Source organism: Mytilus trossulus, chromosome 6, assembly GCF_036588685.1.
Source record: "Mytilus trossulus isolate FHL-02 chromosome 6, PNRI_Mtr1.1.1.hap1, whole genome shotgun sequence".
Lineage (NCBI taxonomy): Eukaryota > Metazoa > Mollusca > Bivalvia > Mytilida > Mytilidae > Mytilus > Mytilus trossulus.
In genome coordinates, this window is record NC_086378.1 from 18,491,863 (window position 1) to 18,632,042 (window position 140,180).

The window sequence follows — 140,180 nt, forward strand, 5'->3', positions numbered from 1 at the left end:
TACCACTAAATCTGTATTGGTATCAGGACACTATTATATATTTTACTCCCATGTTTTATTTTCATGCTATGCTAATTGTCAGGCGGGTCGTATAACAATCATTTGCAAACTTAGATAACAAAAAGGATGATTTTGGCCAAGTTTGGTTCCAATTAACCCAGACGTTACAGAGGAGGAGTTTTTAATAATAGTTCAGCGAAGTGATTAAATAGCTTAACAGGTGAGCCAATACACTAAATAGGTCCAGAATGTCTCATCAGATCGAAACGTTAGCACAAAACATTTCTCAAATAACAAGCACAGAATATACAGCTCTAAAAGTTCTTGCATATTTTCAAATTAATTCAAATATCAATTTCAACAACTCATAATCGACTATCGAAGATTTTCCTTTGATGACGTTTGTTGGTAGATTTGAAAGACGTTTATTGTTTTATTATACAGTTTTTATTTATTGCATAACATTTAAGTGACATTGTGTCACATTCATGTTATTTTGCAGATACTGAATTGAAATAACTGTTCAAAGCAAGTTTATTTTTCACTTATGGCAAAGGCAACGGATAATACCATTTACTGTGGACCGTGCGAATCTCAACATTTAACAAGCGTGCTCAAAATGCAAAGAATACCACAAGGTTTCAAAATCCTCCCGTATGCACAAAACTATAACGATTGAAAATCTAATGACTCTCCCTGATTTTGTTCGCAACATACACCATTTCTGTTCCAGTCATGACAACGTTCTTGAACTGTATTGCAGTGTCCATGAGAAGACCTGTTGTGCAGATTGCGTAAGCTTTGATCATTATGAATGTCCTGGTATTACTTTACTGACTTAAGTATTCCAAGGGGTGAAAGAATCAGCATTTTATTATAGCATTGTAAAAAATATCGATCATATAACGGAATTAGCTACAAAGCTTCAGAAGAATCGTTATAAAAATGCAGTCACACTACAACAGGAGAAAGACAACTTGGTAAAAAAAGTATAATCGAAACTTCAAAAATTGCATCACATTTAGACAAATTAGAAAAACATCACTTCGCCGGATAGATTCGACCATGACTAACGAATCCCAACAAATAAATGAGGCTGCTTATTATCTGCAGAAAAAATTTTTTATACTGAACGAGTATAAAAGACACATTTCTACAATAGTTGGAAATGCTTCTGATGTTCAAGCGTTTTTAGGATTGAAAGAAATAGAAAGGAATATTGCTAATGAGGATGTAAACCTGATATGCTTTACAGAAGAGGCTGGTATGATGGAGATCAGTGTCAAAATGGAGTTTACTAATGAAATTGATTGATTAGAACAAGAATTGATAATGATGGGAAATTTAGAAATCATAAAGGTATCTACAGATATGCCTTTTCCCGGAGTGAAATCACCACTTGCAAAATGCCTGTATGATATTCAATCAGGAATAGATCATATAAAACTGAACTATCTTTCTCATTTTCAATTAACTCCCCTTCAATACAGACATTAACATTTCTGGTTGTGTTATACTAGATGATGAGCGAGTCATTCTGGCAAACAAAAACTCAAACAATAGTACAGGAGGATTGCATATTTTTAGAGAAAGTGGAGAATATCTGGAACGATTTTTTTGCCCATCAAAGCCATCTGGAAGTTCTATCATAAATAGGTCAAGTATTGCTATAGCGCTTTGTGAAGAATACTGCATAAAAGTATATGATTCTGAAAATTTCAAAATAAAGCAAAAGCTGTCATGTGGATACTACTTCTGTGGAGTGTCTGTTGAATTGGAATGGTTGGTTTCTGCCGTTCGAGATGATGGTATTTATTTCATAAAATGCAGCGATGGAAATATTTTGAAAGTTCTCCCAAGTTATAAAGAACACTTTAGTTATGTTCATATCAAGAGAGGATGTTCCGATGAAACAAATCATACTGTACATTGTCTTAATAGGGATGGAGAGACGGTATGGAAATTTTCGTCTCATGATATGAAAGGACCGAAAGACATATGCACAGATGCTTTTGGAAACATATTCGATGCTGCATGTGATTCGCAAGGCTAAATTACCATCTCTTCTGATGGGAAGACTTGCAAAAACTATTGGGAGTCGAAGACGGCCTGAAAATCCAAAAGCACTTTACTTCAGTGCAATACCATTGCCATTGTTGATTGATTCGCCAACAGGGATTAGCATTAAAGTACAATCTTTCATATTTTTAAAATATTGTGAATACATATTCAGATTGAACTTCAACTTTATTATATACATTCAGATTGAATTTCACAACTTTAACATAAACATTCAGACTGAAATTCACAACTTTCTTATATAAATTCAGATTGAATTTCTCACCTTTATTATATTCATTAAGATTCACAACTTTCTTTTATAATTTCACAACTTTATGATATACGTTCGGATGGATTTTTACAATTTTCTTTTTACATTCAGATTGAATTTTGCATCTTTATCATATACATGCAGTTTCACAACTTTTTTATATATATAAATTTAGATTGAATTTCACAACTCTGTCAATATGTCCAGATGGAGTTTCACAACTTTCTCATATATGTTACAGGCATTTTCTAAATTAAGGTATTTTGTAAAATGCCTGAAAACTTTAGGCAATTTCTAAAATGCCTGCAAGACGTAGTAATTAAACATAATGACAAAATTTTCTAGGCATTTTACAAAATGCCTGAAATTATTTAATAGAATAAAATGTTAAGAAAAACAATTTAAAGCTTTGAACACCAGAGCAGTTTTATTCATGATAATTGCTGAATTAAAAAAAAGAGCTAAAACAATAAAGAAAACATTTTACTGACTTATTACAATTTACACAAGTACAGAACTTGACATTTTTTTTAATTTCTCAAAATATTTTGATGACAGAACTGTACACAATATTCAATCGATATTTTTCAAATATATTTTTTTGCGTAAAATCTGATTTAGCACTCCGACCACACTTGGAGACATCTGGATCTTCACACTTTTATCTCTTTTACCTTCACTGATAAAATACTTAACGTTATGCAACATAAGGTTTGCAATAAGCACTAACGTCACACATGCATATCTTCTTTTTCCAATGTTTTCAAAAAAATCAAAGTATATTATCATGATTCGTTTAACTTGCATTTTTTTACTGATAACTTTGAACGGATTGAAGCAGATATGTCCATGACGGGTGATCCCTCTTAATTTTGAGACGCTTATACGGTCAATTCACTGTTATTTTTTTTCTTTGTCAATTTCTAGTTCTTCTAGCCAAAGAGACCACGTGAGTTTTTCTCATCACTTGGCAGCTTGTCTTCGGTCTTCGTCTGTTAACTTTAACAAACATGTTTTCCTATGGAACTTCTAGGTCAAATTTAACCAAACTTGGCCACAATCATCATTAGAGTATCTTGTTTAAAAAATCTAACCCATTAATCCCCGATTTCCTAACAACATAGCCAACATGGCTATATATGGAATACAGTTTTTGGCTTAATATATCTCTAAATATAATTCATTTAGAGCAAATCTGTCATGGGGGTTGACAAGGTCATCAGGTTAAGATATATCAGCCCTGACATTTTCAGACGATCGGACAACCCGTTGTTGGATTGCTGCCCCTTAATAAGTATTTTATGGAAACCTTGCAGTTTCCGGTTATTTTAAATACTATGAGAGAGAAAGAGAGAGAGAGAGAGAGAGAGAGAGAGAGAGAGAGAGAGAGAGAGAGAGAGAGAGAGCACGTTAAGAACTCTATGACAGAACAATTAAATTATCCTTCTGCCATTTTTGAAGAATCAATTAATTCTAACGAACCATTAGTTATTTTTGGCAAGATATTTTTTGTCTACTTTTGTCATATGCATTTCAATGATATCCTCCTTCTACACATTGCCTAAAACTCAACAGACAATTTGTGAAATTTTGTCACAAAATTTCAGCCATTTCATAAAAATTACTAGGTATTTTAAGTCTTGGCATTTTCTAAATTGCCTGAAAATTAAGTCATTTTACCAAATGCTTAAATTTAGAAAACGCCGGTAACACATGCATTCATATTGAATTGCGATTACTACTTTATCATATACATTCAAATTCCCCACGATGTGTTCCATACTTACATGCATTGCCCAGAAACATTTTTATTACGACGCAGCAGGATTTCTCTCAGTTTTAAAGTCTTTTTGACACATTAAAGACAATTTTTTTCCTTGGGATATCTAGAGTCAAAGTTGCATGTTTTGTCTTTACATTTTCCGCTAAAATTCAGACAATGTGTATATATATCTCTTGCATAACCGTAATCAATGGGGTTCAATAAAAACACATAAGCATTGTTAAAGTTAACGTAACGTCGTTCTCTTTCAATTGCGACTGCTACAATTGACTCGCTAGTCCCAATATCCCCAGCCCCCTTGGAAATTCCTGTCTACGGGACTGTCTTGAATTGCCATGTTAAAACTACAATTAAATAAATATAGGTTGTATCAATTATTTCTTAATTATGCAGTGCTAGCACTGCTTTCCTTGAAATAAGTTTTTAAATTTAGATATTAATTAAATAATTTTATTGAATTTAAAACAAATATAAATATGGACCAATTCAAGTACACCTTATAGGTTGCGCTCGACACCAGTGACTCAGCACGAGTTTCTCTTAATTTAAAGGTTGTTTATGACTTTTTGATATAAACGCTATGACATCGTAGAAAAACAAGTGAGTAATCTAGTTTTAAAATTTTATTACGAAATCTCTGTATTAAAGTCAATGGATTTACTACAAAAAGTTTGGTTTTATTTGCCACAAAAACTATTTTCTATAAATACAATAAAAAAAAAAACCAGTGAAATAATAATACTTTGCACGAAGTTTCCCATTGGTATATGTACAAAATGGCCTATCTCTATTATAATTCATGATCTTTTCTGTTTTGATAATATAATCTTATTGCAGCTTGAAAGTTTCCTAATTCACATGGCTACAGAAGGGATCATAAACATTATAATCATTTTCGTGAAAATGTCAGAACTTAATATTCAAAGAGAATTTAAATTTTGAGTTAACATCAATGATTATTTCAATAATCAATTATATATTATATATATATATATATATGTATGTTTACGCGGTTCCGAAGTTATTGGGGAGTTCTCTTCCTCGTTATGTTTTTTGTTTGTTGGTCCTAGGTTAAATACGTTTATATTACTTCCTTTGTCAGTTGTTAATCAATGTTATGGCTGACACAGTCATTACCATATGACGTAACCAAGAAGAAGCTGACATGTGCAATAAATAGAGGCAGTCGAATCATGTGAATATCAAGAGTCATGGAACAGTTTTAATTACAAGGTATAACTAAAAGTTTTATTCAATTTCTAAACATTTGCTAAATGACGTGATCTTGTTTTCATTCATGTCATTTATTCCGTCTTCTCCTTTATATATATTTATGTTATAATTGCACCTTAGGTAAGAATCCTGGGTTTTGATTGGTTGATGTTCAGTGTATTTTTCACCGATTTATTGTTTTCAAATGAATATCGTTCCTTTTTAACGATGCCGGAGTATTTGCAAAAAGGATATGCCTATTTTACTCTCTCTGCCGTGGTATTTGCCAAAAAATACTCTATCCGACTGGACGCTTGAAAGGTCACGATTATCAATGCATTTTTAAACATTAACATTCGGTGTAATTAAACAGTTGTAGCATGTTCTTGAGGGGTATTTGCGAAAAATACCAGTCTTGAGAATGAATTTTACTCGACTTACGGCTCGCGAGATTTAACATTCTCTCGACAGGTATTTTTCGCAAATACCCCTCCTTAACATGATATATCTGTTTAAGATAAACATATTGATACTTTGTCAATGATATCACAAGTTGCCACATCTCTGGAGTAGCAACTCTTAAATACTTTTTTTAACATATATAATAACCTGTATGACTTTATTTCCATAGTTAAAGTTTACTATATGAATGTCATGTAAAATACTGTATATTGTATTAATTATATATATTATGTGTATATGCTCCCTGTGGACCTAATTTGGAAAACAAAACTTATCTTATCTTATCTTATCTTATAATAGAAATAAATGAAAAGTGAAATGTTATAATATATTTTTATTTACAGTTGATATATACAGTCAGGGATACTAATTGCACAAGTTGATTTTATTAACTTGAACAAGTAAAAAAAAATATACACATTATAAATAATGTTTGAATAATCTCCCCTTAATTTTCTCAAAAAATTACTTGTATAAGTAAATTTTTCTTACAATCCCACAAAACTTCTCAAGTTTTGAGTTGTAAAATCATGCCTTTAATGGTTTTTCCCAGGTTTGCTCAAACTTTATCATTAAAGTTCAATGTTTCATCTCATTAATTCATCAAAGAAACTGATTGAGCAAAGATCTTATATGACTCTTATATATTTGCGCAAGGCCTTCAAATGTTGCTCCTTTGGGGCTTGTAAATTAGCATTGTTATGAAGATAACAGACAAAAGGGATTGTCATTATCCGTGAAATTACACTTAAATGATTAGTAATGACATCTGCAAAGGGTACACTAGTTAAAATTCTATTAGAGCAAAGAAATCTTCAGAATTTAAGAAAAGAAGAAAGGATGTCTTTTTTTACTTACACAAGTAAAACATTCTGAATGTCTAAGGGACATAACTAAACCATTTTTTACCTATACAAATAAATAAAATTCACTTGTATAAGTATCCTACAACTGACTTATATGTGTATATTTTTTTTACTTCTTCAAGTTAATAAAATTAACTTGAATAAGTAGTACCCCTGACATATATTTACAACGGCTTCAGTGCAGACGATTTGGTGTCACGATATCTCAGTAGCATGGGTTTGAATCCCGGCGAGAGAAGAACAAAATATTTGCGAAAGCAAATTTACAGATCTAACATTGTTGGGTTGATGTTTAGACGAGTTGTATATACACAATGTACATAGCCATGTGTCACCATCACTGCTGGTGATCCGATGGATAAATCTGTTGAATTATTACTGGCTCTTACGAAGTTATGAATATAATAATTTTCTGTGACGGTATCTTACATTAATTTGTAGGATCCTTTACTATAGATATTTTAGCTGATCTGTAAAAATAACATATCCATGCCTTATATATCATGTACTTTAGTACGACGCTAAAATAAAACTGCCTAAATTTAGAAAATGCCTGTAACATATATAAACAAGTCATTTGAACAAAACCCAAAATAGCTTAAGAATTATAAATATAGAACTAAAAATATTCCTGAATTTAATTTATCAAAATGTCAAAGTGATTAATTTTTTCAGAGTAACAGTTCAGAAGACGATCTAAGCAACTGTGCGTTCAGCGATGACAAACAAATTGGAGAATAACATTTACTGCGGACCATGCGAGTCGCAACATTTAACTAATATTGCAGAGCTGTGGTGTCCAAATTGTACTGAAGGCTTATGCTCAACCTGTTTGAAGTACCATAACGTTTCAAAATCTACTCGTATGCACAAAACTATAACAATTGAAAATTTCACAAGTCTGCCAGATTTTGTACGCGACATAGATTATTCCTGTTCAAACCATTCCAATGTTCTTGAGCTATACTGCAGTGTGCACGAGGAAATATGTTGTATGAATTGCATTACCGATGATCATCCTGAATGCCCAGGAATTACGTCACTGGCTAAAGTAGTACAGGGGGTGAAAGAATCTGCATTTTATCATAGCATTGTGAAAAATATTGAAGATCTTACAGAATTTACTTCAAAACTTCAAAAGAATCGAAATGAAAATTCAGACAAGCTGCAACAAGAGAAAACCCTCCTCGTTGAAAATGTAAGATCCAAACGTAGAGAAATTGCATCTCATTTAGATAAATTAGAAGAAGATCTCTTGCAGCAGATAGACTCAACAATGACTCAAGAGTCGCAACAAATAATTGAAGCTGTTTTTAATCTGCAGACAAAAATCGATACACTGGCAGAGTATAAAAGTCAAATTTCTTCAATGATTGAAAATGCCACTGAAGTTCAAACGTTTTTAGGATTAAAAGAAATAGACAAGAATATTGTCAAAGAAGAACAAAACATGTCTCGTATGGTGGTAGAACCTGGCATGAAAGAAACCAGTGTAAAAATGGAGTTTGCTAATGAAATTGGTGGCCTCGCAGAAGAAATTAAACTGATGGGTAACCTAGAACTTTATAAGGTAACAACAGACATGCGTTATGCTGGAACGAAATCACAACTCGCAAAAAGTTTATCAAATATTAAATCAGGAATTGACAAAATTGCACTGTCCTGCATAAACAAATTTCAAATTCCTTTCAAATTTCAGGCGGAAAACAATATTTGTAGTTGTGCTATATTAGCAGATGGGCGAGTTATTTTGTTAAACAACAGCTCAAACGAATTATCAGTTGGTTTACATATCTTTAAAGAGAATGGGGAGTACCAGGAACGAGTTATATGCACATCTAGTCCATTTGGACTTGCAGTAATGAATAAGTCTGAGATTGCTGTATCTTTTTGTAGAGAAAAATCCATTAAAATATATGATTCAGAATTCACTGTTCAACGCTTGTTGATAGATGGTCACTACTTCTGTGGATTATCATGTGAATCGGAATGTTTGATTTCCGCTGTTCGAGATGAAGGTATTTATTTTATAAGCTGTAGTTCTGGGATGATTCTGAAAATTCTCCCAACTGATATAAAACATTTAAACTATGTGCATATAAAGGAAGGAAAAACACTTATTTCCGATTATCAAAATAACATTCTACATTGTCGAAGTAGTGATGGCGAGTTAAAATTGAAATTTTCAGACAATGTTATGAAAGGGCCTAGGAATATATGCACAGACAGTTTTGGAAACATATTTGTTGCCTCCCGGGATTCAGCAAGCATACTCTTAATATCTTCAGACGGAAATGATTTCAAAAAAGTTCTTGGAGTTGAAGATGGTGTTCAACGTCCAAAAGCTATATGCTATGATGTAATGCAATCTGTATTAGTGGTTGCTAGTGGAAATGGACCTGCAAAAAAGTACAAACTTTCCTATATCTAGAAAAGATTGATTAGTTCACCTATTCTAAACAAAATATTTTTTCCCGAACAGCATACATTATATGGAAAAGGCAGGATATTTATCAGATATATGATTGATATTTAAGATTCAACAGACTGGTTTATGGAATTATTGTGAAATTCGTCTAATTGGTGTCGCCTTAATTTGTATATAAATTCGGCTGTTTGTTGATTTTCACATATGAATTTCTGTCTTGTCTGGGTCATATAGCAATATATAATATAAGAAGTAGTATGATTGGAAATAGGAGAACTCTCCTCTAGATGTATGTTTTGCTCATTGATGAAGTTCGAACGGTAACTTATAATTGCTTACATCTATGTCATTTGGTTTCGTGTGGATAGTTGTCTCCTTGGTTATAATACTACATTAACTAGTTCGAAATTTGTATTTCACCGTGACCTAGAGGCTGGTAAATTATTTTGCATTCTTTGGCGCTGGTGATATTTTATACTGCTGTAGGCATACCCGATGAAATATGGATGTCAGTAGAAAGTCGGGGCTCGACTACAGTGTACTTTTTTTCAAACCAGGAGAAGCAATGATAAACCTTTCTTGTGTTATTTTTGTAGTTTTTTGTGTCTCCATCTTAGGTTTCCAGTGATCAGCGTTTAACACATTATTGAACAATCAACGTTTTTTTGTTTTTTGTTTTTTTTTAAGTAATACATGACGCACATTAAACATGTCATTCTCAAGCTTGGTCTTTTATGACTATGCAAATGTTCGTAATACCTGATTTGGATAGTTATTGTTATTTTCTTGAACTAGTAATTTGTTATACTTACTTCTATCGTCAACTTATCAACAGAAATCGACTAACTTAGCTGTGGTTGGTAAAACTTTTAGGAATTTTTGGTCCTCAATGCTCTTCAACTTCGTACTTTATTTGATCTTTTTAACATTTTTTGATTCGAGCGTCACCCGAAGGTCTTTTGTAGACGACACGCGCGTCTGGCGCAAATACAAAATTTTCATCCCGGTATCTATGATAAGTTTATACACACTTATGTCCAGATTCATTAGTTTCTTTCGTATCAGGATCCTTCAGGCGATTCTAACAATCCTGAATAATTGTTTTTACTTCTATCTTTCACCTTTGTTTGTTCATCAATATCCATTGCATGTATAGCTTTTCTTGCTTTTAGATGAACGGTAGTGGTTATTTCATTCCTCAGGTAATTAACCGTTTTGTCTACAATTATTAATAATTCAGAAATGATTTTAGGTATGAATGTGTCTATATGGGTTCTTGACTTTGGATGAGACCAGTGTTTATAAATACAGTTATTTTGTGCAGCAAAGGGTTCACCATGTTTGTTTTGGTTGATTATTCAATGCTGATTTTTTTATGTTACCTGACGTTTCGCTAGATAATGTGTCTGATTCATCAAGCCAATGCACTGTATACTAGTTTGACAATTACCCATACTGCTAATAATATAACAGTTGTAAATACTAGTAGTTGGCGTTTCATCCATTCGGTCAGTTTGTTGACGGAGATGCAAAGACAAAAATGTTGGACCTAATTTTCTAAATTATATATGTCAGTAGTATAACATGTTTATTTGGTTACTAGTAACAGTATATTATTGTTATCTTCATATTTCGAAACTACAGAGTCTGATTGTTATGGCAGAATTCGTTGGACGCTACCATACTGATCCAAGAGAGATATGGAATTTGTACTGCTGGTTGAAGTTTCCTTCCAGATGATAACAGTAGTTCTGTAATCCGCAGTATATTGACATGAAATGTAAACGATATTGTTATTTTCTGTGTATTCCAGTTTATAAAATATTGAATACTTCGAAACACTGTTTTTTCCCCAACCTGCAGGCATAAATCATAACCGTATTTAGCACAACTTTGTAGATTTTTCGTTCTGCAACTGCGTATTTGATTTCACTGCCAACTGTTTTGATTCGACAGCTTTCGATGAGTCTTATGTAGACTAAGCGCTAGTCTTGATTGGTATATATTTATTGATGTTTTGTCCCGCCTTCATTCATGAAGACGAAACAGCTGTACCGTTTTTGGCGAGGAACTTTATCGTCTCCAAAATCATCAAGCAATTATTTTAATATACATGAACAAATAGTATATTAATTTAATTTTTATACTTACAAAATGCCCCCAAAGTATTGTTTATGGTTTTTATGGAGACAATAACGATCTTAATTTCAGATCTATATGTTGGTTCCATGTCATACAAGGATTATTGGTAGATTTTATTACAAGAATCCGTTTTTTTTATTTTTTTTTTACATCTGTTCTAAAGATAAAATGTTAAAGGTGAAACATGTAACTGGGAACATTATTTGTTATTGTCTACAATAGACCTATATTAATGTTCTTCTTTTTTTGTTCACACTATACCTAATAATTATTTGAATGATATTCAAACTAATTTTCCAATATTTCCATGACTGATTTTTACCACTTTGATTATTGTTTGTAAGGTGTTCAGGTTAAATTTACCTATTTTATCATGTAGGATTCTAATTTTTAGTAACATTGGTCATTGTAAATTTTTAAGAAGTGCTGTTTATGGAATGTATATTGGTAGGGAATTTTTACTTAGAATGATTGTCCATTTGTGAACAGTAGATGAATTCTAAGGGGATTAATTTATATTGTCGAATGTTTTCCAGTTTATTGTACATCAAATCGCTTTTTGTGAGAAACAAGAAGGGGATGTAAATTGAAGTCTTGTCTGGAATAAGAATGTTTCTGTACGTACATGTAGCTATAGGCAAGACATTTCCACATGCCAAGCACAAAAGATTGCTGACGGATCTGCAATGTGGATGCAGAGGTGTAAGGTGTAAACTTTTTGCCATTGCTATACAGTAAACCAAAATTAATGTTTTCAAAGAAATATACAATGAAAAATCTACAACAGTAAATATTTTTCGAAATATACTGATATGTTTCCCGGTCCAAGAAAGTTGTAATCTGTAAGCACCCGATTTGATGGTTAAAGGTATTTCAGTTAATATAGATTATAACTTTGTTATGAATAAATCAAAATGACAAGACCATTTTTTTTGGAAGAACAACAGCATAAATAATTCTGTGCATAAAATCCCAAAAGCTCCAAATAAACAGATAATGTAACACCGTCTACTGCTGCTCGAGGGTGTTGCAATCGGAATGAAGTGCAATTGAATAACTTATAGAGATTTTCAGTCTAAAAATGACAGATAGTATTTGTTAGATATCTTTGTCCGTTTTATTGTTATTTATATTAGCCCCGCATCTAAGGAAAGAGCAGTACTAAAATAGGAGCTTATTCTATAGACGTTATAGTGATACAAGCTTCTGTTCCGTGTTGAAAGTACTTGTCACGGTGACTTTGAGATGTAGAACAGCGATACAGTTTCTAGTCGTTATTAGATTTTGGCTTTGTCAGGTGGGCGCAGTAAATTTTCATAAACTAATATTTATAAATGCGCTCTACCTCTTCTTTTTCGATTTATATAAATTGAAAAATAACAAGGAGTTTAAAATCAGATAAAAATGACATAGGCACTCGTCTCAGAATTTTTTTCCCTATATACCTTTATACAACACAGGCACTCGTCTCAGAAAAAAAAATCTTATGTACCTTTATAATACACGGATTTTTTTTCTGGGAAGAGTGCCTGTGAATATATTTTAAATACATTTATATATGATGTGTTACCAGTTAGTGATTAGGTACTTATTGATTTTCTTCTATTTAACTGATCTTTAACGGATATAATTGCTGCCACATTACGTAAGAAGTCTTAGCAAGGCATTACAATGACGTTCGCAAAACTTTGCAAAAAATATTCTGTTTGAGGTACTATCACCCTTGATGAAGAATTTCAAATCGTGTATACAATGTATATGACATTGACATAAAACAAAGAGCAAAAGAAACGAGGGAATATCGGATAAGATTCATTGTGATTTCAATTACAAATATGGAAATGTAAAGCGTCGTTAAGATGAAGGGGCAAATTCAAGAAGTAAGAATTTTTATCATTTATAGACTTTACTCTTCTCATTCACGGAAATAAGGATTGTTCCACCATTTGAAACATCCTGGTCCAAACGAGAAATTAAAGCGGTTATTTTACTCAGTGTTATATTTCTTAATGAATGTACCTTTATATCTGATTTCATTAAAATTATTACTTTTCGAAAGAAAAATAAATTCTTGTCATTTCAAAAAGTTATCAAAATTTATGCTTGTGTTATATTCTCAAAAGTTTTTATCGTATGGTGTTTTTACATTTACGAAAATATTTTGTTGAAAAGCGAGTTCCTTCTAATTCGGTTGGTTGAATGATCATTTTAGGAAAAATCTGATTAAAGAAACTTCCGTCATGTCATGAAAATGCAGCCAAATATAAGAGATCATACTTCAAGAAGGAGATTCGTCTTAATAACTTTACCATATAGTAATCCGATAATCACAACGGAAGTTTTATTTCGGTCGATAGTCTTGTTTTCAGCGTCAACTAATAACTATTGGGAGTTCATAAAATTTCCACCAGAAGACATATAGAGATGCACCAATCACTTTACATAAAAAAATATAATGAATTGAAAGATATATTTACATACTCAAAATAAGCATAGCTAATGACGCCATTTTACACCAGGCTTTTTATACTGATGAAGGATATTTGTTATCCAAAATAATTGTTGCATTTTGTATTTATTGTTTCATATTTTTTCCTCATTATTTTTGATGTTATTATCTTTAGTCGTATATTCAAGTTATAATTTTGTTATTTGAATAATAAGTTACAATAAATTTATCTGATGATGAAAGTGGAGTATACTATTGTATTATTATAAGAAAAGGAGATATGGTACGAATGCCCATGCAACACGAACTCAAGTTGTTCAGTGCATACATTCTTTCAAATAGTTTTGTCAAAATGAACTTAAGAATGTCTCATCAGATCGAAACTTAAGCTCAAAACCGCTTCTCAAATAACAAGCACAGAAAATACCGGTCTAAGAGTAGTCGCAATTTACTTGAAATTAATTTAAAGATCAATTTCAACAAGTCTTTATCAACTATCGAAGATTTTCTTCAGATGAAGTAAGGTTAAAGATTAAGAGCTTGTATGTTTTAATATATTTTTTATCTTTTACGTTTTCATTCTCAATTTCATTTTTATATTACAGAATCATTTAAGCGGCGAAGTGTCAAACTTATGCTATTTTGCAGATATATATAATTGAAAACCAGTTCAGAGTAAGTTCGATTTTCACTTATGGTAAATGCAGTAGATAATACCACTGACCGCGGACCGTGCGAATCTCAAGATTTAACAAACGTAGCAGATCTTTTGTGTTCAAATTGTGATGAAGGATTGTGCTCAAAATGCAATGAATACCATAAGGTTTCAAAATCTTCCCGTGTGTACAAAACTATAATGATTGAAAATCTAATGACTCTCCCTGATTTTGTTTGCAACACACATCATTTCTGTTTCATTCATAAAATGTTGTGCGGATTGCGTAAGCTTTGATCATTTCGAATGTCCTGGTATTACTATACTGACTTAAGTTGTCTAAGGGGTGAAAGATCCGCATTTTATCATAGCATTGTAAAAAATATCAAAATAAATATATAACGGAGCTTGCTACAAAGCTTTGAGATAATCGTTATAAAAATGCAGTCACACTAACAGCATAAAGATAAATTGGTTGAAAAGGTGAAATCCAAACATTCAAAAATTGCATCACATTTAGATAGATTAGAAAAACATCACCTTCAGCAGATAGATTCAACCATAACTAAAGAATATAAAAAAATGGGGCTGCTTACTATCTGCAGAAAAGAATAAACATATTGAATGAGTATAAAAGACACATTTCTACAATATTTGTAAATGCTTCTGATGTTCAAGCGTTTTTAGGAATGAAAGGAATATTGCTAATGAGGAAGAAAACCTGTTATGTTTTACAGAAGAGGCTGGTATGATGGAGATCAGTGTCAAAATGGAGTTTACTAATGAAATTGATGGATTAGAACAAGAATTGATAATGATTGGAAACTTAGAAATCACAAAGGTATCTACAGATATGCCTTTTCCTGGAGTGAAATCACAACTTGCAAAATGCCTGTATGATATTCCATCAGGAATAGATCATATAAAACTTAATTATCTTTCTCAATTTCAACTCCCTTTCAATACAGATATTAACATTTCGTGTTGTGTTATACTAGATGATGAGCAAGTCATTCTGGCAAACAAAAACTCAAACAATAGTAAAGGGGGATTGCGTATTTTTAGAGAAAATGGAGAGTATCTGGAACGAATTTTTTGCCCATCAAAGCCATCTGGAATTTTGATCATAAATAGGTCAAGTATTGCTGTAGCGTTTTGTGAAGAATACTGCATAAAAGTATATGATTCTGAAAATTTCAAAATAAAGCAAAAGCTGTCATGTGGATACTACTTCTGTGGAATGTCTGTTGAATCGGAATGGTTGGCTTCTGTCGTTCGGGATGATGGTATTTATTTCATAAAATGCAGCGATGGAAATATTTTGAAAGTTCTCCCAAGTTATATAGAACACTTAAGTTATGTTCATATCTAGAGAGGAAACACATTCGTTTCCGATGGCACAAATCATACTGTACATGGTCTTAATAGGGTTGGAGAGACGGTATGGAAATTTTCGTCTCATGATATGAAAGGACCGAAAGGCATATGCACAGATGTTTTTGGAAACATATTCGTTGCTGCATGTGATTCGCAAGGCTTAATTGTCATCTCTTCTGATGGGAAGACTTGCAAAAAACTATTGGGAGTCGAAGACGGCCTGAAAAATCCAAAAGCTTTTTACTTTAGTGCAATTACATCGTCAATGCTGGTTGCTTCGCTTTAATGTACAATCTTTCATATTTTGAAAATGTATTGAATATATATTCAGATTAAATGTCAACTTTCTTATATACATTCAGATTGAATGTCAACTTTCATGTACACATTCAGATTGAATATCACAACTTTATTATATACGTTCAGAACTTCAGATTGTCAACTTTCTTATATACATTCAGATTGAATTTCACAACTTTATTATATACATTCAGAACTTCAGATTGTCAACTATTATATACATTCAGATTGAATTTCACAACTTTATTATATACATTCAGAACTTCAGATTGTCATCTTTCTTATATACATTCAGATTGAATTTCACAACTTTATTATATACGTTCAGAACTTCAGATTCACAACTTTCTTATATACATTCAGATTGAATTTCACAACTTTATTATGTTCATTAAGAGTTTTTCATATATAATTTCACAACTTTATTATACGTTCGGATTGATTTTCAAAATTTTCGTATATTGTTTTAGATTGAATTTTACACCTTTATTACATTCATTAAGATTCACAACTTTCTTATATTGAATTTCACATTTTTGTCAAATATGTTCAGATTGACTTTCACAACTTTCTTGTTTACATTCAGATTGTATTGCAATCACTTATTTATCATATACATTTAAATTCACATTCAAATCATAACCAATTTGCATTTCATTTCATTAAAGCTGTTAACAAATGTTATCTATAGGGAAAACGGTAGTATTTAATTTTCCCAGCATTAGGTTGGCCTTTTGTGTACCCAAGACAGGTGAAGGAAGTCAAATTATGAGCGCTGTGATTGGATGTAAGGGTACAATATATTTTTTATTTATCTATGAATAACTGCAGTGTGTAAATTTATAATATAAATTTTAAAACCTATTGAAATATTTTCTAGAGAATTATTCGAAAAGGCTTCCAAAATTTCATAAATTTGGTGCAAAATGACGGTGGGCATGGATAACATAAACCAGCTCCGTTGGAAATTGGTCATGATACTATTTGGCTTCAATTTTTAGAATACAGTAATAAAGTTCTAACACCACACATAACTGTTTTATCCAGGTTTTTATTATAAAAACTGGTAAATTTAGAAAATGTTAGTATTGTCGCCTATGGCAGAATAAATAGTACCGTTTTCCCTATACTCAAGATAGCAAGGGAAATCAACATCAATCAGACTTCAGTCATATTATACTATTTTGAAGCATTTGATAAGAGCATTTGATTTTTATCACAAAGAATAGAATTTTTTATCTGAGGACAGTACTGTGTTGAGAAAAGTGCTGAGTCATCATAATAAGTCAAATTGATGGGTACTGATATAAAACTTTATTCTAGGGGGCCAATATTAACTATATTGTATAAATGGCACCAAACTATTGTTCTTTTGTATTTGTTTTCACCTTTCGCAAAGATTAATTCAATTCGAAAACCCAGAATTCAAGTCGCGACAAATATTTTTAACTGAAATATTTGCCTTTTTTGCTGTGTAATTCCCTAAATGTTTCAATTGGGTATTTCCCTTGACACAATCTGTTAAAATTGGATATTGTCTGGTTAAGTTTGTACTGTTTTTATAGTAAGGCAGTATTTGGTCATACTAGAAGTATTTTCACTGTTAGAATTGCTCTTCAAAGAAAAAAAGAGGCCCACTTGAGGCTAAATTTAGATAGAATTTATACTCTCCTGTGTAAAGAATTGCTCACATTGTTGGCAATTCATGCAGCAAATATTTCAATAGTGCTTCATTTTGTAGTTTTTATCTTTTATTATATCAGGCACATATAATTTGTCATTTTGTACTGTTTGAAAGGACTTTTGTTTGAATTCAATACTTCCAAGGGACATAATTCAGCTTTTTCATAGATTAATACAGGCAACAAAGGCAACTTTACAGCTGAGTATTTTACAGGTTTAATGTTTTGAGTGTCTAATATCCTTGTTTTTATCATCTCAAGACAGAATAATGGATTTTATAACCATCTCTGAAATTTTGAACCACAATATGGCATATACTAAAGCATGGACTGGAGATTAGTATGACAAATCTTGAATTTGTGCTTATGTTGTAAATTTTGGATAAAATGTATACAAATTGAATGGAACTGTCATTTTTATCTGTTTAAATGGAAATGTTTATTTTTCTTTTGAGATGAGATAAGATATAGATGGATACAGGTTGTTTGTTAAGCCTTATCTGAAAGAAGTAGAGAAAGAGGTAAATCAGCATTTAGGGGTGGGGACATACAATTATCCATGTTTCTTTAAGCAATGGGGACATACAAGTATTAGTTATAGTCAAGGTTTCCACAATAACCCAGTATTGCATTAATGGTGTCATAAGAATTCTTTATTGCTTTGTGTCGCAGTATAGGGAAAACGGTAGTATTTAATTTTCCCAGCATTAGGTTGGCCTTTTGTGTACCCAAGACAGGTGAAGGAAGTCAAATTATGAGCGCTGTGATTGGATGTAAGGGTACAATATATTTTTTATTTATCTATGAATAACTGCAGTGTGTAAATTTATAATATAAATTTTAAAACCTATTGAAATATTTTCTAGAGAATTATTCGAAAAGGCTTCCAAAATTTCATAAATTTGGTGCAAAATGACGGTGGGCATGGATAACATAAACCAGCTCCGTTGGAAATTGGTCATGATACTATTTGGCTTCAATTTTTAGAATACAGTAATAAAGTTCTAACACCACACATAACTGTTTTATCCAGGTTTTTATTATAAAAACTGGTAAATTTAGAAAATGTTAGTATTGTCGCCTATGGCAGAATAAATAGTACCGTTTTCCCTATAAGATATATATAGATTATAATTTACAATTCCCGGATGTGCAATATTGTCCTTGCGTACTTCGGTACTTTTTCATCGTCCTATATAATGAACCAATTTTAATATTTGACAGTGAGTATATATTTATAATAACTCTTTTGTCTGAATATACTTTTCAAATCACAGAGACCGAGAATATTAGATCGTATAATATTACCTATGTTATGAACTGCATTTCTTGGTTAAAATAGTTGAAGTTTGGCCATGAAGTTTGGCCAGTATATATTGAATAAATATATATATTATTTCAGATTATGGAAGTCATTTGAAAGCAGAAAGAGGAATATGGTTTAAGAATATCTTTTATTTAAAAAAACAAATAGTTATTCCACGTTTATCAAACATTGTGTAAAATAATATGTGAGTTTGCTTATAACTTATAAGCAGTGTCATAGGTGTTGTGGCTCTAAAGGCGAGCACCACATTGATAGGAAACTTAAGGTTCGTCATAACAAACGGACAAATATGGCGGTATTTACATGCCAAAAATTACTCTGAGTACAGACTTACCTGTGAAGTTGGAAAAGTTTTAATGCCTTGCATCCACTAGATATAATAAAGTTACATGCATTTTGTGTTTCAGAAAGATAAAATCCCGTTTTGATTTTCATGGGCATTTTGTTTCCTTCATGCAAAAGGTGTGAAAATTAAATAAGATGAGGTACGCACAACTATGAGATGCTCCCTCAAGTAACAAACCGGTTTGTATTGTTTTGATTGTCCTTAATCATATTAATTGACATGGACAAGAGTTATCTTCACAACTATATAAAAAAAGAAGATGTGGTATGATTGCCAATGAGACAACTATCCACAAAAGACCAAAATGACGCATAGATGGTTTAAAGATTTTATCTGAGTCAGTGAGTGGACTGTATCAAAGTTATTGTTTATTTTCACACCTTCTGCAGAAAGGAAAAAACAATGCCCATCAAAAACTAAGAAAGATTTTATCATTCTTAAACACAAAATGCATTTAACATTTATATATCTGGTGGATGCTAGGCATTTAAACTTTCCAAACAGCACAGGTAAGTCTGTACACAGAGTAGTTTTTGGGGTAAACATACGGCCATATTTGTCCATTTGTTATGATGAAACTTAACGGGCTATTGTCTCTGAATTGTTTTACCTAAATAAAAGAGAGAGAAAAAACAAAGGATCAATGACACAAAGACAGTACGTGTATAGCAAAAATACATAAAATAATGTAGCCAAACTGCAACAGGAAAAATACTTACTCACCGGAGTAGTAAAATCCAAACGTGCAGAAATTGCATCTCAATTAGATAAATTAGAAAAACATCTCCTAAAAGATCAAGACTCGACCATAAAAAGAAACAAAGGATCAATGGCACAAAGTCAGTACGTGAACGACACAAAAACACACAAAAGGCAAAAAGGTCCAGCTTTTCTAGTTGTTCTTCCTCTCAAAATCACAGGGAGGCCTTTTTTCATCGTGTAATATCACATATTAGAGTAGATAGGTAAACAAAGATTCAGAAACACGTAAATGTGTGATTCTAATGCAATTAATTTGTAACAATTGTTCTGTTTGGATGAGAGCAAGCGTAAAATTCTCTATCTCCTTGTCTGTAAAAATTTCGGAATGTATAAACATGTTATTTCTTCAATAATAAACAAAAAACTCACTTGTTGCGCCTTTAACTCTTCTTTTTATTAAATTTTATTACATTGTGAAGCGGCACAATAGCCAGAAAACGCCCGTTGTGTATGTTTGACGCCGGAAGCATACCTATGACGTCACCTAGTGTAGGGACCAAAGAAGATAACATCTTTTCGCGGAATTTTCTTTAATGAAGATTTTACACTGAAATAATGACTGAAATTTAATTATGAACTTGTTTTGCATTAGAATAGAGATAACTGTATTGTATTTGAAGCTTTGCGGACGTCCATCGGTAGTTTTACTGTCGCAAAAACCCGTTTACCTGTCTCTGCTCCGCGTCGCCAGGTAAACTAAATTTGCGACAGTAAAACTACCGATGGACGTCCTTAAAGCTTCAAATACAATACAGTTATCTCTTAAATACATTGAAAACGTTGCGTTTACGTACGGTACACATGAATGCTGATTGGGATACTGTTTTTAGAAATGTTGGTCCATGGGCTAAATTTTCGTTCAGTTTTCTCATCTCGACTTGAAACCTGCAATTTTCTAATTATACAGCAAATGACAAATTCTGCACGTTAAAGAACCATTAGGATGCCTATTTTAGGGACCCTTACGGAGCTACATATAAGATTTATAGACGTTTAAAAGTCCCACTCCTATAGCTGACTGGTTGACCTCTTTTACAAAACCCTTGATCCGCCTCAGCCCTTGTAACACCTTTTATGGATCCGTAAATGGCCAGTTGAAAAGCAACATTTCTGCCCCTTTTTTACCCTCATTTGCCTGCATAGCAGTTCATTTTTTTTTATTATTCCGAGAATGCTTTAAGGTCTGATAGTCATTGTTAGAGCAATCTTGAACTAACTTTGAAGAACCGTCATGTCATATTTGTTAATTTCACTTGACGTTTTAAGCAAACCCCCAAACATTTATTTTCTGACGTTATATTTGCTTCATGTCATGTACGTCATGCTCTTTTTCAGATTTACAGTTCAAAATTCAAGATTTATAGATATCGCCAAGAAACATGAATGTATTAAAAGAGATCAACGTGTAACACATACAATAAAAATGATATAAAACAAGTTAAGAGCATCAATTGTTTACAAATGGCAATGATAACAGAGAGTAATATTTACTGCGGACCATGCGAATCTCAACATTCCACTAGCGTAGCAGAGTTTTGGTGCCCAAATTGTGATGAAGGTTTGTGCTCAAAATGTATGGAGTATCATAAGGTTTCAAAAGCTTCCCGTATGCACAAAACTATAACAATAGAAAATTTTACGGCCCTTCCAGAATTTGTCCGCAACATAGATAATGTGTGTTCGAGTCATGACAATACTCTAGACCTTTATTGCAGTGTCCATGAAAAAGTCTGTTGTATGGATTGCATAAGCGCTGAGCATTCGGAATGTCCAGGTATAACGTCACTGAACAAAGTAGTTCAGGGGGTCAAGGAATCAGCCTTTTATCATAGCGTTGTGGAAAATATCGAAGATCTCACAGAGTTTGCCACCAAACTTCAAACTAATCGTAAAGATAATGTAGATAAACTGCAACACGAAAAAGACTTGCTCATCAGAAAAGTAAAATCCAAACGTGCAGAAATTGAATCTCATTTGGATAAATTAGAAGCACATCTCCTACAAGAGCTAGACTCGACCATAAATTTAGAATCCCAACAAATTGAGCAAGCGGTTTCCCTTCTGCAGAAAAAAATATGCACTTTGAAAGAATATAAAAACCACATTTCTGTCATCACTGACATTGCTACAGATATTCAAGCGTTTATAGCCCTAAAAGAAATACACAGAAATGTTGTTCATGAAGAAGAAACAATGTTATCTGTTAAGGAAGCGACGGGTATGAAGGAGATCAGTGTACGAATACAGTTTGTAAAAGAAATCGAAGAACTAGTACAAGAAATGAAATCTATGGGAAATGTTGAACTTACAAAGATAGCAACAAACATGCACTTCCCTGGAACGAAATCACATCTTGTGAAAACCTTATCAGATATTCAACCAGGAAAAGAAAATATCAAACTAACTTTTTTAACTAAATTTCAGCTTCCCTTTGATGTCGATATCAATATTTGTTCGTGTGTAATATTGCCAGATGAACGAGTAGTCCTGGCAAACAACTCAAATGAAGAAAAAGGAGGAATACATATTTTTGATAAATGTGGGGAGTACAAGAAACATATTGTATGTACATCGAAACCTTTTGGACTTGCGGTCATAAATAAGTCCGATATTGCTGTATCATTTTATAAAGAACAATCAATTAAAGTATATGATTCAGAAAGTTTTAAGGTAAAGTACGTGTTTTTAGAAGGACATTGCGTCTTTGGATTATCTGTCGAATCAGATTGTTTGGCTGCTGCTGTTCGAAATACAGGTATTCATTTCATAAACTATAGTTCTGGGAAAATTTTGAAAATTCTCCCAAGTGACATTGATTTACTAACCTATGTGCATATGATAGGAGAAAACACACTTATTACTGATTATGAAAAAGACATTCTTTATTGTCGAAATAGAGATGGAAAGACAGTTTGGAAATATTCGTCCGATGTCATGAAAGGGCCGAGAAACATGTGCACAGATACTGTTGGAAACATATTCGTTGCCGCCTTTGTTTCAGATAGCATAATTGCCATCTCTCCTGATGGGAAGAATAGCAAAAAAATACTAGGAGTCGAAGACGGCTTGAACAATCCAAAAGCCATTTGTTTTAGTGCAAGGACGTCTACTTTATTAGTCGTTTCTCAAACAGGAACTGCATTGAAATATAATCTATCATATTCCTAATGTAACGTCAGAGTATCAATCTGATTTTAGAAAAAAAAATATGAATTTGAATGCTCCTTTTCTTTTTGAAGGTGAGAATATATAACAATTCTAGGATATTATACGTACGATCGCGGATATGAATAAATTCATCATATATAGATACCAGCTGGACTAAATTTAGTAAATACGCCAGACGCGCGTTTCGTTTACAAAAGACTCATTAGTGACGCTCGAATCCAAAAAAAGTTAAAAAGGCAAAATAAAGTACGAAGCTGAAGAGCAAGAGGGCCACAATTCCTAAAAGTTTTGCCTAATACAGCTAAGGTAATCTATGCCTGAGGTAGAGAAGCCTTAGTTTTTTTCAAAAAAACAGTAAATTTATAAATTTATAGATATAACCATATCAATGACAATTCATGTCACCACAAAAAGTGCTGATTACTGGGCTTGTGATACCCTCGACATTGACATCGAATGACATTGAAAAAAATCGAATGACATTGAAAAAAAATCGAATGACATTGAAAAAAAATCGAATGACATTGAAAAAAAATCGAATGACATTGAAAAAATGTAAATTTCATACATTATTTTCTTATCTTCTCTATTTATTTATATTTAACCATTTTGTTTTTTAGAAATTAGAATTTGAATGATGGAGTATAACATGCGAGTATACAGTGGAGTTCACTTCTAACTTCTCGTTAGAACTGTCAGAAATAATCTGTCATAGAACTTTTCTAAACTGTCATACAACAGTTGTAATTATAACTGTTCTGAGTATTCTCTAAAACTCTCTTTCGTTTCATGTGAAATGCATTTACCATTTTATCTATTCTGCGTTTCTATTCATTATATGTGAGCTAATTTATGAGTTGTTATTATATATGTGAGCTAATTTCTGCGTTGTTGATATGTATTTACCATTTTATCTATTCTGTGTTTCTATGCATTTTCTACCTCAGGCATAGATTACCTTAGCTGAATTTGGCAACACTTTTAGGAATTTTGGTCCTCAATGCTCTTCAACTTCGCACTTTGTTTGGCCTTTTTAACTTTTTTGGATTCGAGCGTCACTGATGAGTCTTTTGTAGACGAAACACGCGTCTGGCGTATATACTAAATTTAGTCCTGGTATCTATGATGAGTTTATTTAGATACGTCAACGTATCAGTTACGGATACGATACGTCTTTAAATGTCCCACTTCTATTAGTGTTAATCCATTATACAATGTAAAGACTTTATTAACACAACTATCACGTGACAATAACACAAACACAGATTTAATTGTGGATTTGGATGGTCAGCTGAGTAAATGTTAGGAATGAGTATATTATCATGTTGTTTTTTGTTCTGAAACTAGACAAATTATTCACAACCTAGTTATGCATATGCATATTGATGTATTTTATCTTCCCCTTTCAAGTCTCATAAGTCTTAGCCTAGGCAAATTACGCAAAAGTCAAGTTTAGGTTCGACATAACCAATAAGAGAAAATGGCTGTGCTCACAATGCGAAAATTACTCGGAAAACAGACAACCTTTGAAGTTAAAGATGTTTTAAGGCCTAGCTGAGTGCATTTAGAGTGACTGCATACATGAATTGTCGCCTAGGGGACAAAGAAAAGACGGGCCACATAGTTGCAAAAGTTATTTAGGGTTCGGAGACTTCCAGGCGTTGGATTTAACGTCCCAATTCTTACCGCATGTAGCTGCGTAATTTTATATCCCATACAGCCAAACATTTTGCCAACGATTAATGTTCATCATAATAAATGGACAAAGATGGCTGTATTCACACCTTAAAACTACTTTGAGTACAGATTAACTTGCAATTTGGACAGTTGTGTGGCGTAACATCCACTAGATATATAAAACTTAAATGCAATTTTTGTTTCAGAAAGATGACAATTGCCTGTGTCAGTTGTAATGTCCAAATTTCCACCTTTATGTTAGTCCATTCGTTTACAGATCCTATAGATAAAAATTCGTAATTAATCTCCCCTTAAACAAAGAAAACAGTATTATAAGCAAAAGGGCAACTATATTTAATGTATTTATTGATTTTTATGTGTCTATCTGGCATGGTTCATCTGGCCTTGACCTCACTTTCATGGTTCATTGGTCAATGTTTAGTTTTCTTGCTTAATTAAGCCTGTTTCTTAGAAACTGTACGCAATACAGGTCAACTATATTTGGTATATTAAATGATTGTTAGGTGTATATGTATTTCGAGTTTAGTTTATCTGACCTTGAACTCATTTTCTTAGATCATGTTAAGTGGTATTCGTAATAAAACTTTTTGTCTTAATAGGTTGTCTTAAAGGCGGTGGATGTTATATGCTTTTCTATTATGTTGTGGTCTGACTACCTTTCTCAGTTTAAGTTTATTACTTCGAAGTATAAGGTGATGGTCACTTTCACAATTATTCCCCCTTTTTGACACAGACATTCATCAGATACTTTCTCCATCTTCAAATTACAATATGAGATCTTTCTGGTTTTGGTCTCTGTTGTGTTCTTTTTCTGTCGAAAGGAAAAATACGTCAACAATTCTAAATTTTAACGAGTATCAGAAAATTTGACCTTATTTTACACAAAATTGATTTCATCAGGTTAAAAATATCGTATGGGCTTACAATAGCCTAGGAAAAGTTTGAATAAACTTTGAAAAATGAAATGATCTCTGTTTTCCTCTGTTTGTGTCATTCCTCGTATTTGGTGATTTTAAAAAAGAAATAAATAATACTGGTATATATATATGTGGTTTACATAATGATGAAAATGACGTCGTTCTACATTTTAATCCTTGTGAAGTCAAGTTTATATAAATACCTTACATAAGTTGTATAATAAATCAATATTGAAAATGGGATGAAAAAATAATGTTTGTCTACCTAAGAAATAGCTGGATCAGAGCACCGATGTTTTATCGGGAGAATTGTTCGTTATGATTTGCTTATTAAACTGATGATTTACACAAGAAATTTTGATTCCATTTTAAAATTTTAAAAATTTAGCTTTAATTTGTTAAAAATTACCTCTTTACGTTATTTAATGAGTCATCTCAATTTTAAAACATGACCATGAACAATTTTATCAGACACTGATAAAAATAGATATTTATATAACCACTTTTGATAATATAAAGATAAAACGTTTGCGACGAAACATAATTTTTGATTACGCGTTTTTCATTTTATGTGGTTATTCGAGTTCGAAGAAACATGTTCATAATTGTGGTTTTGTTTGTTAGTCAACCGGTCTTGAATCTTGGATTTCTATTACAGCAAAACCAACAACAACCTTCAGGTTCCGGAGTCCAAAGTGTAGTAGCCAACCAATATCTAACTGTGGCCGAGTTTTACGAGGAGAAAAAGACACAGCAACTAACCACTGAACATCTGCATAGCGAAACTGAACAAGCCCGTCATGAAACTGACAAACTTCGACACGATACAGACAAGACAATTAATTTGCTGACAACACAGATTCAGGAAAAGTTTGATGAATTTGAGAAACGAATGAATTTTACTAACATATCACAACTTGAAGAAAGATATCGAAATCTTGAGAAAAATTATACTGAATTAGGACAGAAGTTTAAAACATTACTAACCAAGTATACCAACAAAGACATTGAACTGAACGTTTTGAGAAACAAGACGATGGCACTGGAGAAATCGCTCGACATTGTTGAAAATTCAAACAATGTGCTTGGAGTTAAATTAAAAGCACTGGAGGATAAGCTTGATAATAAATCCATAGAACTTAGTCGCGATGTTTTGGACTTGAAAAATCTGAAAAATATTGAGCCACTTCGTAATTTATACAGTATGCAACAACAACTTCATAGTGTTTCTGCGCAAACTCAGAATTTACTTGTAAATGAGCAAGCTCGCAGTCAGGATTTTTTAGCGCTTTATAATAAAACAAGGATATTGGAAACAAAAGTAACCACACAATTTCGGAATTTAGAAAACAATCAAAACGTTATCAGTGCTAACTTGACATCCCAAGTGTATGGTTTTGAAAGAATACTGAACTCTACATTGAAAGCCAAATTGAATGGAGTCAATGAAACGAACGATACAGGTACATCTGATAAACCATTCGTGAAACATACACGTTTTTGACGACCTAATAAAATCAGCTACAAGGCAAGGCTATAAACCGCTTGCACAAACCATTTAATCCACAAACCTCAACGAACAGAGGTCTAACAACATAGAAGTTTAAACTAGTATAACGATTGGTTATATATTTAGGTCCTCCCTAATCCATTCTGTGCAATGCATTCTGTTGTTAAGTCAAGGAATTGAGAATGTAGCTAAGTCGCTAAAACGAGTAAGCTAAGTCACTTTAACAAAGTTAAGTTGTTCAAACCACTTTAAGCGAAGTTGTTGAGACGAAATCTAAGTCGTTTAAAGGAGTTAGCTAGGTTGTTTGAGCAAGTTAGATAGCTAGTCATTTTGAGGCTTTTATACCTTTATAGCAGGCTGTTCGGTGTGAGCCAAAGCTCCGTGTTGAAGACCGTATAACGAGTTAGAAATTTAAGAAACGTTTTTTTACCAACTTTATCAATTAAATTTACACAATTTAGAAAGTTCCGAAGAATCTAAATAATAATCGTCATTTTTTCCCAACTTTTCTGGCACTTATTTATACTTAATGACGAAGGCCTTATATTGACTTGAAGGTGTCCTGTGGTTGCTTTTAAGTATCTTCCTTTTTGACGTAAACCCTCATATGAGTTTTATCCAAACTAGAAAATAATAGTTCTGTTCTTAATAAAACCAGACACAAGAACTCGTACACACACATGCAACCTAGTTGACTTTTTATTTTGCTATTTTTTCCAGTGTTGCTGACATCCTGTGTAGCGCAAAGTGGACCCTTGACAGGAATTATAAAGTTCCCTAGTATTCAGGACAATATCGGGATCAATGAGCTGTCATCGTTTATTTCTAGTGGACAATTCACGTGTGAAAACCCTGGTCTTTACCAAGTATTTGTTCGTATAACATCAGGTGTCGGGAACAAATACTGTTCAGTTCAGAAGAATGGTTCAGAGATGTCGAAAATATATATTGCAGCACACATAGGGGATCCATCAGACTGGCATACTGGAATTGGATTAGCCATACTAGAGTTAAAACTTGGCGATGTTGTTTGGATAGAGAAAGACATAAGCTTTAAAATCGAAACCGATCCCTGGTCATGTATAACTATCGTTAAGCTCAGATAAGTGTGCACTACCAATGTATACGAATAGCCATCAGCTTAGTTTTAGAAATAAATAGAAGCCAACAATAAAGAAAACTGAAATTTCACAGAAGTAGCATATGTACATTATTTAATCTGTAATTGGACTCATAGATATGGTATGATTGCAAATGAGAGACCTCTAGACCAGATGACGTTTTGGTTAGCAACTATGATATTGTGATCTTCTAAAACGAGAAACCCAATACCGCATAGCAAGCTAGCAACGTCCATAACATGAAAAACTGGAAAACAAACGACCTGATTTATGTACAAAACAATAAACGAAAAACGAATATAATGAACAGAAAAAAATGACAACTACTGAATTGACAGGCTCTTGCAATAGAACGGTCGCATACAGAAAATGGCGGGGTTAAGCATGTTTTAAGTGTGCCCAACTATTTCATACACGAGACTGTGCTGTAACAGCACAACATAAGAACACACTAAAAAAATCAGTTGAAAAGGGTTCGACTCGTCAGATCGAAACAAAGAACTAAGGACTCAAAAATAACAATCAGTGCACAGCCAGTGTCAGTGGATTAAGTAGACATTATAAAGTGTCAGAGAGAACATGATCTTGTCTTATGTCAAAATATAAGTAAGAACAGAATGTAGGACTTAACATGTTCTACATTACGTTTTACATATTTTCTAGCCAAGGATTACGATACAGGATAGGAGTCGATCATAACTCTTGGCTACCGAAGATTATTGTAGATATTAATTACAAATATTTAAAAATCAAAACCTATTGTTTATGGAGTCTTATACAGATATCCAAACAAAATTTAAATAAAAATAATAGTTTTAATAATTATAATTTGTTTTCCATATCTGTATCATCAATAAGCTATTTATATCAATAAATTTAACAGTAAAAAATATAAAATCAGTGTCAGAAGATAACTAATATTGCACAGATTCAAAAGATTTGTATAGTTCTTTTGGCTTATGGTCACTATGCGTCCGTCGTCCGTAAACTATTCTTCGTGAACCGTTTCTTCTAATGCAAATTTGCCAATGGATTGAGCCAAAGTAAGAGTGCTTTTAATTATGTATATGGCGTCAACATTAGATTTTGTAATATTGGTCAGCCTTCGTGTCTAAAAAATATAACATATGGGTCATATCTAGTTTTCTTATATATATGAAGCGATAATTATCATGAAAAAGCAGGAAAATGTTATGCACCCCGATAGTTTGGAAAAAATCCACCAACCTGTTTTAGAGTAATTTCACCTGCAATTTTAATATTTTTCTTTTCTGGAATCTCTTTAGCTTTGAATAAAAAAAATGTTTGCCAAAAGTTTAAAATGCCGAAGTGATCAGCATAACAATATGTATTTCAAAAAAAATTTAGGGAAAATCAAACAACTAGTTTTAGAGTAATGCCTCTGAAATATTTGTTTTATCCCCCCCTTTTTAGCAGTTGCTGGCTGTTATCATATCCCATATCCAGGCTCAGGATAAGAGGTTGTTCTATCAAACAGATCAATTGTTTTATTTCAGGGGAAAAACATATCAAAAGTCACCAAAGCACTTCGATTCAAATGCATTGGCGTTCGGTCAAGTCATTTTTAACTAACACCTATTATTTTTTTTATAGTTTTCATGGAATTAGAATGAGAATTATAATAGTTTGTATTGCTAATCACAGCGCCCAAAGCTGAGCTGAATCATTAAATTTGTATACAATGATTACAACAATTAATTAAAACAATAGCAAATTAAAATTAAAAACCAATTGTTCAGAGAACCATTGATGGTCTTTCCACCAGTTAAGACATTTTTTTATATGAAAATATTAAAATTTGGTTTAAAATGTCAATTTTAGCGTCAAATGACAGCTTATTGTACGCTTATTCCAAAAACATATGGTTTCTATACAAAAAGATATAAATAAGGGAAATCATTATTTACTTCCGGTTTAAAATATGCTACTTCCGGTAATTTTTTATTGTTTACTTGACACTGATTCCAAAAATATATGGTTCTATATACTTTTTCATTAATTAAGTACAAGATATAGCTACTTCCGGTTTACAAAAGGTCACTTCCGGTTGTCTTTTTCTAGATCACATTCCTTGCAACATAATCTAAATAGTCCCATGTCTTGATCATGTGTACATATGAGGTAAAAGCAAAGGTCAAAATCTAGTACGTTACATTTACCTTTGACCTTGAGCTCAATTTCGAGGTCATCAACCAAGGACATCAAATCAAAAGACTCTAGGCCTCTACTATATATTGTTAATGAGTTGTATTACCTTACAACTAATATTAGATATAAAAGGGGGCAAAACTGGCATCAAATGTCTACGTACTCTTTCGACTAAAATTTATGTGTTACTACATGTCGCAACTAATAATTTAGTAAAAATAATTTGTCGATAAGTTATATGGCTTTCGAAAATAAGTGAAAATAAACCAAAATCAAAATTTAAAATATGACCTTGACCTTTGACCTTGACCTTATTTTCATTTTTTTGGACCAAGGATCTCAAATCAAAAGACCCTAGGTCTCTATCACTTATGGTTTACCAGTTAGAAATGCATATTCTTGTATCAAACATAAAAGGGGGGATAACTCCCATATGGAATCTACATACGGCTTCGGTCAAAATAAAACAGAACATCCTGAGGAGATAATGAGCAATTTGGAAAAATAAATTTGTCGGTTTCTTATACGGTTGCAAAGCCTTAGAGATAACAAGAAAAACAGTGTTCGGGGAGATAACTCTTATTTGGGAAAGTATTCGGTTAAGCAGAGTTGGTTTCAAAAGCGTATAAACTGTTCGATATCATATTCTAAAAATCTAAGCGACATCTTGTGAAACAAAAAAACAGCGAAGGAAAAAAATTAGGCGGAAGAAAAAAAAGAATTTCGAAGATTCACTTCCAGCATCTCCAGAGGAAGAGGATTAGTTCTGATTAAATGGTATTTAATGACCTGACTATACATATATTATTTATTTACGAATAAAAAAATGAATATGAAAAATTGTGTGTTTTCAAATATTATACTAGTACATACAATTGTGAAAATAAATAATCTGTCCTTTGTATTAATGAATATGAAAAATTATGCTTCAACAGTGCAGAAAATAAACAATCTGTCCTTTCGGTCCATAAAAATAAAAAATCGATTAAAAACAAATCCTCCTGTCACCAAAAGGGGTGGGGGGGGGGGGCTCCTGCCCCCCTAAATCCGCCTCTGTTACCAAGTCAAACTATAATTACTAATTAAAAAGCTAAGGCAACGACAACAACTTTTATGGGCGTTTTTCAATAAAAACGTATTATCTTGTCCTAGCCATTTTAAAAAAAAATGTGTTTGATCTTTGCAAGTAAATTTTTGTGCAGTCAGTACATTGAATTAGATTTAACATTTTTAAGCAAAGAAACTGTTTATTTTTAGAGGGATTGATAAGATATTGACTCCTGAATGGTCCAAAACAACCAAAATGGCATGTCCCTAAACCACCTGTTCAACATTCATACTCAATAATATCGTAAAAAAATGAAAAAATAAATGTTATTTTTACTTTACATAAGTACTTTAATAATTCAAAAGTGTGTTCAGAGCCAACATATTTTAATAAACAGCTTTCAATATAGGATTTTTAATTTCAGAAGGTGTGTCCCTCACCAAATGCCCACTACGAAACGAAGTCATTAAGATTTGCCAATAAACAGTTTTTTTTTATAATCAATGTAATTTTTGTTTGCAAGAGATATAAACATTAGGGTCTTACAAAAGAAGTGATGCTGTTATAACGGCAATTAAATTGTTGGTAAGAAAAATTGAGCACATCAAATGGACCAGAGTGATACCATATTTTTGCTAATGTCCACTACAAAACGAGTCAAATCTCCTTCAGTATCTGGTTTTAAAATTATGAAAAAAATATCAGTGTACAGCTTAATAAATGCTTTGATGAATACAATCAGTCTTGTTACTATTGCAGTATAGATCAGTATAGGGATTGTGGGAAAAAAATAAAACATGCGAATACGTCCCCGACGAAACGGTCCCCTACGAAACAAGTATGGGAGAAAAACGTTTCGAAGTGGACACTACAACTACCATGCAGTTTTGTTTTTAAATCTTTTTTCAATTATATTCGTGCAAAACAAATAACAAAGGTTCGTTTCATGTAATTTTTATCATGTTTTTATTAACATATAATAGGGTTGATGTCAACTACGAAACTTTTTGTCCACTACGAAACGCATCACAATGTCCACTACGTAGCATGAGTTGTACCTTCATATGTGAAGTACTGTCTAATCTTTATCGATACAAATGGTTTTCCAATTCAGAAAAAAATGAGATTTTTCTAGTATTTAAAGTAAACAAACTGGAATGTCTATAGGAAATATTTAAAATTGCAAAAAATATGTGTGTTTAGAAAAAGGTTCGTAGGAGACAAAAGTCCCCTACGAAACAGTACACAAATTATGAAAATAATATCATTTTAAAGAATATTAAAGATTGCACTTTTTGTTTACAAACAGGTCTATAATAGAGGTATTCAAAATAACTCTTGAAATTAAATTTTAGACAAGTTGCTTTCCTATTTTTTTTTAGGTCTGAAAGTTACGCTTTTATTGAAAAACGCCCTTATATGTAACAAACGGTCAACGATTCTATTAATGTTATTTTCTACTCTTAAAAGGCAAAGTTTTAAGATTTATAAGAGTCATTTTTGAAAGCAAGATTTTGTAAAGTTTGACCGTACAACTATTTATCTTAAATAACAATGGCATTATGCTATTAACAAAGCTATTATCTTATTGTTACCTACATGTATACATAATAGATTATATGTACAATTTCCCGGATATGCGTACTTTGCTTCTCTATTACATCGTCCTACATAATGAATCAAATTTCATATTTTGTGAGTATTTATCATTTTTCATATTTTTATATAACTCTTTAGTTTGAATATAATTTTAAAATCACAGAGCAAAAGTATAAAACCTATGTTAAGAACTACATTTCTCAACACCGATTTGATCATATCTAATGTTTTCAAACTGTGATTGTGAGCGTACAGTACTGCTGTCATTGCACATGCATATTAAATCGCAGATCGATCTATTTTAACAAGTCATGTCTCTGAAAATAGAGTTGAAATTTGTCCTTGACATTTGCAGCCTTCGCGTAACTTTTGAGTCAATATATACCTGTATCATGCAATTTATAAGACAGACATTTATATATGTAAACAAAGAAAATAAAAGATGCCATGTGCGCCAAATACATGGACAATATTGCGTTAGACCTAATGAATACCAATGATAGATATTGGAATACAATACCGGTATTTACTAATGGTGTTCCATGGTGGCTCTCATTTTTCTCATTTCAATTTTGGAGGTGCAACCTTCGGACTTCTAAATGCGCAGCCATCAGCGATCCGAATAGGGCCGTCTCTGCACGCTCATGAACTTTATATCATGGATCTATATGCACTTTCATGGATCTACAATAGGTCGGATACTGTATCAGTTTGCATTGCACAATGTCATGCTAACATGTTTAACCCCGCCACATTCTGTATATCCTAGGCCTGTATAAATGTGCCTTTCCCGAGTCAGGAGTCTGTACTTCAGTGGTTGTCGTTTACATACATGTGTATTTTTTTCGTTCATTATTTGTACGTTAGGTAGGACTAGGTAGGCCGAAAGTTTTCTCTGTTGAAATATTTTACATTTGAGATTCGGGACCTTTTATAGCTGACTATCTGGTATGGGTTTGCTCATTGTTGAATGCCGTAAGTAAATTTCTACTTGTAGAGAGTTGTTTTATTGGCAATCATTTCACATCTTCTTGTCTATCTATATATGTATAATGTATTCTATATAGCTAATATTAGTGTAAATAATGTATATATTGTAGATAGTCTCTCATAACCATGATGACTCTTTCTAGAGTGGCTCTTGTATGTTTTATGATGTTGTTTTATTGACTATTTGTATGTTTTATATAATAAAGAGGTGAGACTTAAATGAAATATTGTCTTGTCTTGTCTTACATAAAAGTCACATATGATTTAAAACATGTACAGGCAATTTAAATGCAATTATGAGCCATATAATATTAACTTGCGTTTTCGTATAAATGGTTAAATGAATATAACGAAATATAAAGATAACTATATTTTATCTAGATTGAATCTATGGACTTTTTAGCTCACCAGGCCCGAAGGGCCAAGTGAGCTTTTCTCATCACTTTGCGTCCGGCGTCTGTCGTCCGTCGTCGTTTACTTTTACAAAAATCTTCTCCTCTGAAACTACTGGGCCAAATTAAACCAAACTTGGCCACAATCATCATTGGGGTATCTTGTTTAAAACATGTGTCCGATTACCCGGCCAACCGACCAAGATGGCCGCCATGGCTAAAAATAGAACATAGGGGTAAAATGCAGTTTTTGGCTTATAACTCAAAAACCAAAGCATTTAGAGCAAATCTGACATGGGGTAACATTGTTAACCAGGTCAAGAGCTATGTACCTTGAAATTTTCAGATGAATCGGACAACCAGTTGTTGGGTTGTTGCCCCTGAATTGGTAATTTAAAGGAAATTTTGCTGTTTTTGGTTATTATCTTGAATATTATTATAGATAGAGATAAACTGTAAACATCAATAATGATTTACAAAGAAGTCAACATGACTGAAATGGTCAGTTGACCCCTTTAGCAGTTATTGCCCTTAATAGTCAATTTCTAACCATTTTTCGTAAATCTTAGTAATCTTTTACAAAAATCTTTTTCTCTAAAACTACTGGGCCAAATTAAACCAAACTTGGCCACAATCATCATTGGGGTATCTAGTTTAAAAGATGTGTGATGTGACCCGGCCAACTAACCTGGATGGCAACCATGGAAAAAATTGAACATAGAGGTAAAATGCAGTTTTTGGCTTATAACTCAAAAACCAAAGCATTTAAAGCAAATCTGACGTAACGGTAAAATTGTTTATCAGGTCAAAATCTATGTGCTTTGTAATTTTCAGATGAATCAGACAACCCGTTGTTGGGTTGCTGCCCCTGAATTAGTAATTTTAAGGAAATTTTGCTGTTTTTGGTTATGATTTTGAATATTATTAAAGATAAAGATAAACTCTTAAAAAAGCAATAAATGTCGGCAAAGTAAGATCTACAAATAAGTCAACATGACCGAAATGGTCAGTTGACCCCTTTAGCAGTTATTGCCCTTTATAGTCAATTTTTAACCATTTTTCGTAAATCTTAGAAATCTTTTTCAAAAATCTTCTCCTCTGAAACAAGTTCATTATAGATAAAGATAATTGTAAGCAGCAAGAATGTTCAGTAAAGTAAGATGTACAAACACATTACCATCACCAAAACACAATTTTGTCATGAATCCATCTGCGTCCTTTGTTTAATATTCACATAGACCAAGGTGAGCGACATTAAAATCCCCACTACTAAAGTTGACTTGTTGTTGGGCCTTTATCCGTCGCTGCCCTTTAAACGACTTTTCAGGGTCTTTAAATGACCTGTTAAAAGACAAAACATCTACCACTAACTTTCTTATTGTAATTTGCAAATAGCAGTCTATCTATCTAGTATGTTTGAGATAGGTTTGACGTCCTTTTTATGTATATCGAGACTTACTGGGACCGATTTTTCTCATTCTGAAATCTTTGTCACTTGATATTAACTAAACAAACAATCAAACAATCATTTTCTAACGTTATATTCTCGTAATATCATATAAAGTTATTCTCTTTTTCAGATTAACAGTTTAAAGATCATGATGTAAGAAGTTTAATTGTTTATAAATGGCAATGATAACAGAGACTACTTGTAATATTTACTGCGGACCATGCGAATCTAAACATTCAGAAAACGTAGCTGAGTTTTGGTGCCCAAATTGTGATGAAGGTTTGTGCTCAAAATGTATGGAGTATCATAAGGTTTCAAAAGCTTCCCGTATGCACAAAACTATAACAATAGAAAATTTCACAACCCTTCCAGATTTTGTCCGCAACATAGATCATGTATGTTCGAGTCATGATAATGCCCTAGACCTTTATTGCAGTGTCCATGGAGAAGTCTGTTGTATGGATTGCATAAGCGCTGAGCATTCGGAATGTCCAGGTATAAAGTCACTAATCAAAGAAGTTCAGGGGGTGAAGGAATCAGCCTTCTACCATAGCGTTGTGAAACATATCGAAGATCTCACAGAGTTTGCCACTAAACTTCACACTAATCGTATAGATAATGTAGACAAACTTCAACAGGAAAAAGACTTGCTCATCGGAGTAGTAAAATCCAAACGTACAGAAATTGCATCTCATTTGGATAAATTAAAACAACATCTCCTGCTTCAAATCGATGTAACCATGGTTCAAGAATCTCAAAAAATCGAAGAGGCTGTTTCTAATCTGCAGAAAAAAATATGCACTCTGAAAGAATATAAAAACCACATTTCTGCCATCACCGACATTGCTACAGATATGCAAGCATTTTTAGCCCTAAAAGAAATAGACAATCATGTTGTTCATGAAGAAGAAACAATGTTATGTGTAACGGAAGAGACTGGTATGAAGGAGACCAGTGTAAGAATAGAGTTCGCGAAAGAAATTGATGGACTTGTACATGAAATGAAAATGATGGGAAATGTAGAACTTACAAAGATAGCAACAAACATGCACTTCCCGGGAACGAAATCACAGCTAGTAAAATCCTCATCAAATATTCAACCAGGAATAGAGAATATCAAACTAACTTTTATAACAAAATTCCAGCTTCCCTTTGACATTGATATCAACATTTGTTGTTGTGTAATATTGCCAGATGAACGAGTAGTCCTGGCAAACAACTCAAACGAAGAAAAAGGAGGAATACATATTTTTTTATAAAAGTGGGGAGTACCAAAAACATATTATATGTACATCGAAACCTTTTGGACTTGCGGTCATAAATAAGTCCGATATTGCTGTATCATTTTATAAAGAACAATCAATTAAAGTATATGATTCAGAAAGTTTTAAGGTAAAGTACGTGTTGTTAGAAGGACATTGCGTCTTCGGATTATCTGTCGAATCAGATTGTTTGGCTGCTGCTGTTCGAAATACAGGTATTCATTTCATAAACTATAGTTCTGGGAAGATTTTGAAAATTCTCCCAAGTGACATTGATTTACTAACCTATGTGCATATGATAGGAGAAAACACACTTATTATTGATTATGAAAAAGACATTCTTTATTGTCGAAATAGAAATGGAAAGACAGTTTGGAAATATTCGTCCGATGTCATGAAAGGGCCGAGAAACATGTGCACAGATACTGTTGGAAACATATTCGTTGCCGCCTTTGTTTCAGATAGCATAATTGCCATCTCTCCTGATGGGAAGAATAGCAAAAAATTGCTAGGAGTCGAAGACGGCTTGAACAATTCAAAAGCCATTTGTTTTAGTGCAAGGACGTCTACTTTATTAGTCGTTTCTCAAACAGGAACTGCATTGAAATATAATTTATCTTATTCCTAATGTAACGTCAGAGTATCATTCTGGTTTTAGAAAAAATATGAATTTGAATGCTCCTTTTCTTTTTGAAGGTGAGAATATATAACAATTCTAGGATATTATAGTCCAGCGATTAACAGAATAATTGATCACTTTATGGTAAAAGCATGAAACTTGGCATAGTGAAAGATTAAGGGGTATAGACAAAATTCAGATATGGAGCCACAAAAAATAATCCAATATGGCCGCCAAATTCAAGATGGCCGACATAAGTATAACATAATTCACTTGATGAAGTCTTCCAATTTTAATGAGTTCAGAAGATGTCACAAACTTAAGGAAACACAATTAAGATATGTCAATTATTATTTTTTTTAAACCTAATAACACAGAAATCATCAAAATGGCGTCCAAATTCAAAATGGCGCGTCAAAATGTCTAAGTTTGACAGTATTCATATGTATACACCATCATTGTGTGATAGAAAGTTACCAAATCCGTGAAACTGGATAATTTGATATCGACAAAGGCCTACAATGTATCATTGATACCTGGGTGCATAGATAATATTTTCAAAATGGCGGCAATATTCAAAATGGCGCCGTTTAACATGTGAAAATTTGACGTTTGTTTTTAAATATGTTATAAAAATAATTAAAAAATAATGGATCAATTATTTCAATACAAGCACGTATATACAAACATTTTATTATTTAATGTAACAGGTGACATTAACTATGAAATAAAAAATGTCTAATACAACTCAAAGTGGCGTCTTTGACGAGTTCTTATTTTTCACAGCTATAGGTAATGACCTTAGAAAATTTCACAATTTTCCTGAAATGAAAAAAAATCCAACATATGCAGTATTGAATCAGTGCAAAGAGTATTTCTTTTTTAAGAAATGAGATAAGAAATAAAAAAAACCTCACAAGTAACTATTTAACATAACAACAGTTTAAAATTATTATTAAAATATGATACAAATGCAGGAAAATCAAAAGAAAGCATAGTCTTAATCAGTTTCTCTTTCACAGTCTGGTGAGCAGTTTCATAATGCTGTGCATTTTAATGCTGCTTTCAAGAATTTACATGCATGACATTCAAGCTTCAGCAAGCACAGACCAGAATGGTACCATCAAGTTTTTGCCAACCAAATAAATCTGGTGAAAGCATACTTTGATTTGCAACTAAACAATTGCCCCAAATAACACTACCTTGGTAAGCTGCACGTTTCGTATGTTCAATAAAGAAGTGCATCTCGTGTTGGGGGAATATTGTCAATTGTTCTTGTCTTCTGCGTGAAAAACTGTTTCCTTAACTCATTCACCATATTAGCTGTACTAGACCGATCATACAAAAGATCAATATATCGTTCTATTACTTTTCACACTTTTAAAATTTCCCCTTCATTTGGATTCTCGATAACCTGCAGAAATGCTTCTGACAACTCCTCATATACGAACCATGTGTCCCAAGCTGATTTCTTACCTTTCCCAGAAAAAGCTGAGACTGTGTCACAACTGGTAAATGAATGGAACAGTGGAAATACTTTCAATTTCAATGGTCCTAGAGCAAGGCACAATCCAATGATTAAAATATATCGGAAGTTCTTTCCAGTGTCAAATCATATCCACAGCTGTTCAGCCATTTGAATTTTCGCTTTTAATGCAGCTGGAACTAAGGACATGTCAATTGAAAGTTCTCCTTCAACTAATGGGATAGCTGGTCCGCTGAATCTTAGTACAGATGGTGTAAAGTGGATAGTGGAAGATTTGAATAACTCTCGGGTAAAAAAAGACACTCTCTTTGACTGGCATTTCAACATAGGTTCAGATTTGTCAAATGTTTGAACAACGCCTTGAACATCCTCTGAAATATGTTGGAATAAAGATATATACCTGTACCATAGAATGAATCTTTTAACGAGATACTGCTTGGATTGTGTTCAAGGTTGTCTACAGCAGATGAAGTAAACACATTTCGTAGTAGATTGGTAGTGCAAACAATACCTTTTTGGACATAACGACGACAAGCATCATTGGCCATGGAAGTATAATTTTCTAATCCTCGGTCGTAGGAGACAGACAGTCCAAGTTTGAAGAAAGTATCTACTAGATCACGTTTTCTAGTCTTAATCTGGATCATGATTCCCAAATAAGCACAAACTGGAGGTTCATGATCTTTCATGTGACGGTTGGATAGTTTCTTTGTACAACTATACATCAGAAGCTGTGCTATTGTTAATGTCGACTGAGAATATGAACGATCCTGAATGTTGGGTCCAAACTGAATGATACTGACCAAAGAAAGCAATGACTGAGGTACATAAGCTGCCTGGCATCCCTTTGGGAAGGTTCCTTTAAATTCTAAATTTGATGCGAAAATATCTTTACGAACAAACCTAGCTGCTTTTGATATGTTGACAAACTCATTATCAAAGTCTTCTAAGCGGACTCTCTTCAATGCAGGACCAATGTCATCTTTGAAAGCAAGAATGTTTGTAAGCATCTTAGTTAGGGAAATAAGATACAATTCTGTGTTTTAGTCGTGTACTATTAACTCGAGATGAAACATCTGCACCTATACATATTATTCTTTCCGCATAAAGTTTACATAGATCTGACATCTTGTAAACACTTATGGTCTCATCGCATGACCTTGTTTCATTTATATAGGAGACTAGTTCTGAAAATGTAATACCATGGATTTGACTTTCCTTCTCAGATTCGACATTATCATTTTTCATTTCAATTCGAGATGCACGATTATATAAGGAAACTAAGCATTCAGAGTGGTACTTTGTTTCCTGTGCAATTAGATCACCAGTACTTAACTTTGCAAGTAACAATGTGTCATTTAATTTCATTGCACATTCTCTCACACGTGTATCTTGTCCAAACGTTGAGGACTCATGAAGGGCTTCTTGGCTATTTTCATTATGGAAAAAATACACAGACGGGTTACTGGTGGACTGAACGGAAAAGCTATGTATAGTTTTCTATGAGATGTGGTTGCTTTATTATCTATCCTCTCATGTGTTCGTATTTCTGCTCTATTCAACATCGTCCTGTTCAGTTTTTAGTAGCAAGATTTGTGCCAACATGCCTTTTGGTCAATGAAAGACTGTGCTATTTCAGATCCCTCATCTAAGTTTTCAATGCACACATTAATGCCTTCAGTCATCAGTCGTAATTCATGAAACTTCTTAATATTGTCAGCTAAAGATTGATAACCAGCACCAAAAATTTAGACGTTTAGAATCAAATGGGTATATAAGTTTTTCATCTATAATTTCTTGGCATAGGATGCAATTTGCCCAATCAATATTATTTGATTTAGTCGGTTTGTCATATTCTACACTTGATACCCTGAATGTCTTTTCAGTAGCCATGTTGTAAAAACTCTGATCGTAAATTGGTTTATATATTCCTTGAGGATAACTTCTGTATGCCAGATGCGTATTTCGTCTACAAATGACGTATCAGTGACGCTAACAGCTTTCTAGATATACCCGACATAGTTTCTGATAATAAGACTTTTGGCGGCCATTTTGAATTTGTCGGCCATTAAGGAATTATTTTTGATTGTTCAATATTCAGAAAAGATTAATTAGCATCATAACTAGCAATATGCAAAGTTTTGAGCTTTTATTTTCAAATGATCAATTGTACCATTTTTTTTACTCTGCCTCATGACTGTTGGCGGCCATTTTGAATTAGTCGACCATTATGGAATAATTTTTTATTGTTCCATATTCATTAAAGATTACTAAACACCATAACTAGCAATATGCAAAGTGTTATGCTTTTTTTTCAAATGATAAATTATACCATATTTTGGGACTCTGCCTCATGACTGTTGGCGGCCATTTTTAAAATTGGCGGCCATTATGGATTTTTTTTTATTGTTCCATATTCAGAAAAAAATAATAATCATCATAACTGGCAATATGCAAAGTTTTTGTGCTTTTATATTCAAAATATAAATAATACTATATTTTTGGACTCTTGGCGGCCATTTTGGAATTGGCGGCCATTGTGGAATTTTTTTTTTATGGCTCCATATCCAAAAATGTTTATAAGCATCATAACAAGCACTGTGCAAAGTTTCATGCTTTTACCATAAAGTGATCAATTGTCCCAAAATATTGGACTTAGCTGCTGGACTATTATACGTACGATCGCGGATATGAATAAACTCATCATAGATACCAGCTGGACTAAATTTAGTAAATACGCCAGACGCGCGTTTCGTCTACAAAAGACTCATCAGTGACGCTCGAATCCAAAAAAGTTAAAAAGGCAAAATAAAGTACGAAGTTGAAGAGCAAGAGGGCCACAATTCCTAAAAGTTTTGCCAAATACAGCTAAGGTCATCTATGCCTGTGGTAGAAAACCCTTAGTTTTTCAAAAAATCCAAAATTTGTAAACAGTAAATTTATAAATTTATAGATATAACCATATCAATGACAATTCATGTCACCACAAAAAGTGCTGACTACTGGGCTTGTGATACCCTCGACATTGACATCGAATGACATTGAAAAAAATCGAATGACATTGAAAAAAAATCGAATGACATTGAAAAAAAATCGAATGACATTGAAAAAAAATCGAATGACATTGAAAAAATGTAAATTTCATACATTATTTTCTTATCTTCTCTATTTATTTATATTTAACCATTTTGTTTTTTAGAAATTAGAATTTGAATGATGGATTATAACATGCGAGTATACAGTGGAGTTCACTTCTAACTTCTCGTTAGAACTGTCAGAAATAATCTGTCATAGAACTTTTCTAAACTGTCATACAACAGTTGTAATTATAACTGTTCTGAGTATTCTCTAAAACTCTCTTTCGTTTCATGTGAAATACATTTACCATTTTATCTATTCTGCGTTTCTATGCATTATATATGATAAAATTGAGAATGGAAATGGGGAATGTGTCAAAGAGACAACAACCCGACCAAATAAAAAAACAATGTAGCGAGAAATTCCCGCACCCGGAGGAGCTATTTTCTGAGTTGTTGATGTATTATATGTGAGCTAGTTTCTGAGTTGTTGATATGTATTTACCATTTTATCTATTCTGTGTTTCTATGCATTTTCTACCTCAGGCATAGATTACCTTAGCTGAATTTGGCAACACTTTTAGGAATTTTGGTCCTCAATGCTCTTCAACTTCGTACTTTATTTGGTCTTTTTAATTTTTTTGAATTCGAGCTTCACTGATGAGTCTTTTGTAGACGTAACGCGCGTCTGGCGTATATACAGAATTAAGTCCTGGTATCTATGAGGAGTTTATTTATTATATGTCAGCTAATATCTGAGTAGTTGATATGTATTTACCATTTTATCTATTCTGTCTTTCTATGCATTATATGTGAGCTAATTTCTGAGTTTTTGATATGTATTTCATTCCCCTTTCACTTTGTTGCCTGATTAAGAAGTTGTGTTGGTATAGAAATTTTGTTAAAAGTCTATATTTGTCGTAAGCTAATATCAACAGCAGAAAATATGGCGTCCATAAAAGTCCATCTTTAATAAATACAAAGTAAAAAAGATTAGTAGCACCAATTATAGATTTGTTCTTTTTGCAGGGACATGGTTTCATACATGTAGTTTTCTTACAGAATTTTTTTTTGGGGGGTGCTGTTAATATTTAGCAAGAGAAACTTGCCCCGTAAGAGTATTTAATATTTTCCCCATCAATTGTTCTCTGCTTTTGTGTTTTGTGTGCTTTTTTCTCTTTTGTCTTTGTTTGTTAAATAATTCAAATTTTTTTCTGTCATTTCAGAAATTGTGTTTCATAGATGTTTTGGGATTTTTCTTTCACTTTTTATTACCCATAACGATAAAATACGACTTCAAAACACATCAACTATAAAACGAAAACAACAAAACAACAAATTAAACAACAAAACAACAGAAACAACAGAAAAACTGAAGTGCAACATTAAACTAAAACGACAGTGAATACAAAAAGAAACGAACTATCATAAATTAACAACTACCATTTTTACAGCGGATGACTGTGCGGGATTTCCGGTGTATTGCTATGGCCGAAATTTCCATTACGCAAAATTCGTTTTAGGTTTTTAATCGATTTACAAACATACTGAATACATTGACTTATAATGGTTTACTTTTTTTTTTAAATTTGTTATTTGGATGGGGAGTTGTCTCATTGGCACTTACACCACATCTTCCTTCATACTGTTGGACATTCAACAAGAACCTTCTATACCATTAGGACATTTAACAAGTACCGAACATTCTGTAGGACATTCAACAAGAACCTACTATAATGTAGGACATTCAACAAGAACATTCTATACCAATAGGATATCCAACAAGTACATACTGTAGGACATTCAACAAGTACCTATCATACATATTCAACAAGGACTTACTATACCATTAGGAAATTTAACAAGTACCTGCTATACCTATATGACATTCAACAAACACCTGATATAACTAGATGAAATTCAACAAGTACCTACTACGATATTTTGTCATGAAATAAGCAATTTATTCATAGTATTAGAAATGAATTGTTTCTGTACCCTGATTGGCCTCTAATTCCTAAACAGTTAGGGCCATAACCGCCAAAATGCATCCCAACCTTCCTTTTTCGGTATGGAACCTTATGGTACAATTTCAGAAAGATCTATACACTTACACACAAGTTAGTACGGGGCGCCGAATGGGACTCTTATGGTTTTGTACAAAATTCAATTTTGTCATAACAAAATCATTTTTGTCTTACAAAACTAAGTGCTACAGACTTGTTTTGTGAGAACTTCAATTTTGTGATGACAAAATTCATTTGTGTAGACAAAATTCATTTTTGTCATTACAAAATTCATTTTTGTAGACAAAATTCATTTTTGTAGACAAAATTCATTTTTGTAGACAAAATTCATTTTTGTAGACAAAATTCATTTTTGTAGACAAAATTCATATTTGTCATGACAAAAGTCAATGTTGTCTAAAAGGTATGCAAATATAAACATATTTGCATACAAAATTGACTTTTGTTACCTGATATGGAAATTAAATCACAAAAGTCAATTGTGTGAGGTAAGATTCAATTTTGTAAGACAAAATTAACTTTTGTGAGACAAAATTCAATTTTGTCAATTTTGTTGAGACAAAAGTCAATTTTGTTAATTTTGATGAGACAAAAGTGAATTTTGTCAATTTTGTTGAGACAAAAATCAATTTTGTCAATTTTGTTGAGACAAAAGTCAATTTTGTTAATTTTGTTGAGACAAAAGTGAATTTTGTCAATTTTGTTGAGACAAAAATCAATTTTGTCAATTTTGTTGAGACAAAAGTCAATTTTGTTAATTTTGTTGAGACAAAAGTCAATTTTGTCAATTTTGTTGAGACAAAAATCAATTTTGTTGAGACAAAAGTCAATTTTGTTAATTTTGTTGAGACAAAAGTCAATTTTGTTAATTTTGTTGAGACAAAAGTCAATTTTGTCAATTTTGTTGAAACAAAAGTCAATTTTGTGACGACAAAATTCATTTTTGTGACGACAAAATTCAATTTTGTAACAACAAAATTGACTTTTATGAGACAAAATTGACTTTCGTGAGACAAAATTGACTTTCGTGAGACAAAAATCAATTTTGTTGAGACAAAATTCAATTTTATCAATTTTGTTGAGACAAAAGTCAATTTTGTTGAGACAAAAGTCAATTTTGTTGAGACAAAAGTCAATTTTGTTGAGACAAAAGTCAATTTTGTTGAGACAAAAGTCAATTTTGTTGAGACAAAAGTCAATTTTGTTGAGACAAAAGTCAATTTTGTCGCACATTGGTCAATTTTGTCTCACATTGGTCAATTTTGTCTCACAAAAGTCAATTTTGTCAATTTTGTTGAGACAAAAGTCAATTTTGTCAATTTTGTTGAGACAAAAGTCAATTTTGTCAATTTTGTTGAGACAAAAGTCAATTTTGTCAATTTTGTTGAGACAAAAGTCAATTTTGTGTAACAAAAGTCAATTTTGTGTAACAAAGGTCAATTTTGTGTAACAAAAGTCAATTTTGTGTAACAAAAGCCGATTTTGTATGCAAATTAGTTCACAGAAACCAAACTTAACTAATTTGAATACAAAATTCATTTTTGTCGCCCAATTTTCAAATTAGGTAACAAAATTCAATTCTGTGTAACAAAAATGAATTTTGTCATGACAAAAGTGACTTTTGTCCGCTGATAGATAATTTTGTATGACAAAATTTTAAACTAGTAGTATGATACAAATTTTGTTAAACTGAACTCATTTTTGTTGAACAAAGGTCACTTTTGTCCGTACAAAATTGAATTTTGAGTACAAAACCACAAGAGTCCCATTCGGCGCCCCGTAGTTAGTGTCTGGAAACTCAAAAAATGCTTATTTGGACCGCTTTTTAGGTCCTTTTAAAATTCTTAAACTTGTGACCATAATCCCCAAAATCAATCACAACCTTCTTTTTGTGGTTTCATAGAGATCCATTTACTTAAACTAAAATTATTGTCTGGAAACTAAATGTCTTCGGACGACGCAAACGACGACGACATGATACCACAATACGACTGCAAATTTTTTTTGCGGTCGTATACAAATTATTGTTACATTGAAGTGCATTAATGTAACAATAACGCAATGTAACATGGTAGCCGTAGACCTATAAAATATGTTACATTTGTAATTATTCAGATCCCTACCCAACCATTTATTCCGGCAACTACTAGTAGTCTCCAATGTAACAATAATGTTTTTGTAATTTAGATGTAGCCAGTGCAATAAAAATATCTACAATATGTGTTGTCCAGTGCGGGTTGCTGACTATGCAGTATGGGCTTTGCTCATTGTTCCTGTGTCATTTGGTCTCTTGTGGCGAGTTGTCTCATTGGCAATTACACCACATCTTCTTTTTTACAATTATGGTGAGTTGTCTCATTGGTTATCATACAACATTTTCTTTATTAATATAAGCCCTTTATTAAGCAGCATAACTTATACAGTATTTTCACATCTATTTCTTTCTGATTGTGAATAATTAATATACGTCAATTGAAAGTACATGTATATTGACGATCTTGACCCTGACTTCACAAACACATACTAATGATATACACACAGTCAATGCCTCGCGCAAATGGAAAGGGATTTATATAAGTTGCAAAACTTGTTTCCCAATCCACTATAAATAAATATGTTTAAACTAAACTAATGCCTCGCGCAGAAGTTCTGTTCATACTTTCGAACAAAATTTAAGAAATTCAAAGAAAGCTTGAGTGATTGATGGATTGTTAAACGTCCAGTGGCAAATAGTTCATGCATGTTCAGGACAAGATCCAAATAATGATAAATATTACAGGAAGCTAGGTCCTGTAATAGGGGTCGTTGAGGACGAAGGTCTGGGAATTTGGAAATCCTTTGCATTGGCAAATGAGGGTTTAATGGATAGGAACAGAAATTTAGAATTTCAGTAGACCACCTACGAACCCCTCAAAGAGTTGTTGCAAGTTTCTTAAGGTGTAGAGAGCGTGGCATTCTCTCTCCATCATGCATCCGATTTAACATCACCATTTTGACCTGAATTGGCTGCGTCTGTATACATCCTGTACAGCCAAACGGACGCCCAACTTTGGCACGGTTTTATATAGGTAGAATGAAGACCAAGTGGGAAGCTAATTGAAAACCAGCAACTAATTAACAACAAAATATTTGTGTAATTGAGGTTTCAACAAGTCCTTACGTAAAAATTAAATTTACGCCGCGTTCCAGAGAGGAACAATGAACAGCTTCTCTTTTGGCGAATAATTTGTCGTTACAGCTCATTTACTTATAACTAAGTTGAGGCCTTATTCTAGCATTTGTTGATAGAAGCGTAATGATCTGAACGAAAGTTCTAGTTATATTTTCTATATAAAGGGGGATATGATGACATATTATTATATCCAATACTCCATTCACTAATGCTTACTAGTAAAATTGAGAATGGAAATGGGGAATGTGTCAAAGAGACAACAACCCGACCAAATAAAAAAACAACAACAGCAGAAGGTCACCAACAGGTCTTCAATGTAGAGAGAAATTCCCGCACCCGGAGGCGTCCTTCAGCTGGCCCCTAAACAAATATATACTAGTTCAGTGATAATGAACGCCATACTAATTTCCAAATTGTACACAAGAAACTAAAATTAAAATAATACAAGACTAACAAAGGCCAGTGGCTCCTGACTTGGGACAGGCGCAAAAATGCGGCGGGGTTAAAGATGTTTGTGAGATCTCAACCCTCCCCCTATACCTCTAACCAATGTAGAAAAGTAAACGCATAACAATACGCACATTAAACTTCAGTTCAAGAGAAGTCCGAGTCTGATGTCAGAAGATGTAACCAAAGAAAATAAACAAAATGACAATAATACATAAATAGTGTATACATGATATTTTTTTTTTTACAAATCGCTTATGTCGAATTGTCGACCCAAGTAAATAAATTGATCGAGGATTTAGTCAGTGGTTCACTTGAATGTGACATTGATTATGTTTTGGTTTTTTCATGAACTTAAATATTGATATGAATAGATCTGTTCAAAGCTCTGATAGGGGCAATGCAGAATATTTAACCACGGTACTGTCGTATGTTTGCCAAATATCGGTCATTGTCAATTTGTTTTGTCTCTAAAAGGCTTTTATTTTGGCAAGTTCAGAAACTATTAAAAGAAAATTTAATTAAACATTTAATATTTAATAGTTTATAATCATTAAATAGTTCAAACTTTCCTAAAATACTTGTCAGGGTCGATATAAGATGGTCCGAGTTAACTTAACATAGACTAGTATCCAAAATTTCTACGGACCGACTTGTCTAATAATCATCATTAAAGCGTTTGACAGATAATGATTGATTTGCCTTATATTAAACGTTGATTTTTTAATATTAATAAATGATTTTTTAATATTAAAAAAAAAGCGTATTATTTAATATTAAAAATTCATTTATTAATATTAAAAAATCAGACTGAATATTTAATATTAAAAAATGATTTTTTAATATTAATAATTGATTTTTTAATATTAAATATTCATTTATTAATATTAAAAATTCGATTTATAATATTAAAAAATGATTTTTTAATATTAAAAAATCATTTATTAATATTAATAAATGATTTTTTAATATTAATAAATAAGGAATAAATTCCACAACGGCTTGCCATATTCCTATATATAATACTAGTAACCGTCATCAAGTACAAACTAACATTCCTTATCGCTTGTTATAAATTCGTTTCTTCAATGAAGACTCATCAAATACCTTAACTTTTAAGAAGATAAATTAATAATATTTAAAATGTTTTATATGTATATACGTATACGTGAAAAATCATCAATATCTATGCAAACGCATGAGGAAGAATATTTCGAGAACGCTACAATCTTTAGGAACGATAACTCTGCATGGATGATTAAACATTTTTTGCGGGAAAATACGAATGCCTACTCAGATCCATTCTATTAGAAAAATCGAATTATTGCAGAAGAGGGACGTGTCCATCATGCACTTGCACTGCACTATTATTAATATAGTAGAAAAGAATGATAATCAAATTCATGAGAATTATATATACATGTAAATGTAATTATATACCAGTATTAATATAAAATATAACAATAAACCAGAGTATACTGATGTGTATCACTACAATATAATAATCATTATAGTGATGATGAATTCCTAGTCATTGATTCATCATCCGTGCACAAACTTGTCCCAGAAAGAAAATGTATCTGTACATTAACCTCACTTTCAGGTATAGAGATATGATTTTTTTTCTGAGACAAGTGCTTGTCGGACCATCCACAAGAACTTGCGGTCATCCGATGTTCAGTACTGCAGTATTTTGATCCTGACTTGGTACAGGAAATTTGAATAAACAATGGTGGGTTGAACCTGGTTTTGTGGCTAGTGAAAACCTCCCGCTTAAAAACGCAATTTAACACGCATAATAGTCATAATATCATCACTGGTGTTGACAAAAGGTCTACTGGATGCCTGAGGGTGAGCTGACACTGACACACCAAGTCCGAATGGGATAATTATTTTACTTCCAAGCTGTTTTAGATTAGACGAAAAACCATTTACAATTCATCAAATTTAGTTTAGAACGCCACACTGTCACAACCATTATAATATTCCTTATATATTACTATAATGTATCTATCTATAATACTAAAATAACGAGGTCCAATTTGTCAGCCGTCATCACGTGAAAACGATGAATCAAAGAATTCAACTTTATATATCACTAATATAGTACAATGCTGGTGATTAAAAATTACACCACTTCAGATCCTTTTCTTTTCCAAATAATTAATATTGCCAATAATTAAGAAGTTCCGGGTGGAATCCGATACCGATACCAATAGTATATTCACCTGTAACCTATTACCTTATCTGTACGTTCCGCATCTGACAGGTCCACCACCAAACACTGTATTTAGGATTTTGCTATATACACGGGTCGTAATCAAAAGGTTGACACTTTTAAATTCAATCATTGTCACATTGTTCCCGATTGTAGTATTTTAATCAGTATGACTTTCTAAGATGACAATACGAATAATAAAAATCTGGACTTAAAATAAGGCGTATAGGAACAGCTAGTACGTACAGTTTTCAATTTGTTAGCCGGAATGACGTAAACCAGCGAATCAAAGAATTCAACTTTATTTATTACTCATAAAGGACAATGCTGTTGATTAAAAATACTCCTTTCCAGGGACTTTTGTTTTCCAAATAAAATTAATAATACCAATAATTGATAAGTTCCAGGTCGACGGGTTCAAACAGAAAGATGTTGAAAGCAGAGAAACTGACTGTGCATATTATAATCGGCATGACTTTATCAGATGACAATACCAATACTAAAACTAGATTTGCCATTGCAAGCAATAGCGGATGGCACCCTTCCCCCATTGCCAGGCGAGCGGCAGCAATCTTGAAGATTCCAATGTGAAAGAGTGCATCTACACATTCAAATTATCATTTTTGTTAAGTTTCATTAAGTTTGGAGCATTTGAAATTCAGGAAATATTTGCTGTTTCCATAGTTACGGCGGCCATTTTGAAAATTCCAACTTCAAAAGTCATCCCTGCTTATGCTATTGACCATTCCTGTAAAATTTCATTAAGTTTGCAGCATTTTTATTTTTTTTGACCTTTTTGCATTGTTTCCATGGTAACAACAGATATTTTGGAAATTCCAACGCCAAACGCCACATCTTCCAATGTTGCTCATCGTTACTGTGAAGTTTCCTGAAGTTTGGAGAATTTTGAAAATATTGTAATTTTTTGGTGTAGTTTCCATGGCAACATAGTAGTTCCAATTATTACCAAAATCATCCAAAACCAGTATATGGCTGGCACCTACATTGTGTTAAAATATAAGGAATCTGAGTGTAAGCATCTCCAAATTATTCACCAAAACCAAAACGTGAATAAAAAAAACAAAAAGAAACGTAGAATAACAATATGTCACCCAAACTCCGTTTAGGGTGCCATAATAAGGCTTACGCATAGTTATATTCTTTAATTCAGTCACAGACCCACGATGTCACGGGTGTGTTCTAGTATCCTTTATGACCCCCGAACACGATGAGTAGATATCGAACAATGTCCCACTTGTTTACCGACTCCCCCAGCTTTTTGGTGTGTAAAATCAAATTGAACAATCAGTCTGAAAACTCATTTATTAACGAAAAGAGTTTAACCCCCCCCCCCCACTGAAAAAAGGTCTGCCAACTCGCCCAACATACAAAAATATATTGCTTCCGTTAAGTATGTTAAATTACTGCTAGTTAGTATCCAGTCGTCCTTGAGTAGTGGTATGTGTCGTGGTTTGACATGCTAAAGGTCTTGAGTTTGAATCCCAGCATAGACACTTGATTTTATCTACGTAAATTTTGATAGATAGTCTTTTCCGCATAATTAATAATAAGTTTTATAGTCATTTGACATTCCCGCCAAAATGGTACAGAACAAAGTAAAGTATGCAAAACAAAGAAACTCCAGCTTGGGCGATCAGGTAGGGATATTCCGGCTCAGATCACCCCGGGTAGAACAAAGGAGCTGGGATGTAAATTTACAGAATTTAAAGTTTTTGTTTAATCCTCAGATATTGTATCTGTCCGAGGAAAAGAGGCAATAACAAAAGGAAACAACAATAGTTTTATACAAATAAGACTCCTCAGTGATACAAAAGCGAGAGGGATAAATTAAATACGAGGTTGAACCTTGAAATATAATATAGTGAATCACTGAATCATTACTTTAGCGACCCCCTCGTATATATTAAAACAGTATAATAGTGTTAATCCATTATACAATGAAAGGACTTTGTTAACACAAATATCACGTGACAATAACACAAACTCAGATATAATTGTGGATTTGGATGGCCAGCTGAGTAAATGTAAGTTAGGAATGAGTATATTATCATGTTGTTTTTTTGTTCTGAAACTAGGCAAATTATTCACAACCTGTATATGCATATCCATATTGATATTTAAGTCTCATAAAAGTCTTAGCCTAGGCAAATTACGCAAAAGTCAAGTTTAGGTTCGACATAACCAATAAGAGAAAATGGCTGTGCTCACAATGCGAAAATTACTCGGACAACAGACAACCTTTGAAGATAAAGATGTTTTAAGGCCTAGCATTCAGGTAGAACAACTAAATTTAGAGTGACTGCATAGATGGATTGTCACCTGGGGGACAAAGAAAAGATTGTCCACATAGTTCAAGAGTTATTTAGCATTTGAAGAGTTCCGGGCGTTGGATTTAACGTACCAATTCTTACCACATGTAGCTGCGTATATATATATCCCATGCAGCCAAACCTTTTACAAACGATTAAGGTTCACCATGATAAATGGACACAAATGACTGTATTTACGACTTAAACTACTCGGAGTGCAGACTCACTTGCAATTTGAAAAGTTTTGAACATCCACTATATATATATAAAGCTTAAATGCACTTTGTGTTTCAGAAAGATGAGGGATGCCTGTTTCAGTCGTAATTTCCAAACTCCCACCTTTATGCTAGTCCATCCATTTGCAGATCTTACTTATGAAATTCATTATGACTCCCATTAAACGAAGAAAACATCATATTTATGTAAAGTTTCTCCTTCATCTTCAATCGTTCTTTTTTTGTCTCGCTCGCGTAATAAACCACAAGTGTAAGTAAGTGGGATAACGAACTGGTGGCGGCGGGAATAGGAAAAGAATTAAGTAGTATGACTGCCAATGAAACAACTTTCCACCAGAGACCAAATGCCATCGCCAAAAGCACCACCAAATTTGGACAGAGCTGTAACAACATAACATATGAACAAACTATATAAAAAAAAACATTTATTAAAATATCGAATCGATACAAAGAAGAAAACCATGTAACAAAACCACAGACCTAACTTGGCTGGGTATTTAAAGTGCATCCCCACAAAAAAAAAAAAAATACATGCACTTATTACAGATCTGAAAGTACTGCAGACAGGTATTTTAAATCCAATAACAACTTTTAAAACAAATCATGTTTTAAGACGAAAATATCAATTGGTACACTTCCACCATCCAATGGATTAGTGAAATCACCACAAAACCAGCCAGAGAAAAAAATGGCATTGTGCAATTCCTAAAATACACAGTTTTGTATTTCAGATAATGTATGACCTGAATGCCAAAAACCTTTTATAAAGATGCCTTATCGTATTACAAAGTTTCCGTCTGTCGTATATTCACAGTTGGCATTGGCCTTTTTTTTTTATGGTTCAGCGACTGCTTAAAAATGTAGATATATTTTTCTCATTTCTTACATTTATACCCTACCTAGGGGCATTATGTTTTTCGGTCTTTGCATCCGTATTTTTTTGTTAGTCTGTCCGTTCGTCAGCCTGTCCCGATTCAGGTTAAATTTTTCGGTCAAGGTAGTTTTTGATGCATTTGGAGTACAATATTTCAACTTATATTCCCTATGGTAGGATCTTTATAATTTAAATGTCAAATTAGAGTTTGACCTAAATTTCACGGTCCACTTAACATAGAAAATGACAGCGCGAGTGGGCATCCATGTACTATGGACACATTCTTGTTATAAGTTCATTGTAATTGAATATATGTGCTTAATAGGATCATCAGAAAATATAAGCGGAAATACAACTGTATATATATTTATAGCCGACTATGCGGTATGGGTTTTGCTCGTTGTTGAAGGCCGTATGGTGACCTATAGCTGTTAATTTCTGTGTCATTTTGGTCTCTTGTGGACAGTTGTCTCATTGGAAATCATACCACATCTTCTTTTTATATGTATGTTGTGTATGGAATGACCGGAGGGTGTACCTGCCAGTGTGACGTTTCATTTGACCCAACTTTATTTACTAGTATAAAATAACATGATTCGTTTGTCAATATTGTTTTTTGGTGGTTTTTTGTCGAGCCTGCAACCTTTGTTGCAGAAAGCTCGACATAGGGATAGTGATCCGGCGGCGGCGGCTACGGCGGCAGCGGCGTTAGCTCACTTCTTTTAAGCTTTATATTTTAGAAGGTAGAAGACCTGGATGCTTCATACTTTGTTTATAGATGCCTCATGTTACGAACTTTCCGTCAGTCACATGTCCAATGTCCTTGACCTTATTTTCATGGTTCAGTGACTACTTGAAAAAAAGTTTATATTTTTTGTAATGTTAATTTCTCTCTTATTATAAATAATTGGATAACTATATTTGGTATGTGCGTACCTTGCAAGGTCCTCATGCCCGTCAAATAGTTTTCCCTTGACCTCGACCTCATTTCATGGATCAGTGAACAAGGTTAAGTTTTGGTGGTCAAGTCCATATCTCAGATACTATAAGCAATAGGTCTAGTATATTCGGTGTATGGAAGCTAGGACTGTTACGTGTACATGTCCAACTGGCAGGTGTCATTTGACCTTGACCTCATTTTCAAGGTTCAGTGGTTATAGCTAAGTTTTTGTGTTTTGGTCTGTTTTTCTTATACTTTATGCAATCGGTCTACTATATTTGGTGTATGGAATGATCATAAGGTGTACATGTCTAACTGACAGGTGTCATCTGACCTTGACCTCATTTTCATGGTTCAATGGTCAAAGTTAAGTTTTTGAGTTTTGGTCTATTTTTCTAATTCTTTATGCATCAGGTCAACTATATTTGGTGTATGGAAATAATTTATGATCTATATGTCTGTTACGCAGGTTTTATTTGACCTTGACCTCATTTTCACGGTCCACTGCTAAGTGTTAAGTGTTTGTGTTTTGGTCTGTTTTTCTTAATTTATAATCAATAAGTCAACTATATTTGTTGTATTGAAGAATTGTTAGCTGTACATGTCTGCCTGGCATGATTCATCGGACCTTGACCTCATTGTCATGGTTCATTGATTAATGTTTCGTTTTCTTGGTTAATGTAGAGTTTATGTTACAGTTGTAATAAAGCTTTACATTTAGGTCTATCAATATAATATCAATGATTAGTTAAGAAGGCGAGACATTTCAGCATGTGCACTCTTGTTTTTAAAAGGATTTAGCAATTACAGGTCAACTATATTTGGTGCTTACATGCATATGGTGTAAATGTCTGTATATTTCAAAGTATATAGATTTAAATTTCGCTTTGTTCCTGTTCTAAGTACATGTATATAAGCAATAGGGCAACTGTATGTTTTTGTATGATGTATATAAATAAACTCATCATAGATGTATGCGTCTTTATGGTAGGGTTTATCTGACTTTGACATAACTTTCATGGTGAACCACCTCGGTAGTCTCGTGGTAGCGTGTTTGCCTTGAATGCGAGAGTTCATGAGGCAATGGTACTTGCTGCTTCTCCGATACGCCCCCGGTAATAAGGAGTTAGAGCAATTGAAAATAGGTCAGCTCAGAATCAGAATAATGTGTCCAGAATTAATGGAGGCGTGTCTTTCTGCGGACTCCTAGTGTTACTAAGTGAGTACTGAAACTTTAAGAAATCCGGTTCAGCATGTCGGTTTTGTACATTTTGAAAGCCGCTAGTTTTCGCCTGGATATGCACTGTATTTGCTTCGGGACGTTGAACACAGATAGCCATTCATCAATTCATTCATCATTTAAATGGTTCATCGGCCGAAGTTAAGTTTTCATGGTAAATTATATTTTTAGCGCACGTGGCCCTAAGGGCCAAATGAGCTTTTCTAATCACTTGGCGTCCGTCGTCCGTCGTCGTCCGTCGTCGTTAACTTTTACAAAAATCTTCTTCTCTGAAACTACTGGGCCAAATTTAACAAAACTTGGCCACAATCATCATTGGGGTATCTAGTTTAAAAATTGTACCCGGTGACCAAGCCAACTAACCAAGATGGCCGCCATGCCTAGACATAGAACATAGGGTAAAATGTAGATTTTGGCTTATATTTCCTAAACCAAAGCATTTAGGGTAAATCTTACATATCGAATTGTTTATCTATCTGCTCTGAAATTGTCAGATGAATCGGATAACCCGTTGTTGGGTTGCTGCCCCTAAATTGGTAATTTTAAGGAGATGTTGCCATTTTTGGTTATTATCTTGAATAATATTATAGATAGAGGTAAACTGTGAACAGCAATAATGTTCAGTAAAGTAAGATCTACAAATAAGCCAACATGCTAAAAATGGTCAATTGACCCCTTAAGGAGTAATTGCTCTTTACAGTCAATTTTCTATATTTTTTTGTAAATTTTAATAATTTGTTACAAAAAACGTCTTCTCCTCTGAAACTACAAAGTCGTTTATCCAAACATGTACACAATCATCATTAGGGTATTTTATTTTAAAAGTGTGTCCTTTGAATCGGCCAGCCAACCAACATGGCCTCCATGGCTAAAAACAGAACATGGGAGTTAAATATAGATTTTGGCTTATAACGGTGAAACCAAAGCATTTAGAGCAAATCTGACCGAGTAAAAATTGTTCAGCAAGTCAAAATCTATCTGCCCTGAAATTTTGAGATGAATCAGACAACCATTTGTTGGGTTGCTACCTCTTTATTGGTAATTTTAAGGAAATTTTGCCAATTTTGATTTTTATCTTGAATATAATTATAGAAAGAGATAAACTGTAAACAGCAATAATGTTCAGCAAAGTTAGATCTACAAATAAGTATAAAGCTCAGTTGACCCGTTTAGGAGTTATTGCTCTTTAAAGTCAATTTATTACAATTTTGATAAACTTTGTAAATGTTTGTTAATTTTTACAAAATATTCTCCAGTCACTTCTGGGCCAAATTCATTATATTTAGAGAAAATTTTAAGCAGCAAGATTGTACAGTAAAGTAAGATCTACATACACATCACTAACACCAAAACACAATTATGTCATGAATCCATCTGTGTTGTTAGTTTGATATGCACATAGACCAAGATGAGCGACACAGGCTCTTTAGAGCCTCTAGTTTGATACTATCAGCAATATGTGAAATTTATTTAGTGCATGGAGTGAGTGTAAAAGAGGGACGAAAGATACCAAAGGGCCAATCAAACTCATAAATCTAAAATAAACTGACAACGCCATGGCTAAAAATGAAAAAGAAACAGAAAAACAATAGAACACATGACACAATATAGAAAACTAAAGAATAAACAACACGAACCCTATAATGTGTACATGTCTATCTGGCGTGTATCGTATGATCTTGAACTCATTTTTCCTGGTTAAATAGTCATACAAAGTTTTCCTGCTGAGCTTTGTGTCTTACTTACTAAGCACTAGACTTATAATAGGTTATTGTTATGTTTGACATTTATGTCTGTCAGGATTTAAATGAACTCGACCTGCGACGCTCGACATAAGTAAACAAGGTTATAATAATAAGTGTTTTGTTGTCAAGTCCATATATCAGACACAATTAGCAATAGCTCTACTACATTTGGTGTATGGCATGATTGCTAGGTGTACATGTCCATCTGTCAGGTGTATTAATATGTATTTGACCTCATTTTCATGGTTCATTGGTCAAAGTTAAGTTTTTGAGTTTTGGTCTTTTCATCTAACACTATATGCAAAAGGTCAGCTATGTTTGGTATATGGAAATATTTTATGATGTACATGTCAGTCTCGATATTTTTATTAACCGGATTTTTGTGACAAAAATGTCGGTTATTGATTTGGCGTTGTACGGCGGTCGGTCGGTCGGTCGTGCAGGCGGGCGGCAATCAAATGTTGTCCGTGCATTAACTCATGAACCGTTCAACCAAAGCTTTTCAAATTTTAATATGTTGTTACTGACAACTAAATGAAGGTGAAGTTCAATAAGAGCGGTTTTGACTTTTACCGTTCAGGAGTTATGGTTCTTGAAAGATTGAAAAATGGTGTTTCCAGTCGTGTCCGTGCATTTTCTCATGAACCATTCAACCAAAGCTTTTCAAATTTTAATATGTTGTTACTAATGACAAAATAGAGGTCAAGTTCAATTATGACAATTTTGACTTTTACTGTTCAGGAGTTATGGTTCTTGAAAGATCGTAAAATGTCGTTTCCAGTCATGTCCATGCATTAACGCATGAACTGTTCTACCAAAGCTTCCCAAATTTTAATATGTTGTAAGTGATGACAAAATGGAGGTCAAGTTTAATAATGAAGATTTTGACTTTTACCGTTCAGGAGTTATGGTTCTTGAAAGATTGAAAAATGGTGTTTCCAGTCGTGTCCGTGCATTTTCTCATGAACCATTCAACCAAAGCTTTTCAAATTTTAATATGTTGTTACTGATGACAAAATAGAGGTCAAGTTCAATAATGACGATTTTGACTTTTACCGTTCAGGAGTTATGGTTCTTGAAAGATCGTAAAATGGTGTTTCCATTCACGTTGTTGCATTTACTCACGAACCATTCAATCTAAGCTTTTCAAATTTTAATAAGTTGATACTGATGACAAAATGGAAGTCAAAGGAGTAGGTTCAGTAAGACCCCTTTTTGGCCCCAAAATATAGCAGTTTTACAAACTTGTTAAAATGTAAACTTTTAGTTATTTATTTGATAGAAAAATGCTTCTGCTACAAACACCGACCGTGCAAGGGCTGTATAGCCAGTCAAGGTCGTTATAAACTTCCATTTGTTTGCTACAAACAAATGGACGGTTTTTTGACAATACAATGCACATATATCGGGTACTAGCACCATTAAGTCATGCTAAATTACTGAAATGTTCACAATTCTAGCATTTTAGTTAAATTTTAGACGGTTTCCGTGTAAAACGAAAGTGGCCGCATTCGTGTTCATCCTAAATATTGAAACGTAAGTTGTGTTTGATGATAATACATAACATATATAAAGATTGAGGATGAACACGAATGCGGCCACTTTCATTTTTGACAAAAACCATCTGAAAAGTGACAATTTTCGGCCTATTTGGTAGATTTTTCATATTTGAGCTTGAATCGGAGCGTTTTTAATGACTAAATCAATTAAAATCTTTCACATAAACTAATTGATTCAAATTAAATAGACACTTAAGTGTTTAAAAAGTGGTCAAAATCTTTCATCAGATGAACCTAAAATTTGAGGCCAAAATCGGTCCTTACCGGACCTACTCCTTTGATATTGACGATTTTCACTTTCGCCAATCATCAGTAATGGTTCTTGTGATATTGCCAGGACACAAATAAATGTTAATAAATCCGGTTTGCTGTCGTTGTGACAGCCTCTTGTTTGACATTGACCTGATTTTCACGATTAATTGCTCAGTGTTCCTTTTTTTTGTGTTTTGTTCTGTTTTCCTAAAACTATAATCAATAGGTCGACTATTTTTTTCTATGGAAGGATTGTAAGGTGCATATGTCTGTCTGGTAGATATCATTTGACCATGGCCTCATTTTCATGGTTCACTGGTCAATAATTTTAAGTTTTCTGGTTTTATTCTGTTTCTTAAAGATACAGCACTATTAGCAAAAGGGCAACTATATTTAATGTATATGTTCCGGACCATATGAGTATTTGGACCATATGAGTATAATACTCGTTTAGTTATGAACGGACCGGACCATATGAGTATTTGGACCATTTAGGTATATATATTTTTAAATGACATTATAAAAGTTTCAATAAAACAAAGACTTTATCTAAAAAAAATGATGGTAAAATGACAATCTATTATTTTTATAATACAAATCTACGTAAAAATTAAATATCATGCCATAGTTAGTTTTCATCGTTAATTACATTCTTACATGTAGGCTTGGGTGATATTTACTTCCATACAGTTTTTTTTTTGCAATTCTTGGTTGTGCACGATCCTTTTCATTTGCACCTTTTGTTTGCGAGTGAAAATATTGCCTTTCTGTAGCTCTGCATACAGTGACACCGAGGTTTTGGGCCATTCCGATATGTCTACGGTATTTTTTTTAAAAGAAGATCTAGATCTCAAATATCGTAACATGACTGCAATACATCATATTCACAAACCACTTAAATAAACTATGTTTCTTTCCAGTTAGTTACTCCTTAATTGTGTAATGTTGTTCAGTTCATAGAGCTTGTATTACATTTTATTTAATTGTATTGCATTGTATTGTATAAAATTGTTGTTTGATCGTATTGCTTGACCCTTATGGGTGTAATTTTGCAATAAAGATTATTATTAAGAAATTTTTGGAAGTTATTTTTTAAGTCGAAATATTGCCATTCACTCGTAATAACATATCGATATTGACCATCGGTAATGACCATCGGTAATGACTATAAGTATAAAATGTGTTTTTTATAGTTTTGACAAGTAAGAAAAATTAACGGTCATACCATGTGAAAAGTTTAGAAGTATTAAAAGTAAACTGTAACAGAGTGTTAATTACCCCGACCATATGAGTATATACCCATATGGTCATGACCATACGCGTATGGTCCAAATACTCATATGGTCCGGAACATATACATTGATTTTAAGGTGTTCATGTCTGTCTGGCATGGTTCATCTGACCTTGACCTCACTCTCATGGTTCATGGTCAATGTTTAGTTTTCTTGGTTAAGTCTATATACATTGTATATCTTAGAAACTGTACGCAATATAGGTCAATTATATTTGTTATATTAAATGATTGTTAGGTGTATCTGTTTTTCTCGATTGGTTTATTTGACCTTCAAGTGACCTCATTTTCTTAGAAGTGTGGTATTCGTAATAAAACTTTATATTTAGGGCTACCAACATATCATCGATGATTCGTAAAGAAGGCGAGCCAGTTGTTCTCTATTCTTTTAATATTTTGGTCATTTTTCTCTATTCATTACATCTTTTGACATTTTTTCATCTGTTCTGTAAACCGCATTCCTACTCTAACACATCTTTAAAGTACGCTACTGATTTCGTCTGAGGTTAGGTTTGTAGGTCTTCATGCTCTAACCTTCCATATTAGAAATTAACAAATCAAAGGCAGACATTAGTTTGATGTCACTAAAATAGTTCTTTTTAGTCGTTAATTTGTTTTCGTCATTAATTCGAATGAAATATTTTCCATTGGAGTTAAGCAGAAATTAGTAATAATTGATTAGTCAATGTTTGTTTATCTGATATTTTACTTTTTTTCAGATAAACTTATAAGTAAAGAACAGTTTATAAATGGCCAACTTGCTTCCAAAGAGTGATATATTTTGCGGACCATGCGAATCTCAAAATTTAACAAACGTAGCAGAGCTTTGGTGTCCTAATTGTAATGAAGGCCTATGTTCAAAATGTATGGAGTATCATAAGGTTTCAAAAGCATCCCGTATGCACAAAACTATAACAATAGAAAATTTAACGGCTCTTCCAGAATTTGTTCGCAACATTGATCATGTTTGTACGTCTCACGGTAATGTCCTTGAACTGTATTGCAGTGTCCATGAGAAGGTATGTTGTATAGATTGCGTAAGTACCGAGCATTCCGAATGTCCTGGTATCACTTCATTGGCTAAAGTAGTTCGAGGGGTGAAGGAATCGGAATTTTACCATAGCGTTGTGAGCCATATCGAAGAGATTACAGAGTTTGGCATAAAACTTCAAAACAATCGTTATGAAAATTTAGCCAGGCTTCAGCAAGAGAAAGACTTTCTGTTTGAAAAAGTCAAATTAAAATGTACAGAAGTAACAACACACTTTGATGGATTAGAAAAACATCTGAAACAGCAGATAGCCTCAACCATAGCTCAACAATCTGAACACATTTATGAAGTTATTTCGCGTCTTCAAAAAAAAGAAAGTGCACTGAAAGAATATCAAAAACAAATTTCAACTATCAAAGAAAATGCCACTGATCTTCAAGTGTTCTGGGGACTAACAAAGATAGAAAGTAATGTCGCGGGTGAGGAAGCAAACTTTGAATGTCTGACAGAAGAATCTGTTATGAAGGAGGCCAGTGTTAAAATGAGGTTTACTCAAAAATTCGAACGACTTATAAATAGTATGAAACGTATGGGAAATATAGAAATTAACATAAAAAATTCAGACATACATTTTTCCAGAACAAAATCTCAAATCGCAAAAAAACTATTAGATATTCAACCAGGTATAGAAAATATCAAACTTACTTTTGTAACAAAATTCCAGCTTCCATTTGATGTCGATATCAATATTTGTTGTTGTGCAATACTGCCAGATGAACGAGTAGTCATGGCAAACAACAACTCAAGCGCTGACAGAGGAGGTATGCATATTTTAAGTGAAAATGGAGAGTATCAGTTCCGGGTTGTATGTTCTTCTTCTCCATTTGGGCTTGCAGTCATAAATAAGTCAGATATTGCAGTATCGTTTTATAAAGAACGATCTATTAAAATATACGATTTAGAAAATTTCAATGTCAAGCACGTGCTGTTAGAAGGTCACTATTTCTTTGGATTATCCGTCGAATCAGGTTGTTTGGTTTCTGCTGTTAGAGATGTAGGTATTTACTTCATTAGCTGTACCTCTGGAAAGATTTTGAAAACTATCCCATGCGATACGAAAAATTTAACATATGTGCATTTAATGGGAGAGAATGCATTTGTTTCCGATTATGAAAAGAACATTCTTTATTGTCGAAATAGGGATGGAGAGACAGTATGGAAATATTCGTCCGATGCCATGAAGGGACCGAGAAACATGTGCACAGATACTGTTGGAAACATATTCGTTGCCACCTTCGAGTCACACAGCATAATTGCAATATCTCCTGATGGAAAGACTTACAAAAAGCTACTGGGATTCGAAGACGGCTTCAAATTTCCAAAAGCTCTATACTTTAGTGCAAATACATCTTCATTAGTAGTTGTTTCTCAATTGGGATCTGCACGTAAATATCGCCTTTCTTATGCTTAGAATGTATTGGATTGGTTGTTTCGTGTGCGACTCAGCAGTGTTGGATAGTGAAGAATTGACCAAATAAATTTCATAATAAAAACTGTTGAAAGAAGTCTCATAATCAAAACTGTTCTTTAAATTGTACTAAAACGGATACTAGATGAAAATGAAGTGTTTATAAATTTGATTAGTATATAACGCCAAAAATGAAGTGTTTATTTGAGTAGTTTTAACGCCAATACGCATGAATATGAAAATAATGAGATGTGGTATGATTGCCAATGAGACAACTATCCACTGGTCGTTAAGCTAGTATGTATCCACATACGGCCTTCGGCGATGAGAAAATCTCGTATCGTGTTGTCGGTTATAAAAGACTCTGACATGAAAAATATGAAACAATTCAAACGATAAAGACTAACGACTTAATTTATAACAAAACAACTGTTAAAGACATTAATTATCATAACAACATGAAACAACGACACCAACTGAGCTACATGCTCCTGACTTTGGACCACAGGCACTTGTCTCTGATATATACCAGCTATATAGGAACACAAATTCTGAGACAAGTGCCTGTAAACCATGTCTTGAGCAATGAGAAACACCCATACCGTATAGTCGACTGTAAAAGGTCCCTAATTGAAAATTATGAAACAATTCATATATTTTCAAAAATATTTAAAAGGCGTAATTAAAACAAAACAATTTACATACAACAACTACTAGTATGACAACATGAACCAACGACAACCAGTGAACTACATGCTCCTGATTTAGAACAGGCTCATACATGCCTACATGATGTGGCAGGGTAAACATGTCTGTGGTCGTTCAACACCCCTAACCTAGATGAGTGATGTAACAGCACAACATATAACAATGGCATCTTGGTATAATCACAAAGCTTATATCCATACAGTCCCAACCAAAACATTATGGCTCATCAGCATTGCATATTGTTTTAATATAAGATAAGATAAGATAAGATATTTTATTTTCCAATTATGGGCCCCAAAGGGCATAAACATTACAACATCAATAATTTTTTTTCATAATACAATACAAACAATGAGATAAAAAAAAAAAAAAAGTTAAACAAGAACTATTTAAGTTCTTAAAGAATACGTAGATAAAGAATCTATAGTATGTTTTTTTTTTTTAATACTAATGCATATTATTGCAAGTGTGGTTGATATAGATAACAAACAAGTAGCCCAAAAAGAAAAAAAGAAAAATAGATATCCACATATGTATAGTACACAAAAAGTTGGATCAATTAAATATATAATAATTAGCCAAAAAGAAAGTAGAAATTGAACATGTCCATGACTCATCCTGTGTCAGCAGCAAATAGGAAAGCATTGTGGTTTCCTAAAGGCAGCTGACACCAGGGGGCGATACCTTATGGGCCATAGGCATGTAAAATGTGTGTAAATGTCTCTTTCCTACCTGTATCAAAAGCAAACAAGGAAGCATCATAGGTAACTTGAATGCAGTTGATACCAGGGGACGATGCCTCAAGGATATAAGAGAACATTTGAATAAATAATATATCTTAACAAATTTTTTTTTCTTAATCGGCTAGTATGTCTGTGATATTCAGATGAATATAATTTTCTATCTCCAATCAAATGTATATACACACATAGATCTCCTTTAACTAATCTTCACTAAGGAAGATGTTTGTATATAAAATTACATATTATTTTAAGTAACTCAACATTTTCTACACTAAATAACCAGATAATTTTGCTTTGACTGTTCATATGATTAAAATAAGAATTATATTGTGCAATATTAGCTAACATACAATTTCTATCATCCTCAAATTTGTTACAATCAAATAGAAAATGAGCCTCATCTTCGACAGTATTGGAAGAACATTTATTACATATTCTGTTAATTCGGGGAATACCCTGATATCTACCTAATTCTATTTGTAATCTATGAGAAGATACACGTAATTTAGTAAAACTTCTTCTAAGTTCAAAATTCTTGATCAATGTTAGATATTTTTCAAAACCAAAATTTGTTTTATATAAAAGGTAGGTTTTCAGTTTACTGTCTGAAAATTTATCTATTTGTTTTTTCCAACAGCTAATAAACAATATTGATAGCTTGGTTTGTATATATTTCTTAAATTTGTATAAGGATTCACAAAATGGAGCATTTATGGCATTTGTATAGTCAATACCAAGTATTTTAAAAACAACATTTATTGAACCATACCATGATGTTATATTCATGTGATGTAGTGTCTTTGATTGTGTATATGCCTCTTTTAATAGAGGAAAATTATCACCTAAATTCTCTAATCTATACCAGTACAATAACATTCCTTTTATAATATTAAAATATATTGGAAATCTTCCAAGTTCAGATAACACTGCAGCATTTGTTGTTTTCTTGTGTACCCCAAGTATAAATTTACAAAATTTTATATGAAGTTTCTCACAGGGTAAACCTGAATATAATTTTTCAAAAGATATATCTTCCTTCTTACATTTAGAGGAAAGAGAATTAAACATCCCCCATATTTCGCTACCATATAATAAAATAGGTTTTACAGTGTGGTCAAAAACATGAATACTTGTTTTTACATCAGGATTTAGTGATAAAAGATCTTTCCTTAATTTGAAATGAGCTTTCAGGGATTTTTTGTATAGTTCATTTTGAGCATAACTGAATGAACCAGATGAGCTTAAATATAAACCTAGGTATTTGTATTTTGAAACACATTCCAGATTTATATTCTGAAATGTGAATATCTGTTTTACATGTCTGCCTGCCTTGTTGAAAATCAGCACCTTTGTCTTATTAGTATTCACATTGAGACACCAATCTTTGCAAAATTTATCAAGCATTCCCAGCTTTTCTCGTAGTCCTTCAGCTGATGTAGATAATAAAACAATATCATCAGCATACATTAAACAATGTAGATTTTTGTCATTGACATTAACTGGGTCTCTAGTATCTGACAAATATCTGGGCAAATCATTTATGAATATCTTGAATAAATTCGGACTGAGGTTGTCACCTTGTTTGACTCCAATATCTAATGGGAAAAAATCACTTACTTGATTTTGAATTTTGACACATGATTTGCTAATTTCATACATACTTTTAATAATGTTATAAAAATAAGACCCAGCTCCAATATCTAGTAATTTAATCTTGATCCCTGTATGTATAACAGTATCAAAAGCCTTCTGAAAATCAACAAAACAGGCAAACAGTCTACCTTCTTTTGAATTACAGTATTTGTTAATAAGACAGTTTAAAATAAACATATGATCTGCAGTTCTGGCTTTCCTTGTGAATCCAATTTGACTATCATGTATAATATTATGTTCCTGAAGAAATTTGTCCAGTCTTAGACTTAATATTCTATTAAAAAGCTTTCCAATTGCACTTGTTATTGTTATTCCTCTATAATTGTTAGGGTCACTTGTATCGTTGCTTTTAAAAATTGGTGTAATATAACCTTCAGCCCAAGATGTTGGGTATATACCTGAAGACAGACAAGTATTAAACATCTGTTGAAAACTTTTTAAAAGGAAAGTCTGTCCATTCTTTATCATATTATTACTAATGTTATCCAAGCCTGATGATTTATTGCATTTTAAGTGTGAAATGGCTTTGGATATTTCGGACTCAGTGATAACGGAGTCCAACTCGTTGAAACATTTTGAGTTTTCTAACTGTTTCAGTTTTTCACATAGCTCTGTATATCTACTTTGAAATTCACCTTTCAGTTGTGACAACTTTTGGAAATGTGATATCAAAGTTGATGGTTGTACTCCACATTTTTTTTTAGTTTCATTTTTTTCCTGTAGTTCATTAATTAAGTTCCAATACAGTTTTGGATTCTCTTCGTGCAAGGAGTCCAGCTGACTAATCAATGATTGTTTGTATTGTTTGTATTTATATTTCCTTAGTTTGGAGTATTCACGATTCAGTTTATAAAAGTGATTTTTGATAATTGGATCATATGGAAATCTTGAATAAATTTTTCCATAATTAAGCAAGTTAGTTCGAGCTTGTTGTAAACTTGCATCAAACCACTTTTTGTTTTTTTGTTTGTTTGTGTGTTTTTTTAAAGGTCGTTTAAGTGATAGATTTGCTGCTGATAAAAAGATGTTTGAAAGTTTTGATGATGCTTCATCTACTGATGTCTGAGTAAATTGAATTGTGCTGTTGTTGAATTCTAGTATGTAGTTTTGTAGTGTATCTGAAGAAAGTGTTTCTTGAAATTTTATTGCTGAACAGTCAGTCCAGATATAATTAGGTGTCATATTTTTCAACTGGATTGGAATATCATTTTCTCCAGGAACACAATATTTTGCAGATAATTCCCACTCAAGTTTACAATGACAATCAGATAATGTGGGAATAAATCTGGATACTTTAAAATACAGTACATTTTCAAGAATTTCTTCCGACACAGCAACATAATCAACCACACTTGCACCGTTGGGGGTATAGCAAGTAAAATTACCAAATGTATCACCAAGAACTCTGCCATTTAAAATTCTTATTTGTTTACTAATGCAAAAATCCAAAACTTCTTTGCCTCTTTGATCAATTTTTTGGTCTCGACTTTTTCTTGTCATAATGTTTTTGTCAGTAGGGTATGTATCAAAAATTGGAGTAAATTTTGAATCATCGTTTACTATAAAGTCATTTTCAGAGCCTATTCTGGCATTAAAATCTCCACATAACAAAATTTCACCCATTTTTTTATACTGAAAGATATCTTTTTCTATGCATTCAAAAACATCAGAAGAGAGTTCTTGGGTATATTTAGACGTAACAGGGGGGTTGTACAGTACACAAATAAATAGGTCACTTTTAAATCCAAAAAAGGATTTTTCTAATTTAATCCATTGATAATCTGGATTACTGTTAATCAATATTTTGACATGAGGTTTAACGTGACTTTTCTGTAGAATTGCTATACCCCCAAAATGACGGTTATTATTTGATAATTTTCTACATATTGGATGATAATGAAATTTACCAATATTGTGTATTTGGGAATTATATCCCACATGAGTTTCGACTAAAAAAACAATGTCGTAATTCTCTATATGTTTCAGAAAAAGGGGATCCTCTGCTTTATTCATGCCCTTTGAAAATAAGCCACCTATATTCCAATAACCAAATTTTACAGATGATTGGTTTGATTTTGGCATTTTGGTTGATACAATTAAATCTGGTATAAATAATAGAATAGATTTTCTATATATAAAAAAAAATAATAAAAATTTGTCTCTAAATAAAAGGAAGAGACAACAAGGAAAATATTCAGAAATGTAAATATTTGAAATAAGTAGATTTATTTAGAGGATAGTTTTTACAATGGTTTTCTAAATACAAATAGTCTATGATATAATGACAGATAATTTCTTTTCTATGTATCCTCTTTTAACTGAATAACTATTAAACTGATTTGGGTTGAATAACCTGATATCCTGGGTTAATTCAAGATCAAAAGTATGATTCAAATGTGAAAACTAAAAATAAAAATGAATGAAATAAAATAAAAAAGGCCAACTTTTATACCTAGCAGAGGTTACATATATATGACCATGTAATAGTGTGACTTCTTCACATAATGGCTGTTTCATTTGAAAAATCTATTCAAATGAGAATATGAATTTATCAGCCCAAAAAAAAAAAAGAAGAAATATATAAAGTTGTACATGTATATATAAATTATATGTAAATGACTTTAAACATGTTAAAGGAAGTCAACATAATGATATGGTAATATGTATAATATTAAAAAGCAAGTTATTCATGATGACCTCTGCCACGTCCACGTCCACGTCCACGTCCTCTTGTGTTGCGCGATTTGGATCTACCTCTTGAATTTGGCATGGGAATGTTTAAGGCAGTGTGTATTCCACGCTTTAAGTTATATTCGAAGTCAATACGTCTAAACACTGAACTTATTAATTGTGCTAGAGCCAAAAAATCCGTTCTTTATAGACAAATACGGTCTTCAACGGTAGTGCCAAGTTAGATGTCTCATTCTTACAACAACTACATGATTTTCACAGTATTTGTACACCTCAAAATTACAGATAGTGCATTTTATAGGTTTCATATAATTCATATCTTCTCGTACTAATACATCTTACCGTACTTGTTAAAGACGTCTCCGTTGTAAAAAGAAAAAAATAATTACTTACCAAAAAATCGACTTTCTTTGCGTTCTTACAAATGCAAACACATGTCTGACATTTTCCCAAAATACATCCCATTTACAGAAGAAAATATCGCAACTCCACATAAGAAACTTTTTTTTCGACACGGGGCACTTTCAATAGACCAAGACTCAACCAATACAAAAAGTGGTTGTTTTGTTTCAATTTTATGCCTAATTGGATTATTCCGTGAGCGATAAATATAAGAAACATTTATTCCTTTTATTCTAAGAATCTATATTGGTGAAATTATAACAATTCCTTAATCTGGGGAAAAACATAACACTTCCGGAAATTAGAACTATAATATATCTCCGCCTTATGTCTTTTATTTTGGCTGCTTTACCATGTTTACGTTTTGTTGTATATACTTACTAAGTATACAAATTGTCAGACTATTGTCCTAGATTCTTGTCTTTTATATCCTCAGGAATCATTTACGAAGTATTATGCATACATATATACATTGAAAAGATATTTTCCTAAATTTTTTTTATATCTGATTATTAATCTTTCCATTTATGAAGCCGTTTGTCCTGTTCTTCAGATCTTGCGTATGAATAAATGTTTATGATATAAGATCAAGGCATTACATTTATCTTTTTTATGGAAATTAGTCAAACTGTGTCAATCAACTGATTTTGAATTTAGGAACGGACGGATATATAAAAATAATAACCTTTATTCATTCGTTCAATGTGATAGTCCTATAAACTCAGACGAGGAAGTGTTAAATGAATTGTTTCCTCCTATTAAAAAATACATTTACTCTGAAATTTATAACTATTTTCAATTAGTACACAATTCATCCAACAAAGTACAAAGTTGTAGTTGTTTGGGTGTTAAGGCCATAAATGTCGACTTAAAGTTGTCTCAATTCTTCAGGGTAAGTAGTTGATTCATATTTGAAAATGACTAATATATACATATGATATATAGATGTAAGGGAACTTAAATGATTTTGACAGATCTCTAATAGTCCTTGTTAAACAGTATGGCCCAATACAAAATGACGAAACGATAAAAATACATATATATATATATATATATATATATATTTGACAATCGCCAATGGCAGTCAGCAGGGTTAAAGAACATCAGTTGTTCGACCTGTTAGTCAAATGCGTTTTGTTTAAATATACTTTTTCACTCTTTTGGTCTTTTGGAAAATGTTGTTTGTGCTGTTTTTAGACCCTTCTACAACGAAATTTGTTTGACATGCACACGTATAAAAATTGCGGTTTTTATAAACGAGTCTAAATTGAAAACTACGTTCAAACCTATGACTGCGTTGGATAAAAACCGCAATTTTTATACGTGTGCATGTCAAACAAATTTCGTTGTAGAAGGGTATAAAAACAGCACAAACAACATTTTCCAAAAGACCAAAAGAGTGAAAAAGTATATTTAAACAAAACGCATTTGACTAACAGGTCGAACAACTGATGTTCTTTAACCCTGCTGACTGCCATTGACGATTGCCCAATAAAATTGATCACAAGATGTGACAAACTGGATCTTAATATAAATTTAATACGTCACAGAAAAAAAAAAAAATGTTAACTTGTGGACAGGATGTTGTGCCACAAACATTCGGTGTCAATATTTCTTTAGTACACCATATCCGGATTTCGACAATAAATGTCTCTTCAGTGATGTTAGGGATCGAAACGGTATTTGGAAGGCCATATAAAAAGTACCCTCATTTTTTAGAGAAAGTACCCTCATTTTTAGATTAACTCTTAAATATATATGTATATATATATATATATATATATATACTGGTTTTCTGTATCTGAACTATAATGAATATTCCTGTTTTCTGTACCTGAACTATAATGAATATTCCTGTTTTGTGTACCTAAAAAATAATGAATACTCCTGTTTTGTGTACCTATAATATAATGATTATTCCTGTTTTCTGTACCTGAACTATAATAAATATTCCTGTTTTGTGTACCTGAACTATAATGAATATTCCTGTTTTCTGTACCTGAACTATAATGAATATTCCTATTTTGTGTACCTATAAAATAATGAATACTCCTGTTTTGTGTACCTAAAATATAATGAATATTCCTTTTTTGTGTACCTAAAATATAATGAAAACTTCTGTTTTGTGTACCTAAAATGAATACTCCTCTTTTGTGTACCTTTTTAAAATATAATGAATATTCCTGTTTTGTGTACCTAAAATATGATGAATACTCCTGTTTTGTGTACCTAAAATATAATGAATACTCCTGTTTTGTGTACCTAAAATATAATGAATACTCCTGTTTTGTGTACCTAAAATATAATGAATACTCCTGTTTTGAGTACCTAAAATATAATGAATACTCCTGTTTTGTGTACCTAAATTTAAAATATAATGAATACTCCTGTTTTGTGTACCAAAAATATAATGAATATTCCTGTCTTGTGTACCTAAAATATAATGAATACTCCTGTTTTGTGTACCTAAAATATAATGAATAATCCTGTTTTGTGTACCTGAAATATGATGAATATTCCTGTTTTGTGTACCTAAAATAAAGTGAATACTCCTGTTGTGTGTACCTAAAATATAATGAATACTTCTGTTTTGTGTACCTAAAATATAATGAATACTCATGCTTTGTGTACCTAAAATAAAGTGAATACTCCTGTTTTGTGTACCTTAAATATAATGAACTCCTGTTTTGTGTACCTAAAATATAATGAATACTCCTGCTTTGTTTACCTAAAATATAATGAAAACTCCTGTTTTGTTTATCTAAAATATAATGAATACTCATGTTTTGTGTACCTAAAATATAATGAATACTCCTGTTGTGTGTACCTAAAATATAATGAATACTCCTGTTTTGTTTATCTAAAATATAATGAATACTCATGTTTTGTGTACCTAAAATATAATGAATACTCCTGTTTTGTTTATCTAAAATATAATGAATACTCATGTTTTGTGTACATAAAATATAATGAATATTCCTGTTTTGTTTACCTAAAATATAATGAATATTCCTGTTCTGTGTACCTAAAATATAATTAATACTCATGTTTTGTGTACATAAAATATAATGAATATTCCTGTTTTGTTTACCTAAAATATAATGAATATTCCTGTTTTGTGTACCTAAAATATAATGTATAATCTGTTTTGTGTACCTGAAATATGATGAATATTCCTATTTTGTGTACCTAAAATATAATGAATACTTCTGTTTTGTGTACCTAAAATATAATGAATACTTCTGTTTTGTGTACCTAAAATATAATGAATACTTCTGTTTTGTGTACCTAAAATATAATGAATACTCATGTTTTGTGTACCTAAAATATAATGAATACTCATGTTTTGTGTACCTAAAATATAATGAATACTTCTGTTTTGTGTACCTAAAATATAATGAATACTCCTGTTTTGTGTACCTAAAATATAATGAATACTTCTGTTTTGTGTACCTAAAATATAATGAATATTCCTGTTTTGTGTACCTAAAATATAATGAATACTCCTGTTTTGTGTACCTAAAATATAATGAATACTTCTGTTTTGTGTACCTAAAATATAATGAATACTCATGTTTTGTGTACCTGAAATATGTAATGAATACTTCTGTTTTGAAATAAATAGAGTAGTTGTCTTTGCAACTTTGGTAACAAAAGAGTGTTGTTTTTGCAAATATCTACAACCTTATTTAGAATACCTTCACGTCTAATCTGCTGTAAAATTTTATTTTGTTTCAAAATCTATACGTATAGTACCTTGGTTAAAAAAGTCTATACATGTCATTTGAACCCTTGTTTGACTTGAAGAAAATATTGATGTTAAAAGTTAATAAAGACATTATCCCCGGCTTAGTTTATTTCTAGCATTTTGCAGATTACAAAACACGTTGTTACATAACCCATAGCCCCTGGGTGTTGCAAACCCATATACCTGGACGATGCTATCAATTACCCCGAGGCGTCAATTTAATAGGCTCGTTATTTCATAGGCATCATCATGAGCCATGAATGCAGAAATGTCTTTCTCATACAGAAAAGGACGTATAAGTTTAACATTTCTTTCCAGGCATTAAAAACTTCATTCCAAAATTTGATTTTGATATTTTTCGAATGATGCCAAAATAAGACAACTCTGTATATGTATATTTTGTGTGCTAGCGAATAATTGATTTTGACTTAAATAATCTTCCAATCCAAATACATTGCAAGTTTTAATAGTGACTTTTATAAACATTCTGTAATTTACCATTTATAGGCTCCTTCTGTAGTATTCTCGACATAATAGTAGATCCCACTTTATCCTATCAACCTAAATGAATGAATAAATTTCACTATTAAGTTGACGCATAATGTACTCATCTGGACTTGGAATAGACAAAAACAGATGATCAAATTTTGATATAATTAGAGACTGTATAATTTTTATTTTACCAAATGCGGTAAGTGACTTTTTTTTTATCAAGTTTGTAAAATATTTGCTATTTCTTGTATTCGAGGAGCATAATTTCGGTTTAACATTCTATCTAAAAAGAAATAAAAAGTGATACTCATAGAATGTATTAGTTAATGCTTTAGATCAATGGATTGTTTTCTCATTGGCTTGACCCGTCTCTTCATTTTTAGAACGAAAGGTTGGTGTTTTTTCAATGTATAAACCTCATGCAGTTTTATGTCTCACTGATTTATTCATATTCAATTTGGTAAAATTAATCGTAAAGGTTTTTTTGTCGAGCCTTCGACTTTTGTCGAAAAAGCGAGACTAGTAAGCGATCCTATATTCCGTCGTCGTCGGCGGCGGCGGCGTCCTCAAAAAGATCACTCTGTGGTTAAAGTTTTTGAAATTTTAATAACTTTCTTAAACTATACTGGATTACTTCCAAACGTGGACAGAAGCTTGTTTATATCATAAGATAGTATCCAGAAGTAAAGTTTGTAAAAATAAAATTCCATTTTTTCCGTATTTTACATTAAATGGACTTAGTTTTTCTGCGGGGAAACATTACATTCACTCTGTGGTTAAAGTTTTTAGAACTTTAATAACTTTCTTAAACTATCCTGGGTTTGTACCAAACTTGGACAGAAGCTTGTTTATGATCAAAAGATAACATACAGAAGTATTTTTTTTTTAAATAAATCCGTTATTTCCGTATTTTACTTTTAAATGGACTTAGATTTTCTGCCAGGAAACAACACATTCAGTCTGGTTAATTTTTGTTTTTTTTAATAACTTTCTTATACTACTTTGAATTTGTACCAAACTGAGACAAAAGCTTGTTTATGATCAAAAGCTAGAATTTATAAGGAAATTTTGTTAATATTTTGTACCTGTCTATTTGTATTTTACTTATAAATGGAGTCAGGACTTAGTTTTCTTCCAGTTAACATTACATACAGTCTGCTGTTAAAGTTTTTAAACATTTATTAGATTCATAAACTATCCTGGATTTTTACCAAACTTGGACAGAAGCTTCTTACAATCAAAAGATAGTATGAAGAAGAAAAAAATTATTGATTTTTTCCATCATTTTTGTTGAGCCTGTGATTTTCAGCAAAAGTAGGCGAGATACTGGGTTCCGCGGAACCCTTACAAATGTTTAATTAAAAACCTAAACTATGTACACGCTTTGATCATCTTCAAACATGTTTGCTGACCAATTGTTATAACTTACTATATCTGTGATGAAAAACCTCAACCTCTTTCAGTATGGTAAAATAAAGCTATAAGTTCGATTTATGCAAGCTCCTGTGATTAAATGGTTTAGGTTTTTAGTAGTTTTTAGGTAATTATTTTTACATAAAAAATAAAGAAATATGGCGTGACGCGGGATTACCGAGTTTTTGACACGTGAAAGTCAAATTATTGTGTCGTGAAAACGGAAAATGAGGTCCTGCGAGACCCGGGAAATGACAAAAAAATGAGAATTGCTTACGTATAAAGTGTAAGCGGGTTACGGGAATCTGACAAAAACGTAAGCGGGATCCGGGATCGGAACCCCCCAATGAGACACCCTCAACCAAATATTTTCAACCGTTACGGTGAAAGTGAAAATCTTCAATATCAAACTCGACCTCCATTTTTCATCAGTAACAGCACACCAAACTTTGAAAAGACTTGGTTGAACGGTTTATGAGTAAATGCACGTACACGAGTGGACCTATCATTTCTTAATATTTTAAGGTTGAAGTCTTGTAATTGACTGCAACATAGGCTTACATGCTTACATGCAAATCAGCTGATCTTTGAAAATAAAACAAATTAAAAAATTCCTACATAGAAATAAAATGTTCATGTTTATATCATGTATGTACTAATGTGGAAGTGTGATTTAATCGAAAAAAGTGGGTCATGCCACGAAGAATAAAAGTTACATAACCCTAAAGTCAACATTTTTTTCTACTTTCTGTTTGCTGTTTTTACTAGGCCGCTCCACTTCCACAAAACATGATATCCTTCCACTTTCCTGGATTAATATACCCAAAAAGATGCAAGAATTTTTAAAAATAATATATATATGTTTCAATTCAGCATATTAAAACCTATAATCAAACAGAAAAAATTCAAAAAAAAACCGGTTTATGTTTCCCTTCATGTTGATGCACCGGTATCGAATTTGACCTCCATTTTTTCATCAGTACCAACATATTAAAATTTGAAAAGGTTTGGTTAAATAGTTCATGAGTCAATGCACGTACACTGATTTTCAGCCGCCCGTCCGCCCACCTGGTAGTCTGTTTCCCGACCGTTATTGAAATTCTTGACAATACCAATATTGTAGTATTCCGAAGGCATACTGAATGTTTTATGGAGGGGACCAACCTAACCGCCTGGATGCCCGCTTATCGTAGACGTACGTCTCCAACATTTATATCCTCTTTTTAGTTCACCTGGCCCTGGGCCAGGGCCAGGTGAGCATTTCTTATCACTTGGCGTCCGTCGTCGTTAACTTTTACAAAAATCTTCTCCTCTAAAACTACTGGGTCAGATTTAACCATACTTGTCCACAATCATCATTGAGGTATCTAGATTTGAAAGTGTGTCCGATGACCCAGCCAACCAACCAAGATGGCCGACATGGCTAAAAATAGAACATAGGGGTAAAATGTAGATTTTGGCTTATAACTCTGAAAACAAAGCATTTCGAGCAAATCTTACAAGGAGTTAAATTGTTTATCAAGTCAATATCTATCTGCCCTGAAATTTTAAGATGAATTGGACAACTGGTTGTTGGGTTGCTGCCCCCTAATTGGTAATTTTTAAGGACATTTTGCCGTTTTTGGTTATTATCTGGAATACTATTAAAGATAGAGATAAACTGTAAACAGCAATAATGTTCAGCAAAGTAAGATCTACAAACAAGTTGAGCATGACCAAAATGATCAGTTGACCCCTGAAGGAGTTATTGCCCTTTTTAGTAAATTTTTAACACTTTTCTTCAATTTGGTAAATTATGTTAAGTTTTTACAAAATAATTCCTCTCTATCTAAAGGGCCAAGTACAGATTGAGAAAATTGAAAGTTGCAAAAATGTTCAGTAAAGTAAGATCTACAAACACATCACCATCAACAAAACATAATTTTGTCGTGAATCCATCTGTGTCCTTTGTTTAATATGCACATAGACCAAGGTGAGAAACACAGGCTCTTAATAGCCTCTAGTTTATATTTACTTCGAAAATCCGGTTATAAACTATGATGACTCGATAATAAATCTCTAATAAGTAAAAGTTAAATAAATTATTTGTTGTCTATTGTTTCTTTCAGAATTAAATTCCTGTATACGAGTGTGGCAGGAAAATGATTGACCTTGACAGCGCCGCATATTCCACTGTTAGTACTCACCAGACAACAAACACAACTACTGAACAGAGTTCCACTGCCACTGCTAGTGTAAAACTGGATAAAGTTTTTATGAAGTCTACAGATTCTATTCTTAAAATAGCTGAGTTGGTAAGATGTACTTGAGAGTAAATGCTACGGAAGCGTATTAGCGCCACACATTTTTTTTTTTTTATTTTTCTTCCTATGTTTGCGTTAAACGCAAACCTTTGCCGCAAACCTTTGCGATATAACGCAAACCTTTGCGTTATAACGCAAACCTTTGCGATATAACGCAAACATTTGTTTTATCTTATTTCTTATTTAAGATTCAAAGGAAACAGTAGTTATTAATGGAGGAGGCTGGATATAATAAAATTTATCACCTTTGTAGTAATTGCAAAGTAAACTACTTGAATAATTAGATCATATCAATGACTAATAATGAGCATAATAATATAAGAAGATGTGGTATGAGTGCCAATAAGAAAACTCTCCATCTAAGTCACTATTCGTAAAAGTAAACCATCATAGGCCGAATTACGGTCTTCAACACGGAGCATTGGCTCACACTAAACAACAAACTATAAGGTCCCCAAAAACGATATCCAAGTTACTACTAGTATATATATTACAAAGAAAATTGAGTAAATTGAGGTTATACCTAAGAAAAAAATCAACCCTGCTAATATAGCTATAACCGAATATAAATATACTTCCAAAGTAAGCTCTCGTTTGAGAACTGTGTAAAGTAGGTTACATTCAAACAAGCTACCCTTTGGCAATAAATGTATAGAATGAAGATGTTTCATTAATAAAATTATGTTCTCTCTATTCAAATTGCTACCCAAGCATCTTAAAAATACTTCATTATATTGAAATGAAAATTCAATGACTTTCTATCAAAGAATCTTGATCATATTCTGAGATTTAAAAAAAATGTTTCCTTATTAATAATTCATTTTAAAGCAGAAAGATCATTTTGTCTATTTGACTTGGAGGTTTCACAATTGTATGACATTATTTTTGATCTTTCAATTTTAATATGACTATATACTATATCTATTTTCTTGTTAAATTATATAGTTTTCTGATGCACAAATCAGTCTTAATTTATGTATAATTGCACTTCAATTATTCCATTATTCCTATGCACATTTATTATAATGATTTGGCCTTGTATTTATGTTTCTTTTTTTATCTACTAGTAAATCACATCCGAAATGAATGACAGACGGACATATATACAAAACTTAATGAATAATTGAAATAAAGATGTTTGCGTTATAACGCAAAGGTTTGCGTTATATCGCAAAGGTTTGCGTTTAACGCAAAGGTTTGCGTTATAACGCAAAGGTTTGCGTTATAACGCAAAAGGTTTGCGTTATAACGCAAAGGTTTCAAAGGTTTGCGTTATATCGCAAAGGTTTGCGTTATATCGCAAATGTTTGCGTTATAACGCAAAGGTTTGCGTTATAACGCAAATGTTTGCGTTATAACGCAAAGGTTTCAAAGGTTTGCGTTATAACGCAAAAGGTTTGCGTTATAACGCAAAGGTTTGCGTTATATCGCAAAGGTTTGCGTTATAACGCAAATGTTTGCGTTATAACGCAAAGGTTTGCGTTATAACGCAAACATAGGAAGAAAAATAAAAAAAAAAATGTGTGGCGCTAATACGCTTCCGTAAAATGCTGGAGTTTATGCACTGTGAAGTTATACGTACATCTATCAGTTATAGGCATCAATCATTCTACTCTTTTAAAGTGGGCGTGGTTATGCTGTTTTGTAATTAGGTTTGTTGATAGATGTATTACTTGAAAAATATAGTTTTAGATGGAAAGTGAAATAAAATATAACTTTTTCCAATCAATCAATCAGTTTGAATATATGTTTCAGATCCTGAGTTTGCTTGTATTCCTATGTATTACTTCCAATCCATGGCACAGTTACGTCGGAGGAGGTTGGGTACAATTCAACAGTAGTTCCTGTATGTTTACTGTTCTAATTCTATGGCTCTTACTATTGTGCCGTGTCATTTATAGACTGCCAGGATTTTGGATGTTATATGTAAGTTTTGACATTTTAAATTTATTTCTCTACATATTAACAGTTTTTCTCGAGAAAATGTTGTATACATTTTGGGCTTCGTTTTCCATATTCTTAAGGTATTTGAATAACAAAATTTATAACAAAGTTCCGTTATATGCCGCTTCATAGGCTGTCAACCCCACTTAAACTTGTTATTTCGTAAATCTAAATTGATTTATCTTTACAATGGTGTTATAATAAGGTATATAGGAAATTTTTTTCTGAGACAAGTGCCTGTGAACCGCAGCTATATTTTTTTGTCTTTGCTTAGAAGCTCCGGACGTGATGCAATCATGTATTATTAATACTTTTATTTTGTATCATTTCGTTCATTTCAGATCCTGATACACTATGTAGTATATCTCGTGCTCTATTTAATTTCGTTTCTGATATGTGCCATACAAGCTGGCAAATATAAGAATAATGGTGGATTAGTAGCTACAACAGTAAGTCAAATTTATTATTTTATAAGTTCGTGCAATACATGTCGGAATTTATTTTTTGATATTTTACGTGAAACTTTTTTTTTTATCATAGGCTACAGCCATCTTTTCTGTTACTTTTCATTTACAGACGAATCTGACACATCCGGACAAATTATTTTCTTCTCCTGTGGATTGAAATAAAGGACACATATTTTAACATTATAGCTACATGTACATGTAATTTCCTTTAATGCACACAAGAGGAAGACTTTGTTTGCCTTGTTTTTCTTTACAATTCTGTTCCATACAATAGTAATTGAAATAACGTTAAATTAAATCTAAATATAATTGTATAATTCATGTTTAATTACAATGTTTGCCCATTTATAATGTTTGCAGATGTCAATCTCAATTACAATGCTTGCGCTAACAGTTATACACACATTTTAGAAGCAAGCCAGCAGAAGTCTTACTCTACAAGCATTAGGAAATTAGCTCTATCAATAATCTACCCCAAGGATCATAATCTCTTAACTTTGAAAACTATAGCAGTTTAAATGTTTAAATGTTTATGGAATGATTGTAAGGTACACATAACTGTCTGGAAGATTCGTATGACTTAACACTATTTTTATATTTTTATGGTTCATTTTTATGGTTCAATATGACATTGGTCAATGTCAGTAAGTTTTCAACGTTTGGTCTATTTCTCGGATACTATATATAACAAGGAATAGGGTCACTATTTTGTTGTTGTATGGAATGAGCATATCTGTCTGGCATGGTTCATCTGACCTATAACTCATTTTATGGATTATTGATAATATTAAGTTCACTATGCTCAACCAGAAATTTAATCATTATGAGTAAACGAAACATTTCAGTGATTGCACACCTGTATACCATAGATATGGCTATTGTTAATGGTTTTACAATCGTAATTTTGGGGGCCCTTTATAGCTTGTTGTTCGGTGTGAGGCAAGGCTCCTTGACCTATAATGGTTTACTTTTATAAATTGTTATTTGGATGCATGGAGAGTTGTCTCATTGGCACTCACACCACATCTTCCTATATCTATTATATTATCCATGGTTATACATAGTGACGATAAAAACGTAACTAAAGATAATTTAATGCATAGTATAAACTTTTTACAAAATAAAAAGTAAGTTGTGTTTCTTTTACATGTTATTTTTATTTGTTTGTTTTAGGTTTTCTGCTTTATCATATTAATTGTTCTGGCTGTTGATACGTTCTCCCAATTCCGTAGATGGCAGGAAAGTGGGGGTAAAATTACTGTGAGAACTACAACTAAAACAGAAACAACACACGAGACAGAAGCTGAGTTCTTTTAAGACTAAAATTATCTGTTCTTGTTCTTGTTGTTGATAGCAACAGTAATGGATCTGAAACTTGTTTCTATGAAAAATAGTTTTAGCTTGCTTTATTACCTTATTGATATTAAATATGTTCTTGTCTGTATAATGCGTTATAACTTTTTTCCTGTAGATGTCACAGAAAGTACACGATTTTGTAAAATTTAAATGAACAATATCCGTGAATGTCTTGCAATTGCAAACGGGTTGTTATAATTTCTATTTGTTTGTGTGGATTTTTCGTATTTATTTTGGACAGGTTAGTTTGTTCATACTCATATGGTCCGACCATTCACCCTTATCGTTCAACGTCTATAAATAATCATATTAGTTGGGTCAAATCATGATAACTTATAATAATATATTCGTTTGGATATCAACGGGCCGGACAATATGAGAATTTGGACCATACAGGTATATTTTTCAATAATATGCATTAGTATTAATATACTTTTTGTCGGGCCTGCAACTTTTGTTGCAGAAAGCTCGACATAGGGATAGTGATCTGGCGGCGGCGTTAGCTAATTTTTTAAAATCTTTATATTTTAGAAGGTAGAAGACCTGGATGCTTCATACTTTGTATATAGATGCCTCATGTTACGAACTTTCCGTCAGTCACATGTCCAATGTCCTTGACCTCATTTTTATGGTTCAATGACTACTTGAAAAAAAGTTAAGAATTTTTGTAATGTTAAATTCTCTCTTATTATAAGTAATTGGATAACTATATTTGGTATGTGCGTACCTTGCAAGGTCCTCATGCCCGTGAGACAGTTTTAACTTGACCTCGACCTCATTTCATGGATCAGTGAACAAGGTTAAGTTTTGGTTAAGTCCATATCTCAGATACTATAAGTAATAGGTCTAGTATATTTGGTGTATGGAAGGACTGTAAGGTGTACATGTCTAACTGGCAGGTGTTATCTGACCTTGACCTCATTTTCATGGTTCAGTGGTTATAGTTAAGGTTTTGTGTTTTGGTCTGTTTTTCTTAAATTTTGTACAATATGTCTACTATATTTGGTGTATGGAATGATTGTAAGGTGTACATGTCTAGCTGACAGGTGTCATCTGACCTTGACCTCATTTTCATGGTTCAGTGGTCAAACTCAAGTTTTTGAGTTTTGGTCTATTTTTCTAATACATTATGCATTAGGTCAACTATTATATTTGGTGTATGGAAATATTTTATCATCTATATGTCTGTTACACAGGTTTTATTTGACCGTGACCTCATTTTCACGGTCCATTTCTAAGTGTTAAGTGTTTGTGTTTTGGTCTGTTTTTCTTAATTTATAAGCAATAAGTCAACTATATTTGTTGTATTGGAGAATTGTTAGCTGTAAATGTCTGCCTGGTATGGTTCATCTGACCTTACCTCATTTTCATGGTTCATTAATCAATGTTTCGTTTTCTTGGTTAATGTTGAGTTAATGTGACAGTTGTAATAAAGCTTCATATTTATGTCTATCAACATAATATCAATGATTAGTAAAGAAGGCCAGACATTTCAGCGTGTGCACTCTTGTTTAAATTGTTATTTTGTTCGAGAGTTGTCTCATTGGCACTCATGTATAATACCACATCTTCCTATACCTACTAGAAAATTTTATAAAAAAAAACAAACAATGATGGCTACATGAAAATGTATGTGTATTAATAACAATTCAAAGCCAACGCAATACATTAAATATTAATGCCAAAGTTAGTTTTCATCGCTAATTGTATTCTTGCATGTCTGTGTAGGGTGACATTTACTTCCGCACGGTACTATATCTTTTTTTGATCCTGGTTGGTTCCGATGTGTCTAAGGTGTTATAAGAAGCTCAAGATCTCCAATATTGTAACATGACTGAAGTACATCATATCACCAGATAACGTAAATAAACTAGGTTTATAGGGTCCTTGTCGTTGCAACATTTTTTTTATTAATGTAAACAAAAACACGTAAAACGGAAACAAAATTCTGAAAGGGTAACGCTAATTATAAAAAGTTTTAAAAGTAAGCAAATTATTCGACTCTTTAATTTATCCTGCATGTAGTTCCAAGTCGACATTTTCCCATTCATTCGTATATTAAATATATCGGTATAAATCACCATAGGTATAAAATGTGTTTCCGAGAGTCACTGATGAGTCTTTTGTAGACATAACGCACCTCTGGCGTATACACTAGTGTATGGTGATTTATACCGATATATTTATTGGTACCTCATATCTACAATTACAAACCAAATATATGTATAATCAAATATACCTAATGTCACCATTTCTACTGTTATTATCTTAGATATCCAAATTATTACAAAGATGTAAAATAATTCCCCCCCCCCCCTGTTTGGCTTTAAAGAGGTATGAAATTGATAAATGTCTAATTTGTGCAGTACAGTAACAGATTCAGGGGAGATACAGACGGAAAATCTATCATGTGAAAATCATGATACAGAAGGAAATTCCCATATGCACGATCAGAACAGAAGAATTTTACAGAATAAATATTTCTTACAAAATACCCCCCCCCCCCCTAAACTCCTTATAGAGACCCTTATATGTCATTGTGACGGATAGTTTTGCAGTTGGTTCTATGCAACTGTTTTATTTTTGAAAAAGAATGTTTGAACACTTGGTGTTTTTAATAAATGAAATGGGCAATATATATGTCATGCCTTCTCACACGACGTCGTACGTTCAATTTCTCTTCCTGTGCAATATGATATTCACCTCATTATGCTGCTTGCTGAGCAATTTTTATGAATACTTGATTAGTTATTTAATCCCTTTAAATTCTGTATCAAATTTATATTAAAAGTTACATACATGTATCTTGAATATTGATTACAATTATTTACTTGCTTTCATATTATAAAAATATCCGGTTTGTTGGTTTTTTGTTGTGTTTTTTTTTTTTTTTTTTTTTATGGATCTGAGAAAAAAAAGTTATAAACAATTAACTAAAAAATGTCACATAGTGTCTTCTAATGTGTCGTCTGAATTCATAATGTATGTTATTGATCCGTCTTAATGTTTATTAGGCATGCCATACTCGATAGAAGTGCGGCAGTGAAAGAAAGCACCCTTCACGTAAACGTCAACGCATATTACATTCCAAGGAGATAAAATTTTGAAAATTTCGCCATTATTAATAAAACATCACCATTAAAACGTGCATCTTAGACAGAAGTTGTATGAAAATAAATGTTGGCACCGATATAAATCTGTTGGATGTAGAAATTATCTCAGTCAAACTAGGTGTTTATTTAGAATAGACCTAGCTGCGGAACCGTAGCTCTTAGGTCCTTATGTTATTTTTTGACTATTTGCGGACCATCTATGTTATTTTTTGACTATTTGCGGACCATCTCTATTTGCGGACCATAGATGGTCCGCAAATAGTCAAAAAATAACATAAGGACCTAAGAGCTACGGTTCCGCAGCTAGAATAGACCATTCCACGCATATTACATGCTTAACAAATCTATGCAGTTTTCAACTTTGTCTAGTTTTCCAAACTGAAATAATTTGGAATAAATTATGGTATAATCAGAGACATATAATTAAGGAATACCATTATTATGTCTTAATGTGTAATGTTTTAACAGAGACATAATCTTTATAAAAAAAAAATGAAAAAAAATGAAACTCATTAAAAAGCAATATATATTTATAACCAGCTTCGGGTAAATAACTTAAATATTTTGAGATCTTTGTCTTTTATTTCAAACGATTGCCCAAAAATTATTTGTGACTTTATATCCTGTGACTTTCTCAGTTTCTGTCCATTTACCAATGCTTACAAAATGCTACTTGTCATTTCATCCATCATTGATCATAGTTTTTTTTTTATGTTTTACATTGTTGATAAAGAGATAAAACCTGCGTTTTTGCGAAGTTTGGTACACTTTTTAGTTTTCAAACATCTATTTTACCGCTTATATCACTGAGAAAAAAATTCTCAACTGAGAACAAAAATACTCAGCTGAGAACATTCTCAACGTTGAGAATATTTTTTTATGGCGGATAAAAAAGTTCTCATTCTTAGCTGAGTAAAATAATTCATTCTGAGAATATTTTTTTACTCAGTAAAAAAAAGTTTTATGGCGCCGGGGTATCTATGATGAGTTTATTTCCTATCGTTTTGACTAGTGATTAAATTTACTGTGTGAAACTGCTTATTTTATTTAGTTAACCTTGCGATTATTAATTTCTATTAGATCTATAATAAAATTACCTCCGGTAGTGTCTTTTTCTTAATTGACGTGACAACTAGTAGGGTTATATGACGTTTTAAGGTCAACGTTAGTAGAGGGTTGGGCGTCCACATACATAATAGTCCATCCTTCAACATCATTCTATATAATTATGTGCCTCGTCCCAAGTCAGTAACATGTAGTTCTGTGATTGTCTTTTTGATGTAAATCATATAATTAGTTTTTTTGTCTTTTGTTTTGTACATCATTTCTTGTTTGGGGATTGTTTGAAATTTGTGTTGTCAGGACTTGTTATAGCGTACTATGTAGTATGGGTTTTGCTCATTGTTGATGGCAGTACAGTAACTTATTGTTATTTTTATGTCTTTTGATTTCTGGTGAAAAGTAGCATCATTGGCAATATTTTATCCAGTCCAAGAGTAGTAACTCCCATTATAAAACTTTTTTTTATGTATATATCCTACAAGTGAAGTATGTGGGACTCAGATCACTGTCACAATGCACACAATGCAATCGTCATTATAAATTACATGTATATTTTCAAACTGTATAAAAAATGTATAATTTAGATATTTCGGAGTTTAGTATTACGTCCATTATCACTGAACAACTACAGATTTTTATTTAGGGCCATCCAAGCACGCCACTGGGTACAGGATTTTCTCGCTGTATTGAAGATCCATTTGTGGCCTTCAGCAGTAAACTATTATTTGGTCGGGTTGTTGTCTCTTTGACACCATTCTCCATTTCCATTCTCAATTTTATTCAAAGGGAGATAATTCCTGTCAAAATAGTTAATTTGTACTGATTTTTTAAACTCAACTTAATGTTATTAGAGCTTATATAAAATTTGATATTGTATTAAAATCCCTTACAGGAAAAGAAGGCTCCAGTGAAGGACATTATATTTCTGAAACTTCATAGCCCTCACTTCTTGATGCATTAATACCTGTACTATAAAAATCTAAATTATGATAAATAATTAGATATAGGAAGATGTGGTGTGAGTTCCAATGAGACAACTCTCCATCCAAATAACAATTTAAAAAGTAAACCATTATAGGTTAAAGTACGGCCTTCAACGCGGAGCCTTGGCTCACACCGAACAACAAGCTATAAAGAGCCCCAAAATTACTAGTGTAAAACCATTCAAATGGGAAAACCAACGGTCTAATCTATATAAAGACCATTTGGGTCACCATTAAAAAAGACTACAACAACGAACAAAAGGAACATTTATTTTTAGATATAAACTGCATTGTTACAACCATCATTACTTTTTCATCTCCTCCTTTTCTAACTTTAATACTCTGATCTTTATGTACTGTACTTATTTATCTTATAGCAATTGACAGAATAATGACATATTCAACATTAAGTTTATATAACATCCCATAATTACATAAAACTACTTCTAGTTCTACAAAAAATTGCACTGGTAATGAAAGACATTCTATAAATCAAAAGCCAAAAAGTAATAACAACAAGCATTCTAATTTTCTGAGAATATTGTATGGCAATACATAGTACCCTACCAGTTAAAAAATTATTATACTGGAACACAATTCTAACTTGATCTATAGTTTGTCATGGTGTAAACAACCAGTATATAACAAATATCAAGTAGATATTTTCCATGCATGAAAAAAAATAGTATGGAAAACTGATTTTTAAGACTTTTTAGGTGATATTTTTAAATCCAATTAAGGACCATAACTCCGTAAAAACAACATTAGACTGGAACAAATTTCAAACTTAAAAAATGAAACTTGTCATGATAAAATAACATATCAAATATCAAATCCATATCTTCAAGCATGGATAAATAAAGTATGTAAAGCCGTTATTTGAGCTAATTTTGTCTTCAAGGTTCTTCACTGAAGGGGGTAGGAGGGGTCCTGATCCCGAAATCCCGGGCTAAAATACATGAAATTCGGAGGTCAAGAATTAAAATAAATTAAATCCCAACATCCCCAAATTCGAAAAAAGAATTCCTAGTTACCGGAAAGTGTCAATCCCGAAATTCCGCGCTTAAAAAAAACTCCATCCCGGAGTCCCTATAAAGGTTCTTATATCCCCCTCATTACTCTACACAAAATCATCACACAAACAAAATTCAAACTTGAGTTGTAACTTGTCATTATAAAATAAATTACAAAATATTAAATTGATATCTTCAAGCAGGAAGACAAAAAATGTGTAAAGCTGATTTGTTGGACTGATAGATGGACAGACGGACGGAGTTCAAATCTATCATACCCTTCGTCTATGTATGTATGGTACTAATACTAAGCATTGAAAATCTACATTTAGTATAGTCCATGGAAGTGTATTCATTCAAGATAATTAAATCAAAATTACAAGGCTAGTGCTAGTAATACTATATTTGTTTCTTAACTTGTGTAGGTAAAATGCTACAAAAGTAAATGCTTATTTATAAAAGCTTCAGTTGCCATGTTTTTTAAATTTTCTGTACTGAAAAAATACAAATTGGACTTGATGCCCAGATAAAATTTGTCTTTAGTTTATTTGATTCAGCATCATTAGAAAATTTTGTGATGTCTTGTAAATTATTGGAAAACTTACTGCAATTTACAGTTTAGATAGAAGACTCATTACCATATAAATAACTTCTTGATACACATGCATACATGATACAGAATGACAAAATATGAAGTCATTATGTTTATGAAACTTTTTCAGCAATTTCGATATTGATCAGTGTTCATAGATAAAGCAAAAGCAAACATTTTGTGCTTATCTGAATTTTGATGACATATTTTTGGTTGCTACAAATAAAAACATAGGATAACCTTGAGCTGAAAAAATAAACATATAATTTGTTATTTGTTTTTTTAATTATTTTAACTAAACTTCACATCTAAAACAAATACATATAGGAATGTTCAATGTTGGAATGAAATCATCTTTTAAAGGGGCACTAGCTGTCAAATTCATGTTCACTGATTCTAATCAAGTTCTCATATTTGATTTATAACAATGTAAAACATTTATCCAAACTATTAAAAGTCTAAACAATAAACAAGGCACAGGCATGCAAATACGTAGCTTCGTTTCGTGTGTATTTGAGTCTAGACTCCATCTAATTATCTATATAGTTGACCATTTTAGTCATCCAATGACCATAATTGCGATGTAAATATAAACATAAATAGATTAAGCAAACACCTGCTATTGAATTATTCTAGGTCTATTTAATTTCATATTACAGATAAAAAATAAATCTTTATCATCTTTTTTACCTGTATTAGAATGTTTATTTGTGGATCAAATCAGTCAATCAAATGATTTTCCTTTGTTTCACTTTCAATGTTAACATTCTCTTCCTATAAATAATTTTACACATACAATTCATGTGCCATCTCAAGTTAAGGGGTTAAATTAAAGTTCATATGAATACGGATTCAATGAGGTCGAATTTTTCACTTGCAAGTAAATAAGTCATAATCAATTTTTGTTTGCTTATTTTGACAAAATTGAACCTTATTGGCTACAAAAAAGTAATTATTATTTCACTATTTGTATTTCATTACTGATTGAGCTAACAAAAAATATTATATAAGGTTTTTCATATATCTCGTACGTAGCTAGTGCTCCTTTAAGTAAAAAAAATATATAAATATATATACATTTTTATTTAAAGAGAGGGCCTGGCATGTTGCCCAATTAAATTTATTTAAAAAAAAATACTGTTTTATAAATTAAAACATTGAATATTCTTAATTTATATGTGTTCATACAGTTTTCATTATTGTTGTATTTTAAAAAAAATTTAAACTATTTTTTAAGTTCCTTTATTATCCTTCTTAACCACATGGTAGACATTTCACTATCAAAATCATTAAGATGTTATACCTTTATATTTTAGGAAAGCGAACTGTCCACCATGTGGTTAGTGTTATTAAACTAGAGGCTCTAAAGAGCCTGTGTCGCTCACCTTGGTATATGTGAATTAAACAAAGGAAGCAGACAGTTCATGACAAAATTGTGTTTAGGTGATTGTGATGTGTTTGTACATCTTACTTTACTGAACATTCTTGCTGCTTACAATTATCTCTATCTATAATGAACTTGTCCGTGTAGTTTCAGTGGAAAATGTTAGTAAAAGTTTACAAATTTACAAATTTTATGAAAATTGTTAAAAATTGATTGTAAAGGACAATAACTTCTTAGGGGGTCAATTGACCATTTTGGTCATTTGACTTATTTTTTAGTCTTAAATTGCTGTACATTATTGCTGTTTACAGTTTATCTCCATCTATAATAATATTCAAGATAATAACCAAAAACAGTAAAATGTCCTTAAAATTACCAATTCATGGGCAGCAACCCAACAATGGGTTGTCTGATTCATCTGAAAATTTCAGGGCAGATAGATCTTGACCTGATAAACAATTTTACCCCATGTCAGATTTGCTCTAAATGCTTTGGTTTTTGAGTTATAAGCCAAAAACTGCATTTTACCCCTATGTTCTATTTTTAGCCATGGCGGCCATCTTGCATGGTTGGCCGGGTAATTAAACACAAACTTTAAACTAAATACATCAATGATGATTGTGGCCAAGTTTGGATTAATTTGGCACAGTAGTTTCAGAGAAGAAGATTTTTGTAAAAGATCATGGATATTTACAAAAAATGGTTAAAAATTGACTATAAAGGGCAATAACTCCTTAAGGGGTCAACTGACCATTTTGGTCATGTTGACTTATTTGTAAATCTTACTTTGCTGAACATTAATGATGTTTACAGTTTATCTCCATCTATAATAATATTCAAGATCAAATCTTACTTTGCTGAACATTAATGATGTTTACAGTTTATCTCCATCTATAATAATATTCAAGATTAGAGAAGAAGATTTTTGTAAAAGATCATGGATATTTACAAAAAATGGTTAAAAATTGACTATAAAGGGCAATAACTCCTTAAGGGGTCAACTGACCATTTTGGTCATGTTGACTTATTTGTAAATCTTACTTTGCTGAACATTAATGATGTTTACAGTTTATCTCCATCTATAATAATATTCAAGATAATAACCAAACAGTAAAATTTTCTTAAAATTACCAATTTAGGGGCAGCAACCCAACAATGGGTTGTCTGATTCATCTGAAAATTTCAGGGCAGATAGATCTTGACCTGATGAACAATTTTCCCCTGTCAGATTTGCTCTAAATGCTTTGGTTTTTAAGTTATAAGCCGAAAACTGCATTTTACCCCTAAGTTCTAATTTTAGCCATGGCAGCCATCTTGGATGGTTGGCCGGGTAATTAAACACAAACTTTAAACTAGATACATCAATGATGATTGTGGCCTAGTTTGGTTTAATTTGGCCCAGTAGTTTCAGAGGAGAAGATTTTTGTAAAAGATCATGGATATTTACAAAAAATGGTTAAAAATTGACTATAAGGGGCAATAACTCCTAAAGGGGTTAACTGACTATTTTGGTCATGTTGACTTATTTGTAAATCTTACTTTGCTGAACATTTTTGCTGTTTACAGTTTATCTCCATCTATATTAATATTCAAGATAATAACCAAAAACAGTAAAATTTCCTTAAAATTACCAATTTATGGGTTGTCTGATTCATCTGAAAATTTCAGGGCAGATAGATCTTGACCTGATAAACAATTTTACCCCATGTCAGATTTGCTCTATATGCTTTGGTTTTTGAGTTATAAGCTGAAAACTGCATTTTACCCCTATGTTCTATTTTTAGCCATGGCTGCCATCTTGGATGGTTGGCTGGGAAATTAAACACAAACTTTAAACTAGATAGAAGATTTTTGTAAAAGTTAATGACGACAGACGCAGGACGACGACAACCCTGACGACGGATGCCGGACGCCAAGTGATGGGAAAAGCTCACTTTGCCTTTCGGACAGGTGAGCTAAAAAACTGAAGAAGGCCAATTTGGCTCAAACATCTTTAAAATATTTAACAATAAAATGGCCTAATTACTATAATAATGGAATATATATATGTTCCCAATTAGAATTTCAAAACAAAAAATTGTTTTCGCCAAAGTACATTATTTTTAGCAGACAACAGGACAAGAACAATAACATGCAACATTTAGGAATAGAAGTCTTAACCGTAAAACATACTAAAGAAATATTCTTCGTAACTAGTATTGCACTTTTCATGTCAGGCGTGAATCCAGAAGGGGGGTTCCGGGGGTTGAAACCCCCACTTTTTTTGGACGATCAATGCATTTGAAAGGGGACATGTAATTGAAACCCCCCCTTTGTCCTGGGTTGGGACCCCTCTTTTTTAAATGACTGGATCCGCCCCTGCATGTGGTTTTACAACAACATGTATGTTTACAACAAAGTTTCAATATGGAGTGACTCTTATAACTGTGTAAAATAATAAATCAAAGAAAATAGTTATAAACAAATAAATATATTGAATACATAATAACAATAGCAACAATGATTTACAAATATAAACAAGAAAACCATTAGATATCATTCCAAGTACAATGACCTATTAGCTTTTAATTTCTGTGTCATTAAAGATTTGGTCTCTTGTGGAGATTAGTCTCATTGACAATCATACCAAATTTTCTTTTTTTATATGTCGGAGTTTCAGTTAAAAATTATTTTTTGCTTAAAAAATGGTGGTATAATTGCAATACAATGTACCTGTAATACATTGTCTACTCTCCCAAAATCTACTTTAAGGATGTTTGCTCCTCCACTTTTTGGACTTTTTGACAGATTTTCGGAATCCTCTGGTTTTATCCATGTATTGTCATTAAAAAAAATGCCCACTAACCCCTACTTTTCTTTTTATAATTTTATTATATAAAGTTAAGAAAGCCATATTTCAAAATTTTATAAAATTCTAGTTATTTTTTCATTGTATTTGAAACAAATAAGGTGCAATGATAAATATATGAAAAATCTAGAGAGAAAAATTTCCCGCCAACTTTTCAATGGCTTATATCTTGAAAACGAGTACACAGACCCTCCATTTTTTTCTTCTTTTTTAATTTCTTTATTTATATACTTTCAAATCATTATAGTCTTTCAAAAAGTTTGTTATTTTTTTAACAGAGTAGCAAACATCCTTAAACTAACCTAACAGGATTTCATACTGTAAATGCAAATCAGCCATTTATTTTTAAAGCAGATTCTAGAAGTTACTCGATAAGATAAATCAGAGGGGATGTGGGATATAGGGTTAAAAATAAAGTTTGGTTTGGTGAAAACATGGAAAGCAGAGGAAACATCCCTGTGTCACCATCATAGCAGATGGAATACAGGATAAATATAGAAAAAGCAATGGTTTTCAGATGATCAGATAAGTTTTGCTGCATAATGGATGTACAAAATGTACATGTACACATATATATTTGTATATATAAACATATCTTATTAATGAAACAAAGTATTGCAATATTTTTAAAGCTTCTAAATCTTAGAAGCACCCTTGGTAGCTCATATCGAACCTCATTAGGAGTCTACCTCATGCAAAAACTTTCTTCACAATGTCACATCTACTTCTTTATTTCAAGTTGGAATTGATCAACATTAAGAGCAATCGGAATAAAAAACAATCTATGATACATTTGTATTTAGGAAATAGGATTGAAATGTATCGTTCAATTTACTAATAGTATAAGTTTTGGGTTATTGCACATTTATTATCCTATTTAATTATTCAAAGTACAGAACACAAGAAAGAAATCTAAATATGTATGCCAAAAGTGATTAAATCTGAGCTTGCACATTAAAAAAGATAATATAAAAAGCAATATGTGTAGTGATCCAACTGGTTGTTACACTTTTTTCACTGTGTAATAATTCTGTAAACATGGTAAAGTACATTTCTACCATATTGTAAACAAAAATAATTTCAATCATGATCATTCCTAAAACTCTGTTATTATGTTAATTAGGATCATATTCATAGTTCCCGAATATCACTTAGTTCACTGATAATCAACAAAAAACAAGTGAAACACTACCCTGCAAATTCCACATAATCATACAGTTTTAAATGATTCATTATTTTGTCATAATTCATGTAATTTGAACTTTACAAAATGTAAATGCATTTATAATGAAAAATAAATAAAGCAAATACACAACCCAAAGCACTATATATAAATAAATATAACAAAAATTGCAAAATTGTTTATAAATTAAATGAAAGACAATAGTGTGTTGAAGACATTTTCAACATATATATATGGCCTAACTCAAACACATTTCTATTTGCTAAAATTTTGAGTCTGTAAGCTGTTAGTACATAACATGTGTATAAAAAAATCAAAGATTTAAAAGTAAATATATATATAACCAGGAATATCAAAGGTTTATTAAATGAAAACATTAAAAGAGTAATAAAGGTGGTACATAACACTACAGGGAGATAACTATGTAAAAAACAGCTGAACATATTAATCTGGTTTTATTGTTAAGGAAATATTAAGCTTCTCAATGTCAAAATAAGTGTTAGTCAAACTGCTTCATATTCAATGAAATTTTCCAATAAAATGTGTGGTTCAAAATTTTTGAAATATAAATATTTTTGTTAAAGGGTCAAAATAAATATTTTATCAAAATTTAATGGAAATAATTGAGCCAAATTAATTTTATTCAAGGTGTTTGGTACCACCTTCATGGTCTACTATCCACATGTTCACATTTAAATAATTTCATCCAGTATAATGTGTGCGTCACCGACAGTGCAAGGGCTGAATGGCCAATCAAGGTCGTTAAAAACTTTTATTTGTAATGTGTGAATTAATATTTTTATGTAAACACAATATTTTGGATATTGTACTCTTTGAAAATTTTAAAAAATTTTTGAAACTGATTTGATCTATGTCAATGCATATACAGAATTGTAGTTTTCTTTTATTATGACAGAACCAGTAATTGTCATTTGTAATGCTATCAAAATGGCAAAATCTAAAAGCAGAGAAAATATTTGGTTGCAAAATATAAAAACAAAGCAATATCAAAGTCTCTAGGCAGATTTCAAACATATAGCTCATTGTTGAGAAAATCCTTGTTTATGTTAGCCCTTATACATCCAAAACACCAACGTGCAGAGGGCATTTCAAGATCATTAAACAGGTCATTAGTATCCCCTTTGTCATGGATATCGGCAACCATGATATTCTTTAGTATTGTGTTGTCTGGTGTCTTCCCACCCACTAGTAAGATGTGGCCACGATACTGTACAACTTCAAAATGATGCTGACTAAAGTTTGGTAACTTACAAACAAGTTTCCCATGACAAGTGGTGGGTGCATTGGGTGGTTCAATGACATTGCTTTCAGATCCACTTGAACTTGTCCTTAATCTTCTTGCCTGGAATTTGGTGATAATGTTCAATGACGAATCACAAAACTGTATCACTCTCCCATCGGGAGCCATGACATAAACTGCAGTGTCCAATGCAAAAGTTCTGGTCAATCTGCAAGAAAATGGCAAATCTCCACAAACTGTCACAGTATGGTGTCGTGTGTCAAAACATTGCACAGACATTGTGTCTTTGTCTGACTCTATAATTCCTCCAAAAACATAAATCTTTTCTCCAATGGCTGCTGCAGACGTTGACCTAACACCTAAGGGGAGATCACCCACTGTAGTCCACTTGTTAGTCAACAGGTTATACTCCTCTATGTTTGTCATGGCGGGTATGACCCCATCCCGTCCCCCCAGAACAAAGATGGAGTTGTTTACTGACACCATTACATGACCACATCTACCATTGGTCATCTGAGGACATACCTTCCATTTGTTCTTGTGGGTCTTATACTCTGCTAGTCCTTGGAGTTTCAGCCATCCACCAGATACAAATATACTGCTACCATATGTACATGTAGCAAACTCATAACCTGGATCATAAGGCAGGGATGGGAGGTTAAACCATTTCTCCTGCTGAAAACTGTAACATAATACCTCCTTTGTTGTCTGATACCTAAAAATAGAATGGAGATTAAAAAAAAATAGATTACATATTGTATTGTCTAATTCATGTTGATATTTTTTCTTTCAGTTATACAGTATTTATACTTTAATCAATTTAGTCATTTTTTGGTTGATAAATTCTTCAAAATTTATTTTTATCAATATTTTGGCCTTGAGCATCACCATGATCACTGAAAAAACTTAATTGTAAAATGCACATCTGGTGTAGTAAAATTGGTACCGTTAATGTTATTTTTACAAACAGAATAAAAATATTGCTGAGAGGTGATTTATCTGATTATTGCCAGTTCTAGCAAAACAATCTAGTACATGTATATGCACTTGGTTGGATCATGCATTGGTCACATAAGAAACGCTATAGGAGTTGCTGGTTTCTTTAAGGAGCTTTTAAATTAAAGACTTCATGACAACACATTAAACACACGCACTGTAGAGAAATTTTACTATTCATCATCAACATGATCAACTAAACCTTCTAAAGGTACTTATAAAATTTAAGATAACGACAGTACTTTGAAGGGATAACATTGGCTAACATTGGTTCAGTGATTCCACAACTTACCTTGGTGTAGTGGACAGCAATCCACCAATAATAATAATACAATCATTGGTTTTACTATTGTATCTATGTGTTGATCTGTGGGAGGTAAAATCTTGACGTTTAGTAGGGCATGTATGATACTTCATGGCTTCCTGTATCACAGTTTTACACTCAGGATCATTTTGCAAGTAATCATTACTCTCAAAAGTATGGCACAGATAGCTAGCTGATAATAGGGGAAGTCTAAGAACTTCCAGAATTTTTCCAGCAGAATTTTGACGAGATTCTTTATCATAGTTGATCCACTCCAAAGCAATATCACATACAAGTTCTTCTGAATGAGTGATCAGATGATCTGATTTAATTATTCCAACTAGTTCATCCAGATCTAAATTTAGAAAATCTTCGGTTGTCGATATTACTTGAAAGTTTTCTAAAATAAACATGAATGATGTTTGTTTTAATTTTTCACAATTGTGAGATTGAGCTATTTTCCATATGCCGATACAGTTATCTGGCGAGACTTGCATTAGTAAGAAGTCTGCACAAGTAGCTTGTAAACATGGAATCTGCATCAGAGATGCAGCTCGGAATATCATCTCAGCATTTTCTTCTGAAACAACATCTTTGCCAGTATACAGGAACTGCAATATTTTTTCAAATATTTCTGCCTCAATATCATATAGTTTGACTACTCCATCACGATTTTCTCTCATGTCATGGGAAAACATTGCTTCAAAGTATGGCGACATTGCACTAAGAATGACCTTATGACAATGGAATGACCGATCATCAACAATCACCTCTATATCAGAATGCTGTCCAGTTGATAGTAAATTATCCAAACCATCTGTCAATGTATCCAAGTAACGCATTTTGCCAGCTGGCTCCATGCTGAAATAGAAACATACCAGAAAGTATTATATAACAGCATCTGCAAAGAAAAAAACTAATACAATGAAACAAACATTTATATGTTTTAAAAGATTATGTATATGGTAGTAGTAACAAGAAAAATATATTAATTTGTAATTTAAAGATGAGAAAAACCCAAGAGGGCTCAAAATAACTAAATACATACAGCACTATATGGACATGAGAAAAACAACTCAAAAAGACAAACAAGTTTTATAAGTTTCATGTAAGCCTTATATAAAATACAATATTTTATAAAGGATTTAATAAAACACATTAACTATTCACATTTTCTTTTTAAAACTGCTATTAAAAAACTCTTAGCTAAGGCCACACTTAAAAATATTTTGGTTTGCCCAAACCCTACCCAAAGGTTGAGACAGTGGGTAGGTAGGTAGACATTTTCTGTTTTTTATCAAAAAAAGAAATTGAAGTATCAGATGTTTATTAGTCTTCATGAATGCCTATTTGATTAAAAAAAAACTTCTTCAAATCAGGACAATAAAAGAATTTGAGTAGGCAGCTTTTTTCTGGGTAGGTAGCGTTTGGGCAAACAAACCTATTATTTATTATGGCCTAACCAGATAAGAGATTTGATGCACGTTTCGGTCTCCCGAAACATGAGAATTTCAAGGGTACATGTAGCATAAAGGGAAACTATTCACCAAAAGTTGTTCCATTTATCTCCCCTTACTTACATTTTAATAATTGTTTAATCATGCATTTTGATTTTATATAGGTAAGTATACTGTTACGTGTTATCTCTATTTTGGCAATTATCATATTCCTCATGTTCATGTATTTTTACAATTGAATTTCAATTGCACAATGATTATGTCACTCTGTGACACCACAGCTAGATCTGTTTGTTCAATAATACCATTTATGCCAATGGTCCGCGGGTCAACCATATACATTAACATATCATAAAAACTCATTTTATAAAAAAAAGAAGTCAAAATTTTCCCATTCAAATGACTAAATCTCTATTACAATCTGTTTTTTATGTTTAAAAGTAATATGTCTTTCAATAATCTGATTATCAGTCGTAACAATAACATTTTTGTTGTCTGAAAAGATGTGTAACAGAGTTTGTGAAAAAGTTTTCATTTCCTTTGTGTTCTTGATAATAATCATTGATAATTTTTATGCTTGTACTTTTAATTAATAGAGTTGTCATGGTAATCTATACTAAACTGTAATATTTAATTATGAGACCTGGTATTTGTGCCTATGACACAACTATCTACAACTTGAAAATTCCAAATGTTGTGGATTTAAACACCTACATGTAAAGGTCACCATGTTGTGACGCCTACATCAATGAGCAAAACACATACAACAAGTCAGCTACAAAAGGCCTTGTTATGACAAAATCAGAAAATAATGCTAAAGAAAAATTAACAACAACTAATCACTGGCACAATTAGAATGAGACAAGATTAAACATTTTTGTGAGCACTTGGTTCTCTCCTAATCATGATATTAAATAGGGCCTTTAATATCCTGTATAGTCCGAGATTAGTCTTATGTTCAACAGTTGTTTTGACAGACAAGCTGGAGGGAGTCGGACATCACAGCTCATCCCATTTAAAAGTGGGTATTTGCTCGTCAAAAATGGATGTGCTGCTTCTTGGGCCAACTGACAGCATTGGATCTCAATATAAATCGGGCCTTAATTTGTTCATTTTTCATTTTCTCTTCATTTATGTAAGTTTCATCTACCTGCCACCTTTTTTCTCATATTAGACAGTTTTCACAGTGAACAATTGATTCAGACATACATGTACAGGGGCAAGGGTGGTAGGTAGATGAAAATTCAACAAATTGAGGCTGATTTATATTGATCCAAGGCTTTCAGTGGGCCCTAAAAACAATCAAACAGTGCATCCATTTTGGACAGGCAGGACACGGTCTGACATCCCATGGCCTAAGCTTGTCTGGAAAAACAGCCAAAAGTCCTTTGGACGTCACAGTAATCTCAGAATATACTTGTATCCTGAGGAACTGTGGTGTAACACTACACACTGAAATAGCACTCAGCATAAATGTGACTATCACATAGATACAGATATAACTTAATTTAAAAGTACTGTCAGTTACTACAAGCAAATACACCAGCATACATATAAAATCAGCTGACTAAGGTAGCAATTAGTAGACTTTAGTATATCTTTCATACCTCATGTCAATTCCTGATAACCTCAAACAAGGCTTTTTATTAAAGCTTTCATTATTATGTGGCTATCTTATATTCAGGATTTTTATAAGATTAGAATTTAAGTGGGTTTTTCTGTATTTCGTGTCTTTGTTTCCTGATGGAAAATAAAAATAATCTACGTCAAACAAATGCTTGAAATAGAAGGTTATTTCAAACGTTTACAGTACCTAGACTTATTCACAGTTTATCAGTTGCGAATCGAAGAATAGCTTTTGCTCGAGATTTTATCTCACCTGCCACAAAGGGCCAAGTGAGTTTATTCGTCACTTGGTGCGGTCATTTGTTCATTTTTACAAAAATATTCTCAGTAACTTCAGGATTAACCAAAAGTTTGAAATTTTTAAATTGTTCAATGAATAATTGTTTGTGAAATCAGGCTATCTGGTTATTTCAGATAAGCTGAAGAACCCAGATAATAACTGAATTATGATACAACATGATCGACTCATTTGGCATTTTCCAAATGCAGAATGTATTAGACAGCACTATCCTTTTTGACAGCAAATAAAATTGAGAATGGAAATGGGGAATGTGTCAAAGAGACAACAACCTGACCAAAGATCAGATAACAGCCGAAGGCCAGCAATGTATTTAAAAGGTATAAATTTGATAAAAGGGTCAAAAGGAGAATTAAATATTGATGCAATTTTTATGTTTCATATAATGACGTAAATATGTAAATCCAGAGACATTTAATACAAAATTGTATTATATGTCTCTGGTAAATCATAGAAATATTTTACAAAAAAAAACCTTTAGGGAAAAGACACGGTAAGATGAAATAGACCATTATTTTTTTACTTTTACAGAATTGTAAACCATTTACCTGTAAAAAAATTATGGAAATGCACTAAATATATACATTGTACATACTTTGCTAAAATGTACATTGAAAAAGTCACCACATATAATTATATATATGCTTGACTTATATTAAATTCATGCTATCAAAAATGTGCATAGCGAATTTACTTTAAAATGCTCCTAAAATTAATTAAAATTAAAATTTGCTTTTCTGTTTTTATACGCCCGTGACGATGATTTTGACGGGACGTATAATAGTATACCAATGTCCCGCCTCCGTCTGTCTGTCCGGCGTCCACTGACAAGCATGCCGCATCGTAACTGGACAACGACTCATCCAAATGTCATGAGACTTATTAACATAGTTGTTTCTTATGATGGACAACTGATCTGCATACTTTTTTGTGAAAGAAAAATTTAAACTGTTTGAGTTACGGGACTTTGTAACTAAAACAGAGGATGTTTTTTCATATAAAGCGTCGTATCTTAAAAACGAGTTAATTAATACGATTATTGCTTAAAACTTAACACTCTTCTTAGTTATATTAATATAAAGATCTGTAATTTTTTGTTGATGATTCAATTTTTTTTTTAGAGTTATTGAGTTTTTTTTTTACATGTTCACATGTCGCGCAGTAACTCAGAAACAATTTATGAAAAAACCTCACACACACGACGACAGGCGTATCATGCGCTCATGGCACAGCTGTTTATTCTTTAGAGCTTTAATTTTTATTTTATCTATGACGTGAACACCATTTACTTCGACTTAAACCTTTTCATTTTAAATTCGCATAGATAAAATAATAGATATATAACTTGAATGGTATAGAAAAAAGGTATAGGATTTTTTTCTATAACATTCAAATGCATCTTTCCGCATAATTTATCATTTTTCAATTATTTATAAGAAAAATGCATATCGTGAAAGCTATTTGTGTGAATACATTTTAGCAATTATAATGTTTCAGTATATATGATAAACACAGTGTATGATCGTGTATCAATCCTTATCTTACCTCCTATACATTTCTAGGAATGTGATTGGTTAAGGGCATACGATACAGTTTTGATCCTGTATTTACAAGTTCATGAAAATTTGCATATAGGCTATTTTTTACCTGATTAAATCAAATATGTAATAAAAAATATACCTTCATGTGCTACTTTTTGCGTAAAATGAGGTCGAAATTTTGTATATTTGCTCGAAATTCAGATTTGTGGCCGTAATTTCTTTTTCGAAAGAAAGACATAACTTTTTTGTTATAAAAGATAAAAACAAATTGTTTTTTGTTAAATAATCGGTAATTTCTGTATTTTATAAATATCTTTTAAAAATTGCATTTTTTTTAATTCAGAAATGACTTATATTTATCAAATGTTCATGAATTGAGGAAAAAACGCACTTTTTTACTGCATGTTAATCACAATTAAAAAAAACCCTCTATTTACAGTTTTATACAATTTGGGTCACATAATCTCCCTGCAAAATGAAACCAAATGCCGTTTTGAAAAATAGGGGTCCATGAACTCGTTTTCAAATTAAATCAGTTTGAATGATAAAAATCAGTCGAAAAATGCATCTTTTCCCGATATGTCACAGTTTGACGTCGCGAAAATAACAAATTACGTTAGCAACGTCATTACCTTCCCTGTAACTGTATCGTATGCCCTTAAAAGCGCCCTCGTAGAGACCGTGTATATTTCATATAAGGTTAGAAGGGAGGCGGGGATGGTCTCATACACGGTTATTAGTGGTGTTACGTCCCTTGGCTCTATATACCATATTAAGTAGTAGGGAGGTGGGACTGATTACATACACGGTTAGTAGTGGTGTTACGTCCCTTTATAAAAACAAAACGATAAAAAATCCTAAAAGTTTCAACAAACGCGAAGAAAGAGGCAGAAAAAATCGTAACGCTTGATTATTTGTTACATGTATGTACCTTTATTACCAATGTAAATTGTATGCCAAACTCCGCTATATATTAATTCTGTATATATGTATATGTAAACTGTATAATTTGTGTATCTGTTTAATTCTATGAGCTGTATTTGCTTACGGAATAAAGAATTATTAATTAATAAAGGAATATATGACAGACGGAAAAAAAAGATATCAGTTTGTTTAACTTTCAAAGATAAACTTACTTCTTTAACCATTTATCAACAGTATAAAAGATAAGTTTTTTTTTCGACTTGTGGAAAGTGGTGAAATGGAATGAGAATAAACTAGCTTTTTACGGAATATATGGTCGACCATAACTGTTGTTTAATGTTATTTAAATAATGCATAATACATTTAATAAAACATGACTTGTGGTTAAAGGAGTCGAATCCGTATGAAATTATCGAAAACTAGTGTTTATAATGGGCGGATGTGCGTTTGAGTGTGTGCGCATATGTATCTGTATATATGTATGTGTGTGCGAGAGAGTTGTGAGTTGGGTCTGTGATGAAGAGAGTTCTTAGACAGAAAAAAAGTAATCGGGATAAAAATAAGGATGCAGATACAAATATATGAAGAGTAAGATTCAACGCAAAGTAGTGTAATTCAAACCGAAATTATCATCTATCTGTATTTGTCGCCAAAATATAAAATTATTGCATATATATATAACTTTAATTTCAAATGATTTGAGAAATTGTGTATATATACATGTATAACGTGATTATGTTTAACCTTACTGATATATTAAAAAGGTGACTTATAGGTCCAATGGGCCGGGTGTAACTTTGACTATAAACTTTGTAATTGTATTATATTTATGTTCACAAGTCACTATAATAAACAAATTACTTACTTACTTACTTACTTACTATATGTTTTTTTTCAGATGTATTATCATCACAAGGTTCAATATCAGCCCAAGCCAAGCCAAGGATCGAGGGCTGATATTGGCAGACGGCTGAGAATCATCTGATATTAAAAGTGACATGCCTTTTGATCTTTTTACCGTATGATTGAACAAGCATAAACATTACTTATTTATATACAGTAACTTACTCTTTTAAATGGCTCTAATGTAGAAGTTCAAAAAGTGAAAAGCTTATGGGCGTCGGACCCCAAATGTAAAACAATGAAATATGTCTATTATATGCCTGAACAGAGTGGAAAAACAATAGAATAATATCATATATCTTCATATTGACGATTAAAAAAAAAATCAACAAAACATAATGAACACGGTCTGGAAAGCACCAATCCAGAAAATATGGAATTTACGTAAATTTAATGCTATAAAGTTAACGCAGTTTTTATCAGACTGTAAACATGATAAGTTATTTGGTTACTTATATGGTAAGCTAAACTGTCACATGTCGTTTCAAGTTAGAAGCAATTTACCTATCAGTTTGTATGAATAAATTACACTTTATGTAAACTATGAAAAAAGGACCTTCTAAATTTAATTTAACAGCTTGAATAGTTTAAAATCAATAGCATTGATATTAAAATCCGGAAATCCGGAATTGTTCTCAAAGGAAATAAAATTTTCACATGACAGTTGTACCTACAGTGGCATCATACTAATAAAGGGAAGTTTTAACCAAACATTTTCAGTTAATATTGTGTTACAAATAGCTGAGCACCAAAGGCAAAGGTACATATTTATATGGTACAGGTAAGCAATGTTTCTGCAGTCGGATACCGATAATCATAAAGTCATAAATACTACCTGATTGAACAGAGTTCATTAAATAGGACATTCGTATAGTACAACCATATCAGTAAATTAACTTTGTCTCAATATTTCACTTCAATACTATTTGTATTCAATATAACACTTAAGGTCAAGTAACAGTAAATGGGCTATGTCACAGATTTCAGTAAACTTTTGCATACAACTCTGGCTCGATGAACTTCAACTGAAAATCGAAAATATAATACATTTATCTCAATTATCGTTTGAAATATTACTGATTGAATTCTTACAAAATGTGTGAACATTTGTATAGAAAGCACATAAAATCGGCGAAAACCCTTGTAAAATTTGTCTAAAAATCGCCAAATCTCTAATTCTACTCCATAGATTTTTCTTAAAAAACTATATGTTGTTGATACATAAATTTCCGTTATAATGATGCAAAATAAAGATAGGGTCACCGACTTCGTGTTTACGGTATACTCATTCAAAGTTGCGTTCTTTGTGAAAAAATCCAACAAAACGTCGAAATAATCGTAACGTTATCGCGTTGCAGGCCGTAAAACGTTGATTTTTGACGTTTTTCACTACCAACAAGGTAACAAATTGATTATTAGACAGAAAAGGAAGTCGGTGACCCTATGATTATTTTATATCATTAACACAGAAATTTATGTGTCAACAATATATAGTTTTTTAAAGAAAAATCTATGGAGTAGAATTAGGGATTTGGCGATTTTAAGACAAATTTTAGAAGGTTTTTTGCCGATGTTATGTGCTTTCTATACAAATATTCACCCATATTAAAAGAAATCAATCTGCAATTTTTCAGATAATAAAAGAGATAAAAGTATTATTTTTTTCGATTTTCAGTTGTAGTTCAACGATCCAAGGTTGTATGCAAAATTTTAGCAAAATTTGCGACATAGCCCATTTACTGTTCCTTGACCTTAAGTATGACTACATACTATAGTCGTTGTTAAGCAAACTCATTGTTAATTATTGTGTACCCCGTTTTGGCTCATATAAACAATAATATTGAAACATTTGATATACCAATATGTAATATTCACCACTGGACGTAAAGACAATATGTAGTCTGTATCTAAATGCAGATACAGAAACATGTTTGATTGTTGTATGCTGAAAGCCCATGCAGTGTTAATAAATTCATGCAAGACGAGAGAAAATTAACGATTAATACAGAAAGGTAGCCCGTTTGCAAATTAGGTGCCCTTTAAAATAAAATATCAGATAAAAACGTTGAATGCAAACGAAGTGATGAACATACGAAGTCTTATATGATAGGACTAGATGAATAGGGACAAACAGATAAATAGGGGACAGATATTTTGCCCTACAACGAACCATCTACAGACCAATCAAAGGATAATTGTTGTTTCAGGTTTTATCACGCAGTCCACCAAATAATGCTCCGACCATTTATGTTTTGTGGGAATATTTTTTTTTTTGTTATTCAAAATAGAGAAAAAATGTTTCACGAGGTTGGACTATACCGTTGAAATGTCATGTGCTATTGTTGAAATTTAAAATGTACTTTACTGGAACTGGGCTGTTTAGATAGTGGTCTGATTGGCTTACGAAAACGAAAAATTCAAAAAGACATACATTAAAAATGAATACTTTAATATGATTAAAATTTGAACATAAACAAATAAATTATGCGTCATTACAGAACGATTTTCTTTTAAAATACTATTTTTGTAAACTGTAGATGAAATGAAGTCATGTTTAGTAATTGGAGCATCACGTGGCATCGGACGACAGATAGCCTTAACATTTTCAGCTAGTGGCTACAAAGTAGGCGTTGCTGCAAAAACAACAGAAAGTACTGACAAATTGCCAGGATCTATTCATACAGTTGTACAAGAAATCAAGTCCACAGGTGGGACAGCAATACCAATACAGTGTGACGTTAGAAGTGAAAATGAAATCAAATCTGCTGTAGAAACTTGTATAGAAAGGTATACATGAAGGCTCACTGAACATTAGAACAAAATGTGATCGCAGTGGCGGATCGAGACATTTTCATAATTGGGAGACCTCTCTGGTCACTCTGCTGTGATTCCCTATAAAACATACCAAAATGTTCTCACAAAATTCTGCCTGACCCCTTTTAGGTCGCCTTTTGGAATGTTAAATGAAATAATTTGCGTGCAGTTGTCTGTCTATCAAATATTCTGAAAACTGATTGCATATATAGAAGCAATAATCTTGCCCCCTTCCGATCATTTCTGTATTTATAATGTTTGTTAATAGACTGTTGCAGGAAAGGATCGTTCCATCTGGTAGACTGTATATATATATATATAAAATGACTGAATAAATAGTCAACGATAAATATCATAACACCAAATCACCTACACTGTATATATATAAATGAGGACCCGTACATTTTATATGGCTTTCCAAATACCGTTTCGATCCCTAACATCATTGAAGAGACATTTATTGTCGAAATCCGGATCTGGTGTACTAAAAAGATATTGACACATTATGTCTTTGATTCTATGATAGAACCTATCTTACTGTATGGTTCTGAAGTTTGGGGCTTTAAAAACCTGAAAATTATCGAAAAAACTCACTTGAAATTCTGCAAAAGGGCGCTGAAAGTTAGAAACACTACGCCTAATTTTATGGTGTACGGAGAATTGGGTAGATTTCCTCTTGAAATAAAGGTGAAAATTAGAATGATTATATATTGGTGTAAAATTGTAAATAATGAATCAAAACTATGCAGTTTATTGTAAAGACTGATGCTTGGTTTAAGGCCTAAATCTAAATACACCTTTAAATGGGTAAATTGTATAGAAGCAATATTAAACGATACTGGCATTGGATATATTTTTGCCAATCAAACAGGCTACTGTGATAAAATGTACTTAAAACAGATACTTTGTGATCAATTTGTACAACAGTGGTTTAGTAATATTGAAAATTCATCAAGAGGTCAATTCTACTCAATATTTAAAAAATATTTTACTTTAGAAACATATCTGCTAAAACTTCCCGAATATTGCAGGCTTTGGATCACACACTTTAGGTGTTCAAATCTGCGTCTGCCTATAGAAACAGGCAGATGGCAAAATATTCCGAGGCATGATAGAATATGTACTTTGTGTAAGAGTAATATTGGTGATGAATTTCATTTGCTATTTCAGTGTACTTATCAAAATATTGTTGTATTAAGGGAAAAGTTTCTGCCAAGCTATTACACAGTGAACCCTAATTATAAAAAAATGGAAGGTCTTCTTTCAATATGTAATGTACAACTGTATAAACGTCTTTCTGTATTTATCAAAAACATTGTAAATATGTTCTGAAAATGTTAAAAAAAACCATGTTGTATGTTATTGTTATATCTTTATACTATGTCATTGATACCACATAATTACTTCGTCATGTTTATATAATGCTATTATGTATGACCTCATGTTACACATGTATCTGTGTCTGAGTGTTCAAATAAAATCTTGAAATCTTGGAATAACATCGTGGCCACAAGTTAATTGTTTTCTGCTTAGTATTAAATTTATATTAAAAAAATCGTATTAACAGCAGTGATGGTGATATGTGGATATGTACATAATGTATATAAAACTCGTCTAAACATCAACCCAACAATGTTAGATCTGCAAATTTGCTTTCGCAATTTTTTTGTTCTTCACTCGCCGGGATTCGCGAACCCATGCTACTGAGATATCGCGAACCCATGCTACTGAGATATCGCGTGACACCAAATCGCCTGCACTGCAACCGGTTCGCTAGACCACACGACCACCTGGGCTTCTCAAAAATGAAGCTTCCAGTGGCCGAGTGTTTCCTTTCCACGTCAGTTTTAATCTAGCGTCGTATTACAGCACATGATATATATGGCATGGAGATGTTGTTATAACATCTCCATGGCTTATATATCATTCATCGCTTAAACTGATCTTCATTAGATTATGACAAAAGTTGAAATACTTTTAACCATTGAATAACCGCAGATTTTTTTCTATATCCAGATTTGGTGACTTGGATGTAGCTATTTATAATGCTGGTGCAATAACATGGGACACGGTAAAGGATACACCTCTCAAACGTTATGATTTGATGCAAAGTGTGAATGTCCGCGGAGCCTATTGTATGGTGCAAGAAATTCTTCCGCGATTTCTTGAGAGAAAGAAAGGGAAAATTATTATGGTATCACCACCCATATATAATAGGTACAGTTAATATATATTTAATAAACTAACTATTACTATATGTAGCATTAAAAAACAACAAATCACTTAATAAAATGACAATACGAAGACGCTGGACTTTGGAATAATTGCCAATAAGACAACTATCACCCGAGACGTTATGATGTGATCCCTGTTTTCATGGTGTCATGTCTACTATTGGATATGGATGTCTTATGTCTTCATTTGGTACAATCCGTACTAAATCGTCGAAAAATCTGTACTCAATCGTCCACAAAATCTGTACTAAATCGTCGACAAAATCTGTACTCAATCGTCCACAAAATCCGTACTAAATCGTCGTCAAAATCCGTACTCAATCGTCGTCAAAATCTGTACGCAATCGTCGAAAAATCTGTACTCAAATGTCGACAAAATCTGTACTAATTCGTCGAAAAAAATCGTACTCAATCGTCGACAAAAATCTGTACGCAATCGTCGACAAAATCTGTACTCAATCGTCGTCAAAATCCGTACTAAATCGTCGACAAAATCTGTACGCAATCGTTGAAAAATCTGTACTCAATTGTCGACAAAATCTGTACTCATTCGTCGAAAAATCTGTACTCAATCGTCGACAAAATCTGTACGCAATCGTCGAACAATCTGTACTCAATTGTCGACATAATCTGTACTCTTTCGTCGAAAAAATCTGTACTCAATCGTCGAAAAAATCTGTACTCAATCATCGAAAAAATCTGTACTCAATCGTCGAAAAAATCAAACATTCAGGGATCTAATCAATCTGAAACAAAATTTAAATGCCACTTCCAACCACTATGAGAAAATAACTTAGCAATGTTAGGTATATAACTATCGCATGACATAACTGATTTCTTAATATTTAGTATTGCAAAATTTCTGAAATAGTTCAATATTGCATGAATATCTTCAAAAACATTCATACTAGTATATAAAATAAGTAGGATTTTTTTAGGTTTTTTAAAGGCAAGACACCTTATGCTATAACTAAAGTAGGAATGACTGTACTTGTACATGGGTTAGCCAACGAACTGAAAGATACAGGTATGTATATGTGTTTATTAACAATTTTTTGTCGTAGTCAGGTGTTTTTCTTAGTACCCTTTAAGATACTTGTATACATCATGTACATGTAAAATAGATTATTTTATTGTGTTATGTACTATCCTTGACAATGTTGAAATTATAATTGCAACAATAAAAAACCTTTCAACTTTAAGCTTTCCCTTAGGGTTAAAATTCCTTCTCTGAAATCACGGGATTTACTCTAGAAACATAACTGTGCGACTATCAGACTTAGGGTGTCTTTTTAAATCACAAAGAAACAGATTTTTAATTCAAACCGTTAAAACCGTCCCGTGACAACTAAATACTTTGCTCCGAGTGAGCTACCCAATTTTGCTTTAGCATGACCATTGCAGGTATAGTATTAAGAGCGGGTAATTTTTAGACATTTGAAACTTTAGATTATATTAAGTTTAGAAATAAGCAACTTGATCTTTATATTTTTGATAATGTATTTAGGAGTCTCTATTTCTACTCTGTGGCCGGCAACAGGAATTAAAAGTTTTGTCACAGAAAAAATGAACCTACCAGACAAGTTGATGAGGAAACCAGAAATATTTGCTGATGCAATGATTACACTAGCTAATGAACAATCAGACAAGTATGTGATTTTGTTTAAATTGGACTTTTTAAAAATATTTAAAGTCTGGCTTAGTAACATACATTCATATTCTTTTTCTTTTTGGTCTTCAAGGCTAATTAATTAATTTTCTAGGTATACACGGAGGTGACAATACACAAAGGTCGAGTTTGACCATATACATGTACAGGTACTAAATATGGGCGCATTGCATTCAAAAAACTGTACAATTATCAAAAGTCTCATACCTTTTACCTGTATTTACCTGCAAATTGGCGTAAATGAAAGGTTTTATGTTTTGGGCAAATGAAATTTTGTTTTTTTTGGCGCAAATGAAATGTCAATTGGCGCAAAAGCAAAGCACGTCTAAATATGACTGATTAGTAAACACAAATTTACTAGTTATCGGATAACTGTTTAAAGTATTTTTAATCCAAATATATAAGAAAAAAATATTTTAAAGAGAAATACTTTCACATTATTACAAAAAAATAAAACCATACAACAGTTTCACAAGACATGTTTCTTATTATTTTGGAGGGTATATCAATTTTAAATCGTTTGAGTTTTAAAATTTCCGAGGGAAATCATGCAAATGCAAAACAAAGATTTTTTTCTGACTAATTCAGCATAATACTAAGAGTTATCTTTCTTTGTACTGATCTTATATAGATATAGGAAGATGTGCTGTGAGAGACAACTCTCCATCCAAATAACATGCATGGTTCAGGAATTGTAATTGATTTAATAATTATACTTCGAGTTATTCCTCTTTCGTCAATAAAAGTGCATAAAGGCCCATAGGTTGACAGCAAAAATACAACAATATCTGTATTTTAGACATGAAATGGTACTTGCAAATGTCCAGTTGATGAATTTGACATAATTACGTTACATGTTACTTTAAGTTTGGTCAGCATTTACATTTGTTGGAAAGTCACATTTATTTACCTTACAATTGGTAGTATATAAGCTATGAAATATACTGTCTCATCTACCCTTATGATATACACTAATACGAGTATAAATAATTTGTACAAGATAAACAAAAAGAGAGAAATCGGAAAATAACTACCTAAGATTAACCATAACAAATAATTTCCCAGTAATAAATATGATACATTAAAACAGAGATCAACACGTACGTTTGGTCTGATCGATAGATGTTCCATTGGCTATAATACCTCATTTTATTTTTATGAACTCAAATGAGACAAATAAAAAGTCGTGAGTGAAAAATGGATGGGGATAACACAGAACACAAATAGATCGTATAAACATTAAGAACGCTTATAACACTCACACACAGCATCCTTGCACCATGAACACATTTCCTCTCGCATTGGGGAGTGAACCATGGTCCAAGGTTATACTGATTGACACTACGAAAAAGCAAAATAAGATTTTCGTAAAAAAAAATACTTATCTTTAAACTAATCTACCAAGAAATGATTTTCATACATGTCTAGGTTTTATTTCTTAATATTTGTACTAGCAAATTCAAGTATCAACAATCCCACAATCACCGCTTTTCCTGTAACTTCGATAAATATTGAATATTTTAATGTTTTTCATTCTTCATACTATATTATCTTTGATTTAAAAAAAATATTTTTTAAACCTTATTTGGAAAAGTTCTAAAAACACCAGGAATTTGTCAGTATTTACGTATAATGGTATTTGAAAAATAATGAAACAGCGGTATAATATGTCAAACGACGAATTACTGTATTAAACATTCTTCTTCTTAAAAGTACTTATACCAAATTATGAAAATGACATGCCAATGATTCTAAGTGTTTGCTTGTCTTGTTTGCAGGTGTTTTTTTGCGCTTCCGGTGAAACAAAAACTCTCATTTGTTATTTCTTTTTCTTATCAAGCATACATCAATTTATAAACTAAAAATTTCAATCCGAGTGTATCTTATGTTGCAGATACAATGGACAAGCACTGATTGATGAAGATCTGTTACGTTCTGTAGGTGTTACCGACTTCTCAAAATACAGATGCGACCCCGGACATGAACCGGAACGAATGATGCCTCGACAGTTCCCATCGTTAAAAGTAGACGAAGAGAATTATGATGTTTTTCCAAAGCTATGATTCAAGATTACATTTTTTCTATCTTTAATTTCGGCCATGTGTAGATAAAATGCTAACATTGTTTTGTGGGCAGAAGTTCACAGGTTGGAGGCTAGAATAATTTGAATGATAATATGACACCTGGTTGGTCAATTTTACCGTGCCATCACGTCTTGGTGTTCAGGAGTAAATGAGCTAAAAAGCAAAAATGTGATAAGAAACAACGATAATTAGAAAACAACTTTAATGTAACAATAAAAATAAATTCCTTGTGATTAAAAGTCGATATATTATAAGATTTTATACTTGTTTTATTTGAGAAGATTTCTTCTTTGCCATCACTTATTTTCCGCTGAAATTCGGTTGTAGTTATAAAGCCCTCGTCTTTATGAATTCATAAGAACTGCATGTAGTTTTGTTGTACTAGTATACTAATTTGACAACCATTCATGACATACATGTACATCAATAAAAGTAAAATCACAAAAATACCGAACGCCGAGAAAAAATCAAAACGGAAAGTCCCTAATCAAAGGCAAAATCAAAAGTTCAAAAAACATCAATCGAATGGATACAAACCGTCAAACCAATCGACATTAAGCCACGTTTGGCTGTGATGCTTCTAATATTGATTTAATTTGTAGTCAACTTTCATAGAAAAAATATTTTGCCGAGTTTGGAGAGATCGAGAATGACATATTTTTAGGAGGGGAATTTTCACGTTCAACTGCAATACGCGCATCTCATAGTACTTAGAATGCAGTGCAATCTATCAAATTAATACTTAGTTATTGTTGCTACATTGCTAAACACCGACTAATTTTATAGCAGCTCTGTTATTAACAGAAGAGACAACCCAATTCAGCACTCTTATGTGCTTAGGCTTCAACATAATAAGCTAAATAGCAAAGTACATGTAATATATCTACCTTTACCAGATTAGGAAACTAAATATTCAAAATCAGTGTCATTGTCTCTCAAGTTAAGTTTATATAGAGAAATATATACTAGTATTCCTGTTTTAACCTATAAATACATAGATATAGGAAGATGTGGTGTGAGTGCCAATGAGAAAACTCTCCATCCAAATAATAATTTAAAAAGTAAACCATTATAGGTTAAAGTACGGTCTTCAACACGGAGCCTTGGCTCACACCGAACAACAAGCTATAAAGGGCCCCAAAATTACTAGTGTAAAACCATTCAAACGGGAAAACCAACGGTCTAATCTATATAAACAAAACGAGAAACGAGAAACACGTACATATTACATAAACAAACGACAACTACTGTACATCAGATTCCTGACTTAGGATAGGTGCAAACATTTACATGCCTTGATGGTGTTTTGTTTATCTTATTGGGTCACTAACTTACTTTGTCAATGGTGTATTCCTTACGTAGTCATTTCTTCGGTATATATAGGACTGTGCTGTTATTCGTAAGGTTTTTTTATATAAATAACAGGGTGTGATCAAACTTATATGGGATTAAGAAAGTTCTTAAAAAGTGATCAAACTTATTATGTGCATTACCAGATATGGGATTAAGAAAGTTCTACTGTCCAAGTTAATTCAAATGATTGCATAACCAAAACCAAATGAACGTCAGTATAAAAAACAAAGCAGTGCTGAACAACATACCAACTACTGTTTCCATTGAGTATCTTTGATTGAGTGAATCGAAATATATTGTTTATTTTGTAGTTTGAATTTAGAAGATAAACATATTTTAAAATCATTTCTGATTTTTTAGTGCACAGTGGAGGCATCCATTGAATTTTGGTATCGACCTGGCAGTTTCAATATACATTTTCATCAACATTTTAATTTCTTACCACAAATCTGAAAAGTAAAGCGGAGTAAATTAACAGAATATTAACAAAACAATCAGTAGAAGGAAAAGTACAGCGCAGTAGTCAAAACAGAAATTATACTGTTGAGAATAGAGAATAGTAACAGTACAGCAATTCCACATTTTGTCAAATGAAAAATTTATGTGAAACGGGCAATTAGACAATCAAATCGCTAGGAGAAACATCGAAATAGAGAAAGATGCGAAACTAATCACTAAAGCGAAACATGGTTTGTTAAGTACGCAAATCGAACAAGCATTTTGTTTTAAAACGGGTTATTGAAACTTTGGGAGAAGCTAATGATTTTATAACACTGATTAATGGTAGCTTAACTTATATTGCAAATTGTTTCGTCTATATCCAGAACTAGATTATAGCACGAGGTATACATGTACTACTATGTAAAAGATAAAGTCTACAAATTAAGAGTGAATGAATTGCACCGACTTTCATTAGAAAGGATTTCTAATTTGTAAAAACAAATAAGTTTAATCTGACAAGATTATCGTTAGCTAATTAATCTATTTATCTAATTAACGAAGAAGAACGATCCTTAACCCTGCCAACTTTTTCATTTGGCACATCGTAAGAAACACCTCTCGATAAAAACGGTTGTAATCTAATTTTATCATACTTCGAGGTTTTTAAAGAAAGTACCACGCATTACAGGTGATAATAGTGGCATGCCTCCACTTGTGCATTTTTTCTAGTGTAGTTCCGGAGCACTGCATAAATACATACTTTTGTGGATAATGAGCAATTAGATGCCAGTTTACTTTAATTCCTGTGAATGTTGCAGACTAACACCTGCAGGTACAGACCACCAGGTAAAGAAAACCAGAACGGGGAATACAAATAACATTGTATTTAGCTGAAAATGACACTTGCCATTCGTTTGCCTTTTTAACGCCATCTTGTTCTGTTACACCTTGTCTGATCTAATGCTGCTTTATACGTGTTGTTTCATGAAGTGTCAAAATTATAAAACGGATCTTTAATGGCAGATTTAGTGTTCCGTACAAATATTTACATCAACCCGCACATTGAGTTATTTTGCGACATACCATAAAAAATCTAATTCGGGTAACAGATAGAAAAAATATTTTTAGAGACCGAATACTGAATTAAAATGAACGCAACTGAAAATTGCTACTGAGGTGCTTTACGACATGTAGAAATGAATCAACGGACGCTGAGATTAATAATACCCTTCCATTTAGCAAACATGGGAACCAACTGAAAAATCTCAAGCTAATTTTATAGTAAACATAGCAAGGTTATGTTGTTGCTCGAAAAAGAAGTATGGTTTCTAGTGTGATTGACTTGTGTAGTGGTGATAAACAAAAGAACGGCGTTCACAAACATGCTTTACTTCGCCACATTCTGTATGAGCTAGCTCAAAGTCAAGAGCACGTAAATAAACTCATCATAGATAGCAGGACTAAACTTTGTATATACGCCAGACGCGCGTTTCGTCTACAAAAGACTCATCAGGGACGCTCGAATACAAAAATATTAAAAATGCCAAATAAAGTACGAAGTTGAAGAGCATTGTAATTCAGTGGTAATCGTTGGTTGCTGCATGTCTGTAACGTGTGTTTTTGTTAATGTTGAAAATTATACCAAGTTTTATCGGTGCATTCTCTCATTTCAGTTATGACAGTATTAAACGATGTTCCACAGTAAATTTGTCCTTTATTGACTATCTTAACAAATGCTTTTATGAGTTTCAAATTAGACACTAGCTAATATATTGCATCCGAATGACATATGTAACAATGATGGCCTTACCATTATTCCAGTCGTTTGCCGTATTTAAGCATCCAAAAGTAGGTGTAAGTGAGGTGGACGTGTTGCATCAAATAACAAGAAGACAAACAACTGTCTGATCCGATGTAATTGTTGTCAGTGCTCATGACATTTAAAGTATTAGAAGTCAAACGAATAAGACATTTAAGGGTAAACGCAAAGAAAAAAATGAGATAGGCTGAAAATAAATAAATAAAATAGTTTGTCTAATGACGTTATGAATTTGATTTTAACACAAAGTGCGTAATGATTCATCAAATAAAATCTAGCATCATGTACCGTTTCAATCATACAACTATATTGGTGTTACCATCGGGATCCAAGAGTCAATTTCAACATTCGGGATCCTGGAGTCACTCAAAACAGAAGAACAAACCTAGTGGATGAAATATAAACGATTTCAGGGTCTCCGACACCTGCCATTTTTATCGCATACTATGATATTATGAGAGAGAATAATACTAAGTAGAAATAAAGGCAACAGTAGTATATAACGCTGTTCAAAAGTCATAAATCGATTGAAAGAAAACAAATCCTGGTTACAAACTGAAATTAAAAAAAAATATATAACATGAAAAAAAACGAAACAAGAATTGAAATGATTACGAATAGAACGACGAAATTCAGTCATCATATATTTTAAAGATGTATTGCTGTTACCAAAACTGTTACTTCACAAAATCGAATTTAACAAAATCTCATTTGTTGTGTACCAGTATGTGTGTACCAGTATGTAATAAACTTGCAAATTTGCTTATTTTTTAAAACATAAAAAAGTACGCAATCATTCATTAAACTGTTCAAAAAGATAAAAGAAAAGTCGTTATATCTACTTTTATTGTAGAATTGATGAACGTTGCAAACAAGTAGTATCCAGAACTATTTCTATATATATTGACGGATCGCTATGTTTAACATTAAACGACTATCGCTTGATCTAGCAGAAGACAAGTGGAATTATCGTCAACACAGAAAGTGATGAAGCGTCAAGATATGTGTGAAAAGGGGATCAATTGACAGCAAGAGGAATAAATTTCCTTCTGGTTCCAATTTAACAAAGTACGGAAATAGTACGTGGATAATCCGCAGGAGACTCGTCTATTGCACTTGTTACCTTAACAATCTGATCTACGGACCGATAACAGAGTCCACGTGATTTAGATCGTGGACGATGATTCCCGTTATCAAATAATTGGCAGAGAATAAGTGGCATTATTTGTAGTGGAAATTCGATACAAGGTCTCTGCATGGTTATATTTGACAATCTGGTTTGGTCTGAGTCAGTACATTAACATTGAGGACAAATTATTGCATCCTAAACAGAATCGTCTAGTAAAGAAATGACCAAGTGATTGCGAAATTATGCAGAAGATGATATTTATAATGTCATCTTATATCAGGTTTATGATGCTTGTGTTTTCGAATATGAATAATGATCTATATAAAAATTAATTCCGCATTTATTCCTAACTTAGTTTCGATTTATTATATGATTTGTGTTCAATCTTGTATATTTTCCAGTGTTTAGTGTTGGTTTGTGGTATGTTGAATCATGGTATTGTCGGTATGTCTTTGAATCAAGGATTTTGCTTTTTTTCTCCTTTTGTTATCATTTTACCAACTTTGAAATTGAAGACAACTGCTTTAGATAAGGACAGCAGACATTTGATCGTATCGGAAATCAGAACGGCAAGGTTGAAATGTAATTTAATTCTATTGAAAAGTTACGAAATTAAAATCTGCTAAGCGAAAATTCTACCTTAAAAATAGAAAACATTGCTCATATTAAAAGATCACAAACATACCTCATCACCTTATACTATTAACAAATATTGTACCAATTTTACTGCGTCGCACTTCAAATGCACATTTACAAAAATAATGTCTTTTCAGGGATAATTATGCCCAAGGACAAAATATTTGAAAATACAACCAAACCGTAGAAGAGTTGAAAGAAGATAATATTTAAAAAAAAAAACCAATCAAAACGCTTACACATCATTCGTTATTGAAAAACTATCGTATTGTTTTGTGAAAACGTTAAGAGTAAACTCATCATCAATTTCAGGCGCCAGACGCGCGTTTCGTCAACAAAAGACTCATCAGTGAAGCGCGATCCAAAAATGTTAAAAAGGCCTATTAAAGTACGAAGTTGTAGAGCAATGCGAACCAAAAATTCATAAAAAGTTTGCCAAATGCAACTAAGGTAATCTATTCCTGAGGTAGAAAGTTTTTCAAAATATCAAAGTTTTGTAAACAGTTAGTCTCTAAATAATGAACATATCAATGAAAACTCAAGTCAACACAGAAGTGCTAACAACTGGGATGGTGATACTCTCGGGTAATTAAAACTCCACCAGCAGTGGCATCGACCCAGTTGTTGTAAATAAACTCATCATATATACCAGGATTGAAACTTTATATTTACGCCAGAGATGTTATAGAACAACATCAATTATTAAAAAATCTTCGAAATGTTTTTTGTGATACATCAGTAATATCCTGTTTTGTATAATAGATGAAAAATAAACTAGAACTTTTTTAACACCGATGCTGATATCAAAGTGCCAAATCAATAACCGTTACTTATATAGATTTAAATCACAGCTAGTTATTTATTTAAATCATACGAAAAACATGTCACGGAAGTACATTCTAAAATACATCTCTAGTTGAGAGAAGTTGTATTTACCATATGCCTTTATAATTTGACGACCTGTAAAAAATATTCAAAACTTAAAACATTGTCATTTTACAATATAACATTACGGACATGGAATGATTTGAGTACAGGAAAATCACCAATTTGTTTCCAAACACTCATGGTTTTCATCAATTATGCAAAACAGATTTTTTATAAATATAACAGTTATGAAGATATCTTGTATCTTATTCGTATTGCAAAAAATTGTCCAGCAATGGTTGCTTTAATGCATTAAAGTTGAAAAAAAGGCGTGTTCTAAGTGTTTTACTGGATTTACCTTGATACAAAAAAAAATTAAAGCAAAAATAATTGAAAGCCAAGGATGTATAAGTATAGAAAGACTTAAGGTCAAGGAACAGTAAATGGGCTATGTCACAGATTTCAGTAAAATTTTGCATACAACTCTGGCTAGATGAACTTCAACTCAAAATGGAAAAAATAATACATTTATCTCTTTTATTATCTGAAAAATTGCAGATTGATTTCTTTTAATATGGGTGAATATTTGTATAGAAAGCACATTAAATCGACGAAAATCCTTCTAAAATTTGTCTTAAAATCGTCAAATCTCTAATTCTTCTCCATAGATTTTTCTAAAAAAAAACTATATGTTGTTGATACATAAATTGCCGTTATAATGATGCAAAATAAAGATAGGGTCACCGACTTCATTTTTACGGTATTCATCATTCAAAGTTGCGTTCTTTGTGAAAAAATCAAACAAAACGTCGAAATAATCGTCACGTTATCGCGTTGCAGGCCGTAAAACGTTGATTTTTGACGTTTTTCACTACCAACAAGGTAACAAATTGATTATTAGACAAAAAACGAAGTCGGTGACCCTATGATTATTTTATATCATTAAAAACTATATTATCAAAAGGAAGCAAGAATAATAACCAGATATATCTTAAAAGTACATTCACCAAAATGCTGGAAAATTCAAATCGTTAAGTCCTTAATCAAATGAAAAATCAAAATCAAATGCTGAAACACATCAAACAAATGGATAACAACTGTTTAAGAGGTGTAGTTCTGAAAGCAATGGGTTCTTTCAATGTTGAAGAATAACCCTTATTTGTATTTTTTAGGTGAATACAGTATCGTAGGCGACAAAGAGTAATGTTTTTGTTTGTAATTTTGAAAACTTCTAGGCATTAAAATAAAAAATAATAATTAACAAATATTAAGTTGGATTAACCAAAACGATGAAATTTGTAGATACAAGACGGTGATATCGGTTTGTAAAACAGTTTTAAGTCATACACAACTTGTCGTATTTAATTTCAAAACTTATATAGGCTCTGGTCAAGTTTTTGGTTATTCTTATTTCTTAATTATATAACAAAATGCTCTCTCTAATAGAATTATTTTTTTTCAGTTAGCAATAGGATATATCAAAATCTTTGCTGAGAGAAGGATAGGGTAAGGGAATGAGTCAAGGGGAAGGATCTAACATCTCTTTTTATATTATGAAATGAACTGGCCTAAGTAATGGACACATAGGAAGATACTTTGACATGGAGTTGTCAGATTATTTTCGATAAATGCGATGACTGTTACTCTAGTATCTTTCGTCCCTCTTTTACAGAATTATTAAACCACATGATTAATGAAGTAATTACAAGTGGACTTTTAGCAAAACATTTAACCACTTGTTAACTACAAAACACCAAAGCGGGTTTTCACCTCAGCTGCATCATGCACAGATGTTGCACAACTTTGTAGCTAATGAACACAAAATCATCAAATCAGATTTCCAGCATTGAATAAAGAGCCTGATTTAATAGTAATTATATTGAATTCTCTTTATGGTAAACGCTACACCATTTTATGGATCGTTTCTTTGAAATTTGTGGTTTTCTGATTAATAAATGGTCTAATTAGAATTTTTTTTTTTTATCTTTCCATAATTAAATCACAATGAATTAAGATACCACACCACAAATATGGTATGCAATGTACATCCATGCATATTCTAATATTTTGATAAAATTATGGATAAACGAATGTTGAATTGTATAAATGAAGAAATCATATTCGATCATATTGTTTCCAAATGTTAGCATGTAAAATTAAAATATTTTAAATATCTATGTTATTTAAATTTTATATTTCCAAAATGCGGAAGGGTTTTCATCAAAAAGAAACTTTGTGATGAATAAAACACTATAGAAAAGACAATGTATCCTCTAAAATGTAACGATGCTTTGGGCACCAACATACATTTTTGTAACCAATATACTTGTTTCGAATCCATAAAAGTCATACATAACTGCTAAAACTATAAAAGTAAACAGCAAACTACATATTTCTTGAATGTGAAAAAAATTCAAAACCTTACCATGTCGCGAATTTAAATGTCCATGTTGGCACTTTGTGTGATTATAATAATTATCTAGAACCCAGCGGCCTTCCGCTCCTTCGCCCCAAATAATCGTGAAATTGTAGTAGCTGCATTTTAGTACACCGAGAAAGCTAACTTTGTTAAAATTGAACTTTTCCTTTACAATTGAGAAATACATAAATAAATACACTAAATGCTATCAGCCATAGTAACATTTGTGGTCATACATTCCCAACATTGAAAAAAAAAGATAAATAAATAATAACTATGAAAGATATAATTGAAAAAACTGAGAGCAAGTCAATTTTTAAAGGATAAACAATTAGTCGGAAACAATGCATAATTAAATACACTAAATGCTATCAGCCAAACTAAAATTTGTCTTCATACGGTCACAATATTGACAGAAATAATAAATACATAATAAGTATGAAACATGTAAGTGAAAAAAACTGAGAAAAAGCCAAATCATGTGTCGGTTTTTAAAGAATAAACAACTGGTTGGGAAAAAATAAACTATTATTAGATAAGGAATGTCAGTTTTATTCAATAACGACTTTGAACTTTGACTTTTAACAAAATATCAAAAGTATATTTAACACATGTCAAAATATGCAGATACATGTTGAAGTTATTGAAAATTTACATGTCATAATTTAAAGTATACTTTTTATCCTAAAACGTTGCAAATGGAAATATATATTCTGTTAACGCACCTGTGTGTTAGATTTTGTAATATCGTGTGAGGGAAGAGATTGTTAAGAATACCTTTGAATCTTTGTAGTCTAAACCTCTTCCGTTTTCTCATATTTTTTGTGAAGAAACAGTTATCAGTGAGAGAAATTCAACCTTTTCCCCAAAATTGATCTACTCACGCAAAACCCCAATCAAAGGTTTCATTTTTATAACACTTAGGTTACAAGGTTGCTGAATTTCCATCAGTTTCACACAAAACTAAAGACCACCCAATAAAGTTTTGAAATATATACAGAATATATAAAGTATGATTATTTTTTATAAAAGTACTAAGTAGTTTTTGTGAAGAAATGTTTTATACTTATTGTATTTTAAATTTTTATAATAGGTGATTGTAGTAATATCAAATTTAACTTTCTGTTAATCCGGAGGGAAAAGAATATCACAGTCTCTGAACGTCCTTGCAATAAACCTTTGAGAGTCCCGTATGCGACTAATGCAAGGTAAATACCTGCCCTATCAAATTTAACTTTCTGTAAAGTCCGGACGGAAAAGGATACCACAGTCTCTAAACGTCCTTGCAATAAACCTTTAAGAGTCCCGTATGCGACTAATGCAAGGTAATTACCTGCCCTATACCAGCGTTTTCCTGCTGAAGTTTTGTTTTCTTGCCTTATATTGTTTAAAACTTACCCAAGTATTTTTACCCCTAAATATGCATAAGCTACTCGTCTAAAATCCCGTATTACCCTTTTCAATTTCTTTTATTTCTTTAATTTAAAACAATTATCTAATCTACGGAAGAATATTAATTTATTTTGCTCTCTATTTAGTGAAATATGTTGGTGATAATCAAATCACATTAGTAAAATTGAATTATATATTTTTTCCTCAATGCTTACAACATTCCCCCCTGCATCATTCTTTACAATGTTCGATCGCCTTAATTAGAAATAAAGTGTTTTTGAAGAAGTAAACAGTTTGTCAGACAGAAATTGGATGAATAAGATTACTCGATCGTGACGGAATGTTGGTTCTAATTTTATTGTTGTTGGATATTAAGCCATTTTAATCAAATTAGCTTTGAAAAATTGTTGAATGAATCGGAAAAATATATGAACGTAAAAGGCATGTTTTCCGGTAGACTTGATTGTGTTACAAAGCGAGTGTGTGTGAAATGTTTCATTACTATTACACCATCTGTGAAGTTTATTTGTTTTAGATATCTACAAAATAAAAAAAACAAAACGTTTGATATCGAATCTTTAGCTGGTATGGAATAATGGATACGGGTAAATATTAAAACGAAATTTGTAAAAAGATAAAACACAACAAATTAAAACAAAAAGATTTGTTTTTTTAAGACAAACCTGATTTTTTAAATGTACAATAACGTACATATATTAATGATAAATTTGAAATAATAAACCGCACTTGCTTAATTTCTTTCCATCGATTTCAGCATTTTGTATAATTTTGAATAACGAAATTTCTCTAACCAATTTCTTCTAGATAACTTTTTTGTTCGATGCAGAACTTCTTACTCGGTGGAACGATGCCTAAGTTCACCCTCGCTGGTACGATGCCTAATTTTACCCTCGGTGGTACCATGCCTAAGTTTACCCTCGGTGGTACGATGCCTAAGTTTACCCTCGGTGGTACGATGCCTAAGTTTACCCTCGTGGTACGATGCCTAAGTTTACCCTCGGTGGTACGATGCCTAAGTTTACCCTTTGATGTTTATTGTGCATGACAAATGGTAACAAAACTTATGATTAAGGTCACACCTTTAAGTTGTCCGATAAAAAATCCGATATTTTGTCACGTATAATTAGAGAAGATAGTGGAAGGTATTTGAAATAATTTGACCATTCACTAATCTTAACGTTTGTTCTGCAGTTCTTGATTTTAAAATATTTGTAGGGTCCACATATGAGGTGTTGAACATATTCAATTCTAGTGAGAAAAAAAATAGTCGATATTCTTCTTAACGACATTTTTTATGAAGCCTGAGACCAACTATTTTGGCCTTGTTTTAGATTCACATAGCGATAAGACGTGTCACGGGTCTTGTCAACCCAAATTCATATATTTGGTTTTGATGTTGTATTTGTTGTTCTCGTGGGATTTTGTCTGATGCTCGGTCCGTTTCTGTGTGTGTTACATTTTAGTGTTATGTCGTTGTTGTCCTCTTATATTTGACGCGTTTCCCTCGGTTTTAGTTTGTTACCCCGATTTTGTTTTTTGTCCATGGATTTATGAGTTTTGAACAGCGGTATACTACTGTTGCCTTCATTTAAAGAATTTAGGTCTTAGTAACAGATGCAAATGCGATTGAAATAGGAAGCTTTAAACATTTTCCAAACCATAATTCCTATTAGCTAGCAGTTGTCAGCAATGCAATATAATTGAACTAACCGTACACGTATTTTAAACTTAAATATATTTTTTAATCAAAATATGTTTCATTCGTTAACCTTTTTTAATTTAGATATTTATAAATTGAGATTTTGTTGTTAGACAACAGAAAGCTTCAAAATACTTTTAATTAAGATCCAGAAACTTAATAAAATTTAAAATCGTTTTTTATGAATACAGGAAAAGTAACCTTTCCGCTTAGCTTTGATATCTAAAGTTTTATTTCATGTCCAATGATAATATATGTCCCTAATACCATTACGTATATAAAACAGAGACGACCAGATATTCATTTAAAACACTCTTAATCGAAATTGTAACATTTCAAATATCAAAATTATAACTTTTACTTGAAAATATCTCTTCAAAGATACCAGGGATTAAATTTTGTACGCTAGACTCCAGTATCTAAAATGTTTTGGCCTTTAAATAGTCAAATTTTAGATATGAACATTTTCATTCTCTAAATTTTTAAATTTCGATTTTAGGAAATCTTAAATTTCGACTTTAGAAAATTGTGTGATAATAAATATCCTTAATATGTTTCGATACAAAGCACACATATAACAAGTAGGAAATACTAATCTTGATACGGATCTAATTTGCATGTTGTCATTAATTATAACAACTTATAATTTAGAATCTTTTGGGGTTTACAAAATGTAATTTAAAAAAATATATGTTTTAAATTACAAACATTCAAATCCAGCTGACCGATTAATGTACGATGAATAAACAATAACTACAAATATATAAAATATCAAAATTTTAAACTTTCCGTAACCGTTTATCCGTGCTGAAATTAATTGCATAATCAGACAGCTATCAAGTCTCACTCAACAAATACCTTATACGTGTGACTTTACAGAACATGTTAAAAAACGTTGAAATGAAACGCTTACGAAAGCTGACGATGCACGGAATCGTAACAAAAGAATTGTACAAAGTTCGTGGTGATCGGCGACAGCAATCTTTCCCTTGGCATGTGCAGCGTTACCGCATCTTTCCTTGTTCGATAAAATTTCCTTTTCATTTGATAGCTTAACAGTCAAACAAACTCTTTACGAGTGAGCAAGCGGCAGGTGCTAATTGTGTTGTTGATATATACTATGTTTGTCCTCTAACAGCTAGAGTATCTGATGGAGAAGATAATACAGATATGACATTGTCATATTTTGTCTATCACGTAATGTTTATAGATTTGACTCACGAAGGAGTCTAACCACATCGTTTCTAATTCCTGAAACTATAACCAACAGGTATTGTATGATACATCTTATATAAGGATAAAGTGATTAAATTTGTAACCCTGATAAAAGATATAGTAAGACTTTTTTGGATTTATTCTCATACACACTGTTACCTAGAGTGAAATAACAATAACCAGGACAAATTACATATGGAATTGATATGATTAATCTTATCATGATAAAATCAGGATTAAAGATTACGGAATCAACAACGAATAATTAATAATAAAATCCAATTTCAGAAAGGAATATTGAAAGAAGATACTTGTAGTAAAAACCCTTTGGAAATACAACTGTATTAAAGAGGACTGACACGTTTCTTTTTATTTACTTTATCTTATATATCTGTCACCTCTTTGCTTGTCATCATACCTTCTTCTTGCCTCTTTCTTCATGTATTTCATCAGAACATTTCCTTTCTTTTCATTTCCCGGTTTGAAATAGGTAATATATCTATTTTATTACCACTATAAGTCAGTGCCACTGATGGCCATGGTCGTCGAGGATAACACCACCCAGTATTGTAACCTTATGTACTGATAAATTCTCTAGAAGTGAAGTGTATTATAACTATCATAAATATTTTTGTACAAGCGAAATGTTTGAATAGTACTAAATTTTCTAAAAGTCGACCGAAAGACTGAACATTATTAAATTAGCAATTAAAATGGTTGACTCAAATGACAGTGTGAGACTTAAATTCATTTACAGGTTTCGAGTAGCATATTTTTGTTTTATCCCAGGCATAGATTACCTTAGCCGTATTTGGCACAACTTTTGTGAATTTTTTATCCTCTATGCTCTTCAACTTTGTACTTGTTTGGCTTTAGAAATATTTCGATATGAGCGTCATTGATGAGTCCTATGCAGAAGAAACGCACGTAAGGCGTACTAAATTATAATCCTGGTACCTTTGATAACTATTATGATAATAAGATAACACAATATAAATTTGAAGCGGTCGAGTCGTAGTCATGTCATTTAGGGTACTTATTTCACTGCACCAGATCGCCATTTCGACAACAAATGTCTCTTTAGTGATGATTGAGACTGAAATATGTGAAATCAAAAACCTTACACAAACGTTGAAATGAAGATCAGAGGGAAGAAGACAAAATGAAGGCAACAGAAGTATACCATTTTTCTATATTCATAAATCGATTAACTAAAACAAATCCGGGTCACAAACGTGGAAAAGCTGAAAACTAAAAAACAAAATCAGCTATTAGACAAAACCCGACGAGAAATCAGAGTAATGCATGGACAAAGTGTAAAATTATATCAATGTACGTACTATTTATGTTTTCAAATTTATCATTTAAATATTCCTTCCTATTTTTATTTTGTGTTCAGTTCTGCCAAGAAAAATCATGCTCCTGTTTTGTACAATAGGACATGGCCGGAAAATATATACAAACGCATTATTTTTGTCCTGACTAAACCCCCCAAAACATTTGGCCATATTTCATGTGTGCATTCGACAATGGTGAAATATTCAGATAAAATTCATACCAAATGTCTTTCCCAGTGCCAACAATGCACTCTTACACTTCGATTGTGCACGCAGTTATTTGGCAAAGATATGTGAAGACAAAAAGAAGGGCGATAACTTCATAGATGTGCGTGTGTTCACGTTCTCACACGTTGTCGTTCTTTGAAGTTCGTGCCAGGCACCTAAACAGGTTATTAGTATGTATGCCATCAAACACAAATAAACAGGTGTGGCTTTTCTGGTGGTCAGTACTGCCAAGAATTACCATGGGAAATTTTAAAACAATAAAAAAATGAAAAAGAACAAACAGTAACACATTGCTTTGCATCAAACGTTAATAATAAATCTACAATATTAATATCTTTAAAAAAAAAAGATCAAATATTAAAAATCAAGAAGTGTTGCTACCATCTGTCCTGCTTATTAGATAGATAAAATATTTATGCTTAGCTAGCATTATTCATACATAATTGAGAAGTTATCAAACTTATAATTTGTATAGAAACTAATATTTGTAGAATCCAAAAATCAGGTAAAGAGACAAACAATATTTTCATCAGCCTTTTATTTTGTTTAAACGCTTCTAAAATTTTGGCTCTGACTGATTTTATTCTGAAATCCAACTTCTTACTGATCGTTTTTCAAACATGTTTATAAACTTACCTTAATCATAAATATCTTGATTAAAATCAACTCTAAGACTAATTTGATATTGGTGTACCATAATCGTCATCTTAAAAAGGACAAGTTAAATGTAATATTTGCGAATGATATTCTTATCATCGAATTTTACTTTATAGGCAATATGATGGATGTCACTAATGGAGCAGAATCTGCTTACTCGGGCCTTCGTGAGCACCGAATACTTACCAAGCTTTTGATGGGATTTATGTTGCTCAGTCTTAATCACTAAATTGCTCAGAAACAATTATTTAATGTATTGTTTTGGACTTGTTTGTATTTTCACTCATGTTTTTTAACCATTGGTTAATTTGTCAGTTTCTTTTTAATTTTTTAGTTATGAATGTACATCTCATTTCATAAGGTTTCAATATTTTTGTTTTGTGTTTGTGAACTTGGATTTTTATTTCATTTATAATATTATTATATATAGAATTTTAGAGTTTTAGCCCACCTTAAACATATATCTTTTTCTTTCTATATTAATAGAATTGCTGAGGTTTGGAATCAGTGATACAAACTTTAGGTTTGGAACAATTCTAACCTCTTTTCAGACAAAACTGTTCCAAAGCATCTCTAATTTAAATCTGTGATAATCTCTTCTACGTTATTATTGTATACAACTGGATTATATAGGATTATATAGGATATACATACGTCTGTTAGAAATGGTTCAAAGGTAGAACAGCCAGTTCTCGAGTAAATGTCCAAACACTACCCAAGGGTAGAACTGTCAGAAAGGCACTACGACAATTTTATGTATCTTCGGTAATGCTTGAGGCCTAAAAATTTCAAAATCCCGACCTAATACAAATGTTGAAGGAGTGATCAAACCAAAAAGGACCTAAAGTAAAGTTAATTATGAACAAGCAATAAAGGTATAACCGTACAAAACTCTGTCTCCGCAGACCTCTCCGAATCTTGTCTAAGGTAAAACTGTCCACAATAGCTTCCTTTTCGAAGATCGACAGAACTGTTTCTAAAAAAAATGTTTTTAAGGAGGGGACATTTTGACCCTCTTGTTTTCGAAAATTGCATTACGAGAATATGGTTGAAACTAAAAAATCAAAGTTGTCATTCAGAATAATTTGCACCTTTTTGATTCGCACATATGTTTTACTTATTTCAGAGCATACATTTTACAGGACTACTAGTTACACCTTACGACGACGTGTTCGAACTTCATACACTACACTATCCCCTCTTAATAAAATTGTAACAAATTTGAAAAATCATTTCAAGAGAGCTCTGTAGTTTGAATATTGGCACATAGGTAAAATTAGTACGCCAGTTTATAAACTTAAAAAAAGATCTCTATATTATTTATGTACTCCTTGTACTTTTGCCTTTTTATCTATGAAATATGTTTAAATTTGCCTGAGGGTGTTTTCACTTTTAAATTAGTCCAATGAAATGTTATTTGTTCCTTAACATTTTATATTGTTTTAAAATTTCCCATGGTTAGTCCTGGCAGTGCTGACCACCAGAAACGCAACACCTGTTTAATTGTCTTTGAATGCACGTATAATAATTACCTGTTTAGGCGCCTGGTAACAACTTCAAAGAACGACAACATGTGAGAACGTGAACACACACAAACCTATGTAGTTATCGCACTTCCTTTTTTATTTTTGCTAGATTATTACGAGAAGATTTGCAATGAATGCAAATTTGCATATTTTGCACTCAGATAAGAAATAAGTATGCTGTCTTAAATCATATAAAAAATACCAAGAATGTTTTTGGTCTCATTTCTCTAGCCATAACGCCTATCTAACTAATCCTAACAGCTTATTATTCAAAATTCACTTTGAGAAGCTACACTTAAGTTTGTTATATTGTAAAATTGCTGTGGAATTGCAATCAAAATAAAATCATCCGTTTTTAACAAGTCTTTTCTTTATCATATAAATAGGACGAAGTTATTCAAAAAAGATTTTAGACATGGTCATATTCTTTGCAGAATTATATTTAGCTTAGAAAGAGTCGTAAATAAGATACAATTATGGCCCGTTGACAAGGGGAATATCCAAATTGTCAACACGAGAAGGTTATTTCACTGGGAAAAAGAAAACATACTTTTGCGCCAATTAGACGAAAAATTACTTCCCTACTCCTTTATTCGGACTTGGAACCGGCAGTTTACACTGCAAATGTTTCCTTTTCTGAAACAAAACATAAACTCTTCTTACTGCTGCTGCATGGATACTTCCCAATTAAATGTATTTAGTAGCTTGTAACTTCACTTTATTGTTCAAAAACACAAACATTGAAGGTTGAAATGCATAAAACAGTTCATAATAATAATTATTATAATAATAGAGCTCATATGCATGGTGGGAACAAAGCACTGTGTCATCAACATATGTGGCTAAAAGTTTTTTATACGCCAGACGCGCGTTTCGTCTACATAAGACTCATCAGTGACGCTCATATCGAATTAGTTAAAAAGCCAAATAAATACAAAGTTGAAGAAATAAATACAATGTTTCAGTATATTTAATTCAAAGACGGTCGTTTGTAGATGTCGTAAATTTTTGGGGACAAACACACCATTCTGTAACCGATTTGAAAATTTGTATTCTTCAAGACGCGCACTTGAACTTTATCAAATATGTAATATTTCGTTCACGATTTGGGTGAAAACCAAAAAAAACAAAAATCAACAAATAAGCATATTATAGTTAACCAACTTATATGTTATGAGTCATACAGTGCATCGTGAAATTTTGTTTTCTTGGCAACATATCCTTTCTTTAAATGCATTATTACCAACAAGTTTTTTTCTAAGCGTCTTTTTATAATTATTGATATATTGAAATATTATAACATTACAAAATACGCAATTTTCATACGTTTTTGAAATCATGAAATCTTTGATGAAAGAAGAGTAAATAATATTCTTCAAAAATCGATTGAGTTCATGAATACAGACACGTTGAACAGTTCCTACTCCACTAGACGTGTCCATCGTGTTGCACATGACAAGTAAAAGTTGGGTGACAGCTTAATTTTTGTTATCTCTGTTTAATTTTTCGATTATACATCATATAATCATATGTTCATGAATTAGAATTCCTCTATTTCGTGTGTATATTGCGCAACGCAGTACTTAAAGTATACGAAACGAAACAGATTCTAAGACATCATATGGCGCCAAAAGATTTTGTTGTATGTTTGAAGTATATTTTAACAATACCACACAGACTCCATTGTAAAACAAGATGTTTAGTGTTAGCTATAGGATAAATTAATCGTGACGAAAAAGCTTTCTTAATTTTATTATAATCAAATAAAGTATTTATAATGAAAAGGAGAAAGAATTTGGGTGGACGTGCAAATGTTCTGGTCTGTTACGTTGATTATGTGCAATTTGACTTATGTAGATAACTGTCTTACACTTAATATCATTTCATTTAAAACTGACGGCAACATTAATTTTCTACTTTTTACATCAATAATAAAAAAAGACGCTTCGAAAAAACCTTGTTATAAATAAAGCGTTTTATGATAGGATATGTTGCCAAGAAAAACGAAATTTCACGATGCACTGTATGACTCATAACATATAAGTTTGTTAACTAGAGTGTGCTTATTTGTTAATTTATGTTTTTGTTTTCACCAAAATGCGTAAGATTTTCGGTAACCGCGCAGCGCATTTGCGATGAAAAACCCGTGATAAAAGGAAGGGTTTGTGAAAGATAGAAAAGGATTCTGGAGGAAAGAAAATCATAAACTTGACACCAAATCATTAAGCAACTGTACGTTATGGATTCGAAGTAATTGTAAAATACTGAACCGATTTCTTATTTTTAGTATTCTTGCATGCATTTATTGATTTGTATAAATTATGATTAAAAGAGTTGTGCCACATATGATATGAACAAAAAGATTGTAGAAGTTAACCTCAAGAAGGTTCCAAATAAAATACAGGATTAAAAAATAATAATATTAATTTAAAAGTGTTATAATAGACAAACGAACCAGAATACGTGGTATTGTCACACGGAACCAACAAATGGAAATGATAGCATTTTAAATTAGTCTTTACTGGTTCAACTTCATACACTTAAATGAATTACATTCAATACATGCATATTTTAAAAGTTGGTATTAAGTTACATGTTTAGCTTTCAATTAGATTTCTATTTATGTCATTTAAAAGTCAAAATATTCCTTGATTAGTTTTATATAATCTATATCAATAAAAACTTGAAAAGTATGAACAAATTGAGATTTAGGGGACATTGTTTATGTCCATGAGTTAGCAATAAAGAAATAGAATAAAAACAAAGCAATCATTTGTATTTAAATACAATTTGACAGCTTATAAACTCCTAGTATTTGGTTATCATAGATTTTCGATACAGGGTACAGATCTGTAGTAAACCACAGCAATAATATAAATAGCAAGAAAAAAGATTAAACAGGAGAAAACATTCGGATTAATGAAAAATGTTTAATTCTATAATTGTCGTTATCTCATTTTCTTCATTCTAATGCTAACAAACTACTTTTACATATTTTTCATATATATGCATCTGATGATCTATCTGTATTAATGGGGGGGGGGGGGGGAGAAATGACTCTCAAAGTACATGTAACATTAGGCATGTTGAGTTCTACAATACAAAATAATGTATCGATAAGTAGTATGTCCCATATAAAATTATATATCGAAAGTCAAATATAGAAGTTGTGTATCGATATGTCCAAAACAAAACTATGTAACGATATATTCAATATAAAATTATGTATCGATATGTCTAATACAAAATATTATGTGTCGAAATATCCAATACTAAAATAGATATTGATATAGCCAATACCAAATTGTCTATTAATATGTCCAACATAAAATTATGTACCAATATATCTAATACAAAGTTATGTATCGATATCTCATACATTATATGTTATTCAGGTCTCAGACAGGGTATATACTGTGACATTCCCGGCTTAGAGTTTATATCCCCTGAGCCGAAGGCTTTTAAATACTTGGATAACAACACAGAGATGTCAGTATATAATCCGGAAACTGCCGGGGTATATACGACGATTTTATCCCCAATCGGAACCTCATAAACTTCATCATAACACCGGTTACTATGTGACGTCGTCAAAAGTTATCAGACTGTCAGAGGCTCACAGAGGGAAAATAATGACGTGCTTCAGTCAATAAAACATTTTTGATACAAAATCACGCAATTTACACTTTTAATACTTATAGCATAACTAATCGCCGTATTTGAATATAAAAAATAAGACAACGCGTGACCGAACGACGCATGGATTAAACGAGTGCGCAGCACGAGTTTAATCCATAGCGGCGTTCGGTCACAAGTTGTCTTATTTTTTATATTCAAATACGGCGATTAGTTATACTTTTTATTACATTGTCAAATGGCTTTTATTTATGAAATTAATGTAGAAAATGTAAGGAACTATATGGTTTTCCTACGCATGTTTTGTTTCGACGTTATCGACGTCTTGACAACGCCTATTGTTGTATGACGTCAGAGAGTGAAATAACCACGTTTATTTCACATGTGAAATTATCGGATTTATCTAACTGGGAAATCAATGTAATTCATTGCAACCAATGTAATAATTAAATTTAATGTTAAAAGTGTTATTATAAATTATAACATACACGATAAAATTATGTTCACAGCAAATTAGAAAATCCTTCACGTATGTCGAACATATTAGGCTGGGTTTTTCAACTTATATTTGTGTTGTCAACAAATGCCTGCACTGGAAAATGACATTAAGTCAGGGGTAATCCGTAATATATGTGTAATTCAGGGCTCAGGGGATATAAACTCTAAGCCGGGAATGTCACAGTATATACCCTGTCTGAGACCTGAATAACATATAATGTATCGATATGTCAAATACAAAACTATATATTGACTTTCAAATACAAAATTATGTATCGATATGTCCAATATAAAAATTACGAACAGACATGTCCAAGACAAAACTATTTATCGATAAATATGTCAAATATAAAATTATACATCGATACGGCCAATATAGAATTATATATCACTATGTCGAATATAAAATCATGTATCGATATGTCAAATATAAAATTATGTATCGATATTACCTTTATAAAATTATGTATCATTATTTCAAATATACAATCATGTATCGATATGTCAAATATAAAATTATGTATCATTATTTCAAATATACAATCATGTATCGATATGTCAAGTATAAAATTATATATCTATATGTCAAATATAAAATTAAGTATCTATATGGCCAATATGAAATTATGAATCGATATGTTCAATATTTTGAACCTCGTTGGTACTTACAATTAACTCAATAACGTTGTCCATTGCGGAATCTGGTGGTGATGGCCGATCTTTGAAAGTTTTGGAAAAATCCGAGGCATAGATTACCTAAGCCGTATTTGGTACAACTTTTTGGAATTGTGGATCCTCAATGCTCTTCAACTCTGTACTTGTTGTTTGGCTTTATATATGTATTTTGATATGAGCGTAACTGATGAGTCTTATGCATACGAAACGCGCGTCTGGCGTACTAAAATATAATCATAGTACCTGATATCAATTGGGCATGAAATAAAAATCATAGCAAGACAGTTAAAATTAAGACATTTGCCTGCTGCAAAATACCACATTTTGGTGTCTATATATCCTTGTGTATGTTTATGTCATTGAATTGCTGAAGGGAAAATATTTCGTTGAATCTGTAGAAAAGTGATCTTTAATCACTTAAGGAATTTAAATGAATGTAGCATGTTTTTGTAATATACGTGGTACTTTTGATAAAACATCTTTTTCAAACACAAAAATATAATGGTTTTGATTATATTTAGCAAAACATTTAGAGATGATGTATAGTAGTTGGTTACTTTGCCTTACTTTTTAAGACTCCGATGTCAATTTGTTGTATAGCTTCAGTAGAACTAATGCTTGTTATGTCATTTGTAATAAGCAATCTGTAATGTTTTCGGGTATAAATTAGATATAGGAAGATGTGTGTGAGACAACTCTCCATCCAAATAAGCTTGTATTGTGTTGCAGGTAGATTAAACCACTAAGGAAACAATATTCAAACAAAACAAAAACACTTAAAAGTATAATAAACATAGCAATACCTGTTTTTTAAATATAGCTCATTGTTTACAAAAAAATATCATTGCTGAATGCATTTAATTGAATTAATCGAAAACTCCCCTGATTAATTGTAAACCTTATATGTCGCTAAGATGTCACAACATATTAATGTCATTTCGATCGTTTACTAATGTTACAAATGTATGCATACTATTGAACAGTAAAAGTAGGTACTTTCAGAAGTATTGGGTACTGCATAGCTATGAAACAATAACGTGATGGCCATCATAACGTGTCCGTGTATAATGTAAGAAAAATATAAAGTTCTAAAAGGTATTTTAAACAAAGCAGTTGTCAAGCAGTAACACATCAATCAACAATGTACATGATACATTGTACATTTGAATATAAGAAAACTTACTACTATTTTTTTCAAAGTCCAAAACTGTGATGCTGAAATTAATTTAAAGGTTTTCACATGGTTAGATATCTGTCCTCAATCTTTACCATCCGATTATATGTGTTTCTTGCCAGAAACTTTGATATGACAAAAGATTTTTGTCTATCCAAAAATTAGATTAATAATAAATATAAGCATGGGAATTATGTTTAGCTAATATAAAGCTTTGTGATTTTAATATATCTGATTAATTTTGGCTTCTCAGGGGGTATATGTTTACCTCATTTGATACTTGTGTCTTATTGCCAAATTATACATCTTTTGTTTTAAAACCTCATAACTGTTTTAATTGCATATTTGAGAGAAACCTATACTTTTGCGCCATGACGGTCTGTTTTCTGATATGGGTTTATCTTTGAAACAATATTTCCATATACGACAATACAAGTCACACATAGTCAGAATTTTGTTAGAAATATATACCTGGGATCTTAATATTTTATCTATTCGCATGAAATTAATATAGTCTCTTTTGTTGAAGATAATTTGTGGCTGCACGAAATGGTATCAGTATTAACTTCTAGAATATCCGAATCCTGCGAGAGCATGACGTTTTTAATTGACCCCACATAGCTTAACGGGGTAACTTGCCAAGAGAACTAGGGTATTATATTCGTTTAAACATCTACCTGTTTTTCTGTTATATTCATATATTCTTTGTTGTTGTAAAGCGTTGCCAGGATGACACGGAATCAGTTTTCAAGACCTTCTGATCCGGATCGCTCACAGATGCACACCCGAGCTTGATTCAGCGTGTTATCATGCAAGCGATGTTACTATCGTTTGATATCAAATCTTATTGCAGATGATATCTTTTATTAAAATTAAACTTACCTTATCAGCTTAAAATCTGGAAATCTGATAATTCTCTTACTAGCCCACAGTTAAAGAATTTCTCTTTAAATCCGTCACCCTTGAAATAGTATGAAATCATATTACTGCATTAATTAAGTATGACCAGTCTTGCTGCATGGCTCTGTCGTGTAAATGTTCTAATTAAGAATATTTCAGTTTGAAATTTGAGTATATTAAATATTTTTTTCTTATTTGTACAGCATTCATGTGCATGATTATCCCCAAAACACCTGTATGCATATACAACAATTGAGCAATGATTCATCAGCTTAAATGGACATATATAATTTTATCTTTGAAGACTATATAGTGTGTCATTCACACAATATAATTTGACCATTTTGTTCTTAACATCTAAGTCATAGCTCTCTATATGAAAAATATCTTTGACGCAAAAATAAACAACGAAAACGTTAATCGAAAGAATAAAAGTATTTGGGATGTTTTCCGTTTTGTCTTTGGTTGAGAGTTGTCCCATTGACAATAATACTCTATCGTCTTATCCCTATACACGTCGATGAATTTATATAAACCAACATCATACAATGAATCCGAAAGACATCAAGAGTTTAACATTGCCTTTGCGATCCCTTCCAATATTAAAGACTCTATTTACAAATAACATGTAAATGGTTCAAACTAACGAAACCTCCGTTCTAGAAAAGCGAACCGAGAAACTCCGTCAATACCACGTAAACAAGGAAAAAAAGAGGAAAATATATATTACGATGAATTAAAGATTAGCCTTCTACATGTATACATGCTTTTATAATTTATTGCAGTTTTTGGTGACATGAATTTACAATGCAGAATCTTTACATATAATAAAAAAAAAGCTGAAGCACCTTATTTGAGTACTACGTCAAATTGTTTGGGCTCTCGGTCATAAAACTTTACTCAGTACTCCGAGTACAAAATAAGTGCTCGAAACATAAAATCCAGTATTTTGATTTGTTGATTCTTGAGTCGTGCTCGAAAGTTTCATGACCGCAAAGCCTGGTGTCCATGATAATCCGTGCATGTTATATTAACAAAACAAGAAAACAATATTGTCTTATGGTAAAGTTGTATTGATATGTTTGTTTGGTAATTCGTATGATTTGGTGTACGAGATCATTAAATTGTTGACTAGCTTTTCTCAAAGAAGACAAATATTGCGTTTTATGAAATATTTCGGTTAACATATTTGTTATAATCTTATTTTAAAACAAATTGTTTAGCACATAGTTGTCAGTTCAAATTATTCATCTCTGAAGAAACAATGGCCTTTTATGTTGGATAATGAGCACCCTCAGAGGGTTCCGTATATATCATAATAACAAATAATCTTATTTGTTAGCGGTGGTATTTCCGAAATAATTCACATGAATCTGTCTGTTTTCTGTCATAACTGGTCATCATGGCGGACATACAGAGACAAATAAAATTGATTCCCATATAAGAATTCCGAGAATAATAGCGTAGATCAAGACATATATGATATCATAACTGACAGAAAATTTCACCTCCGAGACTCACTTCTAATGTGAGGCTATTAGTATGCGTATAGATGGTAAACGTTAACAAATTGATACGTCAATCTGAGAACCCGATTTCCATCTTATCTTGAATGCCCGGATGAATAACGCCATCACAAGTCAATGTCCCGGTAGAGTTAACGTTCACTCCTTTCATAGTATTTGTGTAGAATTTTTAGTAAACTGTTTTTGATACAAGTGCCCCTTTCTTTTTACAGTTTTTGTGAGTTAAGTTCTTGCATATCCTAAGAAAAGGCATGCAGTCCCGGCTATTTTCATGAGTTAGACAATGTAATAGTCTGCATCAAGGTGGTTTAGTTTGCAGTTGCAAAGAGTTTAATGATAAGCCATTTGAATCGACTAAAGGAAGATAAGGAAGCAACAAACGGGAATTCATTTTTTAAATGAACGAATGTAATTTCATTGATATAAACTATTTAAACATTTGGTGACTGTCTGTTAAAAACAAGAAAACAATGTAACCTTTGGAAATGCTTTGTCAATGCTTTGTCAATGCAATGAATCATAGATTGTTCTTGTTTTGCTTACAGTAGTCAAGTTATTGTTTAGCCAATTTTACCAATAAGTTAACACACCATTGTAGAACAAAGAAATTAAAAATCAAAACCAACATTTATATCGGACCACAGAAGACCGAAACAACCCACAGACATACCTAATGAAATAATGCGATCATGTCTTTTATTCATAACATAAATCATGTCCTAGTACTATATCTTTTTTGTCATTTCTACAATGCACTTTCACAAAAAAAAAAGAAAAAAAAAGCATAAATTATTCCTCGTTTTCACTTAAATATAGGTTTAAAAAAAATCAAAATTAAAAAAATCAAAAATCAAACTCCTCCCTACCCGATTTTTTCAGGAATATTTATGTCTCAAAAGGTTTTGACCAAATGGCCGATATAATCTTTACAGTGGCAGTAAAACAAATAAAGATTTTTATATTTCCCCCATTTTCAAACGTATTTAAGAATGTAATATCGATGCAAGTACTAGTGAGTTTTATCCGTAACACACACTTTCATTTTTGCTTATGTGCTTTTTCTGTATGCCATTTTTAGTTTCTTTATTACATATGACTTGGCTCTGTACTTATACATCCCGTCATTGTTATTGTGCCATTGCTATTGTTTGTTTACATATTTGTTTGTTTTATATAGTGATTTAGACAAGAACACAATGTTGACTGCTGTACCCCTGATTTTGACATTTTATCCATAATGTCAGTTTGTTTTGTTCCCATTTCTATATCAATATTTTTGAATTGTATGCCACTGTCATACAAGTGAGAGGTTTATCTAGATTTAAATCCACCATTTTCTACATAATAAAATGTCTATACTAAGTCAGGAATGTGACAGTGGTTGTCCATTCGTTTGATGAGCTTGAGCTTTTGATTTCGCCCTTTGATTAGGGACTTTCCAATTTTAATTTTCCTCGGAGTTTATTATTTTTGAGATTTTACTTTACGCTACCAAAAAATTTAAATTAAAGAAATACCAATTTGAGCGAATTAAAATTTAAAAAAGGGCACACCAGAATTAAACGGTTCACTTGTCTCATGGAGTACAGTTCAACATGTTATTTTAGAACAACTATATAATTCATTATTAAAATGAAAATTATTTATGGTCAGATTTTATCATATAAAAATGTGCAACTTGAACCACCGAGTACTGACATTCCACAGGCCCAATTGCAGGTATTATATAACATTCTCTTTACTCCAATTTCCTTGTATTATTTGCCTCATAAGGCTAGAAATATGTATTCGATCTTCTTCACAGTTTTGATTTCCCTCCTCTGTTATTCTGCTGATGTAGATACAGCAGATGACATTTGAGCTCAAGTAACTTTGATGCTGATTTTTTTAATTCTTTTCGTATTCTCTTTTATTCTGTTGATAGAGATACAATGGATTGGACTTGAGCATTACGTGGTCAAACTAAACATATGTTATATGTTGATGTGTCTGTCCCAAGTCACCGACTGCATCAACAGTAGTCTTTGTCTTAGTGTGTGTGTGTCCTTTGAAAATCTTGCGTTGAATGCAGATCATTATTATAGGGTTTGTCGTTTTTTTTAAACAGTCTACAACTATCATAGATATAGGAAGATGTGGTGTGAGTGCCAATGAGACAACTCTCCATCCAAATAACAATTTAAAAATTAAACCATTATAGGTTAAAGTACGGCCTTCAACACGGAGCCTTGGCTCACACCGAACAACAAGCTATAAAGGGCCCCAAAATTACTAGTGTAAAACCATTCAAACGGGAAAACCAACGGTCTAATCTATATAAACAAAACGAGAAACGAGAAACACGTATATATTACATAAACAAACGACAACTACTGTACATCAGATTCCTGACTTAGGACAGGTGAAAATGTTTGGATTGTTTTTTTGAAATGTATTTTGCATGATGTGTATGTGAAAAAAGAAATATCATGTTTGGATTGTTTTTTTGAAATGTATTTTGCATGATGTGTATGTGAAAAAAGAAAAAAACTAACATACAACATATAAGACACTATATATTCACGAAGACCAAAGAGACAATAACCAAACAAAAATACCCGAAGACTATATTTATATTTCGTAATGTCGGGGCCTTTTATAGCTGACTATACGATATAAATTGTGCTTATTGATGCAGACAGTACAGTGACTTATATAGTCGCTTATACTATTTTCCGGATTTGTTATCACATAAGCAACACGATGGGTGCCACATGTGGAGCAGGATATACTTACCATTCCGGAACACCTGAGATCACCCCTTATAGTTTTTGGTTGGGATCTTGTTTTTAATTCTTTAGTTTTCTATGTTGTGTCATGTGTACTATTGTTTGTTTGTTTGTCTTTTTCATTTTAAGCCATGGCGTTGCAAGTTCATTTTCGATTTATGAGTTTGACTGTCCAACTGGTATCTTTCGTCCCTCATTTAGGTCAACGTCAGCTGGGTTATGTTAATAGTTGGTCCGAGACCACAATTGTCGTCCCTTGATTTTCGTTGTTCTACGAATATAGTCCCTAGTGTTAACAGTGGGTTACTTGCCAATAATTTTTATATCCCTTCCAAATTTATTTCTCCATGTTTAATGCCTGAAATTGTAAGTAGGGAGGTGAAATAACACTGTAAAAAAAAATTGGGTCCAGAATTTTACAGGAAAGTAGTGATTTGGTCCAGCTGAAAAAGGTTAAAAATTAGCACTTCGGAAGCTGTCAAAAGATTTCAAGACACCCTAAACACAAAATTGTCCATATTTTGAGTTAGAGGCGATGAAGTTTTCTATAATTTTGATATAATTTGTCCCAAAAGTAGTACAACACACTGTAAAAATTTCATTGAGAAAGCGCAGGTGGGATTTTTTTTATTTTCC

General features: G+C 32.1%; 6 protein-coding genes across 10 annotated transcripts; 5 read left to right on the forward strand and 1 right to left on the reverse strand.

Annotated features, from left to right (window-relative positions):
* The first annotated feature begins 7,373 nt into the window (after positions 1-7,373).
* LOC134722381 (uncharacterized) lies at positions 7,374-9,086 on the forward strand. The gene has a single exon (XM_063585999.1). The coding sequence runs from the start codon at positions 7,374-7,376 to the stop codon at positions 9,084-9,086; it is 1,713 nt and encodes a 570-aa protein (XP_063442069.1).
* Positions 9,087-21,584: 12,498 nt separating this feature from the next.
* LOC134722382 (uncharacterized) lies at positions 21,585-28,522 on the forward strand. Its single transcript, XM_063586000.1, has 3 exons — positions 21,585-22,793; positions 26,565-27,369; positions 28,137-28,522. Exons 1-3 carry the CDS (start codon positions 21,585-21,587, stop codon positions 28,520-28,522), a joined length of 2,400 nt encoding a protein of 799 aa, XP_063442070.1.
* Positions 24,515-81,415, forward strand: LOC134720896 (plasmolipin-like). Of its 4 annotated transcripts, none has more exons than XM_063583455.1 (5): positions 24,515-24,592; positions 77,378-77,563; positions 79,328-79,498; positions 79,858-79,965; positions 81,157-81,415. In XM_063583455.1, exons 2-5 carry the CDS (start codon positions 77,411-77,413, stop codon positions 81,298-81,300), a joined length of 576 nt encoding a protein of 191 aa, XP_063439525.1. In that variant the 5' UTR covers positions 24,515-24,592; positions 77,378-77,410; the 3' UTR covers positions 81,301-81,415. The 4 variants fall into 4 exon arrangements, with proteins under 4 accessions (XP_063439525.1, XP_063439522.1, XP_063439524.1 ...); XM_063583454.1 differs by lacking the exon at positions 24,515-24,592 and adding an exon at positions 52,455-52,538; XM_063583453.1 differs by lacking the exon at positions 24,515-24,592 and adding an exon at positions 70,367-70,508.
* LOC134722383 (E3 ubiquitin-protein ligase TRIM45-like) lies at positions 36,362-37,444 on the forward strand. Its single transcript, XM_063586002.1, has one exon. It carries the CDS (start codon positions 36,362-36,364, stop codon positions 37,442-37,444), a length of 1,083 nt encoding a protein of 360 aa, XP_063442072.1.
* A 12,988-nt stretch (positions 81,416-94,403) lies between the features above and the next one.
* On the reverse strand, positions 94,404-96,926 carry LOC134722384 (kelch-like protein 24; the record flags this gene model as incomplete). The annotated part of the gene is made up of 2 exons (XM_063586003.1): positions 94,404-95,493; positions 96,067-96,926. Coding segments are annotated over 2 exons (1,809 nt in total), but the record flags the coding sequence as incomplete, so codon positions are not given.
* Positions 96,927-103,472: 6,546 nt separating this feature from the next.
* Positions 103,473-111,882, forward strand: LOC134723244 (hydroxysteroid dehydrogenase-like protein 2). 2 transcript variants are annotated; one of them, XM_063586867.1, is made up of 6 exons: positions 103,473-103,587; positions 105,365-105,614; positions 107,658-107,858; positions 108,814-108,902; positions 109,383-109,524; positions 111,439-111,882. In XM_063586867.1, the coding sequence occupies exons 2-6, from the start codon at positions 105,370-105,372 to the stop codon at positions 111,605-111,607; spliced, it is 846 nt and encodes a 281-aa protein (XP_063442937.1). In that variant the 5' UTR covers positions 103,473-103,587; positions 105,365-105,369; the 3' UTR covers positions 111,608-111,882. The 2 variants fall into 2 exon arrangements, with proteins under 2 accessions (XP_063442937.1, XP_063442936.1); XM_063586866.1 differs by having other exon boundaries at positions 103,480-103,608.
* The last annotated feature ends 28,298 nt before the right edge of the window (positions 111,883-140,180 follow it).

Coding starts and splice junctions, on each gene's coding strand:
- LOC134722383 (XM_063586002.1), top strand. CDS start 36,362: ATGGCAATGATAACAGAGACTACTTGTAATATTTACTGCGGACCATGC.
- LOC134720896 (XM_063583452.1), top strand. CDS start 61,710: ATGGCCAACTTGCTTCCAAAGAGTGATATATTTTGCGGACCATGCGAA.
- LOC134723244 (XM_063586867.1), top strand. CDS start 105,370: ATGAAGTCATGTTTAGTAATTGGAGCATCACGTGGCATCGGACGACAG. Junction 107,859..108,813: donor TCACCACCCATATATAATAG/GTACAGTTAATA, acceptor GGATTTTTTTAG/GTTTTTTAAAGGCAAGACAC. Junction 109,525..111,438: donor GCTAATGAACAATCAGACAA/GTATGTGATTTT, acceptor CTTATGTTGCAG/ATACAATGGACAAGCACTGA.
- LOC134722382 (XM_063586000.1), top strand. CDS start 21,585: ATGGCAATGATAACAGAGAGTAATATTTACTGCGGACCATGCGAATCT. Junction 22,794..26,564: donor ATGATTCAGAAAGTTTTAAG/GTAAAGTACGTG, acceptor TTTCTATTACAG/CAAAACCAACAACAACCTTC. Junction 27,370..28,136: donor CAATGAAACGAACGATACAG/GTACATCTGATA, acceptor TATTTTTTCCAG/TGTTGCTGACATCCTGTGTA.
- LOC134722381 (XM_063585999.1), top strand. CDS start 7,374: ATGACAAACAAATTGGAGAATAACATTTACTGCGGACCATGCGAGTCG.